This window comes from Hetaerina americana, unplaced genomic scaffold (genome assembly GCF_022747635.1).
Source record: "Hetaerina americana unplaced genomic scaffold, ioHetAmer1.1.p SCAF_51, whole genome shotgun sequence".
In the NCBI taxonomy this organism is placed as follows: domain Eukaryota; kingdom Metazoa; phylum Arthropoda; class Insecta; order Odonata; family Calopterygidae; genus Hetaerina; species Hetaerina americana.
The window spans coordinates 91,107-235,285 of NW_027287107.1; the positions used below are offsets into that span (position 1 = coordinate 91,107).

The 144,179-nt window shown below is 37.2% G+C and overlaps 4 protein-coding genes across 4 annotated transcripts; all 4 read left to right on the forward strand.

Annotated features, from left to right (window-relative positions):
• Nucleotides 1-6,583: 6,583 nt before the first annotated feature.
• On the forward strand, nucleotides 6,584-17,082 carry bou (glycosylphosphatidylinositol anchored membrane protein boudin). Its single transcript, XM_071593119.1, has 3 exons — nucleotides 6,584-6,813; nucleotides 7,024-7,179; nucleotides 16,186-17,082. The coding sequence occupies exons 1-3, from the start codon at nucleotides 6,759-6,761 to the stop codon at nucleotides 16,386-16,388; spliced, it is 414 nt and encodes a 137-aa protein (XP_071449220.1). The 5' UTR covers nucleotides 6,584-6,758; the 3' UTR covers nucleotides 16,389-17,082.
• A 3,825-nt stretch (nucleotides 17,083-20,907) lies between these two features.
• Nucleotides 20,908-70,015, forward strand: EDTP (Egg-derived tyrosine phosphatase). The gene is made up of 11 exons (XM_071593138.1): nucleotides 20,908-20,994; nucleotides 21,975-22,031; nucleotides 27,548-27,804; nucleotides 38,128-38,370; nucleotides 43,504-43,726; nucleotides 47,819-48,147; nucleotides 56,633-56,836; nucleotides 58,367-58,579; nucleotides 65,187-65,300; nucleotides 65,380-65,472; nucleotides 69,672-70,015. The coding sequence occupies exons 1-11, from the start codon at nucleotides 20,908-20,910 to the stop codon at nucleotides 69,829-69,831; spliced, it is 1,980 nt and encodes a 659-aa protein (XP_071449239.1). The 3' UTR covers nucleotides 69,832-70,015.
• Nucleotides 70,016-109,109: 39,094 nt separating this feature from the next.
• Nucleotides 109,110-109,802, forward strand: LOC139694657 (RNA-binding protein 47-like). Its single transcript, XM_071593148.1, has one exon. The coding sequence runs from the start codon at nucleotides 109,110-109,112 to the stop codon at nucleotides 109,800-109,802; it is 693 nt and encodes a 230-aa protein (XP_071449249.1).
• A 7,801-nt stretch (nucleotides 109,803-117,603) lies between these two features.
• LOC139694654 (probable RNA-binding protein 46) lies at nucleotides 117,604-128,623 on the forward strand. The gene is made up of 5 exons (XM_071593145.1): nucleotides 117,604-117,726; nucleotides 119,144-119,318; nucleotides 122,888-122,996; nucleotides 125,399-125,471; nucleotides 127,645-128,623. Exons 1-5 carry the CDS (start codon nucleotides 117,636-117,638, stop codon nucleotides 127,701-127,703), a joined length of 507 nt encoding a protein of 168 aa, XP_071449246.1. The 5' UTR covers nucleotides 117,604-117,635; the 3' UTR covers nucleotides 127,704-128,623.
• Nucleotides 128,624-144,179: the final 15,556 nt, after the last annotated feature.

Here is a 144,179-nt window from a genome sequence, read left to right on the forward strand (position 1 = left end):
TAAATTGAATTTATTGATTGGATCTTACATGGAACCCAATAGGGGATTTGAGACACTTACAGAATTAAAAAATGATGCTAGTCTTATAAGTTTGTCAAATATTGCTAGTGAGACATAGAGTGTTTCTAACTGTAATGCTTTGTTCTCAATTGAGAAACCAATACCTAATATTTGTTTCAATGGAGAAACTGTCAGATCCACTTGCAATAGTTAATTGCTTCAATCAATTCTGTAATAGACTAAAAATGGTGTTGGAGACTTCCATGAAAAGAATTGCCCCATTTTTTGTGGTCCACATAGTCCTTCTAGTCTTCAGAGCCAATCATTATTGAAATAATTCTTCCATCGAACTGAACTGCATTCTTTTGAATGTCATCATAGCTTACCTTGTTATTGCTTGATCACTTAGTGATGCTAGCAAGCAATATTTCAGCTCTGGGTGATTTGCTCGGCCTTAAAGCTGACCAAGGTTATTCCAAAAAAGCACTCATTTTTTGACTTGGTAATTTTTAGACCTATTTCTGTATTATCAAGTTATTCTACGATTTTTGAAAAGCTAGTTTTATACAAATATACTAGCAGCCCTCTGCCCTTCAATGTGTTAAATGATTGCCAACTTGGCTTTTTAGAAGGTAGGTCAAGGACTACTGTAATGTTCCAGTATCTTAATTGCATACTTCAAGGTTTATACCACAAACACAATGCCATGGGTGTTTCCTTTGATCTTAAAAATGCTTTTAATAGAATTGATATTATTCTTAAAGACACGCTTGATTTCCTGCAAAAATTTTGTTATTCCACTTAATGATTCATATATTTTCTGAGATAAAGATCACAGAATGTTAGTTATATCCACCACATATCTGGAGAATCCAAACTGTTTAGCTCTAGACCATGAAAATCAATGTTGATGTTCCATCATGCTCCATCATTAGCCCTCTACTATCTGTCTTTTCCATCTGCCTGAATATTTCACTTGGAGTTCACCAGTATAATATGCTGATGTCACCTCCATCCTAATATCGGCTAGTAAAAGTTCTGATTTAAATGATCATGTGACCACTACATACTATGAAATGATGAACGGTGTGACTCAATACCATTATTATAAACCATGTACACACTAATCAACCCTAAGGTCAGTTTGGTAGGTGATGATAGAGTTCACCCAGTACTAAGCCCAACAGCTTCTGAAATTCACACATCAGGGGAGGGGGGCCAGTTCCTTTCCCTGAGCTGGTTATGGTTCCCCAGGAAGATCTGGTACATGAAAAATCATACAGTTTGGGTGGAGCTGAGGGTGCCCAGAGAGGTGTGCCTGGAAATGGAACCCAGACACTCCATTCAGTAGTCCAATGCTCTACCCTTGGACTACTGTGACCCATACCCTTATGATATACAATGATAAAACTACCTGTGTACTCTTGCATACCAAAGGAGCTTATCCTTTGGGTTATTTAACAATTAATATGCCTTTCTCGACATAAAGTTCAGTAAAATTCTTGGATCCCACAGAAATAAAATGCTGGGCTGGTCTATTCATGTGTAAGAATTGGCTACAAAACTGGCTATCAATATTTTCATGATCAGAAAGTTAGGCCCATTAATGTCCATAGCACACTTGTTGCATTATTATGCTTAAGTTCTTGCTACCTAGTGTACTTTTTTTTCCTTTAAAATTTTAACTCTTCCTTCTGTCTACAATCTTTCATATGCCATTTGTAAAAAGTCATCCTCACATTTTTCCTGTAAATGATAGTGTGGTACATAATCATGATCATTACACCTGTGGGAAAAATATTGTTAATAGAAATCACTATTCATACACTTCCTCAAAGGGTCACATCACATACCAACTGATATACTTAACAAGGGTCCTCTGCATATCCAGTTCACTTCATCATAATTACTATCTATTTTTAAAAGAAATCTAATCCTGGAGAGCAAAGCATAGTAGGCTAATTAAAGCTTGATCATCCACAAACCTAACTGATTTGGTGCATTCTCCACCAATTGTCATTCCTATTTCCAATTCTTCCCATGCCTCTTTTACTATTTCCTTAATGTATGCTTTGAAAAGTTTGGGTAATAATAGATACCCCTGTATTACTCCTCTTCTTAACTTTTCCCATCATGAATCCCCACCCTCCACATACACCCTACCAGATTGATATACTAGTATCCTCAGGTTACAGATGTATTATCTCTCTCTTCAATCTATTTCAGTCTTCTTAATACATTTGTTCATTGTATCGAATTCAATCTACGGAATTCCTTCTAGAAATATGCAAAGAAACAAATCCACCCTGGTTGTACACGATATTCCTTTATATTAGTGACCAAATTATGGTCATGGCTCATTTTCATTATTATAATGGCATCTCACTCTCTCCTCTTCTTAAAACTGATCACTCCCTAACGAATCATATTCTATATTCTCCATTCTTTTATTGATGGTTGTAGGTGCCACTATTTCTGCTTTTGAAATCAAATGTATTATTCTATAGCCCATGTATATGGCTGTCTTGCCTTATTTTGCGGTAGAAACTAAAACTGATCTGACGAAATCTTCTGGCCAAGTTCATGCATCATAAATATGTACCATGAACTACCCATAAAAAGCCTTTCTTCTAAATTTTCCTAAACTCTTAATTAGTTTATTGGAATGTTCTATGCTATGTTTCCCCAAGGTCTTATTTGATTTCAGTTTCCTTAATGCCCTTTCTATCTTTCTATATTTCTAGCCATCTAGTATGTCTGGATCTAAGTTATTCTCCCATATGTCATATTCTCTTTCTAATTTTAAATTTGCTGGCCTATTATCTGAACTGTATAGATCCTCTTAGTATTCTTTCCATTTCTTGTTTATTTCTTGGTTCAATTAATAATAATAATACAGTTTATTTGTCCAGCGATCAAGTAGTTACAACTGTTACACTTGATATAAGACACGGCAGGGGAAAGTGACAAAATACATTCTAGGATACAAGTCATATATCAGGTATAATCAAGAAATTCATCAATTGAATAAAAAATTTTTAATTTTAAGAACCTAAGTAGATTGACTTTAAATGCAGCCCCACTTTTATGGGCCTTAAATCTCAGCTGGGAGTTTATTATAAAGTTGGAGGCCCGTAAAACTTGGGCCAGCACCTGCATTTTTTGTACGTACATATAAAACATGCAGCTTCTCATTCTGCCTCATAGAATATTTATGGATATCACAATTTTTCGCATACTCAGATAGATTTCTTTTTGTATGTACTATTACATGAAAATATAAATACATGGCACTGGCAATACATCCAATTTTTTAAACAGGGGACAGCAAGGGGCATTGTGTTTTGCAAAACTCATTAGCCGAATGGCTCTTTTTTGGACCCTGAAAATAGCCAAGGCCTCAGATGATGAAAGCCAGCAAAGGATACTATAATAATACTAATAATAATAATATAATGCTAATGATACTAAGGATAATTTTCCTGTCAAATTTTTATCAGTGTGTGCAGATTTTTCCATGCTGCTTCCTGATAAGTTGATTCTTTCTTTACAGGTAGCACATTTTTCCCTTCCTTAGCAAATTCTCTATATCCTTGGGCTATATCTTCTACCACACTTTTTTGCCCTATTAGTTTCCCATCTCAGTTTGCAATATATCGCTTCATACTTCCTTATTCCGAATTCTGTATTTATATTCCTCCATTTCAATGATTTTTGGTTTCTTTGTCCTTTTCCTGTTTGCTTAACCAACTTATTTGCTGATTTTGATATCCTTTTTCTGATTTTTCCATTTTGCTACTACTGTATCTATCATGCTATCCTCACTCATGATCTTCTCTACAGCCAGCTGATACTCCTTCCTCATCATTCTATAAAATACTTCTATATTCCATTTCCTCAACCATCTTCTTTATTTTATCCTTTTGAATCTGATGTTACTCTTCACTAGTAGTAAATTATAATCTGAATGTGCATCCACTCCCAGGAAACTGCAAATTAGTCATACTGTTCCTAAATGTTCCACACTGTGCCTAGCAATAATAAAGTCAGAATGATATCTTTATGAATCCCCATATTTCCCACACATATTTGTCTACTGTCTTGTTAGCATTATTCGTCATGATTAAATGCCAGAGAGCTGAACTGCTTTCTCCCCATGGTCATTCCTTGTTCCTAAACTGGAATGCCCTACCTCAATCCTACTTTTCCCAACACACCATAACAGTCCCCCATCACTATCAAATGTTTCATCTCAGGGACACCCACAATTATTTACCTTAACTTATCATATACCCTGTCTATTTCTTCATCCCTATGATTATTTGTTGGCATGTAGACCTGGAGAATGACCAAGTTATTTGGTTCAACTTTTGCTTCTATGAATAATATTCTATTGCTCAACTGATCTGTTTTTACTATGCTCCATATTGTTACCACCTGGTTGGCTAGCTCTCTTCCCTCTGCTGTGTATGACTCCATAACTGTTGCTCCAGTAATCCTTGCTATGCTCCCATATCATTTCACACAGCTCAAAAATATGTGTACTTTCTCTCTCCATTGCCCACTTTATATTATCTAATTTCTCTATCCTCAACATCGACCTTCTATTCTGATGCCTTAAACTTACTGGTTTGGCTGTCTTCTCTTTACATCTCTGCTGCTGCTGCAATTTCTACTTTGCAAGGATTTCATGTGATGATGACCACAGAAACCTTGCCTCTCTCTGACTGCCGGACAGGACACATGAATCAGTGAGCTGGGTAGTTGTCAGGACTCATAATCATAAATGTTACTATCATAAGTTCATGGTATAAATAATTGAGGTGGTTTCCATTGACCTACTAATAGTGTTTTTAATGTGATTACATATATAAAATGGCAGCCCAGCTGGTGTAAGATGTCTCATGGAGGAGCAGATGCTGCATGGACTACCTTTAATCTGACTCACACTATTTTATGTAACTAGTATGGATGACCCTACCACCAACAATTATCACTGCTCCCACCAGGACAGCTCTACGGTTAATCAGATGCACAAGGCCTCAATGTCAAAGTCGTAGTTCATGCCTATTAGATGAATACCAAAATAGATTCGTGCATAAAATATGTGGAGTAGTGCAATACTCTGTTTTTGAACAAATATTCAAGAGAAATATGATGAAAGCATTGAATATGCTAAAATGTTGACTTTGAATATGTTAAAATTAAAAATTGTTAATGATTTTTCTCAGATGATACATGTCATATATTTTAGAAAATAAAATGTTATTTGCAGATAATTGCATTGGTATGAAGTTTTGTATCTCAAAATGAAAAAAAGAGTTAAAGGTGAGTTATTTTAATATTGACACAAAAAACATTCGAAAACACATCAAAATGGTTACTTTGGTCTATCAGATCTTTTGTCAATAATGGCATTTTATAATCCTGGGTGCCTAATGAAGAGTTAAGAAAATCCTCAGTGCCATTGTGATCAAGATCAACAATGACGCAAAGCATAATTGATTGGTATTGATGAGGATCAATGATGGGCTATATGTTAATAGCTTATGCCATCGAAAAGAAATAATGTATATTTGGAATTAGGTAGCTTATGGAAGAAAGTGAAAGGAAATGATATTTGAAGGAATGATTGATATTGAATAAAATGTGGAAAATGAAAAATACTAATTTTTGTTGTTCAAAAGATTCCTAGACAGCCAGGATTAATAAAAATGACTGGTCGCCATATCATTTACATCAATAAAATAGAGGGCGAAATGGTTGAATCTTATTCAGAAAAGTTTCAAACTTGATAAAAAGTTTATAAGAACCATATTATGCAGGTAAATTATATTTCTAAATTTATCCTCTAGCCAATTTGATAAAAAGGTACTTGTATGAATTAGCAACTAAAGGGTAATACTTTATCAAATTATGATTGGATATAGGTTGTGATTATTGTATAATAGGATTTTTCCTTTGATATTTACAAAATGGTATTCTTCATTTAATATTACATGAAGATATTTAATTTGAAAGTATTCTAAATATCATTTTATATCCTTTTACGGGCATTGTTTATTAATTTAAGTTGGCTACTAGGGTATATATATGGGAGGTAGCCTGTTGCTGAGCCCTACATAGAGTCTAGGTCGTAATTCCAAGGACGCACTAAAAATGAAAACATTACCAATATTAATAGAAGTTTTCTACGTGTGCCACAAAATATAAACTACGTTTTGAAAAAGAGTATTGAATGAGGACAGAAGAATTTTATGTTATAAAAAAATGTTTGAACACTGATAAGTATGAGTAGTAGGACTTCCTTAGAATTTCATTGATTTAGAATCTCAAAATTCGATTGAAATTTTATGTTTGCACTCTTTAGGATGACAAGGGACCTTGTTATTTTTGTGCTATCATATTGTATCATGAAGAAATTTTATCCCCTTGACCAATAAAATTATGTGCATAAGGTGATAAAACTATAATTTATTCAAGGTTGAAGTTTGAAACTACGCGCCTTTTTCCGGGGCTTCACGTGTTGCGCTTGGCGACGAATTTTTTCATAAGGGCGTCGTCGCGCATTATTGAGGTACGCTATAATTAGGGGTGTGTTTTGAATCTCTTGACCGTTTTTATTTTCTATCATGAGTCATGTCACGATCGTTTTTCTGGCTTTTAGTGTTATGGTTTTTTAAAGAAAATTAGCTTTGATCTGGGAGAAGTCACAGCAAGCCTGGTTTTCGGAAGGACTTGGTTTGTTAGCAGTGAACATGTTTATTAAGTGGACTGTTATTTTTTCACTCTTAGCGATTCTTTCGAAAACTGGTAAGTAATTATTAACTATTTCTTATCAGAGTATTTTTATTGTTTTTACCCAAGCAACTCTGTTTCACAGATCGTATTCCTCACTTCGAAATAATTATCTTAATGATAATAATGATTTTATTTTCGAAAAACCAATTAGTGTAAAGCATGGTTGAGCTAAATTTAGGCATTTGTGATGTGAGCTTACATATCTATGCCATTGTGTTTCAGCGGAGAGCATTATGTGCTACCAATGTAATTCCACTGACACGGATAACCCATATCAGTGTGCAGAATTCATGACCGGTTCTGAGGATATAAAACCCACGCCGTGTACTAATGTATATAATGCTCAGTACTGTATAAAGTTCACTGGACGCCACGAAGGTGAGCATAGATTAGAGAGTTAAGTATGCAGAAAGGTTGTATAGGAAATACCGTTGTGATTTGACCAATCAATTTATTTTGACCAAGCATTTGTGGTACACAGGACACGCCAAAGAAGATTATATAGTTGCAAATATTCATTGACAGAATAGAACATATGTTTTAACAGATATTCGTAAAGTTTTTTTGAATGATGACAATTTATTGAGGTTCCTCATATTGCCAGGTAACTTATTAAAAAGAATGAGGCCCGTAATTTTAGGCCCAACTGCTGCATTTTTAGTTCTTACAAATGACTGGTGCAGGTCTTAAGAGGTTATGGTGTTATAAGTATGATAATTTTCATTGCTATTGTGGAATGGGGTGTTGCACTTAACACTAATGATTGTTGCATGTATGCTTGCATATTTATGCACACTTAACTATTTTGTATTATAAATTGTATTGGCTTTTGTTGAGGAACCACAGAAAGTGACGCTGTGCATTGCTTGTGCATAGAAATAACCATATTACACCGCTGTTAGGACATCATTGCTAACGATGTGCCTGATCACTCTGATGAGAAAACGAGCTTAATTTATGACATAACTTGTTAATATGATTATCCCAATATAATTTACTATTTCAATGATCCAAGAACTGGTATAATTATTCTAAGCTTGGTTTCTCCACAATGGCATATACTAAACGTGTGATACACTGTCATTAATTGGTCATGTATTGAAAAAACGATGTACTAAATGTCATTAGTACGCTTCATACATGATTTTAGGATCCTTAAGGCTATACGAGTAGGCTCTGCTGGTCTACATCTACCCATAGAAAATGCATGTTTGTTTTATTTTCTAATATTATATTAAAATTGAAATATCATGAAAGTAACTTCTAGAATTGATATACACTCAAAAGCCTTCTAGTTGCTCACTTACAGGGCAAGATAAGACGAAATGCCTATTGTGAAGTTAGTTCAGGATCCTTCTCTTTTCCACGAGCGTCTTTTATGCTGCCTTGTTCTTGTATGCACCTTTTGTATCTGTCACGTTCATGCATTTTTTCTTATTGATCTTTTGTCCCCATGATTTGTAACATTTCTCATCTTAAAGGTTTTTATACAAATGTACTCGTGGCCTTCACAATCTACCCCATCCTCTCAGAGTATTTACTCTTACTCAAAGTATGTTTGGTTGTGATTCATTCAGTCTCTCAATATGACCAAATCGCAATATAACTCATGTTTAATTGATTCTATTTCTGTTGCATTCATTTACCATTTTAATCATCAATACATTATTTGCTGTATATATCCTTTTCTTGCCACAGAAACCTCATGGAAGGTAGTCAATATTTTTCTTAACCCTGAAATACCCAAACTTCTTTTCCATATAATGATGGGGGCATGAATGCATTTGTAAATAGTAATTTTTGGTTTGTTAGATAAACCATTTTTTTGTACCTCATGTATTGCCAAGAATCTTTCTACAGCCTTTACATGCCTTTTATTCTCATGATCAATTCTATCCCTCTTTGCAAACATTCTGCCTTAGTAAACTAAATATCCCCTTCTTTTGTCATGTACACTCACTATGTGATAGTCGTTCCCATTTTCCATCTTGACACAACATTTTGTTCAAGATTTGTACAGCTACTCTGCAGGTCACCAGGTCTGCCAGTAGACCTGGGGTACAGCATTGGACTACTGACTGGAGGGCCTTGGGTTCGATTCCCAGGCAAGCCCCTCTGGGCACCTGCAGCTCCATCCAAGCTGTGTGATTTTTCAGGTACCAGGCCTTCCTGGAAAGCCATAACTAGCACAGGGAAAGGAACTAGCCCCCCTACCCTGATGTGTGCAATTCACATGCTGTCAGGCTTAGTACTGGGTGAACTCTACCATCACCAACAAAACTGATCTTCGGGTTGATTACTGTGTTTTATAGCTACTCAAATTTAATTCTCTATTGTACCTGTATTGTATTGAAGCTATCCAGGGCTCGATAGATTTTTGGTTCTCCCAGACAGTAATGCTGTGTTGGTAGGTTATAGGAGATGGTATATTTTAATAAACAATCCTTTCACTTCCTTATCCATGTGTCCATATCTCATATATTTATTGAAAAACACATCCATGGTAACATTATGCATCCTTGTTTTACAACATGATTGCTTTTAAACCAGCCACTCAATGCCCTAATGATTCTTTGATTTTCCATACTAATATTCCAGGCACAGTATAATATTGTCTCAGTATCTTACCTGCCAGTCACAGTATGCTATTTCCATACATTGTTTTTGTAGCATTGTAGCTTGCCATGTACTCAACATTCTCTCAAAATTTCCTCAACTTTCATGCATATTTTTCTGTCATGCCTTCTCCAAATCAACTTCACACTTGTCTATTTTCATGCATCCATGCAATTCTCACATGCATGGTGAAGTACAAACAGATGATGGAAATGGAATGTTGAAACTTAGCATGGGGTGAAAAGGTAGGAATTATAAGATAAGAAGGAAAAATCCTGAATGAGAGTTAGAGGATTTCCCCATGGAAGAGTGATTTTATGAGTTCGCTCATAGCATTTATAAGGGAGTAGTTAGACCGGAAGATTTCATTAATTAAGTACAAATTTCTAGCCCAACACAGGGAAAATTAACTGAATATGAGGACTAGAGGACCCAAGTTTAAGTAGTATCAGCAAAAGCTGGAGATGTAGAATTTTTAGTACCCTGTTAGCTGGAGCTTAGAAGTATAGTAATACTTAGTCTCTGTGTCCATCAAAAACTTCCCTTAACCAGCAGACTAGTGTTAGTAATAATAATCATATCTTTTTCAACACAGTCATTCTTTTAATCTCACATTAATTGTACCGTTTTACCCATTGCAAGTTCTTATTTTTTTCTGTAATTTTTGTTAATTATTCTGAATTTTTCTGCTTCTATTGCTCATATTATTGCCTCATTTTCACAAAATTTTGGCATTCATTCCGTTTATTGATTTGAAAACCATGCTATAAATTCCAAGCTCCCTTGCCATTAGCTGTAGCCATCTTCATGTCTCTTTCTTTTCATTAGCAGAATCATTCACTTCTCAATTTCAGTGGGCATTGCCTTTCATCCCCCTAGCATGCCCTCACATGCACTTTAAGAGAATTCAACAGCCATTCTGAGAAAAATCAATGACACATGTGGGGCTTTGTGGCTAAGTGAAGCTTCAAAATGAGTGTAGGAATGTAATTGATAAATCCCCAAATGATCGCACTGTTCCCAAAACTTGGAAAATAGCCAATGTCAGTCCCATATTTAAAAAAGGTAACAGAGAAGATCTGTGTAATTACCAGCTAATCTCTCTCACATCCACATCGTGCCAAATTTAGAGCACATAATTACAAGTTCAATTATGAAATATCTCAATTCTCAGAATTTACTTGCAAAAAGTCATTATGGTTTCCGAAAGGGTAGATATTACAAAACCGAACTGGTACTTTTCGTTCATGATATTTTGGTCTTGAGAGAAAATAACGTTCAGGTCGAAAATTTTGAAAGGTCAAGAGCTAAGGGTCGTAATAGACAGGGTATCATAGGGCCCAGTAAGCATAATATTGCGAGTCCCACAAGGAAGTATTATTGGTCAGCTGTTGTTCCTTTTATACATTAATTGCATTGGGTCTCAGGTTTCCAGTAAACTTAGTCTATTTGCTGGCGATGCCGTGATATATAGGGAATATCCAGTCATGAAGATAGAGTATCAGTAGCTAACGACCTAAATGCAATTCAAATGTGGTGCGAGACATAGTAGGTAGAATTAAATATGAATAAATGTTTCAATAAATTTTTAAGGAAAAGTAATTCACCAGAAAACACTTGCACTATACAGGGAAACAACATTACACATGTGGAATCAGTAAAATACTTGGGTGTGAATTCAATGAGCTCTTATTCTAGTAATGGTACAATTATTGATGTTATTTCTTGAAAAATTTCTAAACTTGTTAGATTAAAAAATTAGGTTTAACTAGCTAACAGTACATGCATGAAAATCTATCATTTTCTACTATTAGAATAGAGAAAAACACTATTCAGTTGTTAGCTGTAACCCAAGTCTAACTCATAATCCCCTATGAAGGAGCTTTGCAAATCTCATAATAGAGCCGAAGCTCGTAACCCAGGTCTGTAACTTGTTCCGCCCAAAAAAGGGAAACATGGATTTCCTGGGGAAACTGAGTCTCCCAGCCCAAGTCCATTACTCGTGAAGCTGCTTTCTGAGCAACTTCAGGTAGATTCAGTCAGGAGATGCAATGATGTTAGTCCAGAGAGCCCATTCGGAGTTATCTCTTTAGGAGAATTTGTGTATTATGAGAATATCAATTTTTTCCTAAGTTTTCTCTGCCAAGCCGGACTGGTAAAAATTAATTTTTGCATTTTTAGGAGTATTAAGATAATAAACAATGACTCACACTTCACCTGTAGATTTTTTAGATCGATTAACTATTTACCATTAAAGTACAGAGTTTATGTTGCCAGTTACAAGGCTGAGATGTTTTCATGTCATGCCTGTCTTCAGCCAGTTAATTCACTAACTAAAAGTATTTCCATCTCTTGTGAACATTAAATATAACTGCAAGTACTGAGAAGGTGGTGGGTAATGGGTATTGCTAATTGTTGCGAGACCATTATGCTGCTAATGGTGAAAAAATAAGTACTTTCTCAATAAAAATTGTTGTTCATGAATTTAACTCGGTCTCTAATGTGGAGATCTTCATTTATCGAATGGAGCTAGTATTGAGCTTAGATGTTTTTATGGATATAAACCAAATTCCTCCCAACGTTGAGGCAAATACTAAACAAGACTTATTTAGACTTTTGAGTGTGATGAGTATCTGCATTTTTAAAAAGCCTTGGTTTATGAAGTTAACTGTTTAAGGTGAAAACAAGGTTATGAGGGTAAAAAAGTAACTTAACACTTCCACAGGAAAGATTTAATATTTCACGACCATGTTTTCAATGCTGCGTATCATCATCAGCTGTTGATGATGCAAAGCATCACAACCATGTTCGTGAAATATTGAATCTTTATTGTGGAAGTGTAAAGTTACTTTTTTACCCTCACAATGAAGGAATTCCACAAAGTTAAACCTGAAACTGTTTAGTTTCATAACAAGGTGTTTTAAGTTCAACCTACTAGTTATGGTGATGAAAGTGAGTTTGCAAGAGAATCAGCAATAAATGTTTTTATGTGTACAAAATCGTATGTATCAATGTCTGCAGTCTATTATCCATGTCTTAGGAATTTGTATATAAGGTATGAAATTCCATTTCCTCTACTTACCTTTTCTTCTGTTGAAAAGCACCTTATTGCTACAGGGTGCAGCAGCACTACTTCCTTTTTGGAAAGCTTTTTGCGTCTGAAAAAAGGAAGTTATGTTGCTGCACCCTGTATAATAGATATAAGCCTTTATGACATGACTAGGTGATGAGGCCCAATCGCCAGCAAATGTTGATGTATCATAAATTCAAACATTTATGGGCAAGTATGTAGACGCCTCTTACCATATCATTCAACATAAATCCCAAAATCCAATGCATACATGAAACATAATTATAGGCAATCATCAAGGGCTGATGTAGTAAAAGCCTTTTAAACATTTTATTTCATTCAAGAACTACTTCTCTTAAATAAGATTTTTACTGTACTTAAAGTTAAAGTGCAGGGATGCATTATGCAATCATGGGGAGCACATATCAGGACAATATGCGGATCAGCTTTAAAGAAACTTGGCTTCATAAAACGGGTGGTGGGGAAATGTAATGAAAAAGTTAAAGAGAGGTGTTATTTTGCTCTAGTTAGACCTCATTTGGAATATGCCGCAAGTATTTGGGATCCGTGGGAGAAAATTTGGCAAAAAGAATTAGATAAAGTCCAGAGAAAATCCGCTAGATTCGTTAAAAAATATTATGATAAGAACACAAGTGTGACAGGTCTCTTTGGAGAACTAGGCTGGGAACCACTTGAAGTGCGGAGAGAACAAGCGAGGCTTAGACATTTAGAAAGGTTCAGAACAAACGAGTTTAACTATGACACTGAAGGAATTATAATGGCGCCACACTACTTAGGTAGACCTGCGGTACATCAGACCACTGTGGTACATCAGACCACAATGATAAACTAAGGGAGATAGATTCCAGGACAGATAGGTACAAATACTCATTCTTTCCCCGAACAATCAGAAATCATAATAGTAAGAAAGCGAAGTCACTTTAGAAATATTGAAAACATTTAATTTACAAGTCGGAGCAAAGTTAAACACTGCAAAGCTGTTAGGTATACCTTCAGGTACATGTGTGTGTAAGATGTAGTTTGAGTGTTAGCATGTGTGTGGGGTGTAAGTGTTCATGCATGAATGTATGCCATGTTTTTTTTGTGGATGTATGATTTTGTGGTTATTGCATGCGGTTTTTTTTTCTTTTTCTTTTCTAAATTACGGGTGGTGTCCTAACACCCCCCGCCACACGCCCTTGCGGCGGCTTGCGGGGTATTAAGTAGATGTAGATGTAGAGAACCATCATCACCTCCTTCATGTCTCTTTAATGCATTCTTTTGTTTTCATAATATCATTTATCCAATGGCCAAAATAAAAATGTACTCAAGTTTATTTATAATAGAATTATACTGTCTTTTCAGGACATCACATCATGATGTCCAATGTTTAAGCAATTGTTTAACTAAATAAAATATTTTAGTTGTCGTTATTAAGATAAATACATTATGAGTTTCCTAAGTGTTATGCTTTGCATCAGAGTTAACATAGTATCCCAAGATATTAAATTACCCTCTTGTAATTGTTGGTAGTCCCCACTTTGTAAAAGTAAGTTTTTTCCTAAATCCCTGCGTGTAATATCTTTTACAAATTTGTACTACTTAGCATTTATTATAGATAATTTTTAATTGATGTTCCTCGCAACATTTCACAATGGTTCCCAAGTCTTATAGCAGTGAGATTATAATTTTTGCACATTTCTTGGAAAGCTACAATTTTACTTCCAATTAAGAATTTGACAGCTATTTAAGTTTCGGTCTGGAAAAGTAAGGGTCTGATTATACTCCTATGAAAGAATTTTAGTGGTGTGGCAGCCCAGTGAGTCAAGCATGCAGCTACAGGTGAAATAGCCCCAGGTTCAAATTTAGGTAATGTATCCAGACACACCCTTTTGAATCCATGCTGTGTGATTTTCTGCACAAGGATAGGAATTGGAGCTCAATCGAAAATCTCTTTTTGCTAGTTTATTTGTGTTTTAATCAAGTCAGTGCATGTATACAAACCTTATTTTGAAGTTTCTTTCCTCCATTTGGATTTCCATCTTCTCTGTCAGCCCATTTCAATAATCATTGAATGACCTAAGTAGCTTTGTGTCGTCAGAAGAAAAGAGATATCTGGATTGGTTCAGAGACTGCATATTTCTCAGGATGTCTGATTTGGGGATGCTTTCTTTGTCTTTCACATTATAGCAATGATGAGAGAATGGTGAAAAGGTCAATCGTTACGTCACCAGAGAAATGTCATAGGTTAAAGCTATTCCTGCGTGTATCGCGGGCTTTTGTTTTGAAGATTGGTTTGATTTTTTTTGAGCAATGTCCAAAATCTTAGCAAGCATTGTTGGGCTTCCTTCTGTTGAGAAATTGTATCTTTTCATCCTCTGTAAGGAAATATTTTCACAATATGCCATGCTCATATGTTACAGGTAAGCTGTATGATAGAAACAAGTTTACTGAAGTGAATTTTGTTAAAGGCATCTTTGCCTTTCAATAACTGTTTACATATTGGTTTCTTGATTTGTTTAAATTTTGTCCATGAACAGTAACTGCTTGTCTGATCAGGCTTTATTGAATTACATACTATTCATAAAAAAATTGTCATCTTACAATATCCCAGGAAGTAATTACTGTTAGTTTGTTAAAAGCTTTCCTGATGTACTAAAATCAAATAGAATGATATTTGGTGTTTTTCACTACATGTTTTCAGATTATATCATTTCTCAGTGATATCTTGAATATAATTTTAATATAAATTTTTATGTTCATCCTTTATAGTTGTTATGCTCTATTTAGTTTAATCTCATCCTGGTGGTTTAGTAGGGTTAGCTCAATAAGTCATCAATGAATTATTTTACATTTATACAAGTATATAAAACCATAAACACAGTAATCAACCCGAAGATCGGTTTAGTAGGTGATGGTAGAATTCACCCAGTACTAAGCCCTATACGGCGTGTGAAATTCACACATCAGGGTAGGGGGGCCAGTTCCTTTCCCTGTGCCGGTTATGGTTTCCCAGGAAGACCTGGTACCCGAAAAATCACTTTAGCTTGGGTGGAGCTGCAGGTGCCCAGAGTGCCTTGCCCGGGAATCAAACCCGGCACCCTCCGGCCAGCAGTCCAACGCTCTACCCACTGGACTACCGCGGCCCATATATAAGTATATATATGAAGAATATTAACTTTGCCTTGTTACTTCAATTTATATTTCATATAAAATCTTTCAATGAGCCCACCCTTAAGTCGCATCTCTAATTTATCATGGTATCATATTGATTAATGGTTACTTTGTAGCAAATACTTCGGAAGTATTAAAGTAACTGAGGTACTTGTACTGGTGCATTCATTATATTGATAAATAAGATGCTTCTTCAGTAAATGAAAAAGAAACACTTTTACAGGTACCTGAGGATGACGCCGTAGCGTCGAAACTAGTCGTACCTGAAATAAAGTGGTGGATTGGAACAAAGTGTTTCTTTTTCATTTATTAAAATGAACTTCCACAAAGTTGAGGCTGAAACTATTGAAATGCTTCTTCAGTATTCAGATCATACATATGCTATGTATTTGGTTTCACATAATGTGGTAATCAAGGTTACAAAACTTAAATAATAAACTTGGATGACTATGGATAAGATAATTTCCTTGCAACAATATGAGCGGTGCCGTAACCTTCCAGTATTGACACATTCTATTTTACAGGGGGATTGGAAACAATCAGATCATGCTCATCCTTAGATCATGGGAATTATTGCATCTATGGCAGCCAACGTGGTGATCAACTTGATTACCGCTCCTGCATGTACACATGTTCAACTGATGGATGCAACTTGGCGACTAGTGTCAACACCTCATTTTTAATAAAGCTTATTCCCATGGGTTTATTAGCAAAGATATTTTTATAGGACTAAAATGAATCTCTTGATTCGTGAGTGCAACACATTGCCGTCCAAGTCAAACCGTCTCAGCTACAGAACATTTTTATTAAATGTTTCCAGCTTTTCCATAATTTTTATTTTTTTAATGGTTTTTAAAAGTAATTAAATGAACTTACCCTTCAAAACTAACTTATTAGTTAATATATTTAGTAAGATTTTAAATTTTAATGTATTCAATGTACATGTTGACATTTCATTTTTAATTGTAATTGTGTCGGTCAGCTTGAGGGGCGTTGCCTATAATTTCTAAATTAAAATCCTGAGTACCATGTGTCTTAAGGTTTTCTTGTATTGATAAATTTCCGTTTCATCTTGGTGAGTATAGAAGTTTACATGTGGTGTATTAATTTGAAGTACTGTAATTATAGGATTACTTGTTGAGACTTTCCAGTCCGTCCAGATTATTTTCATAGACTTTTATTCATCAGATTTTGGCTAAGCCTTCGGATAAATCGTGTAAATGTTTAACGATTTATAGTTGCTTTCTTGTTAAAATATATATTTTATATATGTATTCAACGTTTTCAAATATGTATGAGCCAATTGTTTCAAGGATTTGTTACTTACATTGTTGATCTTCGTATGAAATGTTCTTATAGCAATAAATTTACTTATTGGTAATTTGTATTGAAAAGATTTTGAACTAAAATAAACACCTTACATTCCCTGGGACTAGTTTCTTTTAAGCCACTGCATCCATCCAGACAAACTTAAAATCATTCACCACGAATTTCCAACCGCAGTCCTGAAATGTGGTGAAAGAGTACCAATTAATAAATGACTAGGTCATGTGTTAGTTAATTGAGAGAAGTGCAGCGTAATTGGTGAGTTGTGGGATTATGGAGAGCTAGTAAAGACACGTTAACCACTACCATGTATAATGGTTATTTATAATTGCGTAAATACGATAGTTTTTGCGATTGCATTTTGTTCTTCATTTATTTTAAGCCCATGTGCCTAAACCCGGGTCGAAAAGTTCGGGCAAAATTTGACGTTATTTGTCGCCATCTTTATTTCTACTTCTAGAACTACTTTCGCTTAAGGCGGTTGATCTGATTGACGATATTCAAAAGTATCAATGTCCTTCACTCATCGAATGAATCCCTCCAATTGTTTTTGCTGTCAAAATTATTTCATAACTAAGTACGCATAGGAATATGCGTATTATTATTAGTTGTTTATTTAAGGACTGTAGTTAAAGTCATCCTCTTTCTCAGTGGAAATAAGTTAACGAACTAGTTGCTATCGTTCAGCATGCGACTATTATCCACTCTAGAGATTTGTGGTTGTGTCTATTTTGTTCATTCATCCGGCTGCATCAGTAAATAATACGAGGGTCATCCGGAAAGTAGTACCCGTTCGTGCCGCATGAAGTGCTGACGACGCGAGTAGCCGCTGGACGAGGTCAGATAGCTTCAGTGGCTTGTCTGCCTTCTCTGAGCCAAGTTGCGTGACGCTAGCATTGCCTGTGTTGTTTCTGTGATTGTTTACAATGTTTAAAAAAATTGAGAACGCCGCCAGTTGTGAAGTGAGGGCAGTGATTAAATTCCTCAATGCAAGAAACGTTCGCCCATGTGATATTCATCGCCAATTAAAGGAGGTGTATGGAGACAATGTAATGGACGAGTCGTCTGTTCGGCGGTGGTGTCGCAACTTCAACATGGGGAGGGGGAACACACACGACAATTGTTCATGAAATTGTTAAACACCATCTGCATTATGCAAAAATTTGTGCAAGATGGGTCCCTCGCGTATCTCAATGAGCTGGCGGCGAAGGACTATGCAGCAGGAATACAGAAACTTGTCACACGTTATGACAAATGCCTTAATTTGCTTGGAGATTATGTTGAGAAGTAGTTTAAAGTATCCTCTTTCAAATAAAATTTTTTATGTTTGTTAATATTTACTTTTGTGTCTTTATTTCACGAACGGGTACTACTTTCCGGATGACCCTCGTACATCACCTAAAAGAAAAGATCGTGCATATATCTTAATTAAAGTTATTGGATATTTTTCCTCGTCATTATGCTTTACTATTTATGATATATATCCTTGTACATTCTATGATAGATCCACAGATAGGATATTTGTATTCTAGTCTTGCAATGTTGTTTAGCTTAATACTTTTAAGGAACATCTCACTAATATTGTAGAGAGCTAGAACTTTAAATTCAAACAATTGTGATTCTATGACTACAAGGGATTTGAGTACTTCAGTAACTGTTTTTATTTTTTATTACTACACATAACATTGGGCCGCCGTGAGTCTCCACCTTAGAAGGAGGGAGATACTTTGAAAATGAGAAAGTGAATAGTTTGACGAACTAATGTTTACCATAGGTATCCTTGGGATACATTACTTTTTTGCCTTTTGGAGATGCTATTGCAATAGGACAGCGATGCCAAATTATTGATGTATCTGTGTATTTTTCTGGTGTAATGAATCAGTTCGTTTGGAGGTTTCTCCTGCGTGTATTTGATGAACTCTGCATGTTTTTCATACTTTATTAATGTTTGTTGAATTGGACCGACAGCAGTTTTACCAGAATTCCAGTTGGCGTCTTCAGGCCAAAGGTAATTTGTGGCAATTTTTGAGAAAAGTATGCAGGTGACGAGGTCCTTCTCAACAGAGTTGGGCTCCAGCACAGAAGCCCAAGAAGAGGAACTCCAGCTGAAACATTTGAGGAGTTGATTGCTAAGCAGAGTCCTAATTACTTCTTCTCCAAGCTTCTCCCTACTGGTCGTCCTTTATTCTGCGGTGGCCCTCCCAAAAGTTGTGACCCAAGATGGCAGCCGGGGAATTCTATAAGAATGGGGCTAGTGAGAATGTCCTTGATGGAGATGTAGCTCCAAGATGCAGATAAACCTCTACTCTCTTTTAAATTGTCAACATAACGCTTCTGAACAATAGGATATTTATGCAGAGGATTTAAAACACTTTCTATGATCTTGGGAAGAAGTGTAGCACTCTATTCTCTGCTGAAATTCAAGAGGGTACCCAAGGTCACAGGAATATTATTTTCGATTTAGTTCCGTTGTATTTGGTGGCTACATACACCATTAGGTTGATTTGTACATTATTCAGTATGTATTAGGAGATACCATTTTTTAAATTGATTTCAGGCTTATATTTCTTGGTATTCCTACTTTCAGTAAACCAAAGATTTAAAAAAAATATGAATGAGTGCCAATTAAAAGCCAAAAATTATTCTTTAAATGTTTCCATCAGTGCACTCCCTTTTTATGTTTTTGTACATTGCTGTGCATTAAATCATTGTTGCTGAAATATTGAATTGCTTCCATGAGCGATCTGTGCTTTTCATGTATAAACCACTGCTCTAGCCATGGACATTCCTATAGTGTATTTTTTTGGATATATAGCATATTTTAATGATTTGCTTTAGACCTCTTCTTAAACTGTGAATCATTTAATCCACTTCCTATGATTTTAGCCCCTGCAAAAGTTGATGTCAATGCTTGGCTTCAATTGAATGCATTGTATCCTTTCGAGGGAGCTGTTAGTTAACCAGTGTTAAAGGACCAATAAATATGTATGTAACCAACAGAGGTGGTTGATGTCATTGCTCAGCTAACATTTAATACAGTGTGAGTCATTTGAGTTACCTACATTAGAACGTCAAATAGTGAGATACCCCTGTTTGAAAATGCTTTGTTCTTCTGATTTTCCAGATTTTTAAGCGAATTTTACTCAGATCAATGGTGATGGGCAGTTTGGATTTCCATCATTCAGATACACTACATTAGCTTAAACAGCTGATGTAGTGTGTCTGAATTAAGAATGTTGAGTGTCCTTAAATATTTAATGATGGCACAGTCAAAACTCCATTTTTCCTAGCACCATTTTCTAAATTTTTCAACTATAAATAACTTGTAAGGTTATATATATTATGCAATTCATAGATTTATTTGTCAAATAATATTAAAATTACACAATTTTTTGTGTTTTTCTTAGTGCTTGTGCTGCCACACATTTATTTTTATGTCCATTTTGCTCCTTGAGAAAACGAAGAGAACTCACGAGTAAATATTTTGATGAGGATTTTGCTGAGACAACCCCTAGTTAGGTACAAAACAGAGTTGCTTGACCACCAATTAATCCTCTAAAACCGTATTTCGGGAGTTTTTTTCTAGGGTCGCTCTGTATGGCAGTGAAATTTTCATTAGATTAAGTATAAATGCAGATATAATTTATAGACCCAGGTATTCGTTCCGTACTGCTATCTAGCGGTGTTTTTGAGAACTTGTATGTGACAAGGAAGAAACCAGATGTCGCATGTAGTATCGACGCCATTTTTAAATTACAATTTGAAATGAATTCAAACGGATTTAGCGCCGAGTCGGCCGGGCATGATATGCCTCGTCCAATGATACTGATGTAGGTGGTTTGGTGGCGTGTCTGTCGGTAATACAGACTCATGAATTCGAACTACGTAAATTGTTACTTCTTCTTAAATTTTTCATTATTATGGAAGAAATCTGCCAGGAGGACATCCATAAAATATTGGAATACTTCTCCAAGAACACATATAAGGCTAAAGACACGGATACGCAGGTAGGGTGTGGGTAATTTTTTCATAGTCGAGTTCAGTTGTGAATAGTATTTCTATCGTTTTTAATGAAACAAAGCTATTAGTGTGAATATTCTTACAGGGATTAGTAATGTGATATTATCAAGTAGCTTATTCTTGTTATATTAGCTGGATATTTTGGAGTTATTCAAAATATTTGTAATCAACATGCCTTCATTTTAGAGGATTTGGTCTAACATTTGAGCCGGTTTCTCAATTTGTTTTGCTTTGTGTAATGATTTGTGTTAGTAAAACCACTTTCGTCCTTAAGTTTGTCACATCTTTGTTGTAAATTAACGTCTTTTCTCATATGCCTTACAAACATTGTTTTGAACAATTGAGGCATTTTGCATTTTAAATGAAGGGTTGATGATGTTACTTGCATAAACACTGTTGCGTTCGGCTAAAAGATGTTCGATTTCGCGATTGGCATTGGAGTGTAACCTAACCTGGTTATGCTTTTGTTATTTTCCTATATCTATTGGGGGCTTTGCCAAAATAATGTCAGACATTTAAAAGTATTCTTACCAACGTTTTGGAACTAATGCCTGAATCTAAACAAAAACAAGGTTCATTAATTAGTATCCTTTTCGTGGAATGTTTTTTTGCTATAGTGTGTTCTAGTCAACTTAATTTAGTGGTTGTTAAAAGGCGATTGGTTCATTTGTTAAGAATAGCTTAGTTGTTTGAATTCTATGCATAATAAATTTTGCTTGATAATGATTTAAAATGGGTTTACGGAGCGGGTGTATTGAGATCTTCTAATAATAAAGCTTCAATTGTTTTTATACGTTAATGCGACAAAATTGTATTGTTTTAGTTCATTATTTGTTGGGGTTCTCAGTCAAGTTAATTACTTGCAAAAGGAATCGTGCGATTCCCTGAGTTGTGCTTGTAAGAATATGTTTTAAGGCTTAAATGTTTCTTAACAGGAAGTACAGCATTTATTTATTTCTGTTTATAGGGTGAAGATGTGATGCAGAAGTGTTTAGACTTGGTCTCACGAGACTATAATCATATTGTAAGTAATGACCTACTGTTACATTATTTTTAAAAGCGCGAAAACGGGTGTGGCGTGACTGCACTAATCATGAAGTTGAATTGCTCTTTATAGTGTAGAAATGCCAATCAGGTGATTCACAATATTATGTTGACCATGTGGCATAGTACTACCAACTCGGTTTTTGAAACCATTGGGCTGATTAGTCAGGGTGGTTGGTTTGCCCAATTCTGTTTCGCCTGGTCTTTGGTATTTTTTAATGTAAATATGTCAGAGATTAGTATAATCTGGGCAAATCTTATTTTTGGTCATGAAATTCTTTAAAAAGGAATTTACCAATCCTTTACCATTATGTTCTTGCCGGGAAGAAGTTACATGCCCCTCTGTTCATATAAGTTAGGTGAAGCTTTCAAGTTTGATTTTTTTCATATTTCCTGACATGATTCTTTTGTCATACTTTTGGCAAATTATTTATTGTGACTTGCCATTGAAAAGTGCTAGACATCCTAATAGACGTCCTACCTAATCTTATGCGACAAAATGACAGATTAGATGAATCACTGGTTATAATGCACAGAAAATTAATGCAACATCAATAAGGATAACTGCTGTCTTACTTGCCTGTAAAAAGATAAATTGTCAACTTGGGCTTTTCCTGAAAAAGAGCCCACTCAGGCTCTCTGCTCATATGTACTAAAATGTCTAAGAAAACAAAAAAAATAGCAAAGAATTGACTCCTACAATTTCCCTTAAACACTTATACAGCAATACTAGTATAGCAATGTTCAGAATATGACAAATTGATTGGAAAATAAAAAAACTGGTTTCAGTCTGTTGGATCTAATGTAACCTCTATTGGAGCTTCATATTGATTTTGCATGATTAGACAACAGTAAAAAATAATATTGTTTTAGAAATGACACTGAAATAGAGCAAATTTTAGGTAGGACCAAAAATTGTCTTAGTAATATTAATGGGTAAAATAGACCAATTCAGAGTTCAGCGTAGAAGTATAAAACTGTGGTGAATCCTACAGTGTTAAACTTGAAAGCATTTCTAGTGAAAAGTAGACACATTTGGCTTTCAATGCAATGCCTTGGAAAGAGTTAAATTTTAACATGAAAAATAGTCTAGGGACGAGCGATGTAATTCTAGCCTTTTATGTCACTTCTAGAGACCATTTTCTACTAGTGATGTAAATTAAATTTTGCTGCTATTTATGAAATTTCCTTTTTCTCAAAAATAACTACAGAAGTGTTTTACCTCATTTTCAAAGCTCTAAAATTTCCTCTGGCCACTCTTTGTGAATGTCGTAGTGAGTCTCACCATGTTATGTGAATCTAGGGATATATGATCCATTTCTAGGGCTATCACAGTAGCTAGCCCAAATTGAACATGTATGGTCAAGTCAAAGTACCTTTCCTTAGTCCACACCACATTTTTGCCAAAAAACATCTACCAGCCATGCCATATAGCAAACAACCATAGACATTGACCTTCCTTTTACAGACCTACTCACCTTTGAAATTTTTTAAATACTGGAGCTACTTCTCAAGTTTTATTACTGGATAAGACACCCATTTCCATTAGCCTCCACTGGGTCTAATCTTAATGCTCCAAAGAGTAAGCTTCTACAATGGAGATTGTTCACCGGCAACAGCTAAATTCTATGTATCAACAGAAATTAAATGGCAAAAATCAATATATTCATAGTTTTCATACCTTAATGGCTTATTCTTCCTGGCAGGAAATCTACCTCCCATCAGTATTGATTGTATGGGTTCTACATTGTAACCTCTTTATCTTCTCCTACATTCCATTTCACCTGACTGCTCTTGGAACTGTCCCCAGATATCAATAATCTCTATAGTAATATCAGCAGTAATACCTATTGGGACTACACTCTTGTCTTTCAACCAATATTTTGACATAGGACTCTGTCCAACATGGGGCATGGTAATTAAGTGGGTAGAGTGCTGGGGTCTTAGTCCTAATTCCATTCTGGTGACACAAGTGGGCACCTTCACCCAAAATTTGATTTTTTGGCTGGCAGATCTTTCTGTGACACCATAAATAGCAGAGATGAACTGATCCCCATACCATGATGTATGAATTTGTTATCTTTCTAAGTCCTGAAAACTAGTCCATCCGGGAAATTTAAATTTTATTTGCCTATATCTTGAGAATTAATTTTTCCTTTTTCATCGGTATTAATGTGCCACCAGCAATTATTAGAAAATCAGTCTTCTGGCCTTTGAACTATGCCAAGATTTTCTGTCTGATTGACAAAATGGGCAAATTGTATGCTTTAAAAATTGTTAGATTTTTTTGTGCACGAAAGTTGTCTCTACTTTTGTTAGTATTCCCAGAATTATTTATATTTCCCAGAACTCTATTTTGACTTTTGATGGTTTACATAGCCTATTGGACGGAATGTATCTGGCCTTCCTCATTACATTTATAACATAAACCTTGGCATAGCAGAAATATATGGTGCTTTCCTGGAGTATACTCATGCTAAACTCTTCTTGATAGCTGAAATGAGTTGAATTGTACATGAATGCTGACATTATTTATAGCAACTGTGTCCATGGGTGAAATCATCTAGTCTATTTCTCTGGTCATTCTCAAGTGGAGGATTGCACAGAATATTTTCTCTGAGTGCCTTCTTTATAAAGAGCAACCTTCTTCATCGTGATAAGTGTGTCATATCTTTCATCAAATCATTCAGTAAAGCGAACGATTCATATTTGTGCTCTGCATTCTTACACATGTCTAAGGTTTTGATGAGGAAGGAGCAAATCAATGGCAAAATCTTCCAAGCAGGAGAACTGGGATTGATACGTCATTGTGGAAATTAAATAAAGGTCCACCAGTGACAAATATCAAGCATTTAATCCAGGGCTGTGGTATCAATATTAAAGTTGGGCAAAATGGAATGCCATTAGCTAATTATTTACTGTCTTCAATAATAGCAAGAAATAATGAGCTCTACGGCCTCTCAGTTAAAATAAGAGAGGGGGAGAAGAAACTCCAATGGCCGTAATAATTGGTCATAACTCTCGTCAGACCAATTGTGTTGGTTTAACAGGAACCACGTCAGGGACCAAACAGAACCTCTCGACCAGAATACCTCTGTGGTGGTTTACGGGAAATTAATCTGCGTCAGGGACCACACACAGCCACACATACATTATCCTGACTGTAACACATCAGTGAGGCTCTTTCTTTTGTGATCAGATGTGAATTGTGAACATTTCAGCCAGTACCTAGATTTCCATGCATTTTATGTGGAATTTCCAGCCTCTGGTATTTCCTTGAATGGCAGCCAATCTCTTGGATTTTTTTTCTTTTGACCATTTTAAAGCAGTGTATATCAATAATAAAATGGAATAATGCGGTAACTTATGACAGTCAACATTTTAGATGGTTTATTGATCAATGAAAAAATACTTAATTCTCACCATAAAACATAATATAACCATAAAGCTCACAGTTATATTAAGGCCATTGTTGACCTAAAAGAAATAACATTAATTTTAGCCTTTTGTACATTTTAGTTTAAAGAATTTAAGGTTTCATTTTTCTTACTGTTTGCAAGTGCCAGTTTCCATCATATATTTAGTCATGACATTCTATGTATATTAGACTTAAGTTTTGGATGACTTCTCTTAACTATTACAGTATGTTTATTGTGGGAACTTGCTTTTCTTTGTTATGTCCTTCATTTATGCATAAATTTTACCTGCTTTTATGCTGTCTAAACATGTTTCCATTTGCAATTGCTTCCGTCAATATAAACTGGAGGCAAATCAATGAAACTTGTACCACACATGCATTAAAAATTAATCTAAAATTATAACAAAATTTTACCACAATAAGGTATGTGATTACGGAAATTCGTGGTAACTTGTGGTGTTTAACAGTATTTGTAATTTAAGAGTAGTGAATGCCCTCCCTTTTATACATGTATTTTCCTAGTGGATGGTGAATTTCCCTCGTGCATAAGTGAGAAGAAAAATTGAAAAATGTGTGGTGTATTGATACCCTATGTTTGTGGTTGTAACGATATTTATGTACTTCTCTTGTTTTATATATATTCATTTATTCCACCTCCTTTTGCCTTATGTATTAGTTTGGTATGTGTGGGTATAATGAAAACCTTTATGCCCATTTGGCCCCTAGGAAATGCTGTTGTCACAATTATTGAAGGTTTTGGTGATATTTGGTGATGCTTGTTAACTATTTCGATTTAGTAGACAAATTTGAGAAAAGAAGTAACTATCAAACTTCAAAATGCAAGATCAAAGTACGAGGGTCATCCGGAAAGTAGTACCCGTTCGTGCCGCATGAAGTGCTGACGACGCGAGTAGCCGCTGGACGAGGTCAGATAGCTTCAGTGGCTTGCCTGCCTTCTCTGAGCCAAGTTGCGTGACGCTAGCATTGCCTGTGTTGTTTCTGTGATTGTTTACAATGTTTAAAAAAATTGAGAACGCCGCCAGTTGTGAAGTGAGGGCAGTGATTAAATTCCTCAATGCAAGAAACGTTCGCCCATGTGATATTCATCGCCAATTAAAGGAGGTGTATGGAGACAATGTAATGGACGAGTCGTCTGTTCGGCGGTGGTGTCGCAACTTCAACATGGGGAGGGGGAACACACACGACGATGAGCGTTCGGAGAGACCGTCTGTCATTACAGACCAACTGGTGAGCTCAGTTGACGAATTCGTGAGGAACGATCGGCGCGTCACAATTGATGACATCTGTGAGCATTTTCCCAATGTTTCTCGAACAATTGTTCATGAAATTGTTAAACACCATCTGCATTATGCAAAAATTTGTGCAAGATGGGTCCCTCGCGTATCTCAATGAGCTGGCGGCGAAGGACTATGCAGCAGGAATACAGAAACTTGTCACACGTTATGACAAATGCCTTAATTTGCTTGGAGATTATGTTGAGAAGTAGTTTAAAGTATCCTCTTTCAAATAAAATTTTTTATGTTTGTTAATATTTACTTTTGTGTCTTTATTTCACGAACGGGTACTACTTTCCGGATGACCCTCATACATGCAATCATTTGGTGATATCCTTGCTGATACACTGTAATTTACTGTGCATGTGTATCCAGTCTATCTCAGATGATCGAGGGTGATAATACTTTCATGAAGGGGAAACAATTGTCTATAAGGGGATGAAAGAATAATGGAGTCCAGTTTCCATTCTTCGACCCACGTAGGCAGGCACTGCATAAATTGCTCATTAGCCTATAAAATGCTCTCCCCTCAGTAGCTAGCATTCTAAATTTGAATTTGCCCAAACCAAAACTAGACCCCTCAGACTTCCCCACTCTCCTGTCTCTATTTCACCTTTTGTGTATTGTCATCTACTTGGTTATCACAAGCAAATAATAATGAATTAAAATTTCTCCAGTTGTTTATATTTCTGCAATGTTATCTCTGCTCTCAACATATCCTTTGTTTGTCCCTTCTCCATGTTTTGTGTATAAATTACAGGCTACAGTTTTGTTCACTTACAGGTTATAAATAATACGGCTGGTGATCTAAGTGCCCATTACCCTAGCCAGTTGATAATCTTGGAGTATGAAAGAAGCCAAGGAAATTTATCTAATGGCACTATGAGATCAAATGATTCTCAGCGTTCCACTGGAACTATTTATGAGAGCATGCATGATGTGGTGAAATTAAGGGACCTCTTTGGCAAGGCTCGATTTGCAAGATGTCGAGCTAGATTTCCATTACCTGTGATTCTGTACCGAGGAAAGCATATATGCCGGTGAGTTTTTCATAAAGCATTTAATTTTGGCATATTTTCTAATTCAAACCACTTTTGAGCATGTAATCAGTTTTATGTCTGTGTGTACTTAATCATTCTACGTTTAATTTTATTAGGAAATTTTATAAGAGATTCAAAATTTTTTTTCCTAGATACAGTGTTTTGAAACTAATACCATAAATATCACCTATTGGGATAAATTTCTAATATTGTCTTTATTTATGCCCAAATATGATGCCAAACTTTGTGTGCTGGGCTGTTTGTGCATTGTAATTACAATTTGGTAGTCTCTTTACTTTTTGAAATCAACGGTGATTTGTTAATTACAATTATTTATGATGATAAGTACAATACTTTATTCATCCAAGACACAGTGCACTGTAATAATACTGGCAAGTGTATAGGACATGTCCAGTCCAAAGTTTACAAAAGTGGAAAATATTATAAATCTGGCCTCAAGTATTCTTTGACTCTTATCAATGAGGTATCCCCGCACCTTTTTCTTAAAGACTGGTATACACTCTTCTTTTTAAATACATACTGGAACGTTTTTGTATAATTTTACCCACACAATTTGGACTGTGTTAAGCCAAAGATAAATTGGTTAACTTCACATGCAAGTTATTGCATTGTCTGGTGTTATCTATTTGAATGCTATTGCTCATTTCAAAATCAGCGCTATACTGTTTCATTAGTAATACAGATTGATAAATATATATAGACAATGCACGGATAACAATATCAATTCTTTGAAAAGAGGTCGACAGTGGGCATGATAATTTTAGTTATACTACCTTGATCAAAAAGTTCCCGGAATAACCACCGTGTGGCGCTCCCATCGTTCCGATTTGAGTTCTGTTTTTTTGTTAAATTGGTACATCTGTTGTTGATATCCCCTTTAAATCTTAGTGTCATAACTTGACATTTGCAAAAGTTACGTAGCCAAGAGTACATCTATCTCTGTGTGTGTTGGCGATTTTTTACAATTTCAGAAATGGATTTAAATTTGCAACAACGAACTTGTATTAAATTTTGCGTAAAAAATGGATTTAGTGGCGCACGGACGTTGGAAATGTTGGAAAAGTGTTTCGGCAACGATTCTCTAAAAAAAACGGTCGTTTACCAGTGGCACGAGCGGTTCAGAAGTGGTCGTGAGTCAATCGAAGATGATGAACGCAGTGGCAGACCATCGACATCGAAAGTCGGTGAAAAAATTGATAAAGTAAAAGAAATGTTGGTCAATAACCGCAAATTAACCATCAGAGAAATAGCGGAGGACTTGAACATTGCCTATGGATCCGCCCAAGACATTGTGGTTAATGATTTGGGTTTCCGTCGTGTAGCAGCAAAGTTGGTGCCAAAAGACCTCAATTTCATGCAAAAAAGAGACCGTGTTGACGTCGCAAAAGACATGATTTGCGAGGCTGAATCCGATCCCACATTCATCAAAAGGATCATTACTGGAGACGAGACGTGGGTTTATGAGTACGACACGCAATCCAGACATCAGGCAAGTGAATGGCGTTCACCAAATGAGCCGAGACCAAAAAAATCACGTCGTTTTCAGTCAAAAAAGAAGGCAATGCTGACGGTTTTCATGGATTACAACGGTGTAGTGCATCATGAATTTTTGCCAGAAGGCCAGACAGTAAACAAAGAGTATTATTTGGGCGTTATGAGACGTTTGCGTGAAGCAATTCGCCGAAAGAGACCAGAAATGTGGGCAGAAAACTCGTGGATTTTGCACCATGATAACGCACCGTCGCACAGTGCTATCATTATTCGTAATTTTTTGACGAAAAATGCAACAAATACCATCCAACAGCCACCGAATTCACCTGATTTGGCTCCCTGTGACTTCTTTCTGTTCAATCGAGTTAAAAAACCATTACGGGGAACGCGTTTTAGCAGCCGAGAGGAAGTAATGGAAAAATCGCAGGAAGCACTGATGGACATACCGAAAACCGAATATAAAAAATGTTTCGAGGATTGGATCAAGCGCTGGCATAAGTGTGTTGCAGTCGATGGGGATTACTTTGAAGGGGACAATATAGATTTAGATGAATAAACTTGTATTTTTAATTTTCTGAATAAATTCCGGGAAATTTTTGATCAAGGTAGTATATCAATCTTACCATCTTTTTCTGCATCTTCAACACACTGAGAAGATGAGAGGGTAGATCCCATATTACTATACCATAATAAATACTGAAGTACCTATGATATTTGAAAGCCTTTAATAGTGTAGTATTTTTGCATAGATGAAAAGTAGAAATTACTGTTGAGTGATCAGACACTGCACAATCAAACACTTTTGTATCAAGTTTGCATTCAGGGTAATCAGTGAAGGCATTGCCTAATAGTGTTTTACTTTTAGCCACTATCCTAGTAGGATAACAAACTTATGGTTTCATTTTATAGGAATCGAATACTTGCAAAAGTTGTCTTTGATCTCTTCCATCAACCAACTGGTGGCAATTAACGTCACTGGTTAAAATAATTGAAGATCTGGACGAGTCATTTGTTAGAATATACAATAAACACTTGTGTTTTTTGAGAAATGACATGAAACTAGCCACGGGAGACCTATATGTGGCCAATACAGCAAAAACACAATCAGCCATCAAGAGCCTTACAGCCGAACATTCATGTTAATTCTTCGTTGAGGTTCTTTATGTCATGTGAAATGGTATTAAAACTAGGCTCTACTTAACATAAATAACCACACCACCATGCTGATGATTCTGATGTATCACCAATTACATAACCTTGTATTGTTACAATTATGTCTTTTAACCAATGCTCACACATACAGATGAAGTCAGATTTTTCACCTGTTGCCACAGCTTCAAGAACCACTATCTCATGAAACAGACTGGTTCTTCGTCACGGTTAATGTTTTGTTGGTTTCACCAAAATTTTCTGAAAAAAATAAGGTCTTACAAATATATTTGTGGGCCAAAATTCTGGGTTATATAAAATTTCTCTTAGTTTAATGTCTACGACACACAGAGGGATGCATCAGTACCCTTGGTCACCTTCAAACATACTACCACAACGTTATGACCTCGAATTTTTTCACATAGTCTAGGACTGATTTTATTACACTTTTCTCTTTGAAGTTCCAAACATGTACGTGGGCTTTTCTAAAATTACCACCCAATGAACGGCGAGTTTATTATGTGGTAATTCGAGAAAAGTATGGCATTTTTTCAAAGCACTAGACATTGTAGAATTGAGGCTTGTGAAGTGCCAGAATAGGGGGATGCTTAAATCTCTTTTTTGGACCAGTAACCTTAACCCACTCATTACCCACTGACTGGGACAGTTAATGATCACTCCTATGAGGCATGTTCTCTTGCTGCACAGGTAAAATGGTGCTCAACTTTACACTAGAAGCAACATTAATCAGTGACTTGAGAGAGGATTTTGGCCTTTGGTGACTTAATTCCATTTGACTGACAACGGGTTAAATCAGCGTTGGTTTCAACAGTTGATACATTTCAACTAAGCTCATTTTGCGAGGCAGCAACTTTGTGAAACATTGAAAGAACATCCTAGAAATGGCACAGAGGTATAGCTGCACGATCCTTTCATGAATACATCAATTCATGGCAATTTTTCAAAGCACTAGACAATGTAGAATTGAGGCTAGTGAATTTTAAGTGAAATTTGGCAGAGCACTCGTAATCACAAGCAATAATTTCTTCATTAACATCCAACTTTGTGGTACACAAGCCAAATGAGACACTGGTGGCCACATTGGAATCCATATGCTTAAAGTATTTCACTAGGAGGGATCATTTGTGTCCAATTCAATTTTATTTTAACTTCAAATGCAAAAATTTGTTGTGTGATTGATAATATTTCATGTGGAAAATCAAAAGTGGAGAGGGAGAGGCATTTTGAATAATTAGTGGCAGTTAAATAATGTATTAAGTAAGAAAATGAGTCAAGGTTTCCAATTTTTTCCATAAATAGGACAAAAATATACAAAGGAACATAGGCTAGTTCCAATTTTCATATATATGTACTCTCAAGGAATTAAAAAAATTAATTTTTAAAAATTCATGCAGAGATGGCAGTACATGTTTGACTGAGGTTCATGATTTCAATTTATTCTTTTCATTGAGGAGCTATAATTAAACTGTTGAGTTCTCTCTATAGATGTATATCATTTACAAAAAAAATATTATAACCTTTCCTGACAGCTGAGCAGACGCGTTATACATTGTAAACAGCATGTATACAGGGTCACACCCAAAAGTGGTAGGACTGATTTTTTTACAAGAATTTTATTGACAATATACTTACATCGACTTAATAATCTTCAAAGTATGCTCCTTGAGCTGCTACACACTTAGTATAACGTTGCTCCCATTCCCCGTATGCTCGCTGGAAATTTTCTTTGGGGATGCCGTTGATGACCCTCGTCGAAGCCTCTTGAACGGCCTTTATCCAGTAAAACGTCGTCCCTTGAGCTGTCTTTTCATCAGGGGGAAGAAGAAGAAGTCCGGTGGTGCCAGATCTGGAGAATAGGGCGGGTGCGGCAATGTGGCAACGCCGTATTTGGCCAGGAGCTGTCTGACGACGAGCACGCCATGGCACGGTGCGTTGTCATGATGAAGCACCCAGCAGTTTGCGATGGCTGGTCGGACTCTTTTCACGCGTTCTCGGAGGCGGGTGAGCACCTGCACGTAAAAATTTGCATTCACAGTCTCCCCTGGTGGGACAAACTCCTTGTGAACCACTCCATGACGGTCGAAAAACACAATCAACATCGTTTTGATTTGCTCATGCGAGCCTTTTTTGGACGTGGGGACACGGAAGTGTGCCATTCCGCGGATTGTCTTTTCGTTTCGGGGTCATATTGAAAAACCCATGTTTCATCACCAGTTATCACACTGTCCAAACAATTTTCATCTCGGTGCAAATTGGCTAACACTTCTTCGGAAATGCGCACACGCGTTGCCTGTTGGTCGACACTCAGAATTTTCGGCACCATTCGTGGTGCACACCTTGCGCATGGCCAAATCCTGTGAAATAATGCGTTGGACGTTGGATGCAGACAGACCCAACTGGTCTGCAATTTCTTCACTGGTTAAGCGTCGGTCTGTGTTCAGCAGTGTCCTCACTCTGTCCACATTCGTGTCGGTTCTTGCTGTCGACGGCCGTCCGGAGCGATGGTCGTCTTCGACGAGCTCCCTACCCTCTTTAAACAACTTGTGCCACTCAAATACTGTGGAACGGCTTAAGGCAGTGTCCCCATAAGCCTGCTTGATCATATCGAGGGTCTCAGTTTCCGTCTTCCGGAGTTTCACACAAAACTTCACGGAATAACGTTGCTCTAAATTCAGATTCATTTTGTTTTTCGACGCAGACAAAAAACTTGCTTCACTAAAAACGGTGTCCTCACTCAACGACAGCCCGCAGGCAACTGAGGTTGGTGTCGGTCTGTTGCTAAGAGCCCCCTCCACCTTACCCTGCCAGGCAGACCCTCCTCCACCGCTCCGTTCGCGCCAGAGAAAATCAGTCCTACCACTTTTGGGTGCAACCCTGTATCATTTACATAAATATATTATGACCTTTCCTGGCAGCTGAGCAGACGTGTTATACATTGGAAATAGCTGCTACGAAATTTGATTGTCTTGTGTTATTTCTTTAAGAGGTAACTTTTAAACTGCATCAGTTCATTTTTTGAATTCAGTTTTATAATGCCTGGCAAAATCAAATTGCATGTATGTACTTCAATAATGGTCAAAGTTAATACAAAAATGTCTGTAACCATAGAAGTATTTCAGAATTACTTTGTGTATTAATAAAAGCAATTATTTTATGAAGTATTATCTGTATTTTTGAATACACAATACTACCACCTTAAACCCTTAAATAAATAAATTGTTTGAGAATAATTCTCCTAAAGCGAGACACTCAAAAATTCATGCCATCCTCTCAATCCATGCCGAAAAAAATATTATGTAACATATTGTGTACAAAGTTCTAAGATAATTGTATGCAGTGAAACACTTTATTTGCATTTTTCTGGAGACCCCAAAAAAGGGTAAAATCTAGGGGAATGTAATAGAAAGAAAAGGAGAATTTGCGCTACTGAAAATGTTCTTTTTTCATTTTGTCTTTCCATTTTGAAATAGGATAATATTTATGTTCCAGAGCAATTGAGGAAAACTTGACATAGGAGAATCTGCACTAACTTGCCATTTGACTGGTTCAAACAGTGGCCAAACTTCAACATTTTTTGAATAAAATGAAATGTTTTATGATTAAGTTTAGTTGTCACACGTAAAAGCAAGTTTCAGTACTTGTTAATAGTCAGGAGCCCATCTGTTGCGCCAAGGCAATACAAGTAATCACCATATTGAAATTTAATGAAATAATTGACTTTATAATTCCACACAATTTTGTGTGAAAGTGCGTGGAATTACAAAGTCAATTATTTCATTACATTTCAATATGTTATGCAAATTCCATAGTTACGCCTGAGACAACAAATTTTTTTTAGTAATCACCAGTTTTGTGTTTTTCATGCTTCATCATGTTTGGTCCAAATTCATTTTCATTCCTCATAATTTTAAATGATGTGCAATGTAAATAGGCTCCCTCTGTGTTCTTACATGAATAAATTCCATAGCTAACTCCTATTCATGCAATGTATTCATTTCATAGCATGAATCTTTTCCTGGTAACCTAAGATTTTGAGATAAAGTAGTTGACATTACTGTGCTCTCTCATCTTTTTAAGTGTGTTTTTATCAAATGAAGTCAAAAAAGTTTTTACAGTGGCTGATGTGCATGGGTAACTGTTTAAAAACATGAATTTTTAAATACAGCATACTGTTGCATATTGAGGGAAAACCAATAATGAGATAATGAGGGGTGCCACATGCATTGGGAAAATAGGAAAATGAATGGGACATGATATAAATTGAGAATATAAATACAGTTAAATTGTAAGTTGCGGGAAAGCATAAATTACAATAATGGTTGCATAGTATTTGGCTTCTCATTAAGGGAATTTTGATGGAAATAGTCAATCTTTTCATCCCTAATATTAAAGTTTCAAAAGCCTCCAGTATATGTCTCTCATCTTGCTTCAATGAATATGTTTCTGCTCCTTAAGAAGCCCGGCTCTATATAAAAGTTTTTCAAGGCTTTTCTTAACATCCTTTCTTAACATCCCTGTTATCAATTCCCTCCTTTTGAATACGTCTTAACCAAACATAATTCCTCTCTTATTTACCTACTACATAGACCTTTTTGGCACAAAACACTACGGAGAGGGTAAGTTGTAAACTCTTCCATCTTTTTTAGTTTATGCACCCCAATTTTATTTTTAACTTACGTGGATCATTCAATAAGTCCTTGGGAAAAAATTGAAAAATATTAATTTGGGTGTTTTTTTTATTTTTCAATTAATTCTCCTCTCACCTTGGTACACTTTCCCCAGAATTTCTACAACTTTTTAAGCCATCCTAAAAATAGAAATTCTGAAGGTCATCAAAATAGGCATCTTTTTTGGTGATGATCTCATACGACATGAATAGTTTTCTGCTGAGCCATATCTTATCAAATTTGGAAATATATAAAAGTTACTGGTAGTCAAATAAGTATACGGTGGATATTGTTACAATTCGAACTTTGATTCCATGATTCACGCCATCAAAACTGTGCAGGTGTGTACTTGTGCATTGTCTTGATGGAAGAGAATTTTTTCAGTTGCCGAAGGAGGATGATTTCCTGGATTTCTTGGTTCAACGGGTGCAATAAAGATGCATAAGACTCTTCTTTTATCATTTGCCCTTTTTGGAAGTAATCATTATAGACAATACTTGCATGCCTCCCAAAAACTATGACCATTAATCACTTTGTACTACCCATTTCAATGTCTTCGCCATCCCCTGAGCTGGATCCCCATAAGAATCCTGCAAGGTTCGACATAAGTTGGAAAAATGGGGAATTATTTGGGTTTTGATAAAAATTTAGTAAATTGGGGAAAAGCGAAAATTCCAATAATGCAAATACAAGGTTTCACTGAATGCACAATTTAGGATTGTGAATCGTCTTCATCTCTTCTTCTATTGTGTTACTTGGAATATGAATTCCATTTGTAGAAAACAAAAAGGAATGGCATTTATTAGTTTATTTGTTTCTGATTTATTCCTACCTCTTTTTAACTAGAAACCTGTGTAGGGACATTTTTTTGCCGATACTTATAAATTTTGTGAAAATGTGACATAGTATAATTATTTAAGACATTTGTAGCTAGCATAGACACTGCGTTATTAGGGTGATACTTTGTATGCATTGTAGAGTGAAACAGTTTTCTGTGAACTCCTCATCACATTTAACCTGCTCTTTGGTACTTCGTACTTCTTGAAGGCTCATGGAGTTTGTTAGTGGTAAACAAACTGGGGTTTAATTTTCTAAAGACCACTTGCATTGGCCCGAAACATTTGTATGAGATGGCCTTTCATTTTCTTGTGGCCTGGCAATGCATTCCCCTCTGCTATTGTGTGCATAGGTTTGCTTCGGCATCTTCTTCCTGGAAAGGCCCATCTTAACACAATTAAAAACATGTTGCACTGGGTAACCCTCAGAATCTATGACCTTCTTGAAATCTCTGATGAAGTTCTGTGCTGCCTTTAATTTGAAGCTTGCTGCTTCACCATGCCTCACAATGCTGTGGATGTGATTTCTTTTCTTAAACTTCTCAAACCGCTCAAAACTTACATTAAATATTCTTTTTTAGCCATTAATGACCGTGTATCTTCTCAACAAGGGCAGCAAAAATCACTTTTGCCTTCTCAAAAATGATACCATTATTATTAGCATCACCTTGCAATTCCTTTTTGTTTATTCATATGAGGGCAATCTTTCAGCATCAAAAATATGTAATCATTGCAGAGATATTTTTGTCACTCCCCTTGCAGCATCCTTAATCTTGTCCTTTTTCGTGACGATAGTCCAAATCATTGATGATTGCCTTTTGTGTGTATATGCTAGGTCAGCCATGTTCACACCTCGTTCTCGCTTTTCAGTGGTTTTAATTTTCATTTCTCTGGTTATTATTATTCTCTTATGGCTGCCTTCTTAGAAATTTTTCTTCAGTGATATTTTTTAAACTATGAACAAAATATTGTTAAACTTTGCTAAAAAAAATTACAAATAATGTGTCTAAACATGAGTTTGTAACAATGTGTGATCATTAGTGATATTAAGATGCTTGCAGAACAAGTGCCAACCATTGTAGCAGCAGGAGTGCAATTCTTCTGGGAGTACCCTGCTCCTCTCTCATTATGCAAAAAGTCTCTCTTAAGTTAGTCATGTATAGAAAATTATATTTGCTCACGTGAATTAGTTGCAATGCAAGGTGCTCATTAAACGAGGTTCCATTGTAAAATTGTTAATCCAGTAGCAGCTCTAGGGATAAATTGGGCCAGAGAAGCCAAGCATAGTTGCTAGTAGTACATCAAAAATTGTGTCAGCATTTTCACTCTAGTCTCCGTTAAGTTTTTGGGGTTATGATGCTATTTTTCCCCCTTCATCATTAGAAAACTAATTTTTGATGCAGTTATGTTATGCAATCCACTTTTTTTATTCTTGTCTTTTAAGATGCATGTCCTTAGCTGCTAAAAGATTCCAATGTTAATTTATTATGCTCATTGATGTACTACTATTCTAAAATTTGGGAAGTACATTTTGTGTCGTTTCAGATAGAGTATGGTTATTTCTGTAACAATACCATCAAGATAGCTTTTCCTTAAATTGGGGTTTCATTCAAATTTTTCTGTTTCCTGGCCAATATTATTCAAGGAATCCATAGATATTTTCAATGCGAGAGTTTACTTATAAACTTCTCTCAGTAGCTATGAAGGCTAATTTTCATTAAACGTGACTTCTTCAGGCACTGCATTTTAAATAACTTATCTTTTTTTAGTTTCTTGCTAATTAGCACTAGGTAATATTTTTGCAGGATAATCAATGCTAATTATGGACAACATGATGCGAGAATTCTTAGTTTTAAATATTTCTTGACCTTTTTCTTAGCTAACACACTATTAATTTAATGTACTGTAGATAGTTGATTGTGTATACATGTTTTCTGAATTTGAGATAAAATATTCTTTTCCCATGTGTAATAATATCCCTGAATTGAAGTTGCTTAAAATATTCCTACATAACAGAACAGTAAGTTTCATGTTGATGGAGGCTTCATACGTATGGTTTATTATAAGTACACTATGTGGGGTTATTCAATATTAATATGGAGGATAGGTTATTTAAATATAATTCATATCCTTTGCAGGTCAGCCACATTGTCTGGAGGGCCAGAAATATATGGTAGATCAGGATTTGACTACTTCTTTTCTGGAGCTGACAATGCAGCTGATAGTGATTCGGATGATGAAATTGTGGTTCCACAAACGCAAAGCGAATGGCAACTTTTTGACCGTGTTAGAAGTCAAGACATAAGGTTGCTGAAAACTTTAAATGTCGGCACCATTGTAGATTTCATGGTTGAGAAGAAAAAAGTTAAATTTGGTGTCAAGTAAGTACTTTTGTGATTGGAATTAAGATGCATGCAGCTGGTAAATAAAATCCTTGAGGTTGTGGAGGGGAATTATCATATTTTCTCATCAATAATGCGCACCTTATGTATAATGTGCACCCAGAACTTTGTAGTTATCATGAATTTGTATATATATATATTTATATATATATATTTATATATATATATTTATATATATATTTATATATATATATTTATATATATATATATTTATATATATATATTATATATATTATATATATATATGTATAATTATATATGTATATATAAACATATATATACATATATATGTATATATATATATATATATATATATATATATATATATATATATATATATATATATATATATATGTGTGTGTGTGTGTGTATATATATATATATATAATATATATTATGCAAGTGGTATATATATATATATGTATGTTTTTTCTTTTTTCATTGCATAACATGCATTGTCATTTTTTTGATTACCTGAACATTTTTGTATAGATAACACACACATTATCGATGAGAAAATACGGTAGTTAAGCAAAATAATTTTATGTCAAGGGAGAGCATATTCTCAGGAGTGAAATTGAGCCAGTGATCAGTATCATGTAGCTTGAAGTTATTATTGTGGTTGATATTGGAAGTGCAGAATTATTTTCTCTTTCCTCGTATGATAATGCATAAAAATAACTTGTTAGAAAATTGTTATCAGTGTAATGGACAAGAGCAGGTGGTATATTTACATCATGGTCTACCATGCCTCTAATTCATTATTTATTGCAAGAGTACAATTAAGCCCTCTTCAGAGAATTTTTCATCAACGTTGGGCAGTAGCTAAAATTTAATTTGAACATTGAAGAGTATGCAAGTGAAAATTTCTTTCCATGCTCGATATTTCTTGGAAAACTATTTGTTGATTCTAATTATGCTCTACAAGACATTCAAAATAGATTGAGCAAAGATTAGACATAGTTGTGACAGTTCATGATCAATTGACCAAACCAGTCTTCAGCCTGAAAGTCAATGTAATAGTCGTGGTTGAAGTTTATGTGATTCTCGACCCTTTGACGTACAAAATTCTGAATCTGATCTTAATCATTTTTAAGGTAAATTGTAAAATGTTACCTATGCTTCATTGAAAATGTAAAGTTTCAATGAAGCACTTGTAACTATTATATAATAAATTATTAATATTATATAATAAATTGCTATGTGTAGTACATCTAATCCAACCATAGCATAGAAAATCTCAGGGATCGGGATGGTGCAGTGGCTAACGCACTGGCTTCCTTCCCAGAGGTCCCAGGGTCAACTCCTGGAGGTGGCAGATATATTTTCTGTGGTATTCTGATCCCTACTTAAGGTGCTCTGCAGAGAGAACTTTTAGTGAGTACGCTGTCCATTGGATGGGACGTTAAACTGCAGACCCCTTGGTGCCTTTTGTTAAGAGTAGGCTGATGCGGGGGCCAGGTTTCTCTCCATCCTTCGTTCTTTCCCATCCATCCCTAGTGGTGCAAATGATGTCGGCTGTTGGTTGCCTCCCCTAAAACTACTATTACTATAGAAAATCATATACTATTTTTTATGGTGAAAAGGCTAATTTTTGGCTAATGGGTCCCTTGAATTTTGCGGTAAATAGACTTAACCACCTACATTTCAATTAATGAAGCATGATTCAGTGGCTAAAGTCTTCAAATATTCACAGAGAGTTAAATCTAATAGGTTTTATGATCTCTCAAAATAGTAATGCTTTCTCTTAGCAGTAATGTTTATCATTTTTATCATTATTATAATTCAATGATGTTATTGGTAAAACCTTGTTTTTGATTGTGGTCTGCTGAGTTTATATCCTCTTTAAATGGAGGTCAGAAGGGAAGCGGGGGTTAGTCAGGGTACCTTAAATCATCATTTTTTTTAAACCATATAAATTGAAAAATATTACAAAATCTGTTATTTGAGTTGGATTTTTTGTATCCATTGTTCAAATACATTTATAATATTAATTTTAAAAAAATAAAAAAGATAGAAAGCTATGTTTAAATGGTTAGCATGACCTCGAGACGTTCAACTCTTTGAGTGCCAACTGTGAGTGACACTGACTAATTTTCTCAAATGTGCCAGCTCGCTCCCAGTGAATTTTTTTTAAAGCTATAAATGTAAAAAATCAGTTGAGTTATTCAAATTTTGTTTTTTCTCTTTTGTTGTTTCAGGTTCTCTATTGCTATGCCTTTTTCTCATGTTGATCCAAATATTTGCACTTTCCCTTGTTGAAATACTGACGTGTTTATTCAATATCTTACAATTTTTAACTAATTTTAAATGATCCATTTAATTTCATTTATCTTTGCTTTAATTGTCTAAATGCTATGCAGTGTGCATTTTAAGGAAGCTTTTGCTTTTGGACATTTTCCTTGCTTCAAGGTGTAGCATTAGAATTCTTTCCCTTATCTCAGCAGAGTAGGTTTTTTGCTGTAATAACAGACTTGTGGAAAGTCCTTGAGTCATTTGACCACCTTTATGGAGATAAAGGAATTTGAATATTACTATGGTATAGAGTGAGGGACTTAAACCATCTACATTGAGTTTCTATCCGATGAGGGGATCTCAGGCTGCGTAATGGGTGCTGTCTCTCAAGCCCATTTTGGTAACAACTGAATCACAGAGCATCCTTCAAGCATTTGGTCTCTTCATTTGGAGTGATAAGTACCTGTCTATCTATCTAGCTATCTGGGTATCCTCTAGTGGGGTGTAAACAATAAAGGTTAGTCTCTTTCTGCATCAGGGCAGCTTTGGCATCTTGGCATCTCACCACTGTGCAATGGTGTTTGTGGTAAACATGCACTTTATTCAGCTTTAAATAAAAAGTATCTAATATTGGCAGTCTCTAGGTGAGACAATATTCTTATCATACTAGAGGGAACCATTCTTTTGTGATGCAAGGGCAAGACTACTTTCTAGAGTCATGGGTGAAGAAAAGGATTTAGTAGAAATTGAGACAGGAAGTTATATTATGTATGAATCTTTTGGCAAGTGTTCATTCAATTTTGTGCCAGTGGTTTTTTTTCTTGGAAATATATTTGTAGAAAAAATGAAAATACCCCAATGAAGACAGAGGAAAATTTGCATGAATATGAATTTCTAAATTGATGAATCGAGTGGTAGCAATTTTGTAATAAGTGAAGTTGAAAGCTGTATATTTGCAGTCTTTTTCTGAAAGTGTTGCTATTGAAAGCCGTGTGGTTGAGAACCGTGCAGATTAGCAAAATACGACAAAACTAGCGCATCATTTGTCAGAACTTGCAAGTTTGAAGCTTTTCTCACTGACAGAATCTAAGCCAATTGCTTGTTTTCATCTCTTCTCTATTGAAATGCTGCTGAAGCTAATAGCCACCAAAAGCACAACAGTACCTTCAGTCACACAAAAACTTATCACTGAATTCTAGATTGATTTTTTGAAAAGCAACAAGTTGCCGAAGTAAAGACATTTCGGCTTATTTATTGAAAATAGGCATAATTAGTAAACCAAACATGTGCCAGTTACTGTCGAAAAAGAAATAATCAAATCCTTTGTTCCAACACACACTCTCTTGCATTTGATTTAAATTATTCCTTAAGTTTGTTCATATTGTATACAATTCCAAAATCCCAACTCCTAATGGACCTTTGTATGACTCATGGGCTTAATTTCAGCTAGTAGTTGATCCCGCCAATCGTATATTTCAGCATTACGATACACATCAAAAATTGGGCATTTATGAGTGTTTGCTTGATATTAAAAGTCATAGCATCACTGGCCAAATAAAAACCACCAATGCTGGAGAGAAAATGTTTGGCTGTTATGTGATGCATTCTCAAATCACTCTCTTGTATGCTATGCATACCATGAAAACCATAAACACAGTAATCAACCCGAAGGTCGGTTCGGTTGGTGATGGTGGAGCTCACCCAGTACTAAGCCCGATGGCGTGTGAAATTCACACATCAGGGCAGTGAGGCCGGTTCCTTTTCCTGTGCAGGTTACAGTTTCCCAGGAAGATCTGGTACCCAAAAAATCACACAGCTTGGGTAGAGCTGCAGGTGCCCAGAGAGGCTTGCCCATTCTATGCTTACCATGGAGCAAAAAATAATACCGTTTAGGTAATGTGTAAAATCATGGTTTGGCATATACTTAAGTAACTAAGTTGCTTACCATAGGAAATTATAGAAATGAATGATAAATCTCTTGCAACAATTTTTTTTGTCTGATTCCACTGGTTAGGTACCTTTATGCAGTAGTGACATATATTACAGGAACACTTCGTAGGGATGGAAAAGTTCCCCTTACTAATTTTGACACAAGTTCAGTGTGAGAAAGGTAAGATTTTTTAGAAATGCCTCCCTGTTACTGTTTGGGTTTAGGGAAAAAATCTATGGAAAAACAGCTATTTTTTCCTTGTCTCTTTTTCTGGCCTATAAGGGTTAAACATGGCATCAAAAAGAAATCTACCTCCAATTTTCCTGCCAGATATATATAGTGAAATACAACCTGTATATAGCTACATAGCTGGTATAGGCAAATCTGATGTGATGCTTTAATTATACTTGAATGAAAGAAGATAACCAAAAGCATGGGAAGAGGGTTGTGTTCAATGAATTATCAAGAATGTATGCATTCTTTATAAGGAAATTTTTTTGAGTGAGAACAAACCAATGTTTCAATTGATCTTCATCACATCCATAACAGAAGACTTGGTACAATATGTCCTAAGGCATTGTTAACAAATCCAGCCGAGAAAAAAGTCCACCAAGTCATTCTTTATATGGATTAAAAATGCTTCCGTAAAAAAGATGTAGAATATGTAATGGGTACTCAACACCAAAAAGAAAAATCAGGTTATGACCAGTATCTGTTATGACAAAGGGATTTCAACAACCATAACTATTTGTGGATAAATTACTGTTATTGTATTGTTTTTGCATTTCATTTTTGTCTATAAATTTTTTCATTGTTGATAAATATTGATGCATTTCCCGAGTATGAATGCCATTTATATTAATTTTTTTATGATATGAGCTTTTGCTTCTTTGAAAAATGTATGCAATATTTAACATATGTCTTGCTTGTGATCCTCTTGTTTCTAGTGTTACCTCATCAGAAAAAGTTGACAAGGAAAATCGCTACAGTGATTTCAACATAATTTCCCTGCCTTATCCTGGATGTGAGTTTTTTAAAGAGTATCGTGATAATGATTATTCTGCTGAAGGCCTTGTTTTTGATTGGAGGCAAGCTCATGTAGATGCAAGTATTGGCATCCCTGATGATTCCGTCCATTCCCAGTTACGAATAGATTGGGATCAATACAAGGTACAGTTTTTAATTTTAATATCGATTTGTTTTCATGCATGTCTAAAGAAAAAAGATATCTTTTGTGCATAAAAAATATTAATGCGGTGGAATCTTGATTTACCTGTATGTGAGAAGTGGACCTGGTTAACCCTTCCAATGCTGCAGGAATATTTAAAACTTTTACCACTAAATGAATTATTTTTTGTGGTATCAGATTACTGTGGTGTGTAGATTCATAAACTGTAAATTACAAAGTACAGAACGGAATTTAAAACAAAATCAGTATTTTTAGATTCGGTGGTCGATAGTTGGCCTCAGTTGCTTATGTACACTTCCAGCTTGTCATCATGGTTTCCACCACACCCTTCTTTGTGCTCATGCAATTTAAATCTTTCTGTGACTAGTGGTTGTCTATTTCTGGAGCTAATCTGTAAAACTTAATATTTTATGTAAGTTTTATACACACAGTGTATCTTTAGTTAAAATGTTTGTTTATTATTTATATGTTTATTATCATTTGTACTTTCCAAGTAATCAATGTAGGTGGGTACTCTGAAAAATTGCTGGCTTAACAAATAAACAAGACATTTTTTTATTCATGTTTCTTTTTTCTTTGTATTCTCCTTAAAAATTGATACTCTTTGTCTAGTGATGCCCCTAACTTTTTTAATATTCACAATAGTAGTTGACATCTTTCTGAGCAAAATAGGCTTTACATATGCGATAACCACCTTGCCCAAAAAAGGATCTCTGTTCTCCAAGTGAAATTTCATGGAGAGAAAACTGGCAGAATTCACGATCTAAAGAAATATCATGAGGAAAATTAATGATGCATAATACTCTCTCATGATTGGTTGACCTTTTTAAAGGTAATTGATGCACACATTTTGGTGATGATATCAAAAATCAGTGGCCATTATTTTCCCGGCTGATGAGCAATCTTCACTTTTTTGGTGCAGGTTCACCCTTTGCAGCCCACTGTTTTGACTGTTCTTTCATCTCAGAAGCATAGTGGTGTTTCTAAGTTTCATCTGCCGTTATAAATAAATTCAAAAAATTTGACTCATTTCGCTTTAACTGCTCTAACAGGGACTCTGCAATGTTCAGTCAAATGTAATTTTAATCCTAAGTGAGAAAATGCAGTACCCAACATGCGGATAGCTTACGCAAGTTTAATTCCTGTCAATATATGACAAAACTGTTCTTTCGATATGCTCATAATGCAATAAAGCCAGCCGTAATTTAATGGTCATCCAGTACCGTTTAATGAACTTTTTCGATGTTAACGGTGGTTGTCACAGTTTTTGGCCATCCTGAAAGATCATCATCAGCCAAGCTGATATGGCAGTGTTTTTAAATTCTGCTGCTCAAATTTAATGGTCTTACATGATGTGGCAGGTTCCCCATGTACAGCGTTCAACTCATTTTTGGCTAGCACATGTATATTGATTGGCTTTCGAAATCAAATATTCAATGACAGCTGGATACTCAATAGGTTCCATTTTCAGAAAAACTCTCAGAACTTACTCTTAATACTTACTCAGATGGCTGTAAAACAAAAATTGTGTCCACAACAGCTATAATTTAGGTACCTTTATGTATAGATACCTTTCTATACATGCAAAAATACATTCCCAAAATATTTTTGAGGAGTGCTGCTATCTTCATGTTGAGGTCGGCAAATTTTCAGATAGCCCATATGTGCATCCCAAATAACCATGGCCATTGCCTTTTTGGCCGTTTCCACATCTTCTCCTTTGGAGTCAATCACCTGAAGAAACCCTCTGTTTTATCTTCCTTTGCTCTGGAGTACACTAGTGTATCCATGTTTTGTCCATAGATATGTATCGATGTGGAAACTCTTCATAATTGCGATGGAAAAGGGCCAAACCAGGATGCAATGCGTGGTGGAAGGTTATTGCACTGTGGATTGAAAAAAGGCCAAAAATAAATACATTTTGCAGATTTGTTTAGAGAAATGTGTTAAAATAAGAGTACTGGATTGGAATAAATAAAATTCTAAAATACTATAGAAAAAGTGACTTTATAGGGAAAAAAATTGCTCCAGGGCTGAAACAAGTGGCACCTAGACCATGAAAACACATCACATCCGCTAAGGCTAACATATGGCTGAAAAGCATAATGAATGAAATAAGAGCTGGTCTCTCTAAAAGATGGTCTAGGGATAAGAAATTGAGACTGGATGACAATCGTCATACACAATCACCTGATTCTTGTTTTGTTCAGTAATCCATTTGTTTTTCATCTTGAAGTTTTCTCTCCTTAAATAAAATGTGTCAACTTCTTTTTCACTTGTACAATATTTCCATGCATATCATCACACATGTGGACCATCATAGAAATATTTCATGCTCTGGTTTTTTCTGACCTGACCTTAGTGAATAAAGTACTTAATATTCAAGGCCTATAAAATTTGCCAGGCATTTTCACTATTAAGATTTGCTCCTAAAATCTTAGAGAGTTAAATTTGAAGTGTACAGTATGAATTACTGTTAAGTGAAATCCTATCCTGGTTAGTCTCACCATTGCTGTTGATTTTGAAAACACTCTGTCATCGTCATTAGGGCTTTTAAATGTAATTTTGCCAATTCTTTCTAAAGTTCTCTACTCTTGCAAGCTCTGAAAAAGATATTTGTGAGCAGTTTGCCATCATTGTATTACTTGATTTACCTGAGAGTTTGTGGCTAATAATTGCCATTGCAAAGGTATTTTTGCCAAAGAAATTCTTGATAGAATTCCTGAAAGTGATATTGAAGAATTGCCTTGGGTACTACATAGTAATGGGAATTGATTCCATGTGTCAAGACCTTTTTATGTGCTTTCCTCATCAATTATGATATGCTTTGTAAATAGAAAGTTGGCTGATGGGAATGTGTGAGATTTGGTAACTATCCCCTCACACCAGGTGTAGCCTATGTATTTAGTAATGAAATTCTTTGCCACTAAGTGTTCATCATTTATTATATTACAATTTGAAAATATTATCTGGGTTTTCAATGATTTTTAGAGTGAATATATGAATATTTTGAAGACAAAGAATGGCTAGCACTTAATAGGGAATTTATGGTCTCTGTAATGATGTCAAATTTTATTTTATTCTAAAGCTGGCTGATGCTACTGTTAAGAGCTCTTCAAAAGTATCCACCCTTTGGCGTGTGATTGATTAGATGCTCTAATTCAATGAGGTTAGATAAATGGGACTGACATAAGTGCCCTTTAGTCAGTATGATTTCAGAGTCATCTGATATGCTTTCCCTTGTTCAAGAGATGACTATTCATTCACAGTATTTCTGCTAACTTCGCAGATTTCAGTTATTTGTTTCATCTGTGTTTTAACCAACAAAACATACTCAAATCAAGTGATCTAGAAATCAAGTGAGGACATACATTTACACCAACAATAGAAAGCCAGGTTAAATTGTTGCATCAAAGTATTACCTAGGTAACCAGTTGTAGGGATGTTTTATCAAGGAAAATTGAGAGGAATTAACAGTGGTGGAAATATTTTTTAACAATGCCATTAACACTCAGACCAGTGCTCCTTTTCTATGTACCACTGCTGTTATTTCACTTGCACGAAGTCAATTTTTTTTGGGTAAAGAGGCCTCTTTCGTAATTCATGTCTAGTAAATCTTAATTTCTGTCACTGCTGTAAATATTTATTAATTGTAATATGTATTATTATTAAGATGTGTATGTGATATAGTATTCTAGCAAGTCGTATACTTGCCCAAATTGGGCTGTGCTTAACTATTTATCACTCTGAAGAGCAGTATGGATTTTGAGGATTGTGAGACTGCTTTATGAATTATTAATGCCTATCGTGATTTCTTTAAAATCTTCATTGGTCTGTTTAGGGATACTGTTGCTGTTAGCTCCTTTGGCTCATTTGTTACTTTTATTAAAATAATTATACCATCAGTAGCTGTATAAGCAATCATCATAATGTTTTATAATTTTATTACTTAGTTCTTAAGCTAAATGAAATCTTCAAGGAATGAGTTCTTTGTAATTAATGAATATAGTATTCTTGAATGGCCTCGCTTTAAATGAAATTTGTCTGCTAAATGGCCTCTACTTTCTTTACAGGGTTGGGACTTGGTTAAACTTACTCAAAACTACCTTAAGCTCCTTCTGCGTTATCTTCAGGATAACAGCACTGGACTGTTAATCCACTGTATCAGTGGGTGGGATCGAACTCCACTATTTGTGTCATTGCTAAGACTCTCTCTTTGGGCTGATGGTGTCATTCATCAGTCACTAAATGCAACGCAAATATTGTACTTCACCATTGCATATGACTGGATGCTGTTCGGTCATAATTTAGAGGATAGATTAAGTAAAGGGGAGGAGATTTTCTTCTTCTGCTTCTATTTCTTGAAACATATAGTGGAGGAGGAATTCAGTGTCATACCAAGGTAAGATTTTGATTATTTTCTTTGAATTATCAAAATTAATTTATTCAATGGTATGAGTTGGTATTTTCTTTCAATATCATTTATCATGATATGTATATATTTTCACTGTGTACCTAAGTTGTAGTCATTCATTATTATAATGCCGGACTGAGTAAAATTCAGGAGGCAAGTTCTGGGCCATATAGTTCGCATATTAGGTATATTTTTAAACATAGGACCTCTCATCTATACCCCTAAAGTTCCAAATGTCATCATTTCCAAAAGTCCTCGCAAATGTGTAACAATGAATTCAACAATGATAAAGTAAGACTTCATGATTATTTCCTTGGAACTCTTCAGTTGCTTGGAAACCATCAGAAGGCTCTATACATAGTGGTCTCAAGCTAAGTCTTTGATAAGAGAGGTTGGAGCTCAAAATTAGCTGTGGAAGGAATTTTTATTTATATTCATTGCAGTTGCTTGCTTAGAGAAATAGATTGTGTTTATATTCTTCATTTTATTATAATCATGTGAAGCAATTTAAGAAAAGAAAACATTTAAGTAGACTTTTATATTACTCTCCTATCCCCAATGTAAATAGTTTTTCACTGGTCCTCCCAAAAAACATATTTTAAGGTTACTATGCAGTACAAACAATTTTTGTTGCAAATCAAACTTGTGATTATGATTTTTTAAATATCCTATTTTTCATTTGGTAATAATAAATCATATGCTAGGGGCTGATTTTAACTACAAAAGTTTTACATTTAATATTATGAATGAAAGATTATGCACAAGAAGTCTTAAATACCAAGATGAACTAATCAAGGCACCCTTAGCATAGCATATATTCATTATTATAAAATATCTGAAGGGTGTCTCAGGGTATTTAAGCAGTGTAAAATTTATTTTGGTACTCCTCATAGCAAGTATACTAATGATTAAATTAATTATCTGGAAGAAATCATGTGCTGAAAATTTCAGAAAACTCAGGGTAGTTCAAAATAAAAGTTGATGCAACAATTTCATGGTGTAAAAATCATTCGCCTTTACCGGGATAATGCTCTTTTGTACTCTAGTGCATAATCTTTCATCCTGGTCGTCAAGGCAAATGATTTTTACACTCTGAAATTGCTGCATTGAAATGCATATTAGCAGATGACTCCATTAAAAGTTACTGTTGTGGCGTCTGCCACAGTTTCTTGGAATAAAAGTTTGTTATTTAGGTGAGTTTGAAGTCCTTAATTTGTTTTTATTATTCAGGGTTGGTTTCTAACAAATCAATCATTATTTTCAAATCTCAGATAAAACTATTTTTGGTGCCAATGGTATCATTTTATTTAGTATCACGCTGAATTCCTGAAATACAGTCATAAATAATAATGTAGTTTTGCCTGTTTGGTTTTTGTGTCTGATGGATATTCATAGCATGGTTGTACCAAAGTATTTGCGTGAAATTGGTATTGCTTCTTCAAACATGTGATATCCAAAAATCTTTTTTGTACTTTTTAGCCTTGGAATGCACTATAAATAGGTTTGCATACTCAACCTGATCAGATCTCAAGGTAGAATTAAAGAAGACCAACCGAATGATCTAAATAGAAAATTTGTGGTGGCTGGTCGTTCTGTACATACACCTCTTTTCAGTGCTGACATCATTAGAATACCATCTTCTTTTTGGGTGTAAAGAAGCATGGGGAAAATTGTCAGCCACTAGTCCAGCTTTTCGTGAGCCCTTTCAGCATTAAATGATACTTTTTGGGCTTGTGTCATTAAAAAAAATTTTTGCATTTTTGTAACTGTGAGTTAAAAATAATTTTCCAAAGACCTATCATCTAGATGAGTCTTTTAGTCGGTCAAATTAAGAGCTTATAATGATTTCATGATAATGAGAAGATTTCATAGAAGTTCACAACTCTTTCAAGCTTACCCTTTCGATAGCCAAATTAAAACTGTAATAATTTGAAAAGTGTCTCCTGAATTGTTAGAGTTGAATCTATTACTATTAATCAAATAAAAATGTAATAATTGATAATTAATCTCACATTACTTATATTTTTTGTATACTAGGTGTACTAGCATGAAATGTGGATTTAAGAAAATAGATGGTGCCCTTATGCAGTTTGTCGTGTAAAGATTTGAAACTTGCCTTATTGTTGTGCCAGCAACAAGTGTCAGATGTACACTAGTGATAAGTTGAAAAAGTGTTTGCATAGCGTTGTGTTGCTGTGCTCAATATGTCGAAATTAATACCAAACAAAGAGTGTTCGATGGCAGCATTAATTTTTGTTTTCATTTGAAGAAAACTACTGCTGAATCATATTGAATACTTCGAGAAGTAATGTTTGAATATGCTCCATTGCAAGATATGTGTGAATGATGGTTTCGGCATTTCAAAAGTAGTGACTTTGATGTTGCAGCGAGGAAACACAGAAAACTGCCAAAAAGGTATGCAGATGTGGCATTGCAAGCATTGTTGGACCAAGATGATTCACAAACACGAAAACAACTCACAGAGCGATTTGAGCATTAGTCAACAAACTGTTTCCAATAACCTAAGAGAGATGAGAAAGATTCAGACGACTGGCAGATGGGTAACACATGAGGAGAACGACAGGCAGATGGAGAGGTGCCAAAGCCCATGTGAACTTAAGCTCGCAAGATAAAAAAAGGAAGTCGTTTTTGCAACATATCATCACTGGGGATGAAAAGTGGATTTATTTTGAGAATCCCAAGGGCAAAAAATCATGGGTAGACCAAGGCACACCATCCACATCAACCGCAAGACCAAATCGCTTTTGCAGAAGTACGATGCTTGGTGTTAGCTGGGACCAGAAGGGTGTAGACTATTATGTGGTGTTAAAACCTGGTGAAACAGTTAATACTGAATGCCCCCAACAACAATTTTTTGGTTTGACCTATTCGCTGCTTAAACAAAGGCAAGAATTCCAAAAGAGACAACACATGGCCATTTTTCATCATAGCAATGCTCCATCACATACGGCAAAACTGGTTTGTGGCATGTTGCATGCACTCAGCTGGGAAGTTCTTCCCCATGTGGCTTACTAACCAGACTTTATTCCTTTTGATTACCACTTGTTTGCATCGATGGGCCATGCACTTCTGGAGCAGCACTTTGGATCATATGAAGATGTGAAAAAAATGGCATGATGAATGGTTCTCGGCAAAAGGGAAAAATTGCTACTGGCGTGGTATCCACAAATGCCCGAAAGATGGGAAAAATATCTAACTAGCAATGGAGCATACTTTGAATGAAGCTCATTATATCATTCTTCCAAAAATATTCATTTTTTGGAAAAAAAATCCTCATTTCATTCTTGTATAACTGGTAAATTTTGTTTTAGTCATAGCTTTGGTGGAAGAATGATTATGAAGCTAATGTTAAATGATTATTGGAGACTTATAGTGAATATGCTAAATCCGAATGAGGCACAATTTGAATAATTATTGATACTAAATGAGCTCTTTATTCAATTTTTTTGTAGTCTTCAAAGTTCTTGGGAGTGTGTGTATTATATTTTTTCTGTTCAAAAAATAGATAAATTCAAAATTACCGGACATATTCCCTCCTTAATGCTGTTGGAAACTCTCTTTTTTACTTTGGTTTAACTCCTGCTTAACATTAGGAGCATGTGAACCCAACTCTTTGTTAAGGAATCAGACCTAAAATCAATTAATAACTAATGAATAATTAATGTAACAAATTGCCTATTTTTCCATTAATGCATATGTTGATTTAGCTAATTTAAACTGTTTCTGCTTTGCAACTGGGCATGAGGGAAGATTTTGCACAAATACAACCAGTTCCCTGATTTTATTCATTATCCTTCAAGTGTGATTCACTATACTACCTTGATCAAAAATTTCCCGGAATTTATTCAGAAAATTAAAAATACAAGTTTATTCATCTAAATCTATATTGTCCCCTTCAAAGTAATCCCCATCGACTGCAACACACTTATGCCAGCGCTTGATCCAATCCTCGAAACATTTTTTATATTCGGTTTTCGGTATGTCCATCAGTGCTTCCTGCGATTTTTCCATTACTTCCTCTCGGCTGCTAAAACGCGTTCCCCGTAATGGTTTTTTAACTCGATTGAACAGAAAGAAGTCACAGGGAGCCAAATCAGGTGAATTCGGTGGCTGTTGGATGGTATTTGTTGCATTTTTCGTCAAAAAATTACGAATAATGATAGCACTGTGCGACGGTGCGTTATCATGGTGCAAAATCCACGAGTTTTCTGCCCACATTTCTGGTCTCTTTCGGCGAATTGCTTCACGCAAACGTCTCATAACGCCCAAATAATACTCTTTGTTTACTGTCTGGCCTTCTGGCAAAAATTCATGATGCACTACACCGTTGTAATCCATGAAAACCGTCAGCATTGCCTTCTTTTTTGACTGAAAACGACGTGGTTTTTTTGGTCTCGGCTCATTTGGTGAACGCCATTCACTTTCCTGATGTCTGGATTGCGTGTCGTACTCATAAACCCACGTCTCGTCTCCAGTAATGATCCTTTTGATGAATGTGGGATCGGATTCAGCCTCGCAAATCATGTCTTTTGCGACATCAACACGGTCTCTTTTTTGCATGAAATTGAGGTGTTTTGGCACCAACTTTGCTGCTACACGACGGAAACCCAAATCATTAACCACAATGTCTTGGGCGGATCCATAGGCAATGTTCAAGTCCTCCGCTATTTCTCTGATGGTTAATTTGCGGTTATTGACCAACATTTCTTTTACTTTATCAATTTTTTCAGCGACTTTCGATGTCGATGGTCTGCCACTGCGTTCATCATCTTCGATTGACTCACGACCACTTCTGAACCGCTCGTGCCACTGGTAAACGACCGTTTTTTTTAGAGAATCGTTGCCGAAACACTTTTCCAACATTTCCAACGTCCGTGCGCCACTAAATCCGTTTTTTACGCAAAATTTAATACAAGTTCGTTGTTGCAAATTTAAATCCATTTCTGCAATTGTAAAAAATCGCCAACACACACAGAGATAGATGTACTCTTGGCTACGTAACTTTTTCAAATGTCAAGTTATGACACTAAGATTTAAAGGGAATATCAACAACAGATGTACCAATTTAACAAAAAAAACAGAACTCAAATCGGAACGATGGGAGCGCCACACGGTGGTTATTCCGGGAACTTTTTGATCAAGGTAGTAATTTGGATTGTTTCTATTCAAAATTTAAACTAATGAAGCTTTGCACCAAACTGCTGAATATTAGCTTTGTTTGTTGTTGAATGACATTTCAAATGTTTGAGCAACTGAGGGAGGAGGAGAATAGTAAGTTTCCAAACACGTGACTTTATAGTAGCCAATACTAATCTTGGTGGTGTGGCTTCGACCGGCAGAAAAATAGCTGCATTCTGGCTTCCATGTTGTGAACTTGACTCATGCATTGAAAATTTCTGGGAGTAATACTACCTTGATCAAAAAGTTCCCGGAATAACCACCGTGTGGCGCTCCCATCGTTCCGATTTGAGTTCTGTTTTTTTTGTTAAATTGGTACATCTGTTGTTGATATTCCCTTTAAATCTTAGTGTCATAACTTGACATTTGCAAAAGTTACGTAGCCAAGAGTACATCTATCTCTGTGTGTGTTGGCGATTTTTTACAATTTCAGAAATGGATTTAAATTTGCAACAACGAACTTGTATTAAATTTTGCGTAAAAAACGGATTTAGTGGCGCACGGACGTTGGAAATGTTGGAAAAGTGTTTCGGCAACGATTCTCTAAAAAAAAACGGTCGTTTACCAGTGGCACGAGCGGTTCAGAAGTGGTCGTGAGTCAATCGAAGATGATGAACGCAGTGGCAGACCATCGACATCGAAAGTCGGTGAAAAAATTGATAAAGTAAAAGAAATGTTGGTCAATAACCGCAAATTAACCATCAGAGAAATAGCGGAGGACTTGAACATTGCCTATGGATCCGCCCAAGACATTGTGGTTAATGATTTGGGTTTCCGTCGTGTAGCAGCAAAGTTGGTGCCAAAACACCTCAATTTCATGCAAAAAAGAGACCGTGTTGATGTCGCAAAAGACATGATTTGCGAGGCTGAATCCGATCCCACATTCATCAAAAGGATCATTACTGGAGACGAGACGTGGGTTTATGAGTACGACACGCAATCCAGACATCAGGAAAGTGAATGGCGTTCACCAAATGAGCCGAGACCAAAAAAACCACGTCGTTTTCAGTCAAAAAAGAAGGCAATGCTGACGGTTTTCATGGATTACAACGGTGTAGTGCATCATGAATTTTTGCCAGAAGGCCAGACAGTAAACAAAGAGTATTATTTGGGCGTTATGAGACGTTTGCGTGAAGCAATTCGCCGAAAGAGACCAGAAATGTGGGCAGAAAACTCGTGGATTTTGCACCATGATAACGCACCGTCGCACAGTGCTATCATTATTCGTAATTTTTTGACGAAAAATGCAACAAATACCATCCAACAGCCACCGAATTCACCTGATTTGGCTCCCTGTGACTTCTTTCTGTTCAATCGAGTTAAAAAACCATTACGGGGAACGCGTTTTAGCAGCCGAGAGGAAGTAATGGAAAAATCGCAGGAAGCACCGATGGACATACCGAAAACCGAATATAAAAAATGTTTCGAGGATTGGATCAAGCGCTGGCATAAGTGTGTTGCAGTCGATGGGGATTACTTTGAAGGGGACAATATAGATTTAGATGAATAAACTTGTATTTTTAATTTTCTGAATAAATTCCGGGAAATTTTTGATCAAGGTAGTATGTATCTCACCACTTGGAATCCATTTAAATTCCAGCTGAGCCAAAGCCTCTTTGAAGTAGTTATGCTCAAGTATCTCTCAGGGTCAGTCACAAAGATATTTGGAAATGATAAAAGTATCCTTTAATTGTACTTACAAAAGATGCTTGCATAGTATTAATATGCATTCGTGAAGTTTAGAATAAGTTACTGCAAGAAGAATGAAAATAAATGTGATTTCAATTGCACTGCAAATTTCATGAGGGTACCACGAACAAGTTGGTAGTCACCACTAAGTGACACATTTCTGTTTCTCTGGAATGATTATTTGCTTTTCTTGAAATTGTTATGGTGATTTTGTTTTGATTAGTTGGAATAATGCTATAGTAGAGATTAGTCAGTATAACCTTGTGTATGCAAGAAAGACAAAATTCCTGGTCACTTCATGGTAGCTTTCAGGGTTGATTGTTTAAAAAAGAAAGCTTTGATTCTTAAGTTGTCTACTTGGACCACAAGCAAAAGAGTTCCATGTGTTTAAATAGTGGAACATACATTTGAAATATTGACCTGAATTTAAATATTCAACATTTTACAGTTTAAGCGTACAATGGAAAATGTTTGAGGGATATAAGCCTTTCACATTCATACATTTTTGACCACTCAGGCATTTTACATTTTGCAATATTATGGGGCCACATGGTCCATCATAGGCAACTCTAATTTTTCAAAAAGAAGTGAAAAATTGAAATTTGACTTGGAAAACATAGAAAAGTTCAATTAATTGCCTAATTGTATTCATCCAAGTCTCAATGTTACACTGTAGGTTGATTTTCCATGTGTATCTTTCCTTGTGATATGACGACTGACCATTTGGGTGTCCATTGGAAGTCTTATGGAAAAAGATGTTAAATCACAGAGTAAAATTTCTGGCAGTTAAGTTTTAAGTATCCTATGAAAACTGATGACCCACATTTCTGAAGTCTTTAGAACTTTCTATGTAGGTAAACAGGTTTTAGGGACTCATTTCATATTGCTAGCAAAGATTACAGGAGTTAAAATCAATGCAAAGCAAATTTTAACAATTGGGAAACGAGACTAGTGCTAAAAGAATAAAGATATGAAATTTGTTGCCAAATTTATTGAGATGGGAATTGTCAAAACTTCAGGTGTGTCTATGGTTCACAATGAAGCCACAATGCAATGGCAATAAGATGTATTTAGGGATATCTTATTAAAATTCTTTCAAATGCTTTTATAGATAACCCACATGGCCTGAAACTGACTTATTTTCCAACAAAAATTAGGTGCATTCAGTCCTTTAGGGTAGTGGTATTATTAAAAAATATTATTCTCCACTGCTGGATGCTGCTGGTGGTCCTTAGGCTGCCAGTAAGTCTTGTTTTTCATTCATCATCAGGTTTCTGAGAGTCAATATCCCCAGAGTTATTTCAGTAAGTGCGATTACTCTGGTGGGGTGTGCCCTAATGAACTTGTTTTAGCTGTTAGCTGAATGGTGTATTGGCTACTTGAGCAGCTCAGATTACTGATAAAAATTATATTGAAAATCACAGTGCCATAATTTTCCACATTAAAAGTTACTGTAATTTAATTTTTCTAAGTTATAAGTTGTACGCTACTATGTTCTACTTTCTAGAAATTGATTTACCCCCTGAGGTTTTGTCAGGTGAATGACTTAGCGGAATAAATTTGTATCAATTGTTATTCTTTTTAGGTCAAAGTCAAAGCATGCAGTGTTAAGGAATGATTCAGACACTCATCTAGATGGGGTTCTTTTTGACTCAGAATATCACATAAGCTCACGAGGATCGAATATTAGTCTGAATAGCTCATGCAGTTCTATCAGTAGTAAGAGCCAAGATAATCCTCCTGTCTATTTCCATATAGTTCCTGATATTCCTGATGAGCATTCAAATGGGTAAGAACAAAACACCAAATTGGTGAATTTGTATTCAATGTATTAATTAAAAATAAGCAAAAGCAGAATGTGGCTACATTATGATCATAAGGAAATCAGCACAAATGACAACTTAACAGCCAGTTGCCTTCCTAATTAGGCTATATGTATTTATATTCACTCCCGATGCAGTACAAGATTGTACTTTTGTAATCACTTGATATATTATGTGATGAAAATGGTCAGTATTTAAATGCTTTCTTAATTGGCATGGTGGTTAAATGGTATAAGTGTAATCACCTCTGTACATTTGCATTGTTGGTGAAGCATTTTAAGAAATCTACTTTCTATCCACATCCTTTTTGCTTCATGGTTTCTGTTGTCATGTGTTGTTAAATTTAAGACAAAGTTCATTCTTATTTTATTAATCTTAGTGGTAGATTTTAATAGCAGCAGCTGTTAATAGGATAAGAATTGATTATTCTTAATTTATTTTGACTATATAGTTAAGAGTGGAGGTTTTTACAGGGCAGTGACTGGAGGGAAGCTCCAAAAGGGCTTGTGAATGGGTTGGTGCATCTTAAGATGGAAGTTTTGTGGGCTGTTAGAAGGATATAGAGGGGTACTGGGAATATGGGAAGGTGGGTAGAATTTGATGAGTACATCAATGATTGCCAAGGAATTTGAGGAATAAGGATGAGCTTCCCAAAATGTGTGGCAGTGCAAGATGCTGCGAGCATTTAAGGTGCCTTGCGTAATGTCTAGTGATCAGGGCATCTGCCCTGAAAACTAAAGGTCTTCTGGTTAAATTTACTGTTCAGGAACTTTGTTTCTGCTTGGAATTCTCTCCCTTCCACCTTTTTCCATTGAACTTGTCTTTTTGTGTGTGTGCCCTTGTAAATTTATTAGCAAAAAGGCCATTTCATTGGAAGGAGAGAAGAATTAAATTTTAGAGATATTTAAACTAATATAACTGGCACCATATGCACAGCTCGACGATCAGCCAAGCACAGACAGCTCATTGGGTCTCAGGCAACTAGTGCTGCTAGTGGGTGGGGCTATAGTTTGGGTCATGGCTGCCAGATTGCGCGTTCGCGTATTTATTGACCAGACCTCATATGATAGGCATTAATTGTAATTAAATTCGACTTAAATGATATCTGTTGTATACATCTGTAACTCTATCTGTCCTTAATGTATTAAACGCCCTGCTTATAGTTAACTGAATAATGCGTACTCATACTTGTGTACTTATTTCTTGAATAGTAATTACTCGAAAAATTGAATGATAAACAGAAAATTATGGTATTAGGATTTGCATCACTTTTGCTTCATGGATAAAAATATTAATTTGAGTAACAGTAAGTAATTTATGTGGGAGAAGTCTGCTATGAAGAAATTGTGCCTATATTCCCCTCACTGGCCATAAACATGTGGTCTCATTCATAATGTTAATGAAATAAAATATTATAATCATGAAAAATCTTAAAGTAACCTGTTTGATGGGTAATTTATCATTCAGCTCTATTGTATTGTTTTTTGATTTTCCAGGAACATAGCTTGTAATCCTCAGTTAGCATGGTCACCTCAAGTGAGTTTAGAACCAGGTTCTTCTCCTTTATCTGGATTAGGGAACTTTTCGATATCAAGTGCTCTACCAGGTCCAAGGTCTCCTCATCCAAGCAGAACAAGTCCGGTAGCTGTACCAGTTCCTGGTCGCCTAAGGCATCGCAATGAGTCAAGTAGTTCAGTGAGTGCAGGAAGGTAAATCTGTAGTTTTTTTAACATTTTCATTGTGAATGACGATCATCAAAAAGATCTAATGATAGGACTTCGCTCTTATTTTTCCTATGACCTCTTCTATTAGTGATGGAACTTCATTCAAAATCACAATGTATCATTTGCATTTTATATTAGCAATTAGTATAGTTTGGTGGATCTAGATTGCAGATTAATGTCAATTGATATTCCTAAAATATTCCAGGGTGGAAATTGTGATTTGTTGAAGAAATATTGCTTAATGCAATTTACTTTTTTTCATATGATTTAGTATGAAAATATTGGTGATAGTACAATGGTAAAACAGGGTACAAGCAATTTGAAACCTTGGAAATTGATAGCCACCACATGGGTGTGAATTTACACCTTATCAGTCGATCAAAAAGTGAATGAGTTAAAACCTTGCTATTGCACTGCTAATTTTATTTTTTACTGGATTAAAACTTAATTGCAACACATATCAAAGTAGATCTTGGGATTTTCTGTAATTGCTTATGTTTTTAGTAGTCATTGTACAGTTGATAATATGTGGTTTTTGTTGTATTCTGTTACACCTTGACATTAAAATATAAACATTTTGGGAATGTCATGGTGGAAGTTTTGTTTTTTGTATGAATGGGAATAGCAAACCTAGGGGAAAGAATTTTTAAGTGGAAGAGTAGCTGGTTGGACAGTTTGATGCAAGGAAAAAATGTCAAACACCCAGCACTTGTTGAATTGAATGAAATAGTATTACTACATTTAGGCCAAATGAAAAATTTTGGAAAAGCTATAGGCATAGAATAAGTGGTAAGTGTTGCTATTGGAGTAAAACACTTTGAAGACAAATTTATACCAATGAAGAGGTGGATTTTTCATCAAGCAGCATCCTCAATTGGTAATGCATGCTAGTGTTTCTGAGTATCTGGAGAAGGATGCTGACAAAACAACATGGTCTCAGTTTGAGCTGTATGCATGATGTTGTTCTTTAGAATTTAACACCCAGTAACTGCTAGAAACTTTGCAAACATTTTAAGAACCTTGGGGGATAGTTGAGATAGATAATTTTAGTGCAAGGGAATAAAGGGTGAGAAAATCTAAATCAAGGGAATGTTTAATTTTCACTTACTAGAAGAAAATAGTTTAATAATGTGTCATTAAAGACTATCCTTGCACTGTCTGTGCATATTATCTGTAATTGGAGTTTAGAGAGGTAGTAAATTAAAACAAATGCAATTCTCAGCTGCATTCCCCATTTTCAATCAAATTTTTCTCTTCTTTATGCTTTCATTGATTTCTTTGCACCTTTCAAACCACTCTTGGCTTCTTTGATTCTCATATCGCTTAGTTCCATAAGCCAAGGAAAAAGTCCAAAGACTTGCTTATCACAATTTTAGGTTTTTGTGTTTTCTCAGCGTTCTGCAATGAAATATATAATTTTTGTCATTCCATGGTTTCTTAAGTTCTCTCTAATTCATGAGTTGTTTTTTTGTTTCTCCCTTATTCAGATAATTTATTTTCATATATTGCTGGTACCTTTTCTTCCTTCCAGCTTTAAGCCTCCGGTGAATCTTTCTTTGGAATATTTCACATTTAAGGGTATTGTGTTTTATCCTGATTTGTGTTTTACCATAATCAATGTAATAACTTATTTACCGTGAAAATTGTATACTACCGTGTAATTGTATACAGGGATACTGGAAAATTAGGAATTTCATTTGCCTTGGGTAGACCTGAATTTTCTGAAATTTTGCAAAATATGATTTCCTCTAAGGATATTAAAATGAAAGATTGTCAAGGCTGAGACTTAGTTGAAATCCATTTATGATGACAGTAAAGCAACACAACATGCAGACAACATTCTACATCAAATATTTATATTCTTTGGCTTGCTTCACCTCACTGTCTTTAGGATATACCATTATTCCTGAAAATACCACATTGTAATGGAACGAGTAAAGGAATAAAAATATTTTCTGTGAGACAAAATTTCTGCATATTTAGTTAATTTCCTATCATCAATAGATAATCATTCATGTATTATGAAGTAGCATGTGAAGTATATGCATAAGGGCTAGTATTATCAGTCTCCATCAGGATCTTAGACAATGTAGCAATCCAAAACGTTTACTCTCAGGATGTAGCCTCTAATTAGGAATAATGGAAAGGTGAGCAATATGGCTGTGTTCTACTTTCAGATCTTTAATACAGTATAATAAAATTCATTGAATCAAATTAATTGATGAAATTGTATCTTGATGAATTCAGTATTTCATTCTTGCCAATAAATAATTATTAAGAATATACAAGGTCTATCCCAAAAGTAGTTGGACTGAGTATATTGAAAAGAATTTACTGCCAGAAATGATACATTCAATCAAAAGTCTTTGAAGTAGCACACACTGCTGCAAGCAGGTTTGTCTCCCCTCATGTGCCTTCTGGAAGGCTGTGCCTGGAATGCTGCTAAGCTCCATCGTCATGGCCTGTTGTAATGCTTCCACCGGGCAATGGTGACATGCTTTCAGCATGCATTTGAGGCAGGGGAAGAGAAAGAAGTGTGGTGGGGCATAGTCTAAAAAAATTTGGATCCTTTGGATTTGGATTTACATGGGCGAGGAGCTCCTGGCAGATCCATGTGCGAGCTTGCTTTTGTTCTTCCGAGAGTACTCGTGGCACCAACTTCATACACATCTTTCTCATGCCTCTGTTTTTGATCACAAGTCATTGCCTATCACTTTTAGGGATGCCACGTTCATTAGAAACAATGCGAACACAATGTGATCCCTGTATAGCAAAACCTTCACACTTGCAAGATTTTCTTCACTTGTTTGAGTTTGAAGAGCATCCTGAACATTGGAGTCTTCAACATCTTCCTGACCCTCACCAAACAACTTGTGCCACTCAAAAACACTCAATCTACCCATTGCGTTATCACCAACTGCCTTGAGCATATCATGAGTCTCTTTCCCGGTTTTGCCCCGTTTCACACAAAATTGGATAGTGTAGTGCTTTCCGAATAACCAGTTCACGAACAAGCATAATGAGGACCCGTTATAGAGGGTTCACAAATGAATGATCCACACTCCGCAAAGGCTGGGAGCCAACTGCCACCAGCCTCCAAGCCTTTCCTGAGATGCCCCTCCCTCGAACCCAGCCCGAGAAACCACCGCCCGTCCATCTATCCAGGAAAAAATGTCGTACTGGCTTCCCACCCTGAGGGCGCGGGTTCAAATCCCGGCGGTGTTGAATATTTTTCAGAGGTATCTCGATCCCTACTTGAGGTGCTTTGTGGAGGGCACTTTGAGTGAGTACGCCGTCCGTCGGATGGGATGTTAAACTGCGGACCCCTTGGCGCCTTTCGTAAAGAGCAGGCTAATGCCGACGCCGGGTTTCTCTCCACCCTTCATCCTTTCCTGTCCATCCCCTATGGCGCAAATGACCTTAGCTGTCGGTCGCCTCCCCTTAAAACTACTACTACTACTAAAAATGTCGTACTATTTTTGGGACTGACCTTGTATTTCATTTTATAAGTCTAAAACAGATTTGCTGGTGTAAATACCTACCATTATGTATTTTTCCCTAATCAGGCATAGAAAATGATGTTTTCTATTACAAATTTGGATAATAACAGTTTTGAGCCCGTTGTGAGCAATAGAGCTTTAATATTTCCTTGATAGTTCTTCCTAAAAAATCTCCAAATGTTATATGTGTAAAATATAGTACGTTTAGTTTCATCTCACATGTGATGCTGATGCCTATCTTAAATGCTTTAGTCTGACGAGGATGTTGCCCCTCAGCTCAAACACTCTCTCTCACAGTAAACTTGGAGTACACTGGCACTCAATCATAAGTACTTGTTCAATGCTTTATAAGTTCCTTTCTATTTTGTTTGCATATCTGCTTTTCTAAACTGGAAAATTGATTGTTAAATAAAAAGTTAAAATTAGAAGAACCTCATGGTATCTAAAGAGAGAATGTTGTCGTACAGCATTGCATTTACACTTGAAGTTCTAAATAATGATTCCGAACACAGAAACAGGACATCTGAAATGCCTTTTGATCTACCTACAACTGAGAATAAGATATGGGAATCGAGGAAGCAGAAGATTGATTTATAGATTGCAGATTGGAGTGAAAAAAGTACATCCGTGTGCTCCTGAATGGCTAAAGCTTAAGGAACATGTTAAGAACTGGATAGTAAATCACAGGAAGAACAGGATTATTGTTTTAGCAAAAATGATTTTAATTGAAGCAAGAAATGGGTCAGGCTGATAAGTCTGATGTATATGAGTAACTGTTTTATGGAGAACAAATTTTTTTAATCCAGTGCATAGTGATGCAAATAGTGGGAAAGCTGAAGATTAAATCTTGTATTTATGGTGTACCATAATATATATTTGAAAAATAGGAATTTGTGTATTGGATGTAATAAAAATGATGTAAATTGTGAGAAAATGCAAAAATGGGTTTTCACTATATATGGCTACTCTTTCAGGGAATTTTGATGGAAACAGTAAATTGTTTCCTTAGCGAAATTCATATTTGAAAAGCCTCCAATCTATGCCTATCATCATGCTTAAATGATCATGTTTCTCCTGAAGAAAAAACCAGGCTCTGTATTAAAGGTTTAATGTGCTGTTTCTTAACATCCTTACTCAGCATCCCTGTTATCAATTCCCTCATTTTTAATGCTTCTTTGCCAAACATAATTCTTCTCTTATGCCCCTAGATCTTGAACCATTTTTGCCCATAACATTCAATTAAGTGAGTCATTCGATAAGTCCTTGGGAAAAAATATAATAATATTATTTGGCGTAGATTTTTTTTTAACTTCTCATCATATTCTCCTTTTAGCTGGATATACTTTTCTCAGGATTTTTCCAACTTTTTTAAGCCATCCAAAAAGTGAAATTTCGTTGGGTCCTCAAAATATGCATCTGTGTTAATGATGACCTGTACAACGTGAATCACTTTCTGCGGAGCCATTTTTCGATTTTGCCAAGTCACTGGTGGCCAAATCTGGTGAATATGGTGGATGTTGTTACAATTCGAACCCTAATTCCATGATTCACACCATCAAAACTGTGAAATTATGCACTTTTGCATTTTCATGATGAAAGAGAATTTTTTTCTTTGTCCAATGAGGATGATTTTTATTGATTTCTTGATTCCACCAGTGCAATATCGACATACTCTCCATTTACAATTTGTTATTTTTGGAAGTATCAATGCACATGATACTGTGTGCATTCAAAAAAACCATTGCCATCACCTTGTTATGTTGGTTTCACTCTCTTTGCCTTCTCTGGAGGCAAAGAGAGTGAAACCAACATAACAAGGTTATTGATACTGAAACTGTTTTAAGGATTGTGTTGGAAGCCATACCATCCTCCAAATCAACCACACAATTACATTTATTCTCCACTGAAAGCTAATGCGACAATCATCTTATCAAGATTTTTCCACACCCAATTTTTCGCACAAAATTGAAGACACTTTACCTTGCAATATGCCTGTGACCTCAACATTTCGCAAACTTTGATTTGTTGATCTCTCAAAACTGTATTGTGGATTTTGTCAGTCATTTTGGAGGAAGGTACTTGCTCAATTGCTGATCATAAAAAAGTTGGGAGCATTGCTGGAAAAAGTGTATCGACTTGAAAGGAGCCTAAGTTTAAAAAACTTTGAAGGAAAAGCCTCATTTATTGTAATCTCAGAAACTTTTCAGACTACCCACATAAAGCTTAGTTAACCACAAACCTGATTTTATGCATTCCCCACTGGCTTTCCTTCTTGCCTCCAGTTCTTACTATTCTTCTTCTACCATTTTCACACATGTTTAAAAGCGGAGGTGATAATAGGCAACCTTGTTGTAACCTCTTTCTAAAAATGCCCATTATTACTTCCCTGCCAGCACTTACACCTGAGCAATTGTGACATGGTTAGGTTGTGTATTATCATCTATAATTTTGCAATTGTTATCCTTCATTTCCTCAGCAAAAGAATGTTCTGCCAATGATCATTACTTCTCTGATCTTTTGTCTACCTGGTGGTAAGGGTGATAAATCTCTACCCTTACTGCGTGGGTGCTTGACCCAGGCTCATTATACTTAAAATTTTGAACCAGTGAAATGATTATTTTTTTGTGGGAAATATTGGTTCGAATACTTTTCCTGAGATTTTTCTCAGATTTATAGAGACTCATTTCAATGGTCGAAGATAAGGTAGATAATGAATGCATAGGTGAAGAGTTACTTGAATGCTGTGGACAGTATATGCTTAATGCATTTCCACATGATCCATTTAAAATCTGCGGCATAGTTTCATGATTTTATGAGTGGATTTAGTCTTAAATTTTTGTTATTTTAGGTGATAAATAGAAAAGTGATGTTCTAAAACAATATTGTGTGTGGAGTGCTTGAGGTTTGAAATTTGCATTTCCCATGGACTGATTTTGAAAAAAAAGTTAAAATTTTATCCTGCTATGTCAGAGGTACAGAATTCTTGGCCAGCACATGGGGGACTTAGAATCAGATGATACCTCCCATTTTTAGTGCTTAATTTTCATTTATTTTAACATTTGGTGACTGATTAATGTGCTTCATATTTTCAGTTGGCAGTTAATATCTGGAACTGGGAGCTTACGTGGCTCTGCCTCAGCCTCGGCATCAACTTGTGATTCCAATTCATCTGGGACGCAGGCCAGCCATAATTCTAAATCAACATTGTAAGAAAGTCTGATTTTTGCTAGTTTTAATTATGTTTGTTTCAATTTTGCTCCTTCTAAATTGTTATAATGCTTGCAGGCCTGAGGGTCCACTATCTACCGAGTCCAGCACCACAGTGGTGGAAGATGATTGCTTTGTTTATGGCAGTAATCATCAGGATATTGCAATAATGTATGTATTAGCTACTCTTACAATTCGCTACAGCTGCTTCTTAGCTTTCGTTGGCATAATAATTTTTCATTTTTGATGCCTATTTTATGCAGGCTTGGTTAGCATGCTATCATAGGGAACCTGAAAACTTAGACTTATTATTTTTAACAAGTGATTTGTTAAATATAGATGTTTTCCTCAAAAAGTAATTTACATGTGACAAATGAAGCTTACCACTATTCAGTATTGATATATTAATCGTTAAATTAGTTATACGGATGTTGCTGCTCACAATTGATGCTATGTTTACAGGTACATTCATAATTCTAATTTTCATTGTTTGTCCTAAACTATGATTTTTTTTATTTGTGCCGTGTCTATCTCAGTGCTCCAATCTTAGAAAGAAATGGCATGGTTGTAAGAGTAAGAGAATACAGTGCCTTTTGGCTAATTACCCAATATGAGCATGCTTCATCTCTTTACTGCTAAAGAAAATTGCTGCCATATTTTTGCTATTTCACATTCTAAAACATAGAATAAACACATGCATTTCTATTGACCTGTCAAGTAAGTTTCATGTTATTTTGCAGCCTAAATTAGCTAGCATAATTTTGTATCCATATATGTTGAAGTTAAATGCAAAGTTCATATGTTGCCGACCATCTGCTCTCTTATTCCACTACCATGTACCACTCGTCTCTGTTTTAGGTGATGTTACAAAAATGGTGATTGAATCTGATTGATAGTTATGCAGCTCAACTGAAAGATCTCTAAGCATGTATAACTTGACCTTGTAATTTCCATAATTTTTTACACTTCTACTGTTTACAGGTTGAGAGAGAGAGAGAGGTATTTTTTCGACTGGTTGCTAAATATGCTAACCTGTAAAGCATGCTAGAATTAATTACCAGTTGAAATTCTCAATTTTCTTCACTTTTCTCTGGAATGTGCATAGTATTTGAGACTGATGTAAGGTTCTGCTCTTTCCTAAAATATGACTATATTCAAATGGAAGTTATTTTCTCTCTCTCTCATTCATTTGCCATTTATGATGAAGTTTTATCTCTGTGTATGTATACATTCGGTCAAACAAAAAGTAGATTTTTGGAAAATCATGGTTTAATGGCCAAATTGTAGTAAGCCTAGTGGTAAGATTCATCATGGAGTTTGAGTTTGAAATTTAAAGTTTTCTCATGATCATGAAAACAAATAAATTTTGGTTAATAGTAAAATAGCATCTATGGTTATGTTTATGGTATTGAAAACAAATAGATTTGATGCTGTCATTTCATGGAATACACTTAAAAATAGCATATTCCATGATATCTATTCTAAAACCTCGTCTATGGTAAATTACTCCTACCCTTTTAGCTTTATAAATAATGGTTTAGAGTTTTGAACGTTTTGAATTTATAGAGGGATTTAAATGCTTCTCTTGAAGTTTCTGATTTCCAGAAAACTAAGTTTGTGCTTCATTCCATTTCCCTGGCTACATCATCAAATAGTTCTTCATAAATTTTTGCGCTCCAGATTTATTTAACCTTGTTCTAGTGTGGGTTGTTTCTCTATAAACTCTTAAAGTATGACAAATAATTACATTTCACTTATGACAGAAATAATAGACTCACATGAATTGCTGTTTGGAATCCATTTTGATACTTTGTGTGAATCATCTCTTGTCACAAGTCAGTGGAATGTATCTACCATGCTATAGTCGTTCATAGTTATCAAAGTAATTGTTGAGCTTGACAACTCATTCTTCCATGTCTCCCAACAGGTTGTCAATTTTTGAGGCTAACATTACCAAAGTAACCTGATTCCTTTCCATATTTTTGGTTTTCTGGTCTTCATGCTTATTTTTCAATTATTCATGTCCTTAGCTACCTAGTACTAACTAAAATTAATATTCAAGCAAAATGTTTTAATGTTCTTATTTTAATGTTTGCTTTTCTGGGTTTATTGTAAAATTGGATAGCATAAAATATTATGAAAATAGCCATTCAATGCAGAAATAAATATTAAACAACTGTTATGGTAATTTTCTGCTTTGACTTGGAATGTTAACACATGCACGCACCTATATTAAAAGTAAACAAAATCTTTAATCATACATTATTGTAATGCATCTATTAGTTTTTACTGAGAGTAGTGTGTATGTAATTGTACACCTGCACATCTTCAAGAAATTCAGGATTTGCCCTTGGTTGATAAGAAACAACTAATATCTGCTCTATCCTATTATTTCCCATTGTATTTGCAGTGCAAATCTAAATTACCATTCTGTAAGGATTTATGCATTTACTTAACTCCACCTTCGTGGTTTGGTATGGGGCCAAGGGAAATACTGCAGCGAATGGCCTGTTTGTCTGAGTTATTTTCTCGGTTATAGAAAGCTGGTAGAAATAAGGAAATAAAAAATAATGATTAATTGAAAAACACCTGGCTTTTGTAAAGTGATTATTTCAACAGTGGCTCAAATAGCTCTCTAAAAATTGACTAGATTGTCAAATTGTGTAATACTCATTTTGCCTTAGTAATGTAGAAGGGGTAGAATGCACTTCTGGTCTTTTATTATCTAGTATAAAAGAGTTAAATCTTGGTGTGAAAGTGGGAATTCTAACATTTTTAAAAATGTTATCAATGTGAAGTGCAGGTGTAATTAACGCCACAACAATAGCAATACCGTGTAGCCTTGTAGTGTAATTTACTAGCCAGGTATTATGATTTGACACATCCATGAGATGCGATCGATCGCAGTCACAAAATTCTAATATTGAACAAGTCTTTCACAAGAGTCACTCGGATTGATGCATTTATTTGATTTGTTTGGTCAAATTTTTATTTTATGAATAGGAAAATTGACAAGACGGGTATGACACACATTTACAATCTGTATCCCATATTATAGTACCTAATAAATTTTAATAGATAATCATTAAATATTTTCTTTGGTAGAAAATGCTTGTTCAGTTATCATATTTATTCTGCTGTGAATGTGTATCACTTGGGGGATGGCTGTAAAATATGTCCTTTATAGGGCGTATGTGTTAGTTCAAATTAGTATATTCACCAATTGAAAGGAGTTCACTGTGGGAGTGGCTGATGAAACTTCTATTTGGCATCCTTCATGCGAAATTCCATTTCAAGACTGTCATCAAGCATGGACTTTGGTTGCCATTATTTCATGTACAACCTATAAAGCCACAATAGCCATTATGTTCAGGGAAACTTGGTTGTTTCAATTTTTTGAAGTGGCTAAAATTTAAGTTTTTCATAATCATGAAAACAAGTAAGTGGTGGATAATACAAAATCGCATCCTATACTATGTTTATGGTTTTGAAAACAAATAGATTTGAAGCCAGCTTGCTCATCAAATATGCTTAAAAATAGTATGTTTATATCGGTAATTATGTAAATATCAAACTTCTGACTTCTATACATATGAAACATTTTCTCAAAAGAGTTATTTGCGGTATGGGTTTACTTGCAGTATGTTGGCAATACAGGCTTAATGATCAATTATGCATATCAATCTCGGGATTCATCCTTCTGGTAGCTTTGGTAGAAAAATATGAAAAATATTCCATGTTTGGAAGATTGAGGAAATTACCAGGAATTGGAATCTGGAAAATAAGTTTACATACTAGCCAATTTTAATTTGTATTTGAGTTGAATGTTTTCATTCAGTTCAGTGGTATGTGGACAGGCCAATCAAATCTTCTTGAGCAAGGTGAAGATGCTACACATCAAATTGCTGCAAAACCATATGATCAATGATATCTATTCCTAAATTTTGATCATTGAAACACCTGTGTTGTTAAGCTTACAGCTTGAGAGATTGAAATCGGAGGAATAGTTTCCATATGAATTCTTGAGAGGAAGCATGCCATTCTCTTTTCAATCACATTCTAGCATTGCCAACTAAATACCACCTCCTTTTGTCAAGTACTGCAATAATTCATGTGTCCCAATCAAAACTATCGTGCTAGTATTCTGTAATATTTTTGTAACAAAAACACTAGATTACATGCAAGTGTGCCACCACCATAAATGCAGTGTTTTGTGGTTGAAAATTAGGAAACAATTTTGTGATTATGTCTGTTTTAAAGATTAGTTATAGAATAGTTATTTTCATGTATTTTTGAGTTATGCACAAGTTGACTGTTTCTAGAAATAATTCTGATCATGTTGAATTTCACTTATTTTTTTCATGCTTTAGGAGGCGAGAACGATTGCAATCTGTCAGAACTCTCTTCTATAATTCATATTGCTCAACAATCAAGTTTAAAAATGGACAGCAGGATTCAGGACTGGGGAGTTTACTTGGTAACTTTGCTGAAAAAGTCGGTATTCGCAGTGCTCAGAGGACTTCTGTTTGATAAGAGACTTGAAGCTATCAGGAATCGAGAGATTTCTTAACCCTTCTCCTACACCAAAATATCCATTAGGTGAAGGTGACTTGAGTCTTAATTAGGTAATTTCATTGAAATAATTAATAGCCAAAGGAGAAGATTAATGTGAAGTACATTTTGTGCTTGAATTGTATAAAGGGATTGTTTTCCTTTGTCGTGTTAATATTCCTTTGAGTCTTATCATATTAAGACTCTGAGGATAATGGTGTTCCTCTTTTAATACCCTCAGGACGTTGAATGCCTGCATCCTTGTTCATCCTGCACTTAATGTGCTACTTTCAGTGTGTTCATTTTTGAAGCACACTCGTCGGTGGTTATAACATTTCATGTTTTGTTGTGCTTTTAATTTAGTATAAAATGGGTGAAAATTAATTTAGGAAATTAATAGTTTTTATGGAAGCATGGAGATTTATAACAGTTGGATTCCAAATTCATTGCATATCTATAGCTTATCAGCTTTATTTTGATAAAATGAGTGTTTAATGAGACAAGATGGAAAGTTATGAAAGATGGTTATATCTGTGCAAAACTCTTTCTTTTTTGATAACATCTTAGAATACATTTTACTGATTTTTCACTGTTAATACACCACTAGTGATAGTCTGAAAAAACATTTATTTAATGAATCCAATCTCTTTTTGGGCAAATTTATTGGGTGTTCCAAATAAATCACACATTTGATAGGACTTGCTCCACATTTGTAATATTGTTGGATCTTGAAAGGATTATATACCTTTCTTTTACATGGTTAGGGAATGACATCAGTTCATTGGAAATGAATCATTAGGTTACCTTGATTCGTTGAATATTAGCCAAATGAAACTAAGGGTCACGTATGACTTTTTTTACCTCAAAAAGTACTCTGGATGTTTCGATTTAAAAATAAGATAATGCAATAATTTGCCAAAAAAGAGCTCCCTCAAGGCAATTTTTGTCCTCGATGACAATTGCGGGAACATGTTGAGTGTATGTAGGAAATGAATACAAGGCATGGTATTGCATTTTATGCTTCACAATTGCCGAGCATGAATACCTGTGGATAATTGGCTTTCATTTAGTTTAATTGCGTCGAAACATAGCTTCCTTGTGGAATGCCTATATTGTTTTATATTCAAGTCTTTTGTTCTTTAGATAACTTTATAAAAATCTTATTGGTTTTTTTATGTAGTAACAAGAGTTGACGACAAAATAATAGCAATTTTCTACTTGATAAAATTTTTCAATCATATGCCAACCCTTTCCTACTCTTCTTCCCTTCATCCCACTTCTTGCACTTTCCCCATAACATACCCTTCTTCTTTCCCTACTTCCTTTCCTCCATGGCAAAACATTTATATGAGACTGTTAGTTAGATAAGTACTCTCTCTGTAGCTGAATTGCATGTAGTACATCAAAACCTGGTTGGTAATATATTTTTATGTCATGGCAAAGTGCTATTAATTTGTCATTAATTTCCAGTTCGCTAATAATGGTAAAAAGTACACACGAGGTCTGTTCAAAAAGTATCACCACTTTTGTGTTTTTTCTAAAAATTTTTATTTATTCATGGATATCTATTTTGTCCCCTTCAAAGTAATCCCCATTAGATATTATTAATTTGTGCCAACGTTTTTTCCAATCCTCGAAGCATTTCAAAAAATCGTTTTTTGTGATTTTGTTCAGCTTCTCCTTCGATGCAGTTTTTATCTCATCTATTATAGTTGTAGTGTTGTCCTTTCATGGGCCTCTTCAGTTTCGGGAACAAGAAAAAGTCACTGGGGGCCAGAGCTGGGGAATACGGTGGCTGCGGTGTCATTGGTGTGTTGTTTTTGGCCAAAAATTTGCGCACAAGCAACGATGTGTGAGCAGGGGCATTGTCATGGTGCATTTAATCCAATATTTGTTCTTCCACCAATCTGGTTGTTTGTGGCGGATTGCTTCGAGCAAATTGCGCATGACTTGCAGGTAATATTCCTTATTTACAGTTCTACCCTGTGGCAAGAACTCATGATGCACGACGCCCCTGCAATCGAAGAAAACTGTAAACAAAACTTTCACATTTGACCGAACTCGGTGCACTTTTTTTGGTCTTGGCTCGTGCTGCAGCTTCCATTGGGATGATTGAGCTTTAGTTTCCACGTCATAACCATAAACCCATGCATGATTCGTCACCAGTTATGACCCTCTGGAGCAAATATGGGTCGTCGCGGACTGAGTCCAACACCTCATTAGTAATGTTAATGCGTTGCTGTTTTTTGTGGAAATAGAGCACGAATTGAAGTATGAATACCGCAGCAACACGTGTCATGCCCAAATCATTGGTGAAAATCGAATGGCACGAGCCAATCGATATGTTTAGATCCTCAGCAACTTCTCTAATGGTGATTCGATGATTGGCCAATACTATTTTCTTCACTTCATCAATGTTTTCGTCTGCTGTTGATGTGCTCTGGTGTCGGGCACAGTCTTCGTCGTTCACATCTTCTCGGCCCTCTGAGAACATTTTGTACCACTGGTAAACATTAATTCTGTCCAAGGTAGCTTCTCCATATGCCACAGTCAACATTCGGAATGCGTCCGTGCACTTAATTTTGTTTTTTACACAAAATTTGATAAAGATTCTGTGATCGTTTTTTTGGAACAAGCAAAAATCAAAGACAAGCCAAAACACATCCCAGCAAAACAGCTGTCAAAAATTAAAGAAGCATTCAAAATGGCCAAACTTTTCGGCATAAGGGGGGCAGACATAAGTACCATACATAATGCCACAAAAAATCAAATATACATAATCTGCAGAAATTAAAAATTCATGATACTTTTTGGACAGACATCTTAATTCATTAAATGACTTCTTGCTCACTTCAACAGTGTTTGTACAGATACCCATGTGCTACCTTTAAAGTTGGGTGGTGGAATAGTATTGTGATTTATTCATGCCATTGTAGCTTGTGTATAAAACAAGTACAGTATTCCTCATCTGAGGTGGCTTTGCATTGAATGGATTCATTTCAATCAAACTGCTTCAGTACTTAGTTACCTGTGAAAGTTAACAAAAAAATTTAAGGAATTATGCTATGTAGGCTTGCGTCAATATTCCTTACATTAAATTACGTTCTTAAATTAGGTTTGCAATAAATAAGCGTCTTCAAAAGATGGGTCCCATTTGCAGCCAAAAGCAGTGCTATTTTTATGTTATAGTATTTGAAATGAACGAAGTAAATTAAGACTATGCTCTCTCCCTCCCTTCCCAAGAGGTATGTCACAACTAATCACTATTAGAGTATACCATTGGCTGGGAAAAATTGAAACAAAGTAATAGTTCTTTTTGAGTTTGGAATTGATATATTTCAGAGTTTTTCATTTTCTTGTTATTTTCATAAGGAATAAGCAGAGCAAATTGCATAATTATTGATATAATATTTTACCTGCACAATCCAAATTAATAAGCAAAATATATATTGTTTTGAGACCAACTAATTACGAACGGAATATAATCTTAAATAACGGTATACTGCATTGCAACAGTTTCAAAGAGTAAAATTCATTTGCCTTGACCGGGACTATAAAATGGATCCCTAGATATCTAGCTGAGTGCGTTAGCCAAATTTAATGCAGAGGCACCCTAACTCAATTAGCCCGTGGATGGATATCGAAGGATCATGGTTTGAGTCTTGATCAAGGTGAATGATTTTTGCTCTTTGAAGTTGTTGCATTGTAATGCACATTAGCAGATGACTCCATTAAAGACCATCCTATCTTCTGCAATATCTTTGAATTGGCGGTATACAGATGGAAACCTTTTCTAGTGCACCCTTGCTAATCTGGGCTGAGTCCAGCCATGTAGTGCAGCATGGAAGGATTTATTTGCTGGGAAGTTCTTATCAGTGTAGTTGAAAATAATTATGATATTTCAAAGCAAAAATTTGAAATCAGGGTTAGGCATAATGTTTTCGAATATCAGCGTTCCGGGGCATGCCAGGAATGCTGATAGTGACATTTTAGAATCATATAGAGAAATTGCAAGCTTGATGACTAAGTATGACTCCAATGATTTCATATCCGTAAGTCAGGTGAATGGGTCTGAAGAGTTTGATCGAAAATAGCTTGAGGAGTTATATTTTTATTTCTTTCACATTCATCCGAAAATACATCTCGCGACCTCTGGGTTGGCAGGTGAGGACGTTACCCTGCCACCACTGCGGCTGGCATATTCTAGGTTTCTTGTGGAAAAATATGTAAAGAAAGGGAATCTATGCTTATATGTGTTATTGTTGATCGCAGCCATAATTAGGAGTGTGCTGTCTTGGGGAAATACAATATAGATGTCGGATGATGGTAATGAACCTCCCTGTATTTTATAAAAATTCAGCAAATGCATGGTTTACCTGAATTGAACCAAGGGACTGGTACCAAAATCATTTCATTCCCTTAGTTATGACAAACTAAATCGATGTTATGAAAAACCAAATCTATGTTCTGAGAATACTTAAGGAAGGAATAAAAGTGCTCCTTTTTACTGCAATAAAAGTGCTTCATTGCTAGAGGCTAGTGAAAATTTCAAATTACTCTTTCCCATTGAAAGGATCCATCATAAAAAATTTAACAAAATCTCTCATGGTGGTACTCATTAATTAATTTGTGATACATTTCGTTGACTACTGTTTTTTCATATAACCCTATTGGCTTCACTAAAATCTAAGGTGGTTCAACTGTCCCTAACCAAATCATGTGGCTGCATTAAACATTGGCTGTAATTACAATGCAACACTTCAAAGTGTAAAAATCATTTGCCTTGATCAGGATTTGAGCCTGGATCCCTCAATGTCTGGCCGAGTGCTTTATCCAGTTAAGCTATCTAAGCATCCTTGTGCTCTCCTTTATTTTAGGGGCTTTAAAGGAATAGGATGTTCTGATGAAATAATTTACATTCATTATAGTGCGCAATGGTGGATGAAAGTTTTGTTCTAAGCTCCTAATGAATTTTAAAGACTTAATTTTTGTTTGAAATGGTAATGTATTTTACTTTTGAATGCGATATTTTCACAGTAAGGAATTAATGTCTCATGGTGTCATTAGAAGTTGACGGTGATTGTGGGCACACAAGAATAGCAAGGGTAGATGTTCAGTGAGGTTATGGTAGTCACTCTGGATAGTCTGGATTTCACCTGATCCAGACTGCCTAAGTCCTACAATCTGGATTAACAAGGGTTTACTGTACTTATAGAAATAATTTTAAACTATCACCTATATGACCTCTCATGAATAATAATTAATTCTTGAAATGTTGACTGACATGCAATACATACAATCTTACCAATCCTGGAGGATAATGTTTCAATGTCAGGATGACACGTCTCCATATTCTATAGCACTTTGTTTTTTACCTTCAAAAATCTTAGAACATTGTTTTCTTATTATAAAACCTCAGGAATGAAATGATTATGGAGCCTATCCATAAGGGGAACTGGTAAAATATTCATTTGATACAGAGATATCATGTATTATTCTCCTCTTTTCTTCTAGACTTCCATGTTATCAAAATCTATGTACAGCAACACTATATATGGCTACCATCTGCATTATCAGCTGATATTTAGCAGTATTTGTCCAGGAGCCTTGAGTTTGCTTAAAAAAAGTTTGGATATTTTCTAGTAAAGCCCTCCAGTGCCTATACATCTCATGTACAACCCTAACTTCTTGTGCTTTGCCTAGGATGAAAAAAAGATTTTGATGTGATTGCAAACACATTAAAAATTAATTGATTAATTAAATAAAAACAATTATCAAAACATTAATTTATTTAAAACAAAAGTACAGCTTAAACAAAGCTAGAATAAAGCTAGCAATCCGAAATAAAGTATGGAAACCAATAGTGTATCATAAATAAATGCCAAATTCAACGAAGTATAGCTGAAGAGTAGAAGTCAAGAACATGTAGCAACAATGAGAGAGAATCTTGGTTGGGGAGGGTGCATGAGGGTGGGAAAGAGAGGAAACCTCCTCTCTTAAGTAGGGTGCTCAAATTAATTCTCTGACAAGCTTGATCATCCACAAACCTAACTGATTTCATGTATTCCCCATGAATCTCATTCCTATCTCTAGATCTTCTCTTGACTCTTTAACCATTTTCTTCACGTATTCGTTGAACTGCACAGATAATGATAATGGACATCCCTGATGTACCCTCTTCGTAACCCTGCCCATTTGAACTCTCCATCCGCCACTTGCAACTGAGCGGTCTTTGAGGCATGGACAGGTTGCGGATAAGTCTCCTATCTCTTGAATCTGCTCCTATTTTTTTTGCTATACATTTATTAATTCTACCCAATTCACTCTATTAAATGCCTTATCAAAATCTCTGAAACAGACAAATATATCCTGATTGCATTCTATATTCCTCTCTGGCCCTGTTGGTGGTGGGGTAATATCATCATCTACCAACTCAGAGGGCATGGGTTTGATTCCTCCCTTGGTGGGTTTTCATCCATCTAGGATTTGGATGTTTGTAATTGTCCTTGAAGAAATGTTTAGGGGTTAGGAGAGAGAAGGGACAGTAAAGTCTCAATCTTGCCCCAATGAATTGTTGCTTAAATTATTAGTGATCTCTGTATATATGTATTCACAACTTTAAATTAATACAGGAGGGAAAACTTGGGAACACAAAGAAACAAGAACATACCAGGCATGTACCATAGCTGAGATCTTATCTATTTGTTCCATAGTTTTTCCACCAATGACTGCTCAGTAATGCAATGAGCTACTTAGCAACACTGGTGGGAATTTCTTCATCACTAACTAGTTTGCAAGTTTTGAGCTTAAATTTCCTGAACTTAAGAGAGAATTTTGTACACATACAAAACTGTGTCTGTCAATAGAGAATCTGTGCAGGAGAAAACTATAACTCTAGCTAGCAAGTTCATTATATGGGTGTAATATTTTTCATGCTTTCCCCAAAATTTTACAATGGAATTGTGGGGCTGATAAAACACTGAACTTGTTATGATATTTGAATTGCTTCATTCATGTGCCAAGACATAGTTCTAATTTATAACTCTTTCATAAACAGTACAACTGAAATATAACACTATACTATCAGACACTTAACCACAAGACTAATGCCCACTTGTATTTGGGCATCCATTTTAGTTTCAGGTGACAAATGTACCATATGAGTTCCTTTGTGGAATGACTTTCATTACTGGAAAAACAAGGAGAGAATATTTGAAGACTCCCTTATCCCCTAGTCGGCAGTTGACATTATTTTTATTTGAGTAAATTAATTGATTAATGGTGGATTCTTTCCAAAGCTGGGTTTTTTACCATATGAACTTGAGAGAAGTGTGCACATATTTCATGATGTACATAGTAGTTTTCGTGAGATCCTATTTCATCCAATACGAATTTAGAGGCGGTCATCAATATTTGTGAAAAAGAAAATTTTATTTCACTGGGATTCAAACACAAATATTCCAATTAGGGAACAGTCAGGTGTTCTCTTTACAGTATGTGCCTTTTTATCCTTAACCGAAACCCATTGCTTATTGTTTTCCCTGATGATGGATGATTTCACTTCATTAATGTATGAAACTGATAATACTTGTTAGGTGCAGCGATGATTTACTTGGAGTCTTACAGTTCTAATATCAACAGGATGTTTGCTCATTTGGGAAATTGGGATAAAATTAGGAATTACTTACTCCAAACTTGACTCTGTGAGCAATTGTTTTTTTTTAATTTGGTCAAAAAATTTGTTCCTTTATATTGCAAACCAGTCACTAAATTCGCTTCAGAAAAGGATTTGAAAATGCCAATTTGGCAGATTTGAATTTTTAATGAAGCAGATTTGTAGTTTTGAGATTTTACTAGTTTTCATTCAAATAGACATCAAAGTGTTAAATGATATACCTAAAAGTATTTTATCTTCACCAATTTTTTTACTGGCAAGAGTAAACCTTTTATTGTGTTACATCCTGCTGATTTATTTTGTCTGCAAGAAGCATTCAATTGAAATAAACTGTAACCAAAAATTTATTTTTGTGAAGGTTATAATTCCTTTCAGAATACATAATAGAATAGGGAATGCAACCCTCTTTTATTTTTGAAAGATTCTGGAATAATAAATTCTGTTATTTGTAAAACTATGGATTGGATTGAAATTAAGGAACTAAATTTTTATTCCAATCAAAATTCCAGATAAAACAAGTGTTATGTGAATTTGTTACAACCCAGATTACTTTAGGAAATTATTTTGCAGTAATCATTTTCAGAGTTATGGGTAGTCTGCTTAAATATAGGATTGGCTTCTATTCAACCAGATATGGCAAGCGGATATATCCCTAAGGGAAATAGGTTTACATCAAATCTCAAAGCCCCAATATTTTGAATCAGGATTCATTTTTTTGTAATTTAATCCTTCATTTTAATCCAAACTCAATTAATGGTATTTTGTTGACAGGAATCTGCCGGCTATTTTATGTTTATGTTCCAATCTAACATTTTGGTATAAAGATAACAATGACTAATGCTTTCAAGTTAACTATTCTTAAATTTTTAACACTGTTAATGCTCATTGCTACTGTTGATAATCACTGTTTTTTCTTGCCATTGGATTATTTATGTAGTCCTTTCATATTATCTGTCATTTTCCTACAATGCTTGCGATTAATATTTGGTTGAATAGGATTGATTTGCTGAAAATTTAACTTATAACTCCCTCTGGAATGGGGATCTGTTTTGAAAATTTTATAAAGGGGTATTCTTGGTATTATTTCATGTATGAGATATGATTTATTTCAACTAAAGATATCTGGAAAATCACCAGAAAGAATACTATCCAAGCATGCAAAGTATACTGTTTATTGTTTATAGATTAGTTGAGTGCAGGTAAATTAAGGAAACTAAAAATTAAAATACTTTTATAAGTAGTAAGTGATTTGAATATCTGGAATCTGGATATACCTAATAATTTTAAAAAGGACACCTTAAATGGACAGATTTAGAATATATTATAATGTACAATCTTTCCTCAAATTTTGAAAGAAATTCATCTTTTATTGTGAGAAAGTATAAGCTAGACAGATGGCTTTTCAAATGCAATAGATTATTTTAAGATAATTCTTCATAGTCTTACTTAACATTTGCAAATACATTTTCAATTTAAAACAAGAAATTTCATGGAACCTCGTCATCAATAGTGACTGAATTGATAAAACCTTATAGTAATGCTTTGTCTTCAACTTCACCGTTAGACTGCGAATTTAATTTGGTTATTTCTGAGTAAATTATTATGTATGACACATCATATGAAGTTCACTATTTGGCTGAGTTGAAAAACAATGTGAATTCCAGGAAATTGTGCAAAAATTTTGATAAATTGCAATTTTTTTTAATAGCATTGAATTACATTGCCTGACCAATACCTTGTTCTTATGTAAATATGCCATTATGGAAAACCAGTTAGCAAGGGTAGTCTTAAGCTGAATGTTGGTATCTACCTGCTTTGGGTTAGACGAAAATACATTGACCGCATCGTAAACCCAGTCTTTAAAATCCTGGTGAACTGCCGCCAATAAATTTTGTTTTGAACAGCGTAAAGACTGATAGATTTCAAAAGTTCAACAGATCTCCAGCACAACTTCCATTATTAATCATCCAAAGAAGTTCAATATCCAGTAAGAAAATCACATTGTTTTACAAAGACCATTCCAGTTGTCCATGGTTGGAAGGGTATGCAGTAGTAATATATAGCCTTTCTTCAAAAAACTTTTTATTTGGGTTTAAAAAAAATCGTACCCAAGCTGCTGATGCCAAATCAAAAGTTGAAAAGAGTTGAATGTGTTACTGACTGGAAAAATTCCCTTGAAAACGATGCCGGATTCCCAATAAGGTAATCACTGGAAATGAATCGTGGTTTTACGAGTATGGCATTGAACTAAAATCGTAAAGTAAGGAATGGAAAGCACAAGATGAACCCTGATCCAGAAAATCAAGAAAAAGCAGATCAAAAATCAAAGTCATGCTCCTAGTTTTCTCTGATATTGAAGGTGTTGTTCATCATGAATTTCTTCCTGAAGGACCAACAGTTAAGGCTGAGCTCTACCGTACAGTTCTCAAGCATTTGAGAGATCACGTACATCGCATGCGACCAAATTTAACTCAAGGCGATCAATGGATCCTTCACTATGACAATACACCTGCACATTCAGCATTGATTGTTTGCCAGGTTCTGGCAAAAAATTCAATCGCTATCCCTGATCATCCTCCTTATTGGCCTGATCTCTCCCCCTGTGACTTTTTTCTTTTCCCAATATGCAAAAATGTGATGAGGGGACATCACTGGGAAGATGTGGACACAATAAAGTAAGAAATGACGAGAAAACTAAAAAACCTAACTGCCGAGGGCTTCCAAGGGTGCTTTAAACCGTGGAAAAGAAGATCGAATAAGTGCATAGAAACGAATGGAGAGGACTTTGAAGGGGGCAAAATCGATGTAGACTAAATTTGGCAAAATAGTTTTTTATGGTCTCAGTTTGCGTATTTATTGCACAGTTCTCGTACATTGAAATAGCAGTAAATAGAAAAAGCCAAGGGATGAAAAAATTTAAATATGACTTCGTCATTGCATGAAATGTTTTTATGTAATGTAAGGTGTCCTATTTTTGTGTATACAGCTTCCAGAATTTCCAGCATCTGCTTGATTATGCTTGTATTTATTTTCAGCCTTTTTAAAGCAATGCAAACAATGATAAAATGAAATAATGTGTAACTATGCTCAGTGAAAGCTGTTATGTTTTTTAAGCAATTTTGAAAACTACTTCTGCCTGAAAAACAAGAACAATAATTTTGTACAGTCCAAGTCACCACACTGGCTGGTAACTAGTCAGGTGATCAATTTAAAAATTGATACCCCAATATATAACCATTTACCTAGAAAAAACTAATTTTAATAGGCCAATTTTCTTCATTTAAAAATTAAAAAAGTAAATTTTGGTTGAAATATCCAAAAAATGACAAAAATTTGCTTGTCATGTTCATGGGATGGTAGGATTTTACAATGATACCAGGATTCTGGATCATACATTTTAGGTTCAGTTTACATTGAATGATATGGAAACCTGTCTTGGCCATTAATAATTCTGTAAATTTGATGAAAATTTTAATTTGGGGTGTATACATTCAAGATATCACTTTATGTAGAAATGCAGATGTATAAATTATTAAAGGGTTAAGTTAATGCTGTGGTGTGTGGAAGGAGTATGCCACATTGAAATGAAATTTTGCTAACTTAAGCCTCATTTATTGATGATAAAATGCTTTTTTCCTGTATCATGATAATTTAAGATTGGTACTTTTTGAATTAATCTGCCTTTTCTAAGCAATGAATAGAAATATTGGCAGGAAGTATGCTGAGCTAATAATAATATAATAATAATAATAATTTTATTTCCCCAATTGACAAGTACATAGTATGGTACAAAATATCATACAATTATGTTTCAATTTGAATTCAACCTATGTAATTGATATTATGTTATCATAATATAACTAACATAAAAATGTATTCCAATCCATGTTAATTATGACGAAAAAATTCCAATGCAGTATGTAATTATTATGGCATGGAAAAAATGTTAACTTCTGTTACATTGGCTAATTTACAAGTTGTAGTGAAATTCTTGTCTTTAATAGAATCTACCTCATATTTTGGGTGTCAACCTGCATACCATCATGCCATGCAAAGTTTTTTCCATAACTCTGCTCTTGTTATGGAATCTGCATTTCCTATTGCATACAATTAATTGTGGTGAAGTGCATAAAGAAATTTTCCATTAATTGGGTGGAAACAATTATTTTTGCTAATGAATTTGGAATCCAACAATTCTGTGCATTGAGGGGACCTCTCAGTCACCCCTTCTAGTTTTAGTTGAAATGGAATGCCAAAGAAATAAGGCTGTGATGTTTGAAGGGAGTATCTTGACTTTATGAGCTGTTGACTGGCAATTATATGCATTGAATCTTGACTTGATATTGGCAATTGAAAATATGCCACCTGAGCTTGTCTAGGAAAATTAGTGTAGGAAATATTTTAGGCAATAGTGTTTTTTAAATTTTATATTCTACTATGATTGAAATTCAGAATAGTGAAGGCTTGTGGAGGAAGTGATTTGTGCGTCAAACTTTCCACTTGTCCATAGTTAAATTTTTACTTAATAATACTTTTTATTTAATAAAATTAGAGTTTTGCCCGATCAAAATTTCTTAAATAATGCATTTGTTCTAAACATTGAGTTGTGAAATGCTAGCTAATGTTCCAGTTCTATGGGGTGTTTCGTTTCTGGAAGCATTTCCATCAATAACGCCGTCACTCCTCCTGATAGATACTCACCTTAGTTATTTATTTATTCCACTGCCAAAATTTATCTTAAGGTTCAAGAAGTTAGTTATTCATATAGATGTATATTAATCAATTATTTTTGTAACATTTGAAGGACATTTTTATATATATTTGCTCTAAAAACATCCAAAGTGGTGCATTGAACTCTTTAACCCACTAGACATTTAAGGATCTTTAGAGTTAGTGCTAAAAGCACAACTTGTGAAATGTATTTTACATTATGAAGGTATACCTTTAATACTGGAAATGTTCATTGATTATTATTATGATTGTGGACAAATTAGAAGTCATGATTTTGTTTGTTTCAAGTGTAACTGGGTAGACCTCAAAGTTTATCAAGGTAATTGTGTTCAAGACTTGGTGTTTGTACCTCTTTTACTTTAATTTTATTTTTGAATACCTAGATAATGTGGGATTATTGTTTTGCAGTGCTAGCATTTATTTTATTTTTCATTTCTGGTATAAAACATGGTGTGAATCTTTCTCACTCTGTTGGTTTGTTTCATATAATTGTAGTGCAAAATATGTCATGATTGGCTTTATACTCTATTTTTGGACAATATATGCACACTGATGTTTTATCTTCTGTTGCTGTTTACTAGCCAGAGTTTGTGCCATTGAAACAACACTATTTGTGAGGGAGGAAATCTTGTATTGTCAACACAGTCTTTTTGCAGATCTCTTCTATACTGTAGCAAAGAGATTTGAAGTTGTTTTATTACTCCTGATAATGCCATTTGATGCATTGGAAGAGTTTTCTATGAGGATAGTGTTGTTTTAAGTAACTCTTTTTGTCACATTGCCTTCAAATTATATAAAAGTTGTATTTTTTTAATTCCTGAGACTTCTTATGCTGGAAGAATGGTGTAATTAATTAATTTGTCATGCCTCATTTGGTCATATATTTCTGGTATTGACTTGTAATTTGTTGAGGGCTGGCTGAACTGTTTTGCTATAATGGTCTTTGGAAGTTAATAAAATGTTTTATATGTTCATTAAAAAGCCTGCCATTGGTTTAACTTTTTTTGTTACTGTTTATCATTTTCGCATGATTTTAGATTGTCTCTCTTCTCAAAGACCATGAACTGTTTTACTATACACACTGCCATATGCCATCCAAGACAATACTCACCCTTTTGTAGGATTTTCATTGAATTAATTCTGTAGGACAATTTTCCTGAAAAAGTTGCGTGTGATATAATTTGTGTCTAATAATTGAGTGTTGCCGTTCTTGATATATTTTTTCTAGCTCTTACAACTAACTTTTGTTATGCAAATGATCATATTGCATGAATCCATGAATTTAATAATTCCTTTGTGTCATTGTAGGCATTTTTTTAGGATGGGAAAATGTCTGGTTTTAGCTTCTTGGCTTGAGTAAGAGACCTTTAATTTTGCAGTTAAAATTCCATGAATTTGAGGTTAACCTTGGCAAAGTATTTAAGATTAGTGAAATTTTTTAAGTCCTGCAATAATTAAACACCCAAGAATTAAAAAGATGCTGTAAATATCAAATGTATCACAACATGATTGTAAAGTAGATCTGAAAAAGCAGATACATAATTGCCTCACTCACTGCTCCATACAGGATTTACTTTAATATATGAAAAAAAATTATTTGTTATCTTTTCAAATTAGTCATTAACTGGAATTAAAGCCTAAATGTAAGGTTTATTGAAATGGACTCATAGCAAACTTTGAACCTGATAAACATGTGAATTTATGATTTCAACATTCTTTGTATACCGTATCCAATGAGGGTCAGGGTAGTTCTGCAAATTATTGTAATTGTATAGGCTGGAAAAAATGGGTTATGTTTTTAGATAAATTGAATATCATGGAGATATTATTTTTGCAAAGTGTTATCCTTGCGTGATGTTCTTCATATTAGCCATGTTTTTGGTATAAATGAAGCATGAGGAAACCATCTTGTGGCACTTCTCCGGATTAATTTTCTCAGTATCTGATTTCAATAGGCACCAAGTGGCATAGGGGTTTCATGCAAACTTTGGATTTCATGGGGAAATTATTTTTCACTGATCATGAATCACTGATTTCAGTAGATATAAAAAACAAAGCATTGCTTATGAGTGAATATTAAGCATTCACTTTGTTTACTTTTAAAATTTATTAAGTGATGTTACAATGAATTGTGCTATTTAGTTTGTTGTAAGTTAAGGCAGAATCTGCATTGGTGTATACTGAAGGAAGCTATAAAATTATTCTGTAGGAGCCCATGACTTCCACCATGACAGTCCATAATTCAAAGATTCATTTTTGATTAAATTGATATACCTTGGAATAGATAATAATTATCACCATGCTTTAAGTAGTTACTTTGTGAATTCAATAGGAAAAGTTGGTCTATTTATGCTCTTCAGATCCAAATCAGTTCTGTGAGAATTTGGCATAATCCATTTTTCATAATTAATTGATTGCCATCAAAAACTGTGTATTGTAAAAATTAGTATGTGCAATATCATTCACTTTGTCTTCAAGCAGTGTATAGTTGCATATGTGAGTACTCATGCCCTGGAAACATTTACCAGATACACTGCGGAGTGAGCATTGGCTAAAGGTGACATCACATACTTGTGGATGCATAAATCCTGTCTAAGGAGTACTTGGTTCTTGTCATTAAATACCCTTTTTGAAAGGAAGTAAGTTCGTTGCGTTAGCAATTTATTAACCAAATAACTTCTTCAAAGTCCTGTCTAGCCTTTAATTGAATTCTTGTCTACCTGAATTGAGTGGCTTCTAATTGAGTTCTTACAATGTAAGAGGTCCTCTATTTTTGGTATTTGTCTGCATCAATGATCCTCATGCCTAAGCAAGAATGTGGTTCAACATTGCATTAAAATTTTTGTGTATAAAGTTTGCTTTGTAAATTAGGTCAAAGGAAGTCTTAAAGGATCTGTTGCAGTAAATTTGCTCAATATAATGTAGAACCAATGCTAGGAAATTATGTATTAAACATAATGCCAACATTCTATTTTCCTTTAGATAAAGCAAAATATTCTGTCAATCTAATAATCATTTGTGTGACCGATTGCCAAAATTTCTTCAATCATTATTCAATATTGTCCATATTGGCTGAGAAAAAGTGTAAAGTAAGCTTCAGATACTTATTCACAATGAATTTTTGGTTGTAGAGATAATTATTTAAAACATTTTCATAGTCATAAAGCACTTAAAATGCAGATTCTAAAACAACTTCCATATTTTTCTCCTTGTACCTCTTCTGAAATTTTTTTCACACATTGATTCATTTGTATGTGGTGACTGATTACATACATAATGATATATTTACTATCAAGGTGATTTTACATTGTTTAGTACAGTAATGATAAGGTCATTAAAATTAACATGTACAATGATTATTTTCAGCATAAAAATTTTAATGACTGTTGAAAGTGTGGTTTTATTTTTCAATCTTTGCAATTTGTAGATGAATCTTATTGAAAATTTAAAGTTATCAAAGTAATCCGAGGAAAGCATTTTAACTTAATCTCAAATGCACATTTAATTACTGGCATTGATGTTTTCCATAGATTCATTTATACTTCCTTATATTTGAAATATGCCATTAAGTATGTGCTATTGTGAACTCTATTGGAGTTATTTTAATAGTAAAGTTTTGATGGTGGGATGCTGGTTATTAACCTGCAAACACCCTATTAATTAGAGGAAATACTACCTTGATCAAAAAGTTCCCGGAATAACCACCGTGTGGCGCTCCCATCGTTCCGAATTGAGGTCTGTTTTTTTTGTTAAATTGGTACATCTGTTGTTGATATTCCCTTTAAATCTTAGTGTCATAACTTGACATTTGCAAAAGTTACGTAGCCAAGAGTACATCTATCTCTGTGTGTGTTGGCGATTTTTTACAATTTCAGAAATGGATTTAAATTTGCAACAACGAACTTGTATTAAATTTTGCGTAAAAAACGGATTTAGTGGCGCACGGACGTTGGAAATGTTGGAAAAGTGTTTCGGCAACGATTCTCTAAAAAAAACGGTCGTTTACCAGTGGCACGAGCGGTTCAGAAGTGGTCGTGAGTCAATCGAAGATGATGAACGCAGTGGCAGACCATCGACATCGAAAGTCGCTGAAAAAATTGATAAAGTAAAAGAAATGTTGGTCAATAACCGCAAATTAACCATCAAAGAAATAGCGGAGGACTTGAACATTGCCTATGGATCCGCCCAAGACATTGTGGTTAATGATTTGGGTTTCCGTCGTGTAGCAGCAAAGTTGGTGCCAAGAGACCTCAATTTCATGCAAAAAAGAGACCGTGTTGACGTCGCAAAAGACATGATTTGCGAGGCTGAATCCGATCCCACATTCATCAAAAGGATCATTACTGGAGACGAGACGTGGGTTTATGAGTACGACACGCAATCCAGACATCAGGCAAGTGAATGGCGTTCACCAAATGAGCCGAGACCAAAAAAACCACGTCGGTTTCAGTCAAAAAAGAAGGCAATGCTGACGGTTTTCATGGATTACAACGGTGTAGTGCATCATGAATTTTTGCCAGAAGGCCAGACAGTAAACAAAGAGTATTATTTGGGCGTTATGAGACGTTTGCGTGAAGCAATTCGCCAAAAGAGACCAGAAATGTGGGCAGAAAACTCGTGGATTTTGCACCATGATAACGCACCGTCGCACAGTGCTATCATTATTCGTAATTTTTTGACGAAAAATGCAACAAATACCATCCAACAGCCACCGAATTCACCTGATTTGGCTCCCTGTGACTTCTTTCTGTTCAATCGAGTTAAAAAACCATTACGGGGAACGCGTTTTAGCAGCCGAGAGGAAGTAATGGAAAAATCGCAGGAAGCACTGATGGACATACCGAAAACCGAACATAAAAAATGTTTCGAGGATTGGATCAAGCGCTGGCATAAGTGTGTTGCAGTCGATGGGGATTACTTTGAAGGGGACAATATAGATTTAGATGAATAAACTTGTATTTTTAATTTTTTGAATAAATTCCGGGAAATTTTTGATCAAGGTAGTATACATTGTGACAAACATTTTTGCATTGTATACATATGTATTATTAAGTTACTGAAATTGAAATGAAGAAATTCATCTGCATCAATGCCCTGCGAGCTACCAAAAAGGTGTGTGGCAGGGGTTGCAGCACCAGGAGGAAAGGGTTAGGGGAAGAGAGGGTTAGAATTTTTCAAATGGATGGGGGAAGGTGGGGAGAACCTGCAAAATATATATATAACCATGCGCAGTCCCTAACTTGTAGGTTAATACTTATTGCGTCGAACTGACTCCTGGTGGATTTTGACTGCAAGAATTCTGGTCTCTGGAAGTTCTGTTCGCTGTTCTTGGAAAAAATGACATTTTAAACCTATCAATCTTGTAAGTCTATCTCTCTAATCTTATATTTGTGATCCCTCCACCCATAATATGTTGGGGCTCGTATTATGTTCTTGATGTCATCGGAAAAGGACCCATCTTTAAATGGTTTTGATAAGTTTAATCTATAATGTAAACGCCACTGTGTAAGGGAATCCCAGCCTAAATTTTCTAGCAAAGTAGTTACGCTACTGCATTGGTCATTACAATGTTTGACAAATCTAGCCCCCTCCGCTGAACTCAATGTAATTCCGAAATCAAATTTGGGATGGGGAGGAAATATTTGTATAAATTATTAGGGTGTGTGGTTTGAAAATATCCTGTAGAAAATCGAAAGAATATGTAAATGCCTGCAGCCTTCTTGCTTTAGCAAGGATATTCTTGTAAATGAGTTAAGCTTATGATCGTATTTTCTATGATCACATATGAACCGCACACAGGAATTATAGGTCCTCTGGAGTTTCGCCTGAAAGGTCTTGGTATACAACATCACAGTATGGCAGGGGGGGGGGGGGTGTTGAGACACCACCCATAACTGAGAAAAAACCTCACGCAAAAGCCACAAATTTATACAGTCCACAAACAAAACATGGTATACATTCATGCAAAAATCCATATACCCCACACACGTGCAAACACACTAACTACCAACTGACATGCATATGCACCTACAAATATACCTGATATCTTTATAATTTTAAATTTTGTTCCGACTTGTACAATAAATGTTTTTAATATTTCTAAAGTGACTTCGGTTTCTTCCTATTATGGTTTCTGATTGTTCAAGGAAAGAATGAGTATTTGTAAAATAACGTTCCACGAATCACTCCCTATTTATTTTATGCATGAAAAAAACATGTAAGTCAAAGCTAATGTAACTATGGGAAAAGCCACGAAACACGCCATTTTGGATTTTCTATATGACGACACTGTGGTTGTTCCTGATCATGCAGCATCCTGGACCATCACCTCCACCATTTTGTGAAATTCAATCATAAAAATATTTAAATACTCTTGTGTTGCTTTGAGGCGATGAATAGGTCATATTTGGTGATGCTGTTGTTGATGATGATGGCTCACCCTCCTGGACCATCAGCTCCTTAATCAAAATAATCAATGTCAGGCGGTGGGGCCACTCCCGGACCCATTATTATCTATAAAAAATTTGAAATTATGAAATCTGAATCTAAAAACCTATCTCTCGTGAAATGTGTTTCACGGAGTCTAAAAACCCACCCCCCTAACCATTACATCACCATTAACCCCTCATGCATAAAATATTACGATAAAGGATTTGATTTTTTCATCGACTCTCTTGCTTTTCAACGCAGTGGCCGCGCATATTTGAAAAATTAATCGATCCCGGTTTTGAAGTACGTGTATCAATCGTACTTTTTCAGACCCTGCATATCGATTATATCGCTTTGCCGCGTTTTATCAATGTACGAGACTCCGTAATTATCTCTTAAAATTCATTTCTGTCGCTTCATGAAGAGTATCAGGTTCTTGAAAAGTTGTAATAAAGAATGACGGCACCTGCATGAGTGCGTGGTTAATCATACTCCTAATTCTGTACTTTTCCGTTGACATTTTCTAGGAAGCTATTGCGGCTTTGCACTTTCCGAAAAGACTACTTTTGCAACGGTTGGGCGCTTCCCTTGACGCCTGATATAAAATTTGTCAGGTTTATATGATTATGCTGCGTATGGTTGACGACATTCACGTCATTGTGTCCCAAGATGTTTTGGTTTAAAGAATTTGAAAGCTCTAACTCTCCTGTTAATTGGCGGGTAATGGTGGAGAATGAGTACGGTGCCAAGTCATCACACATACGAAACTATGTCTTTCTTCCCGCAATAACTCCTTGTTCCTAAATAGTACTTCCCCACATCGCTCCAATCACTCACATCGACCAGTTCCATGTTCCAATCCCTAATCGCGTGGTAGAAGTAGTAGTATTTAGAGGAGGCGACCGACAGCCAAGGTCATTTGCGCCATAGGGGATGGACAGGAAAAGATGATGGGTGGAGAGATACCCGGCGTCGGCATTAGCCTACTCTTAACGAAAGACGCCAAGGGGTCCGCAGCTAAACGTCCCATCCGACGGACGGCGTACTCACTCAAATTGCCCTCCTCAAAGCACCTCAAGTAGGGATCAAGATACCACTGAAAAATATTCCACACCGCCGGGATTTAAACCCGGGCCTCCTGGGGGGAAGCCAGTACATTAGCCACCGTACCATCTCGATCCCCTCCCTAATCGCTCTCAAGTAGTCCCCACAAGGGTCATTAGCTTTCCTCTTTGAAATTTAATTGATCGTGTTCCTCCTTGTGATTATTTGTCCGCATCCAAACATGAGCCGAAGTCACCGATGCTGATTTTATCTCTATTGATAAACTCTACTATCACTCATTGATCATTTATTTCACTCACCTCTACTATGTTAACAACCCTATGCAATAACCTCCGCGTGCTCTCTTTCCTCCCATTTTGTACCTACATGTATGTAACTCTCGCTCTTATTATTCTACATCTACATAATACCCCGCAAGCCGTCGCAAGGGCGTGTGGCGGGGGGTGTTAGGTCGCCAACCGTAAAAAGGAACATTACCACATGCAAAGCAACAGCATGGAAAATTACACCCAGAGTAGCGCGCACACTCATGCAAAAATCCCTTCATTCAACACTCATGCAAACGCATATACCGCAAACCAACAAAAAACTGCACCCCAGGATGCAGCACGAAAGCCATCCTACAACACGCAAGCCAGGACACAACAAGCAAGAATGTGAAACATCACTACCACATGAAGATGCACCACAAAACACTCTACCCCCCGAAGAGACTGTAAAAGGCAGGGAATGCGATTGCAGGTAGCAGGAATTTCCCCCCGCGGAGAGGGACGAGGGATTGAAAGGGAGACTTAAAAACAGATGAACAGAACACGAATGAGGTCATTCGGAGAGAATGGGTTATTACAACAAAACACATAAGGTTAGTGGAAGAGCATGCATTTAAGTATAACTAATTATTTTTTAGACGCTGAGGGTGGCAAGTGGAATTTTTGCTATCTATAACCCTGCAGTTGCTATCCAGTATTGTCCGTAAGAAGGAGTCCTTTAGTCTGCTAGTTCTGGCATCTATTTCCCGAATTTTATATGCATGATCCAAGCGACCAATGTATGTAGGAGTACGAATAATTTGCGAGACATCGGTGCTGAAACATGCGGATCTGAATTTATTTAATAATTTCAATCTTGCATTGAATCGTCTCTCTTCCAATGATTCCCACCCCAAATCCATGAGCATTTCGGTGACGCTTTGCGTTTTATCGTAAGAATGTTTTACAAAACGGGCTGCCCGGCGTTGAACCTTCTCAATTTCCCGAATGAGGCCTTTTTCACTCGGGTCCCACACGCTATATGCGTATTCTAAATGAGGCCTTACAAGAGCGTGGTAACAACGTTCCTTGACCTTCGAGTCACTTTTTCCGACAATGCGTCACCATTTCGTAATGCAATCTAAATCCTGCGCTAGAATAAAACGATCCTCATTATTCTGACTATCTTTCATTCCCATAGATAACACCGGGATATATTTAAATATATCTTATCTCAGTATCTCCTACTTCGTATTTATTATAACTTTCATGCCATGAGCATGGCATATTCAAATGCCAATAGCTACAATCCGATATTGCCATATCTCATTCCTGAGATTATTTAAATTTAGATTAAATACAAGTACTGATGTCTGGTTTGAATACTATAGAGTATCCGGCAGTCATCTGAGGTCCTTATATCTGCAATTAATCTTAGGTTACTACTAATGTGGTGTCTAAAGACCTAACATACACAACTAAGAGTAAGGGCCGTTTAACATGTCCATGCACATCAATTGAGATTGTCTCTGTCTCAAATGAACAAAGCCCATCGATGACTTTCTTTCGTTATGGTACGTAAATCATAATCTAATTGTGACTTTTTCGTTTGCACGCCATCTTTCTTAACGACCCCCGCGGGTAGGGGGAAAGAGAATACTCCCGCAATATCCCTGCTTGTCGTAAGAGGCGACTAAAAGTGTGGGGAGAAAACCCCGAAAACAAACCCCAAGCCAGCAAGGGATGCGTCCGGACAGTGCTGTTGATCCACTGTCTGTGAGCGGCCATACCATCTGGCCTGCGATCCTCCCAGGTGTTTGCCGTGCCTGGAGACCCGTAAGGGAGAGAAGGGGATCCTGGAGGGTGAGCTTTCTGGTTCCCAGCAGGGTGTCGGATGCCCTGTATGGACCGGAGAGCGATATCCCTCTTCGGCCCCGGATTTCGCGTAAACGGGGGGCCGGGAGCTAGCCACTCCCGGTCAATCGGCTTCCGTCGCGTTTTCGCTCCGGTGGCGAGTGCCATGGTTGTGGGGGTCTGCGTAGGGAGGTCGGAGATGTAAGGGTTTTGGTGGGCCCTTGCATCGAAGATCCACCCCGAAACAGACAACCACTCCTGAAGCGCTATATCCCTCGAGTTAGCCCTGGCGACCGCTCCGGTTCTGCGGAGCGGCGGAGATAAGTGTGTTGGCGCATGTAAGCGTTACTTGATTATGTCATGTGTAAAGGAAGGTGAGACCTTGAAAAAGGTTTCTCCTTTCTTAATTCGCAGAGTGTTGTCACAGATTGTGCCTGGGGACCCAAAGAGCGTGAAGAAGCTCAGAGATGGTACACTTCTTATTGAGACCCTGAACGATACACAGAGCGAAAAGCTACTATCAGTGGGAATGCTCCATGAAATTCCGATAAAGGTGGAGGTGCACCACACTCTTAACACCTTTCGGGGCGTCGTTAGTCATTATGATCTCCTTTATGTGGATGTTGACGAAATCAAGAGAGAAATGTTCTCTCAGGGAGTGACTGATTGTCGTCGACTCACCACGAGGCGCAACGGCAAAAAAGTAAACATCACCTCCGTGATCTTGACGTGCGCGCGTGATAGACTACCCGACAAGGTTTTGTTGGCTATGAATCGGTCCCAGTGAGGCCATTCATTCCAAATCCCGTGCGTTGTTTCAAGTGTCAACGGTTCGGCCATGTAGCGTCGCGCTGCGAGGGCAAGGCAACCTGCCCGCGCTGTGGCAAAGACGCGCACGAGGATAAAGAGTGCTCTTCGGAACTTCTTTGCGTCAATTGCGAGGGTACACACCCAGTGTACTCTCGTGATTGCCCGAAGATGAGAGAAGAAAGGAAGGTCATGGAGATCAAAACGTTAGAAAAAATCCCGGAAAATATGCGGAAGCGAGGAGAAAATACAGGGCGCTAATCGCCCCAACTTTCTCCCGGTCCTTTGCTGCCGTTGTGACCACGCCATCTCTAAAGTGTACCATCGCCACGCAGACTGAGGTCCCAAAAGACTCCCCTATTGACACGCAAGCGCTTAAACCAAAAAGGTTGAAAGATGTGAAGAGTAAGGTGGACAGCGAGCCACCTACTCCGGTGGGCCCTTTAAAGAAGAGCCCACCAAAAACCATCAAGGGGAACACGCCGAAAGGGCGTGAGAATACACCTTCCTCACCACCTCCAGCCAAGCCAAAAAAAACCGGAGGTCATTGAAGAGGACCAAAGTATCTCGGATACTGAGGTGCACTTACACTTTTAATGTGTTTTGTATTGCAGTGGAACTGCAATGGTTTTTATCGGCACAAGGAGGAGCTGGCTGTTTTAATCCAAGATTTTAAACCCTCTCGCATTTGTCAGCAAGAGACACATTTTAAGGCCGAAGACAAGGGTATTCTAAAGGGGTTCACTCTTTTTAAAATGGATGATACAAGTGGCCAACGAGCTCAAGGTGGAGTAGAAGTTGCGACTCGTGAGGTCCTTTACACCTCCCGAGTCCAACTGAACTCTCCATTCCAAGCCGTCGCTGTCACGGTGCACACCCCTGAGAGGATAACGTTATGTAACGTCTTTCTGCCAGAGGGTGCACCGGTGACTCGCTTGAATCTGGAAGCCCCTGTACGCCAGCTACCTCAGCCATTCATATTGATGGGAGACTTTAATCCCATGATCCTCGCTGGGGAGGGCCAACAACCACAAGTAATAGGAGAGGACGAATTTTATTGAGGATTTTAACCTGTTTTTATTAAATAGCGGCGAAAAAACTCGCTTTAACAGTTTCAATGGAGAATTCTCAGCAATAGATCTCTCTTTATGCTCGAGAAGTCTAGCCCCAAAGCTGAACATGTCCGCCCGCAACGATCTCTGTGGGAGTGACCATTTTCCTCTTCTACTCGTAAAAGAAGACATTTCGCTTAATTTATCAAAACCTCCGGAAAAGTGGCCTATTAACCGTGCGGACTGGCCTCTTTTCAAGCGCATGTTTGTTTATAAACATGAAGCAAGTTTCGACGCATTGCACAACGTCGAGACACTAGGTTCAACGCTCTTGGCGTCAGCTAACGAAAGTGTCCTTCGTACGTCCGGGAAACTTAATCGAGCTCCTGTCCCTTGGTGGAACGGGGAATGCGACAGGGCGATCCGGGCGAGGAAAAAGGCGTTGAATACTTTTAAAAGATACCCCACGGCAACTAATCTGGCATCGTACCGCCGCCTGAGAGTTCGAGCTCGAAGGGCCGTTATGGAGGCAAAGAGGGCTTCCTGGATAGAATTCGTCTCTACCATCAACCATCGCACGCCACTTGCTCAGGTATGGGACAAAGTGAAGAAAATCTCCGGGTCCAAGGGCTCATTTGTCATCTCGCCATTGCTTGTTGCAAAATCTTAGTCTTAGTCTTTGCAAAATAATAAACTTATGACCATAAAATCGGTCGTTTCACCATGGCCATCTTCCATCCGGAACATTCGGAGGGAAGAGGTCACGATTACGCGCCTGAGGATAGGGCACTCTGCCCTCACTCACTCGTACGTCTTCATGGAGGTAAAAGAACAGCCCCGCTGCAATGAGTGCGACCAACTGCTGACAGTAAAACATATCCTGACGGAATGCAGAAAATGCCAAAGGGCCAGAGACATGTTTAATATAAGGGGAGATTTAAGTGATATTTTAGGGGATGACTCCGGCCGTATAAATAGAGGTTTAACTTTTTTAAGGGAAACTGGTTTAATGAGGCAGCTTTAGTCTGGGTCTCATAATTTTAATGCCTTTTGGTTTTAACAATTATTTATTTATTTGTATATTTGTTCCTATTTATTTATTTATTTATTCCTAAATAAAATGGAACTGAGGTTTTAGTCATCTTGACAGTGGTTCAAAATGACCTTAGCTGTCGATGCACCCTATAAACCCTCAATACTACTACTACTATCTTTCTTAACGTCATAAAGTCTTAATTTGTGAATCCAGTTATCTTGACCTTATTGTTTTCTCGAAATGTAAATTAGTTAATTTATCCCTTCCTGATTTTGGAATGTCACATATAAAGTTAAAATTGTATTTGACTGGAAAATTATACCCTCCAGCAGTTTTTATTAATTTGTCCTAGGTGCACTGATAATTTTTCATAGAACTGTAAAGTTACGACATACGCGACGGTTTCAAAATCCTTTTCGTCATAGTAGGTATCATATAATAACTTCCCCCTATGATTTGAACGGACGTGTAATTGTGCCTCATAATTGAGCTAAAATTTTCAATGTGTATGTTTCATCTTTGTTAATTTTAAAGTAAATACACAATTCCCCATTTTAACTTTGTAGAGCATGCGTTCCCATGCTAATCATTTATTACCAGAACCTGATGTTAGATAACCCCCCATGAGAAATGTTTCATAGCTCATGATTCTTAACTACATCGGCCGCTGCATCTGGTTATTGTCTCGTTTGATTAAACTTTTTAGATGCCCATAACAGGTTAATAATTACAAAGAAAATTCTTCTTTTATTGTATTTACAGTCATTCTAAAACTTCCACAACTGTCATTTTTCAATTACCCGAGCTTTCCAACACAAAAAAACTATTGGGCCGATGCTGATATGTTTTGAAGTTTTACTGCCTGCCTCAGCTGTACAACGTGTGCCTTTTTCTGTAAGCTGAGCATTACAGATTCTTGTAATTTGTTCATGGCGAGTCTTCTGATGATGATAAATGCTGCATCAAATATAATGCGCTTGCATTACACAATGTACACATTTGAAATTTCATTGCACAGAGTAATATTAATTTTTATTTAAACTAAACCAAGTTAGAGCCTTTATAAAAATAATGGTGGGTTTGACTTAAAGGCATAATTGGACTGGACAGATATACATCTAATTTACGTGGTTTGAGAATTCATACCCAGATGAGTCGTACAGTTTGCAATGGCCGAAAAATCTGAAGGGCAACAGATAAAAATTATTGCGCCACAGTTATTAGGATTGTATTACTAAGGGTTGCCATTCATCTTTCTATCCTGTTTTATCATTGGGTGCAAACATGGACCAAGCATGGACCAACAATGGTCTACACAGCAAGGTACAGGAAATCGCTGAGAACCTACCTTTTATAGATAAATACCCAGAATTGATCCCCTTAATCATTTATTAACTTCTTTTATGGCAAAACTTTTATCCTTATTTGACCCTGAACCTAGAATGAAAAGGTTTGTAAACAACAGTCTTGTGTACATTAATTGATGCAACGGCAATAAGAAATGCGAGCACACAATTATTAGACGGACTACCCTTTCGGGGAAATGCGTTGGGTAGCCTGGGAGGAGGGGTTAGGGAGAGTAGGGTGCAGCAGCATAGTTTACTTATTTGAATTCAAATCCTCTTCAAATTAGAAAATGATGCTGCCACACCCATTGTGAATACCTTATTGCAAGCATAGACGGAACGCGAATGGATCGGAACGTACTCAGTTCTTTATAGAAGCAGGTAATGACAGGTTTGTTTGGTATCTTAAGGATATCCAAGTACGCGTTTAAAGTCATATGAATTAGTGCGAACGCGACCTATCTTTTTGCGCGTGCCACGCGGCCATTCAACTCACCGAATCTTTCACCAGTCGATACAGACCATTCGGGAAAAAAGTAGTTTTTGTCGTCCCTTTAATATAATCGCTAATGATCGCGAGAAAATTGGCTAAATTATAATATAGTCTTCCTACGGAGATACGTAGTAGGGGAGTTCATTTAAGTCTGTTAATATTTGATTTTTTTATGTAGTGCACCCTAGTAATACCTTTTGATAATTCATCCAACCAGATCGTCCACGGTTCTTGACACATTGCTTCTTTACCGTCGAGGATCCATCAAGCATTGTTTCCTGTATTTCGTATATACACTTAAAATAATCACTAACCTGAGGGAAATTTGAAGGAATTTGCAAATTTTCTGACAATGTATTCATTCTCGTAGAATGTTTTTAATTCATCAATATTATTTTCTCTCTCTATTTTTTAAGGCTTGCTCAAACGCCTTATATTATGTCCTTTTCTTTTTTGTTAGATCGTTGCAAAAGGAAATTTGCCTTTTTGCCTAAAGTTATTCTAACTAATTTGCCTTCAATATTCTATAGGGAATTGAAACTAGGTAAATATCGATGCAAATGACATTAGCATCCGTCCAGGCGTTTTCCTTCTGCGAAGGTCTTTCCATATGTATAGAGTCAAATGCTCTCATTTTAAAGATATTCAATAAATATTTATTATTTTTTAGATGTGTTACTTGACAACCATAGAATGAGCTCTGGTCAGCTGTTCGATTATTTTTGTCAACATTACCAAAAAAACTTCAGTTCACCATGTCATGTCCACTTGAAGATTGCACCGTATAAGAGCATCGCTCTGCATATAGATTTATAGTCACAGAAGGTGTGAAACCAAGTGAAATACTTTCTATAGTGTAACTAGTGAGTTTATTATTGAGTGAAATTTTATGTATCAGATTAGTTTCGATATTTTTCCTGTTGATTGGATAATTGATGTTGATAAGGTGGCGATTTTCTTTTTTTGTGTTACAGATTGGTGTTTGAAAGTTTCCTTTAAGTGTTTTATTCTGACTGATTTTATTTTGTGATATTGATTGGATTTGACATGTCATGTTACTTTTCCTTGGCAGGTTTGATTGTAATACTTAGGACTTGTGTACCTCCTGACATTGTCCATCTGCTCATGTGAGTTTTAATAATAATAAAATAATAACCACCACTTGAAGATTACACCTTAGAAGAGCAGCGCTCTGCATATAGATTAATAGTAACAGAAGGTGTGAAATCAAGTGAAATACTTTCCATATTGTTAAGAAATGCGGGAAAAGTCTTATGAACCAAGAAAATTTTAGATAGTGAGTTAATCGCCTTGAAAGTGGCTGAACAAGTGTGGGTGATGATCCCCGAGGTGGGGTTCAGCCGAAGGATCTGGTCACTCGTTGGAATCGAGGATCAAAGGATTTATTCGCGATAACTGAATAATTACTGTTGGAATGATAGCTAAGGAAGTTGAAGTCGGCGTTAGAATTGCTATCATTATAATTCATTACTGAAAGTACAAAAAAACGCGTGCGAGATGGATTCCCAGGCAGTTTACGGATTCTCATAAACAATCTCCACTTACCATTGGTCATGACATAGAAACGAAGTTTGATTGAAGGAGACGCTATTTTTGAAAGAATAGTGGCTTGCGACGAGGACTGGGTTCATCACTACGATCCTGGGACCAAAAGATCGCATGGAGAGGAAGCACACCTTATCTCCGGTTCGCAAAAAAATCAGGGTTCAACCCTCCGCGGCTCAAGTGACGCTAGCCATATTTTGGGGCTCAAAGTTTCCAGTCTACTTCGATTTCCTTGAAGACCAGGAGACTATCATATCCAGTTTTACTCTGAGATGCTGGAACATTGACTTAAACTAGCTATCAGGAGCCACCGCCGAGGACTCTTGTTAACAGGAGTCATTTTTCAGCTCGACAACGCCCGTCCTCATACGGCCCAAAAGTATGAAGTTTCAAGAATTGGGTTGGGAGGACTAACCTCATCCAGCGTAAAAGGTTTGCCAAAAATAAGGAAGTCAAGGAAGCGGTACGAAATTGACTTTCCGGCCAACCGAAAAATTTCTTCCAAAGGCTTTAGGAAGCTACAAGAAAGATGAGACAAGTGCATTGATGTTGGAGGTGATTGCGTTGAAAGATAACCCAAATTTTGCAATAATCCAAAGAACTTGTTTTTAATTATAGCCTATTATCTCCGTAATAATGAAATGACCCTAAAGAGAAAATTCAAAAATGAATGCACATAATAAAAAATCCGATATTTAACATTAGTTCATTTAAGGTTTAGGAGTGAGTTTAGTACCTTAATACTAGAGTTCTAGAGTACACTATGTATTTGGTAACGTGAAGTATTTGCCACCTAGAGAGAGTCGACAATGGTGACTTAAGTTTTAGCTTTTCCTGATTTTACTGTGGGCCAGAGCGAATGTATTTCATTGGCGATCCCTTAAACACTTTGCTGGACACGTGTAATATAATAACTGGATTTTGAATGGCCTTATTCTGCTCTCTCGACGTGTTGATGGGATTGCTTTTTCATGCAAGATTTATTTTAATTATTAGTGCACATTCAAAAATAAATGCATTCCTTTAACCATGGGGTCGGTAAGTAACAATGCGGCCAGGACAGGTTTTACTACAATTTCATGAGATGATGATGTGAAATAGACTTAAAAAATCCCAAGACTCTTTATGTTCTATTTAGTATTCATGTGCCATTAATCTAACGGAGAGACACTCTTGAAATGAATGCGCAAGGCACCCGGATAGCAATATAACCTTATAACGGGTGACATATTTTTAGGAATGGTGTTGGAATCTGACCAATGCCGGGAAAAGGTAAAATTGAAATACTGACCTCACCTTTGCTTCCATGATTTTCGTCTATTCGAGGGAAAAGAAGCTTCCTTTTATGAATTGGAACACTGGTCGGAAATATAGAAGCGAAAGTAGCTATTAATTGAGGTAACAGCAAATTTAATTATAAATTAATATATATTGAAAAGAAATATTCACTCATTAACAATTAATTTTGAATAAAAAATAATTGTCCAGCCAGGTATTTATGCAAAATTTCATGCTCTAATTTTAGCAAAAAATTCATGTTTTATATAATTATTGTATTTACAAAGGCAGGAATTAAGAATAAGGAACGGAAGAGATAACACTTAATAGAAGGTCTTTAATTAATATTTGTTTTGATTTCTCGACAGCTGCCCAGAATTCCATCGTCATAGAAATCTTACCTTGGAAAATGAAAATGGGTCACTTTGCTGAAAGTGACCCGTTCGCTTACTTATGTGCGCGTCGTGGCCCTTCGAATTCGCGGTTACGGCAGGACGGAGGCTCTGGTGGCGGCGGGATAACGTCCCCACCTGTCAGCCTTGAGGTCGCGTGTTCTATTCCCGCCTAGATGAATTTTTCCCAACTAGGGCTTGCGTGTAGGTAATAATCAACTTGTTATATCTGGCCGAGTGTAAAAACATTATTAACTTACTTAGTACAAGCGTAGGAAAGAATATATAGTATTTACCAAGTGTAGATGTCTATAAAATAAAATTTTATAATGAAAATCGCTTAGAGACAATACTAGGAGTATTTAGGGGTGGCGACCGACAGCTGAGGTCATTTGCGCCATTAGGGATGGACAGGAAAGGATGAAGGCGCCAAGGGGTCCGCAGCTTAACGTCCCATCCGACGGACGGCGTACTCACTCAAAGTGCCCTCCACAAAGCACCTCGAATAGGGATCGAGATGCCTCTGAAAAATACTCAACAGCGCCGGAATTTGAACCCGGGCCCTCTGGGTGAGAAGCCCGTACGATAACCACCGCAACATCTCGATCCCTGAGAGACAATATTGTCATAATGTAAAAAGGTATGTAATTAGTATGTAATTTTCAAACTGTTATACCATCGTTTAAAGCCCGAGGTAAAGGTCGAGGTGATGTTTTCGGACTAAGGTAAATTTGTATTAATAAATTTGTCTTCCTGGTCAACGCTTCGAGAGCATTTTCTTTTGCACGATTATAATGCAACATCTTGTATGATAATCTGTCTACTGATGAGTATCCATTCATGAGGATATAAATTTTAGCCAAAGTGCCGGGGCGGATGGAATTGAAGTTTTCAGGAGTGTCAAGAAGTGAGACCTAGATTCATTCCATCGCGCAAAGAATAAATCGATATCTAAACACCTAATTCGCCTGTCTTTTTTATCTCTTGTGTTTCACTTTTAAAAGGAAATTTAATAGTTTTCTGAATTAGGTTCACTCACGTTTCGAATGATGTTGATTACATTAAAGAAAGCGTAAGGCAAAATGATTAAAGATTTAAAATTCACATTAATAACATGTTGAGTAGAATCATAAAAAAATATAAAGTTAACAGTATGCAAAGTGTAGTCGTTTAAAAAATAAAATGCTATTATTATCTTATCTTAGAGACAATAATGTCATTTAAACAAATATTTGGGATTAATTAGAGTGGAAAGAAAGTATTTGGGAAATGTTAAAATCATTAGTTATCATAAAAAGGAAGAAATATAATACATAATAATGAATACTATTCAAATATGGCCAAAAGCTATAACATGGCAAAGCATTTAGAAATAAATTAACAAATACCTAGTAGAGAATGATGAAGAGGAATTTATGCTATAGCGATTAATGATAATAGTTTAGTACGAGCATAGGAAAGAATATATAGTATTTACGAAGTGTAGAAGTCTAAAAAATAAAATGTTATAATGAAAATCGCTTCGAGGCAACACTGTTCCATTGGAATAAGGAATGAATATAAATAATTGTTTGGTACTAATTAAAGTTGAAAACAGTACATAGGTAATGTTCAAATGATTAGTTAAGAAACAAAAATAAAATTATTAATAGTATTCAAAGATGGCCAAAAGTAAAAACATGTCATGGGATTTAGTAATCAAATAAATAAACACCTAATAGAGAATTATGAAGATGACGAGAATTTTACGTTATAACGATTAATGAGAATAATTTTGTTTTTGGAGTTCCAAGTCAAACGAAAATGAAATTACGTCATTCCCTCTCTTTATTGTCAATGGTCTAAGAAGTATTATATTTCAATTTTCATTCGGGAGGTAACCCCGGTGAATATGAAATACAAAACTACTTCAGAAAAATTGCTAGAATACAGTAACTAATTGGTACAATTCATAAATTTATCCTTAACAACAGGTAAAATGACCAACAATAGAAGCTATTACCTCTTTCCCAATTGCAAAAAATGATTATCATAATTACCCTAAGGAATCCCGAAAATGTTGTCACCATATTTGAAGAAATATATCAGGTCTTCGGATATCAGGTTTAGGAAATATATCAAAAGATAAAATTCAATACAACTAATTCTTACTTTATGGGGAAGGGAGAAAAACGATAGGCGATTTCACACGTGGCTGGTTTGAAATTCTCGGCCTCGCCCACATAATCACCGCTCGAATGATTTTTTTCTCTTATGTTTTCATAAGTATGAGGTGACGCTGTTTGAAATTGCGAGGCATTCAATCTAAATTTTCCAGGTAGGCAGTCATTTGAACGAATTGTGATTCGTATGTTGATATAAATGGAAAAAATGGAGGATCGTACGTCAACAAAATTCTTCGTAAAAGAAGATTAAATATCGACCTAATTCATTCGAAGGTTGTACATGTTTATTTTTAGAGGAATAATGCGAGACTATCGACGAAAGAGTAATTCAAGTAGTAGTAGTAGTTTTGAGAGTTTTAGGGTGCGTCGACAGCTAAGGTCATTTTGCACCACTCATTAAAATTAAAACTAAAATTCCTTTTTAATTAGGAATAAATAAATACGATTAAATATATAAATAAATAAATACTTGTTAAAATCAAGAGGCATTAAAATTATGAGATCCAAAACTATAGCTGCCTCATTAAACCAGTTGCCCTTAAAAAATTTAAGACTCGATATATGAACCCAGAGTCATCCCCTAAAATATAACTTAAGTCTCCCCTTATATTAAACATGTCTCTGGTCCTTTGGTATGTTCTACATTCTGTCAGGATATGTTTTATCGTCAGGGGTTGGAGGCACTCATTGCAGCGGGGCTGTTCTTTTACCTCCGCAAAGAGGTACGAATGAGTGAGGGCAGAGTGCCCTATTCTCAGGCGCGTAATCATGACCTCTTCCCTCCGAATGTTCCGGATGGAAGAGGACCATGGTGAAACGACCGGTTTTATTGCCCTGAGTTTATTATTTTGCAGAGACTGCCAAGCCTCCTTCCACTGATGCAGGACCGAGTTCCGCAAGGCAGCCTTTACGTCCTCCATTGGAACCAAGGTGGAGTCGGTCTCGGGTTTTCGAAGGGCATCCTTCGCTGCCTGGTCAGCTTTTTCGTTACCTCTTATGCCGACGTGGCCAGGAGTCCATATAAAGGAGACCCTGTTCCCCTTTCTCTGAAGGGACAACAGGGTATAATGGATCTCCTGGACTATCGGATGCACAGGTGCAAAGACCGATATAGATTTTAGGGCGCTCAACGAGTCTGTGCAGATGAGGAAAGAGCCATTGCTTTCTTTTATTTCTCCTAGGGCCGTCCTTATGGCTGACAGCTCGGCTGTGAAAATGCTGCAAGAAGTGTGCAGTTTTTTCCTCACGACTCCATGGTAGTGGGACACGACCGCATAGGCACATGCAGATTCTGACTTTGACCCGTCGGTGTAGACGGGGACAAAGTCAGAAAGTGAACCGAGGACGGCACTGAAGAGCTGCTGGTATTCGGAATCGGTCGTCTTGGCTTTGCGGCGTGCATTGGCAATGAGTTTAATATCCGGCATTGGCGTTAACCAAGGCGGATACTTAGCATAGGAGACGGGGCATACTTGAGGAAATGTAAAATTTACCTCGTTAATAAAATCATTAACACGAACGGCAAGGGGCCTAGTTGCCCTTCTCCGCCTGTTAAATAAGTCTAAAAACCGTTGGTTAAAAACTATGTTAAAACAAGGGTGGTTTGTCTCTGATAAAATTTTACAGGCATAGTTGCCCATTAAAATCATCCTGCGGGTTTCCAACGGAGGCTCCCCTGCGTCTACAAGTAAGCTTAGGACTGGGCTTGTTCTAAATGCCCCGGTGGCCAACCGTATCCCAGCATTGTGGACACTTGTAACTGGTTTCAAGTAAGACTCTCGTCTTGAGGAATACACTATGGAACCATAGTCCAGTTTGGATCGCACCAAGCCTCTGTACAATAAAAGTATGGTGGCGCGGTCTGCTCCCCATGTGGAGTGAGTTAAAAACTTTAAAACGTTGAGGGTTTGGCGACACCTCTCACGTAACACGCGGATATGCTCCCGCCAGTTCAGCTTTTGGTCCAGGATCATGCCGAGAAAGCGGACGGACTCCACAAATGAGAGAATCCTACCGAACAGGGTTAGGGTCGGCGTAACGTGGTAACCGCGAAGACGGTGAAAGTGCACGCATTTCGTTTTCTCCATGGAGAAACGAAATCCGTTCTTTCGCGACCACTCTCCCAGTTTGTTTAGAGTCACCTGGGCTTGCCTGGAAGCGTTTGGCAGTCGTGTCGACCGGCAAAATATGGCTAGGTCGTCCACATAGAGCGATGTCATCACCGGGACATTAATGCATTCCACCACGTCGTTGATGGCTATGGCAAATAACGTCACGCTCAGTACTAAACCCTGGGGTACCCCGTTCTCCTGTGTAAAAGATCAGGATAAGTGCTTCCCAATCCTTACTTTAAATAGGCGGTTGGTTAAAAAATTTCTGATAAATAGGGCCATGTTGCCTCTAAATCCCCACTTGTGCAACGTGTTGAGGATTCTCCATCGCCACACACTATCATAGGCCTTCTCCAGGTCGAAGAAGACTGCTATGACGTGTTGACGATGGAGAAAGGCTTCCTGGATGAAGTTCTCAGTGCGCACCAGATGGTCTGTCGTGGACCTCCCACGCCGAAAGCCGCACTGAGCGTCGGAGAGCAGGTGTCGACTCTCCAAGCACCACATGAGACGTCGGTTTACCATCCGTTCCATCACCTTGCACAGGCAGCTGGTGAGAAATATGGGACGGTAGTTATTCGGGTCATTTTTGTCCTTGCCCTGTTTTGGGATTGGTATCACGATGGACTCTCGCCAGGCATTTGGAAAACTGCCCTCGTTCCAAAGTTGGTTGAGGGTATTTAGGACCTCCCCAATCGCAGTTTCCGGAATGTTCCGGAGAAATGCGTTGTGGACTTCGTCCGCCCCTGGCGAGGTGTTATGGGAGTCTTCGATGGCGGATTTAAGCTCCCAAGGCGTGAAAGGCTCATTGTAATATTCAGATGTAGGACCTGAACCAAAATTGAGAGGGACTCTCTCGCATCGCCTCTTCATGTTCGCAAAGTCCGCGGCATAGCCCTCGTCACTGCTATTGGCCGCGAACTGACTGGCAAATATGTTGCTTATATCGGCAGGTGAATTAACCACCCGGCCAGCAACAAGCAATGGCGAGATGACAAATGAGCCCTTGGACCCGGAGATTTTCTTCACTTTGTCCCATACCTGAGCAAGTGGCGTGCGATGGTTGATGGTAGAGACGAATTCTATCCAGGAAGCCCTCTTTGCCTCCATAACGGCCCTTCGAGCTCGAACTCTCAGGCGGCGGTACGATGCCAGATTAGTAGCCGTGGGATATTTTTTTAAAATAGTCAACGCTTTTTTCCTCGCCCGGATCGCCCTGTCGCATTCCCCGTTCCACCAAGGGGCAGGAGCTCGATTAAGATTCCCAGACGTACGAGGGATACTTTTGGTAGCTGCCGCCAAGAGCGTTGAACTTAGTTTATCGACGTTGTGCAACGCGTCGAAACTTGCGTCGTGTTTATATGTAAACGTACGCTTGAAAAGTGGCCAGTCCGCACGGTTAATACGCCACTTTTCCGGAGGTTTTGAAATGGTGGGCGAAGAGTCTTCTTTAACGAGTAGAAGAGGAAAATGGTCACTCCCACAGAGATCGTTGTGGGTGGACATTTTCAGCTTTGGGGCTAGACTTCTCGAGCATAAACAAAGATCTATTGCTGAGAATTCCCCATTGAAGCTGTTAAAGCGGGTTTTTTCGCCGCTATTTAATAAAAACAGGTTAAAATCCTCAATAAAGTTGGATAAGATTCGACCTCTCCTATTACTTTGGGTTTCTGGCCCTCCCCAGAGAGGATCATGGGCATTAAAATCTCCCATCAAAATGAACGGCTGAGGAAGCTGGCAGACAAGGGCTTCAAGGTTCAGGCGGGTCACCGGTGCACCCTCTGGCAGATACACGTTACATAACGTCATCCTCTCAGGGGTGTGCACCGTGACAGCGACGGCTTGGAATGGAGAGTTCAGTTGGACTCGGGAGGTGTAAAGGGCCTCACGGGCCGCTACTGCTACTCCCCCTTGGGCTCGTCTGCCACTGAGGTCATCCGTTCTAAAAACAGTGAACCCCTTCAGAATACCCTTATCTTCAGCCTTAAAATGGGTCTCTTGGAGACAAATGCAAGAGGGTTTAAAATCTTGGATTAAAATGGCCAGCTCCTCCTTGTGCCGATAAAAACCATTGCAGTTCCACTGCAATATGGAACACATTTAAAGTTCTAAATTAAAATGAATAAATAAATAAGTTGACTAAAAAGGGAGATGACCAACTCTATTGAGGTTATCGCTTGAAGCGATGTTTCCTCTTCCACTTGCTTGCGAAGACCTCTGTATCAGAGATACTCTGGTCCTCTTCAATTACCTCCGGCTTCTTTGGCTTGACTGGAGGCGGCGGGGAAGGTGTATTCTCACGCCCTTTTGGCGTGTTCCCCTTGGTGGTTTTTTGGGGGCTCTTCTTTGAAGGGCCCACAGGAGTAGGTGGCTCCTTGTCCACCTTACTCTTCGTGTCCTTTACCCTTTTGGGTTTAGGCACTTGCGTGTCCATTGGGGATTCTTTCGGGATCTCTGTCTGCGTGGCGATGGTACACTTTACACATGGCGTGGTTGCAACGGAAGCAATGGACCGGGAGAAAGTTGGGGCGATTAGCGCCCTGTATTTTCTCCTCGCTTCCGCATATGGGATTTTTTCCAGTGTTTTAATCTCCATGACTTTCCTCTCTTCTTTCATCTTCGGGCAATCACGAGAGTACACTGGGTGTGTACCCTCGCAATTGACACAAAGAGGTCCCGAAGAGCACTCTTTATCCTCGTGCGCGTCTTTGCCACAGCGCGGGCAGGTGGCCTTGCCCTCGCAGCGCGACGCGACATGGCCGAACCGTTGGCATTTGAAACAACGCACGGGATTTGGGATGAATGGCCTCACTGGTACCGATTCATTGCCCACAAACACCTTGTCGGGTAGTCTATCACGCGCAAACGTCAAGATCACGGAGGTGCTGTTCACGTTTTCTCCGTTGCGCCTCGTGGTGAGGCGACGACAATCAGTCACTCCCTGAGAGAACATTTCTCTCTTGATTTCTTCCATGTCCACGTATAGGAGGTCGTAGTGACTGATGACTCCCCGACAGGTGTTAAGAGTGCGGTGCACCTCCACCTTTATCGGAATGTCATGGAGCATTCCCATAGCTAGCAGTTTTTCGCTCTGTGTATCGTTCAGGGTCTCTATAAGAAGTGTACCATCCCTGAGCTTCTTCACGCTCTTTGGGTCCCCAGGCACATTCTGTGACAACACTCTGCGAATTAAGAAAGGAGAAACCTTTTTCAAGGTCTCACCTTCCTTTACACACGACATAATCAAATAGCGCTTACATGCGCCAATACACTTCTCTCCCCCGCCGGTGTCCGGACGGGATCTTTTTAATGGTGGAAAGGGTTTTTCCTCCATAATAATAAATGATTCGTCCCTCGGCCTCCCCACCCGCCACGGAGCCACACATTTGGGACGCCACTCCGCCAAACCGGAGCGGTCGCCAGGGCTAACTCGAGGGATATAGCGCTTCAGGAGTGGTTGTCTGTTTCGGGGTGAATCTTCGGTGCAAGGGCCCACCAAAACCCTTACATCTCCGACCTCCCTACGCAGACCCCCACAACCATGGCACTCGCCACCGGAGCGAAAACGCGACGGAAGCCGATTGACCGGGAGTGGCTAGCTCCCGGCCTCCCGTTTACACGAAATCCGGGGCCAAAGAGGGGTATCACTCCCCGGTCCATACAGGGCATCCGACACCCTGCTGGGAACCAGAAAGCTCACCCTCCAGGATCCCCTTCTCTCCCTTACGGGTCTCCAGGCACGGCAAACACCTGGGAGGATCGCAGGCCAGATGGTATGGCCGCTCACAGACAGTGGATCAACAGCACTGTCCGGAAGCATCCCTTGCTGGCTTGGGGTTTGTTTTCGGGGTTTTCTCCCCACCCTTTTAGTCGCCTCTTACGACAAGCAGGGATACTGCGGGAGTATTCTCTACCCCCCTATCCGCGGGGGGGAAGAGTCATTCAAGGGGCAGGAAATCCTTACTCTAGAATGGCCTAGTATTGTATGATTAAATCATTCATAAAAAACAAGTCATTTAGGCACCATTCAATGTAAAAAAAAGTTTTGTGCATATGCTAATACAAACTTTCATCTAGAATGAGATTATAGGAAGTAAACGGAGAAAAGGTATTCCTATACATCAGGTCTGAAGGTAAAAGTGAAGAGACTCCTTGTTCTAGGATGTCTAATTATCCTCAATTATGTGTTTTGGTTCCTTTTTTTATTTCATATTTTAGAGATGAGTGCACAAAATTTTTAACACTTGAATTATTACATGTAATAGTACCATTCGATTTTATTGTATTTGAAAAATTAGTTTAAAAGAAATACAACGAATGAACATTTTGGTTAGCGGTTAGCGCTGTTATCAAGAAATATCAAATGACATTAGCAAAATATTCATATCCTTTTAAGGCGGATTTCCGTATACGCGAAATTAATGTATAAATCCCTCTTATTACTTTTGCATCCATACAAATACTATTATTGCAAAAGGGTAAGCGGCGATCAGATCTCATACAGACGGTAGCCGAGTAATCATCACCATTTCCATTCGTGACATACAATTATTTTATTAAATGGGTAATTAATGCACTATATAATCTTTAAAATTGAGATTTTAGGAGCAATTGACGAGCAGAACGAAAATGGAAAAAGACTTCGAGGAGAGGAAGACAAAATTTATCAAGGAAATCTGCACGGATTATCGATATTAATCTTGTGCACACTTAATAAAACTTAGTTTTGTGTATATTTTCTGCTTCACACCTCTCCACCTGAAAGATTTAATCAACATAGAAAATTTTCAAAATTCAAACGCCGCCACCTTTCGCCTAATATCACGTGGTCTTATGGTTTGAGTCTTCCCACGCTTATACCGGCCGGAACCATGTGCCATCTACCATTAGTACTAACCTAGTATCCAGTAAAAACGCGCAATTCGTTCATGCGTCCTAAGTTTCGAGGACATTCGGACAGTAGCCCTTAGCACTTGACTAATTTAATTCACTTCATTAGGAGAATAAGTATGAATCGTGTACACTATCCAGATGCAATTCCTTCGGAAGAAAAAAGATTGCTGAATCTAACTGAACGGACAGGTTTTAATATCACTGTAAGAAAGGGCCAGCGGATTTATGGTCCACCTCCTTACTGGATTGGTGATCCTCCAACGGCAGAAAGTGAAGTGTTTGTTTCAGGATTGCCAAAAACTCTCTTCGAGTACGAGTTGGTACCTTTCATTGAAAGGGCGGGTAGGTTATATGAGTTACGACTGATGATGAATTGTTATGGACGAAATAGAGGCTACGCCTTTGTGAAATATACGACACCGGAAGAGGCCATGCATGCCATTCGAGAATTGAACGGGAAAGAAATTCGCCAAGGATGTCAAGTGGGGGTTGTTAAGTCGAACAAAGGCAATCGCCTGTACATCGGTGGTGTCCCACAAAGTAAAAGACGAGAAGAGATTCATGAAGACATTTCTCAGGTCGTGGAAGGTGTGGAAAAAGTGATTGTCCCTAATAGTTTTTCAGCCCAGAGTGAAAATAGAGGCTATGTCTTCGTTGATTTTGAAAGCCATCAGGCTGCAGCTTCGGCTAGACGAAACTTCCTTAATGGGGTAATAAAATTGTGGAAGAAAGTCGCAGTTGACTGGGCAAAGCCTGAGATCGCGGTCGACGAGAAGGCTATGTCGAAGGTAATGTATAATCCTTGGTGATAGCCGTGTGATTAGATAATATATTTTGCCTCGCCACTTCATTTATTTGGTATTTTGTATTTTACCACACCGTTAATGTATTATGTCTTTTTTACATTATGTGAAGGCGAAACTATCCCCGTTCTACTTTTTCCCTTGTCTTTATGGCAACGCATATCGTAAAGTTTGACTATTCAGTATGATAAGGTACGATTTGCTGGAACTGCAAGAGTTACTATATTTTTAGCGTTTTGTTAATTTTCAACGCGAATGGAAATTTTAAAGTTGCGTTGTGCGATTTTACGAAGTTGATATTTTAAAATTATTACTGGTGCGCTACATGTTGAAAAGCATGTAGCGTACCTGTAATGGAAAATCTCGCCGCCATTGGGAATAGTTTCTCCCCGGTTTAGGTATTATGGAGAAGGGTAAGTTGTTTGTTGTGCACTTCTTATACATCTGAACACGATCTCATAAGCAATGACGTTTAGCGGTGGGGGTTGTGGCATAGTTCCAGCCTAAAATGAAGAAATATACTCTTACACAAATATGTATTTGCTCACTCATGAACGTATATGCATGTACACGCTTGCTGTTTACATAATGCAATAATGATTGCGTCCATATGAAGCAGTAAATTGGATTTATCATAAGGGTAGGGGGTTTACTCCGTAATAAAAGTCATTCAATAGCCTTCTTCGAACGGCATTCGAAATGACATCGGTAAATATACCGTAAAAACTCCCAGCTTCGGCCAACTGCTTTAATTACGACTGATACAAATTCTGGTTCCGTGAGAGTGAAGTTTATATCTTTTGCATAAAGAGTCAGGTTGATAAAAGAAAACGTTTTCATTCAACCGGTGCCATCGCTTTAAATATGTTCCACGCAATCATAAAACGGCAGGCGCATATTATTTATTTTCATCGAATAACCACGGGCAGCTCTCTGTTAGTATAATTTCAATGTTTTCAGTCTTGTACCTCTTCAGCTAGGTTCAGTCGAATATTTAATACTATTTTTCTTTAATTTGTCTATTAATAAAGTTGCGTGATGAAAATGTTACAGATTGTCATGTGCTGTGGAGTATGTTGTATATGTGTAATCAAGTTGCTGTTGTTTTGTACAAGGTTGGTAACATTGTCTCTTTTGGGCTGGCTTGAGCGATGTTTGTATGTGTTTGCTTTTGTTTTTGTAGAATAAAAGAAGGAAGTCGTTTTTTTTTAAACGTCACTTCCGGCCCCACGTTAAGTTGAACATGTCGTCTCAATAATTGCTAAAGACACTAAATCCTGTTTCGTCACCACGCTGCAAGAAGATCACAACAGGTTATGGGCCCAGAATGTGGAAATAGGAGTGTGAGATCAGTTTGCATGAGATAATTAGGTTCAATTAAACTGATTCCGGCCTTGTAGTCAACCGAGCTGTACTCGTAAATTGTTGCCTCGTGTTTGGATGACAAGTACAATGGAATCAAATGTCATCAACAACATCACGTACGGAGGTTCATTGCCTCAAATTGATAAATTGCGAGGATCGGTGAATTACGAGCAGTGGAAAATGGACGTGGAAATGTACTTGCTTCACGAAGACCTTTGGGACTACGTGGAGAGTGAAGTAGCAATGGACGCGTCAGCTCATGAACGAAAGCAGTCACAGCGAGCAAGGGCGAAAATATATTTGCTACTAGAACAAGGACCGAAAATGGAAGTCATGGAGTGCAAGACGGCCAAAGGTATGTGGGACAAGCTGCAGCACACCTATGAAGATAAGGGTGTGAACAGGCATGTCGCCCTTATAGACCAGCTGTTCGACATCAATTTGGGAACGTGCACAAATATGGAGGACTATGTTCAACGTTTCACAACAGTCGATGCGAAACTAAAAAGCATTGGCAAGAAGATTGACGACGAGCTGCTCGCGGTTTTGATGCTGCGGGGCCTGACGGTTGAGTACAGACCGTTTCGAATGGCTCTAGAGAATACAGTCACAGGGGTCATCAAGTCTGACCTAGTGAAGCAGAGGCTACTGCAGGAAGGGTACAAACGGGCCACAGATTCCAAGGAGCAGCAGGTTGTATTCTATGCCAAGCGGAACCAGAGGCATCAGGGAGAGTGCTCATCGTCCTCGGAGCAGAGTTCGAGTACGTCCGGGGCCAGAGGTAAGCAGAACAAGAAGTCCACCTTCGATCCGAGAAAGGCCAGGTGCTTTAAGTGCGGAGTGATCGGGCACATCAAGAGCGATTGTCCCGAGGAAGGGGCAAAGGTGTCGTGCGGGAACAGCAAATCAAGTGGGGGTGCCAAGAAAGGGAATCCAGTTGCCTGGTTGACAGCCCTTCGTTGTGAAGTGGGGAGTCATAAATGGTACATTGATTCTGGGGCGAATTCCCATATGGCAAGAACTACGGAGTACTTTTCAGATTTTCGACCAGATGCAAGTGACGAAGTAACAGTTGCTAACCATGACAAAATCAAAGTGTCAGGTATTGGTAGTGCATCAATGGATTTGATTCAGGGAAGTACTGCCACCATATCAAATGTTAATTATGTGCCAGATCTTTCAACTAATTTGTTGTCTGTAAATAGGTTAGTGCAAAAGGGTACTGCTGTTTTATTTGATTCATCTGGGTGCAAACTATTTGATGCTGAAACTTTACATGTAAAGGGAGTCATTCAAGCCTCGGGAACAGAGGAGAATGGGTTGTACAGTCTAGATTTAAAACAGTGTACCTCAGGTGACAATGTTGTCAGGGAGGGTGCTGTGGGATTAGCTGCAACTACTGAAGGGAATCATTCTCAGCTATTATGGCACAGAAGGTTAGCGCACTTGGGGCATAAAAATATGCAGACATTAAGGGGGCGTGCCAGTGGTCTGGATTATCCATGTAATAAGCCTCTTCAACCGTGTGTGGCATGTGTAGAAGGAAAGCTTGTTAAAAAACCTTTCACTGTGGGACCGAGAACGGAAAGGGTGAGTGAAAAGCTGAGTTTGGTGCACTCAGACCTGTGTGGTCCAATGGACCCTCCTGGCAATAGGGGAGAACTGTACATGCTCACATTTATTGATGATTGCACTAGAAAAATTTTTGCCTTCTTCATTAAAGGCAAGGAAACACATGTTATCCTAGAATGTTTCGTAACCTTTAAGGCTAGGGTAGAAAATGAAACGGGGAACAGGATTAAGTGTTTGCGGACGGATAATGGTAGTGAGTACATGGGGCGGGCTCTGCAAGAAGAGCTTAGAGCAAAGGGAATAAAACATGAGACAACGATACCATATAATCCTGAGCAGAATGGGCTAGCTGAAAGGGCAAATCGCGTCATTATAGAGAGGGCTAGATGCATGTTATCCGAGTGCAAGTTACCTAAGAGCTATTGGGTTGAAGCATGTAAAACAGCTGTGTATTTAAAGAATCGAGTACCAGCTAAGGGAATTGGGAATGAATTACCTGAGGAGAGATGGACAGGTCATAAGGTTGACCTTAGTCATTTGAGGGTGTTTGGTTGTATTGCCTATGCTCATGTGGCCAAGGCCATGAGAAAAAAGCTAGATGCCACATCCAAACGGTATTACTTTGTCGGATATTGTGAGGAATCCAAAGGTTATCTCCTGGCGAATCCTGAAAACATTGGACGAGTAACAGAAGCGAGGGATGTAGTGTTTTTTGAGGACAGTTTCAGGGAAGAGCATTTAACTGGGAAAACATTGAGGAATACAATTATTCTGCCTGAACTTTTAGGGGGGGGCGTGTGTTTCACCTCCCAGCCCCAGACAGAGGTCAGCATAAATGATCAGGCTGAAACTAATGAAAACACTAGCACAAGTAGTGAGGGTAATAATGATACCTCAAACATTGAGACTGAAGGAAGTGGTCGTGTCTATTGTGGGCAAAATTCAAGCTCAGGTGATGATAGCCAGAGGGAGGAGAGTATTGATCCGGGAGAAAGTAGGTATCCTGTTAGGAATAGAATACCAAAGGAATTTCCAGATCATGTTTTATTTTTGGCATCAATTAATTCAGCCTGTAATCAACCAATGTCTTTGTACTGTGATCCTCAGACTGTTCAAGAAGCTTTGTCTTCAAATGGGGATGAATGGAGGAAGGCCATGCAGGAAGAATGGGAAGCTTTAGCAAGGAAGGGCGTCCTTTCTTTAGCTGATTTGCCTGAAAACAAAAAAGTTGTAAAATGTAAATGGGTTTTCAAGCGAAAGGTGAATGCAGCTGGGGAAATAGAGCGTTTCAAGGCAAGGCTGGTAGCAAAGGGTTATTCCCAGGAGTATGGTACTGATTACCATGAAACATTCTCTCCTGTAGTAAGTTATTCTGCCTTGAGATTGTTGATTGCATTGTCTGTGGAGCTAGATTTAAATATCACTCATCTAGATGTGACTGCAGCCTTCTTGAATGGTGATCTTAAAGAGTCAATTTACATTGAGCAGCCTGAAGGTTTTGTAATTGAAGGGGCGGAGAGTAAGGTGTATTTGCTGCATAAGGCAATATATGGTTTAAAACAAGCATCCAAGGCATGGTATGACAAATGTCGGAGTATTTTTAAAGGTCTTGGTTTCAAGAATTTGACAACAGAATCATGTATTTATGTTAAGGGTATTGGACTTGATATTTGTGTAATAGCTGTATATGTGGATGATTTTTTGGTGTTTTGTAAGAATGGTGACACTGTGAACAAGTTAGTTTCATCATTAAAAAAACATTTTGAGCTGAAAAATCTTGGAGAGGCCAAAAGTATTCTAGGGATGAGGTTAACTAGAACCAGTGAGGGAATTGAACTGGATCAGGAAGAGTACATCAAAAGCATGCTGGTTAAGTTTAACATGTCTGATGCTTGTGCAGCCTCTACACCCATGGAAGTTGGGTTGGATGTAGCTCCTGGAGATCCAGATAAATGTCCTGATGTACCTTATCAAGGATTAATTGGTTGTTTAATGTACACAATGACCTGTACTAGGCCTGACATTGCTTTTGCTGTTTCAAAATTAAGTAAGTTTAATAATAGCTTTAATATGGAACATTGGAAGTTGGCAAAAAGGGTTTTGAGATATTTAAAGGGCACATCAACGTATCGCCTTGCCTACTCAAAATCTGGTGGGTTCCTTGAGGGCTATGCTGATGCAGATTTTGCCAGTGATAAGATTGATAGACTATCTCGTACGGGGTATGTTTTTAAATTTGCTAAAGGGGCTGTAGCATGGGAAAGTAAAAAACAATCCTGTGTGGCTTTATCCACAACGGAAGCAGAGTATGTCAGCCTAACTGCTTGTACCAAGAAAGCTATTATATTGTGTCGAATCCTGAGGGAAATTTTGAAACAGGATTGCAGAAAAATATTTGGCACAGAATCTGTGTGCATGTATAATGACAATCAGTCAGCAGTTAAGAATGCCAATTGTGTTGATGTAAAGGAAAGATCTAAGCATATAGATGTAAGGTTCCATTTTGTAAAAACAGCTGTGACAGATGGTAAAGTGTTTGTGAAATTTAAGTCAACACATGAGATGCCTGCAGATATGCTAACTAAAAGTTTATCTAAGAAAAAACATTTTAACTGCATGAAGGATGTGAATGTCTGGGGCAACTAGATTAAGTGAGGGTGTTGTATATGTGTAATCAAGTTGCTGTTGTTTTGTACAAGGTTGGTAACATTGTCTCTTTTGGGCTGGCTTGAGCGATGTTTGTATGTGTTTGCTTTTGTTTTTGTAGAATAAAAGTAGGAAGTCGTTTTTTTTTAAACGTCACTTCCGGCCCCACGTTAAGTTGAACATGTCGTCTCAATAATTGCTAAAGACACTAAATCCTGTTTCGTCACCACGCTGCAAGAAGATCACAACAGAGTATCATGATAAACTTGACGCATTTATTAGTTAATAGTTGTAATTTGGTAAAATCTAAGGAATGCATCTTGTAGGGGTTTACCGACATCCCAGAATGTTGGATCATCAGAATACAAGTTGGAAATGATTAGAATGTTTAGAGGAAGGTCATTGATCATTATCTAACTTAAAAATCTCAAAACGGGGCCTAATGATACACAGTATGTTAGAAATGGCCATAAGACTTCAAGCGATGTAATTACACGTACCAGAATGGTGATGCTTAGAAAGATAATGACTTGAAATTGAAAAGACTTAATTCAGTCCCTGTAGTGCCACGGTGATGAAAGTTATTCAGCAGAGTGGGATGAAAGGCAGTCAAAAACACTAGTAAAGTCACAGAGAGCTGGGTAAACGCAAATTAGCTTTTCTAATGAGTTCATAATGGCATTGATGGCAAATTGCAGAGCATGACTCATAGTTTTACATTTATGGAAGCCATACTTGAACATCTCAATATTTGATTTATTGTTAAAGACAATTTTTTTTGCAATGGAAAATATACTTTTGTCTTTCAGGAAGTTGTAAAGCAGAATTTGATAATGTATTCAAAAATTTTGAAATAAACTGAAATAACAGAAATACGGTGGCTTAACCTTAGCTCCTCTCTAATGTATGGGAATAACTCACTTGTATAAGACCTAAAGGGGAAGTAGTCAACTATTGAAAACAATAGAAAGTGATTCCACAATAAATTCATTTAAGCTATTAATAAGGTTGTTTGAGATATCCAATGTTATTATCACAAGGCAATCTACTGGTTAAGGTAGGTTTTTTGATGGACACACCTACCAAAGAAATATTTTGTGACTACTAAGAAAACACAATCCAGCAACCTACTCTACATCAAATCCCTCTTCATCTCTCGAGTACTTCCTTCATCCCATCCAACATCCCTCTCCTCTTCCTGCCCTTTCCTCGTTTGCCTAACATTCTCCCCTCTATCACAGTCTTCAACATCCCACTGCCGGTCAATACCCCCTTCATCCACTTTTCCTGCCTCCATAGGATATCTCCCAACAAACCGCTGTCCTCGCCCACCATACCAAGTACTTCCTCATTTGTTTTCTTCTCTGTCCATTTCACCTTCTCCATTCTTCTCCACACCCTCATTTCAAAAGCCTCCAATCTATGTTTATCCTCCTGCTTCAATGACCACGTTTCCGCACCGTACATAGCTATGCTCCATATCAAAGTTTTTACGAGTCTTTCATTAACATCCTTACTCAACGTCCCTCCTCCTTGTGAAAGCCTCTTTGCCTAGTGCAATTCTTCTCCTTATGTCCCTACTACTTTGACCGTGTTGGTCCAAAACACTACCGAGTTACGTAAACTGTTCTACCTGCTCTAGTTTTTGGCCACCTATTTTAATGTTTATTAATATTGATTCTCATCCCATACCTGTCGCACTGAATTTCCAATTCACTCAGCAATGCTTGCAATCCCTTGGCTGACTGACAAACTAAAGCCTGGTCATCAGCAAACCTAACTGATTTTACCAATTCCCCGCCCACTTTCATTCCTACCTCCAGTTCTTCCCATGCCTCTTTAATCATTTCCTCTGCATACAGGTTGTACAGCAATGGTGAAAGTGGGCAACCCTGCCTTATACCTCTTCCTAACACTGCCCATCTGGACTCTCCATGTCCCACTCGTACCTCAACAGTCTGAGACATGTACAGGTAGCGGATTTGCCTCCTGTTCCTCCAGTCTATTCCTATATCCTGTAATATACTGATTAGTTTTCCCAATTCACTCTGTCAAATGCTTTTTCGAAATCTACCAAACAGGCAAATACGTCCGGATTGTATTCTAAATGGAATAATTATTTTGCAACCTTTGCAAATTTGATAGTGAAAATTTCTTTTGTTTCCTCCTCAGGTGAAAGTTCTATTTATTAGAAACCTGAATGTGTTGACTACTGGGTCCAGGGTACAGAAGGTATTTGAAGAGAGGACTCGGGTAATGATTGAAAAAGTGAAAATCATCCATAATTTTGGATATATTCACTTCTACTCGAGAGAAGATGCAAGTAGAGCTATCAAATTAATGAATGGTAAGTAATTTAAAGGCCTAGTTCATTTTGAAAAATCATGAAGCTAATGTTTCTCAAGCCATGCATCTTTTAGTTAAGGTAACAAAACGTCGTTAGCCTATGGAAAATATCATTGACGATTTCTTACTTATTTTATCCTTGTTTTTGAATCACTGTTTTTAATATTTAGGTTAAGCAATTCCCTTTGTTGCTATTATGCTCGGTAATCTATGCCTTCCTAGAAGCTCAAGTCTTGTTTGGCCCACTCAGAGCTAGAGACTGTCAATATTGATATAATTTTCCAGAAGCACCATTTCATATTTCACTTTAAAAGGTGAAATAATTTTGTTATTTACTTTGGACTTAAGGTCAGAATATGGGCAAAAAATTAGATGATCTACTTTTCTTTCAAGATTTTTTGTGTCTTTCATGAAACGTATGAAACATTTTAATTTAGAGGTTTTTTGCTTCCTTGGCTTTTGTGAGAAAACTATATTATTAAGAATAATTAAAAAGAGATGAGTTTATCACAATTTCTTCATTTTACCTTCCAGAGGCTTAGAGATATATTTATGATAGACCTGAATGACAAATTATAAAAATTGAGAATTAGTAATTTTTTCCTCGTCTTAAAAAATCATTTGGTAATTAAATATTTTGTGTTATCAACCCACATTTACAAAAAAATGTACACCAAATCTTGAGAGAAATTTAGTTGTAATCTTTAATTGAAAACAGCTAAATGGAGCAGTCTGAAAGTCATGATTTTCCATCTTTTATAAGTGGTAATATTTAGATAAAAAGTCTCATGAGAGTTTTGTTTGTTAACGGCTCTTGTATTGCAATGCTTAAAAAAAGGTTTAGGGTAAAGAAAGAGAGGAAAATTAAAAAAAACCAAGTTGGCAAATTAAGAGTGAAATATAATTGTGGGAGGCCTAGAGAAGCAATTTTTTGCACTATTCAAAAGGTTAATTTGAAGGAATGACTTCTGCATGATGGTATTTAAACATTCCTCAGCAACAATAAAACCATGTTGAAAATGGAAAGCCATTGTACCATCCTTATCCTCATCATTTAAGCTGTTGACTAGCAAATGCAAGGTGTACAATAAAAAGGGGATGATATGTTTATGTCTTAATTTCAATGTAGATTACTAAAATGAAATTTAAAGTTCTCCAAATTTGTTCCATAGTAATGTGGATCTCAATTTCTAACCCACAGTATCTCATATGCTGTAAGAAATGCCCATCACAAATTTTTAACTTGCAGGATTTTTAAGAATGTTACGCCTGAAGTTTACATGGGACTTGTGCTTCATTTTTGATGAAACATTTGGACTGTTGGACAGTTTCAATTTGGAAGTTTCCATTCCACTCTGACATTTGTTTAAATGTGTATTGGAACTTAATGAAGGGTCTTTATTGGGTCATTTCATCAGGCTTCCTACTAGATGGATCAATTCTTGAGGTAACCTGGGCTAAGCCATTTGGCAAAGGAGTTTGTACCGGAAGGAAGTTAAACAGAAATGGATGGAGAATGGGTAAAGGTAATCACCAAGTCAAATTTCTACCAGAGACACCAAAGGGAGCACCTGCTATGACAAATAACAACTGGTAAATATAGGTATCTTTAAATAAATTCATTTTTGTATTACTCCTCCGTTTAAGATAATTTAAAAGGGAATTTATAAAGAAATACCATGAGGCTCTGTCTACCTGGACACTGGGAATATTCCCGGGCTTTGATCTGAATTCCAATTTATGATCATGACTACAAAGCATAATAATAACACATTTATTTGTCCAGAGATTGGTTTCATATTCATGCACACAAATAGAGGACATATCAGAAATAAACTTCACAATTTTGGAAAAAATACGATGTATGTATGTATACATACCAATGTACTACTATATTTACATATTATTTGGTATAGTTGGAATTGATGTGTAGTGGGAATTCCAGAAATTCATTTACAGAATAGAGCATATTAATTTTTAATAGTTTGAACAACTTAGTTTTGAAAACAGGTACATAAGTTTCATATTTGATTTCATAGTGAAGTTTATTGAATAATCATAAGCTCATAAGCCCATGAACAGTATTGTCTGTTCTGACCAATAGCTGGTCATTGCAGGTCCCTGTATAGTGACTATGGTAATTGTGGTGGGATCTGGGCTGAGAAATATTACCCTTTGCATGCAAGATATCAAATATATACATATATGCAAGCTTCTGGTAATAAACAGTCTTTTAAAGAGAGGTTTACATGCTGCATCACAAGGAGAATTGCTCCTAATGTGTATAATCCTCTTTTGGATTTTGAAGGTTATGCTCACCTGGGAAGAGGAACCCCTGAAGAGGATACTAAAAGTAACATAAGAATAAAATTCACCGTAGTGAATGCATTGAAGGACCTCTAAATTTACAGAATATCTAATATTTCTTATGAGGAAGCATAGGGAACTTTATTTCCTACATAATTTGAAAACATGTTCTTCTTAAGACATGTTTCCATGCAGGATAACTCCCAGGAATTTGTAACTGGAATTTTGGGGAATGCTTACACCTGCTGAGATAGGAGTGGAAATTTTATTTTTATTAGTGAAATAAATCAGGCTGGACTTGTTTTAATTGGGTTTTTGGAAGCAAAGATGACCGCACTCAATAAAAATTTGGGTTACTTCAGCTGCTCTTTCTGTCAAACTGTACACTGAGGAGGCTGTCACTATGATATTTTTATCGCCAGCATACAGAAATGGGTCTATTCCCGTAATGGGCTTAGGCTTATCTAGTAGATCATTAATATAATTTAAAAATAAAATAGGGCCAAGTACAGAACCCTGAGGAATACTCGGTGTTACTTCTATATTGGGAGAAACAAATTTGGAGCCATTTCTTGAGAGCTCCACATGTTGCTGTTGTTCACTTTGATATGACTTTATTGATTTGTTGGATATGCCTTTTATGCCATAATATTTCAAGTTATAGTAGAGTAGCTGAATATTGACGAAGTCAAAAGCTATAGTGAAATCAAAAAATAATGCTAAAATTTCAGTTCTATTATCCAATCCTGAAAGTATTTGATTCACCATGTGATATCTAGCTATTGTAGTGGACCTCGCATTTCTAATTCCCTGTTGAGATGAGGAGAATAAGTTATGTTTCAATATATGATACTGGAAAATGATAGAAAACTATTTCAAATATTTTCCCCTCCTGGTTAAACAGGGATATTGGTCTCTTAAGACTCTTCATGGCCATTTTGCTGCCATTGCCTTCGTAATTGGCACTATTTTGGCTGATTAAAGAAGGCTTGGGAAAATTCAAATTTTAAGGATTCATTAATTAAGATTAACAGCTGATCTTTAATTGTAGTAAATGACCATGACTATCCCTGGGATGCCATCGAATTGAGGACTAAATTTGTTAGGGATTTTTTTAATTATGTTGGTCAGGTCGATAGCTGAACAGGGGAATAGATAAAATGAATTGCATGTATTAGGAATATGGGAATAATTAGCTGAAATGGCTTAAACTGTTGGATTTTAATGAGATATGTAGAAAACATTCAAAATGGAGGCCATTTTAGAGTAATCTGGAGTAGAATTTCCAGTAGAGTCATGCAGTTGAAGATCTTGTTGTATATATTGTGTGCCCTTGGATTTGCTTATAATTTTCCAGATCTCTTTAGATTAATTGTCTGCATTGGTATGTCTATGGTTTTTGAAAGATTTTTTAGTGCACTGTAAGGTTTGGTGATAACGTTCCTTGAATATTGAATATTCCTGATGGTCAGCTGGTTTTGATTTGCTATTCTAATACACAGCTGCTTCTTTCATTTTCTTCGAAAGCTAACAAAGTTCATCAGAGACCCACCGACTTTTTTATTTAACAGATGAGTTTTTTGTATGCTTCAGCACAAGGGGAAAACAGATTTCAAAGTAATATGAATAGGTGGAATAGAAATATTCAAACCTTTTGTTAAGGGACTTCAAGGAAAACAAATTGGACCCCTCATGGGCCTTAATAAGTTACAAAAGGCAATCATGTTCTGATCAGAGAAATATCTTTTGCTGTATTTTTTACTTTCATTGGATGTGGACATAGGAATTGTAGAAAGAAGCGGGTAGTGATCTGATGGGTCAGCATCCATGGTATTTTTTTGCCCAAGTTGAAGGTCGATATTTTAGTCAATACATTATCTTTTTAAGTTTAGAACTGCATTATCATTTAATTTGTAGGCAGTTGGCTATGACACAAAAGTAGTCCTTGATGTGACATGTAGACTCCCTTTCATGCAGTGGACTCTCTGTTTTCTAGTCACTGTAGGCCTAATCTCTTGCCCAGATAATAAATGGTGAGTCACTTAAACACACATTTGAAGTGCCATTTCATGAATATAAAGTGAAGAAAGATGTAATGGATTTGACCCGGGTAAATCATCAGTGTCAGCAGTTGTAGGTGTGAACGTGTGCGGTACACCTGTGGCAACAATTGAGCCATTCTATGAAGCTGCATTGAAATTTTACTTTCCCTGGTACAAACTAACAGTCAAGACCTTTGTAATTCAGCTGGAACTTCCCGGAAAGTCTTCTTCTTTATAGTACAGCTATAAAGTTATATTTAATGCTTTAAGAAGGCAGACAATCAGTTTTCAAGGGAGGTGGACAAGGTGATACAGTCACTGCTATTAAAAAAAGTAAACATTTACACTGCTGCTGCCATTGTGAGATAAGATCATTGAATAGCATTAAGTACACTATCAGAATTTCATTAGGTGCCATTCACATTCTGCCAATCAATTTTGCCCATTACACGTTTGCTCATGGTGGGTTCCATGAGACCCAATGCAAAAATGCTATTAGCTATCAAAAAATTGTGTGGATTCTTTTCCTCATTCACTCCATAGCCCCTTGTGACCCCTTCCTGTTCTACAATAGGAAGAAACTTCTTTTTGGAAAAAGCAGGCTTAGCAATCTCAATATGTCTAATTTGCAATGGCTGTCGCTGATGCACAACTGTAGTTACATCAATAGAAATTTTATCACATTAAGCTCATAAAGAAACATGTTTTTGCAAAAAAATAATGGAAATGAAACATGTATAATCCCTCTTCACTGGATCATAATCAAATCTCTGTATGTATAAATAAACCTTTAAATTCTTGGTTGTTTTGCAGTATCCAAGGAACAGCATGCCGCAGAAGTGGCGTTGTGGAAGCTGTTAATAACTGCCAATGTGAGAGTTTGCCAATATATAGACTTGGCAGCATGCTTGCAAATATTTCTGTAAGTCTGAATTTATAGTCTGGTTAATGAAATTTTAAGTTTTGTTTTCATAAGAAAATCCTTTGAATATTGCTGACAAGTCATACACTTTTGCTTTATAGAGAATTGAATATATTGAGTAAGTAAATGGTTCATTTCTATTTCATATTTATTATGGTCTACGATATGTCAAGCCTTCTCATAGTCAGAGATGAAACATTCATTTGGAGCGTGTCATATGTATAATAACTAGTTGGCAAAACAGCTCAAGCAAAAAAAAAAGAGTTAAATGAGCAAAAGAATCTTTTGGCAGCCTTTAAATCATAAAAATATGAACCTAGTTCAAAATAAGAAGAGGAATACTAATAACTGATCTGATTTTATTTATCAATTGGAATACATCTTAATTAATGCACACTTGTTGCTTTTGATAATGAAGTTTACTCTGTGGCATTCCTCAAAAATATTGCCGATGTTTGGGATTGTCAAAATTTGTCTTTATGATTGTAAAAATTAACTATGAAGGCTTACGTTTGATATTAATGTAGAAAGTTATTCTGCTCAAATCAGCCCTAACTCAGTAAGAAAACTATACTAGTGACTGTTTTCTAATTCTCTAAATTTGATGTATGAAACATGAATACCTCAAATATCTTGCCAATGTTTGGGATTATCAAAATCTGTGCATAGCAGTAGTTATGAAATTTGTAGTGAGATACCTATTAGGGAACAGTAGTCTATATGATTTTTTTCAAGAAAAATGGAAGAAGTCATTATGTAGCTGCAGTCAGATATCCTTCCAAAGAATAATATTCAAGGAAATATTGAATGGATATTCTGAAAATCTCTTTCATAGGTGTAAGTTTACCTAAAGCCTTTCTTTCATTCTTTGCCACCCAGTCATCACAATGAACTCATTGTAAAATAAAAAAGCTCCTAATATAGGTAAAGTACCAAATCAAAAATTAATACCAGCACGACAGTAATACCACATTTCCACCTTTTTTCCTTCAACTGTTTCTAATAAAGCAGCCATATAAAGTATTGCAAAGAATGTGTACACAAATTCAGGTAATTTACACTCTCTCTCTCTTTGGTTTTGTTCATTTTGATAAAAAAGGAATTTTGGAGCATATGGGTATATGACATAGTTAATCGTGTAGGTTTTTAGTGTTTTTTGAAATATTTACAACAAATTCACTGTAAATATATTTCCAAAATTCAGCACTCTCTTGAGTGTAGATAAACCTTGGAAAAATTAACTATGAAGGCTTATGTTATATATTAATACAGATAGTTATTCTGCTCCAATCCGTCTTCAGTAAGAAAACTATCCATGCGACTGTTTTCTGAATTCTCTAAATTTGATGTATGAAACATGAATACCCACCAGCATGATAGTCAGACTTTCATTTAAGGTTACATTACACATTTACAGAGGGAAGAGAGAGTTTGTTGCCTGGAAATCTGGTGAACCTATAATCCATGTATGACAGATATAAATAGAGAAATTAAAACAAGTTGGCATAGTGTAGTGTTGGACCTACTATTCTTTGCCACTCCATGAGTAAGAGGGGCACAGCTGACCTCCGAGGGTTTCTCTTTGTCCTACCCTTCATCACTGCTTCCTGAATCACAGGTCACACCGCCAACCGCCTTGGGTACTCCTTTTACCCTTCCCTTTTCTCCCTGAGTGGCAGGTCTCACAGCCAATGCCTTTGGTGTTCCCTTTGCCACTGCTCCCTGAATCATAAGTTGCATAGTTAACCTCCTAGGGTGTCCCTTTGTCCTACCAATGGCCACTAACCTGTGAGTCTCAGGTTGCACTGCTGACATTGTCAGGTTGGGATTTGAGCAATAGATCCAGCCTGTGAATATTCATGTAAGCTGTGCCCTTCCAGTCATACTCCTGGGTTCCAAGCAGTACCCAAATAATTTTTATTGGTATAAACAGTCCATGGAACACCACTTTGTTTTATTGTCTATGCACCTACCAATGATATTGTCATAGCACCCAGAACACGACTCCTTCACTGCTTGACCTCTACAATTTTCTTTACTTGACCTCTACTTTATTTATTGCTTTGTCTGATCTAAAATTGATTCTTCATTTTTTTCACTGAAAACATGTTCTAACCCAGAAATATACGATTTATCTACTTTGATGTTAAAAAAAACCTTTTGAATCAGCTTGGTGATACCATAACTTCACAAAAAAACATATTGTGTATAAATAGTCATTGATTTGTTTATTATGTGTTCCTATTAGAACTTTTAGAGAAACACAATGCATGATTGTATTATTTCATTTTTCAATAATATCTTATTAACTTATTGGCTGTTTGTCATATGATGTGATATCACTTGGGTTTTCAGAGTATGCATACTTTTAATATAACGTGCAATATAATCTAATTTTTTAGGTTGGAGTTACCCATCCCACGGAAAATAAAATGACTCAAGGACATTCTACTGTGTCACCACCAAATGCATATGGTAACATGATTTAATTATCACTTATTTTAAATTTATGCCTTGTGCTTAATAATAACTTTCATTTTCTGTAAATACTGTTCCTAACATTTTTGCTCTAAGATTTGATGTGATAGTTGAAGTATTTAAAAGTTTTTTGCTAAATTAACATGGTTGTAAATGTTCACTTTTTTAGCAAATAGATTCAATTAGGGGATACTGTATCAAAATTCTACCTATATGCAAGATTTTCAGAGGAGAATCTCCTGTGGTGATTTTCATTTTGTTGCTAAGCTAAGTAGATTTTTCTTATGGAGATCACTTAAGCTAATAATTTGTCTTAAACTGAAAATGGAATGTGAAATATAGGACTCTTAGTGAAGGTTATAGGTGACCAAACAGAATCATGCAGAAAATGTAGCTGTAATTTTAAATTCTTATTTACTGCACATTACCCTAAAAACCAGAGAACAGGTGTAATTTCATAATCAACTTCGATTTATGTACTTATAAATCTTCAGTGGTCAATGAATATAATTAAGGATAATGTTGGAATTAATAATATTAAAAAATATGTTGGGAGGGAAAATTGATCCCATTCTATACAAACTGTGAAAGTCTTGGGTGTTATGCACCCATTGTACTGCCTCTCTGGGCATGACTTAAATAACTGATTTAAGATTGTTTAGCAAAAACATATCTCAGTTAAAATTACCTCAAGTCTGAAAATTGGTTGATATTTCTGCTCACACTGGAACATTTAGGACACATTTCAGTTATGCTAAAGGATATTTGATCAGGATGTCCTCCCATCTGAGAAAAACTCAAGAATTCTTACATAATGAAGAATTAATGAAGATGTGTTTCACAATTCTCTAATATTTCCTGCTGTCCAGTGCGAGACATCATATTTTGAGCAGGAAGCTCTATGAATCAATTTTTATAAATGCTTCTAATCATGGTTTCAAACCAGTTTTCCACCCATATCACATAGCATAATGCTCTATGGGGTGTGAAATTAGCTCATTCATGAGGGAGGGAAAGTATTTCCTTTCCCTGTGCTGCCTGTGATTTCTCATAAAGTTCTAGATTGCAGAAAATCTTGCTTAGCACTCAAGTTGGCTGTGAAGTTGGTGAAATTCATAGATTAAGGGAAAGGGAGGGAGGGAATTCCCTGCTCGCATTTCCTGTGATTTCCATAGAAGTTTCAATAACCGGAATATTGTGCATACTTTGGGGATTGCTGGGAATGTCCAAAGGCATCACTCAGGTTGCCATCTGGTCCTCCTTCGTTGCCCACTGGGTTACCACAGCATGTATGGTTTTTTCAGCAAGTTTCAGTCAAGCATGAATGAAATACTTGATCTGTCCCAAAAATAAGAAGAATAAATGGGAGAAGAAATTTTATTCCAGATAAAAATATAAATTACTAAAATTCTTTAACATGACTCCCTTGTACATTGGCACACCAATGCCAGCTCCTCTGCCAGTCCCAACAGACTTCCTGGAAGGTATGGACAGGAGCATCATTGAGGCATGTCATCACGGAGTCTGGCATACAGCATTCTAAAATGGTTACATATCAAGCTTCTATTTATTCTCGGGGAGGGGGGGGGGTTAGAAGAAGTATGGCAGTGTTACATGGAGGCTCTAGAGTGGCTGAGACAGTGTTATCACCTTGTGCGTGGCCAGGTACTTGGTCACTTGGAAGGTTTTGTGGAATTGCACATTGTCATGGTTAAGCCTACTGTTGGCAGATATCTCCTTCATGAAGCATTGCACTCATTTCCACAGACACTTCAAGAACTACACCATAACATTTACTATACATTGTTATTCCTGAGACACAAACTATTGGTGAGTTATGACTCCTGAAACTTTTTTGTATTCACCTCTGGTGGTAAGGTCTCATATTTCGAGCAATATGACTCCTCACTGGATACTCCCTGCTGGGGTTGGGCTAGTCTTAATCACTTTCCACAATGAGCCTCATTTCAGACGGCACAACTTTGCAAGCAAGGGTTTGTAATAGCCCCAAAGAATCACAAAGGGTTGTTCCAAATATAGAACACAATTTAGCGGCAATCATTGTAATTTTTTATTGCACAATTCTATTCATACTACTTTAATTTATATTTTTATTAAAGAAACATTATTTGCATTGTACATTTATTCATGTTATGAATGTCATTTCCAGATTTTCCCTCATTTGCCTGGAGATATACTCCACACTGGCCTTATATTCAAAGAATGTGAGCCCGTGATTGTTTGCACGCCCATCAAAGAACCAGTCTCTTTATTTTTTTTTGTTTTTTTTTATTTTTATGAACTCTCTGTAATGAGTTTTGCCTCAGACTTGAACCTTTGCTGTCTTTAATATCCTAATGTTCATTATATTTTCTTTGGTTTGAATTGAAGTACTGCTGCTTCTGATTTATTTTGTTATTTTCATGCCTGGGGTCACTGAATTTTTTTGTTACTGTTTGCTGGCAAAAATTTTGTATTTTCTGCATCCTCATGTGGTACATTATTTTTTTATTGTAAAATTTTATGTTCCTCCATTTCATCTGAGCTGGAAGTTCATTGAAATTATCAATTTGCAATTGATAATTAATACGAGTTAAGAGTAGCAGTTTGAAAATTTTGTATTCATATTTCAAAAAAGTATGTGTATGTCCACAGAAAAAAGGTTATTCACGTGTTATTCTTGAAAATTCTATAGCCATGGTTACAGTTATTTTAATGTTCCATATATATCAGCTTTTGAATTATGCTCTTTGTATATCAAAAGTTTACATCCACAGAGCAATTGATATTCATGTGTTTTTTTAAAGCTCTAAACAGTTTTATAATGCTTGTTTTATTTTGCCTAATATTTTACCACAAGTCCATCATTCTATGCTCAAGTACATTTTATTTCTAGAGTGTTCATTGTGTGGAGTTCTTGAGTCAAAGGATTGATTTTAATTCTTTTGTTTCTGCAGTTTTATTAAGTTGGGTTAATGCAGTTGTTTCTTGGCCATACTCTGTTATCTTACATTCATATCATGATTGTGGACTTTTTAGTTTGTATATAAGCAGATTTTTATTCAAGAAGCTAGTAATGTATGTCCATTCCACAGAAATATCATGGAAGTTGAATAATTCCCTTAAGACTTTACTAAGATTTTGGTGATTAGTGCTGGAGAATTGATATGTATCTCAATTGATTCATCCAAATACTTAATTATGTAGAAATAAAAACTTGTAAAAAATTGTGTAGAATTTTCTTTCCCCATGAAGAGGTTTTCTGGGCAGGGAGCAAATTGTGGAATTATTACTACCCAAATCCATATATTGATGTCCAAAATTTATGGTGTAGATGAACACACTGACTGTCGCTAAATTTCTAAGCCTCACCTAAGAAGGAAACCGAGCAGATCAAACTGCAATATACCTCTTAATTTTTTTCAAGATGCCCAAAAAATTTTAATTCAAATCCCGCCATGCTAGTTCAGGTGCTAATGATGAAATTTAATGTCAATTGGTTCTCCTGAAGCTTTTTTTAAATGAACTAGTGTGAAATCTATGACATTCAGCTAATTGAATAGGAATCAAGAACTCATAGTTATGCAAAAATGGTAAAATTATAGAAGGAAAATAATTCTAGTGTTGAGGATCAGTTAAATAACAATTGAATGAACCTAATATTATAAAATCTCGGGAAGATCCTCCTTCAGGGTAAAAATAATGTCATCTTGAATTCTTAAAATGTCCGTCAGATTTGGCAATTTTAAGATCCGTGGTTCAAGGACCAGTTAAGGAAACTTATTATGCTTGGAAACCACTCGGTTCCAAATTCTGTGTTTGTCTTTTTTTGTGTGTTCCTATCCCTTTTCCTTTTATACATACAGATATACATGGAAATAGATATAAGGAAAAGTGATCTGCTCGATTCCACCTTTTCCACTATTCCCGTGTTCGTCCTTCATATGTGTTCCTATACCTTTACCTTATATCTATTTTCATGTGACTGGATATATGTTCGCCATATGGCGGGTATTCGTGTTTGCATGTGAATATATGTATATATAATTATGCTCATTCACATGGATATAGATATGAAGAAAAGGGATAGGAAAACATAAACACGCAGGAGGAGTTCCTACTCTTAGGACTAAGGAAAGGCATGATTTCCCGTGCTTTGGTATTTTACCTAGCCGGTAACGCGGCATTCGATTTTTTATTTCCCGACTTTGGTAAGATAAAAGCTGTTGGTGTCGGGTATTTTAACGGCACGTTCTCTTTCGTTTTTCCGGCTTCAGTAGTTCTATTTTTTAGTTTGAGTGGACACTGTAGCTTTCTTTACTTGCTGAGTTGCGACTACGGCGAATGCCCGAGAAAAAGTTGTGGCATTTTTTCCCTAAACCTTATTTCGCGCTTCGAAGTATTGCAGATTGTCAAAAGTTTGATTTCCACTATCTTCTTTTCCTCACGCATTTTAGGTCGGTCATTGGAGTACACAGGATGTGCTCCTTCGCCATTGGCGCAGAATGCTCGGCATCGCCATTCCTCCCGTAAAGTTTGTCTTTGCCGCAACGGGGACAGGTTGGCTTGCCCTCGCATGGAAGTGATATGTCACCGAAGCCTTGGTTGGTGAAACAGCCCACATAGGATTTAGGATGAACGGTCGCACCGCGACGCGTTCGCACGCTGTAAATTGCGGCTCAGGGGGCTGGTCTAAGGAGAATGTGAAGGAAAATTGAGATTGTGTCAATTGCCTCACCGTTCGTCTCGTTGTCAATCGACGTGCCTCGATGACTCCTTGAAAGGCCATCTTTTTCTTAATCGCTTCGATGTCGACATGTAACAGGTTAAAGTGTGATATGGCACCCCGACTTATTTTGGGGGTCGTATGAACATCGAAATGCACGGGAAGAGTGTGTAGCTTACTTGTTCCCAATGGAAGGCCTCTTTGTTTCCAATTTTGTGTTTCAGTTTGGAGTTTGCCATACCGCAACTTTTTGACGGATTTCAGTCAGTTCTCCAGGTGTCGAACTAGATAGGGCTTTATGTATTATGAAAGGGGAAAAGGTTGCAAGTGCTTCCCTATTTTCGAACACCGTATTACTATATATTCATTACTAGGATATAATACACTTCCTCGTATTTTCCTCCATACCAATATAAAGATTAATTCCCCAACCCAAATCCCCCCCCCCTCCACGGAGTAGCACACTCGGGACGCCTCACCACAAAATCGGAACGGTCGCCGGCAGTAGCTTGAGGGATATACGGAGGGCTTCTTCAGTGGTTGTCGGTTTTGGAAGAGAATCTTCAATGCAAAATCACACCAAAACCCCTTCCGGGTTTCCAGGCACGGCAAACACACGCGTAGACCGCAGGCCATATATTATGGCCGCACACAGACAGCTGACGCATTCTGGACGCATCCCTTGCTCCCTTGAGGTTTGTTTTCCAGGATGCCTCCTCGCCCTTCAAGTTGCCTCTTGCGACCAGCAAGGATATTGCGGGATCGTCCTCAATCCCCCTGCCCACAGGGGTGTTGTGATTATCATTCATAACAAAAAATTCATTTGTCATCACAGAAAATCGGATTTGTAATACAAGGTAATTTTAATTAATTTCATAAATGTGCTCTATATATTTTGTTCAATGATTAAACTACTGGAATGTTCTGCAATTGACCATTATGTAGATTACTGTCTTCAAGACTGTCAGTTTTTCAAAGATTAAAATCAATTTTACACCCACTTTCTTTTGCTCATACGTATCCCCTATCAACGAAAATCTCTTCCTATCATTTAATTGCGCCAGGAATACGAGGAAATTATGCCATTTAGTTCAAGGGTAGCAAATAATACTCCACGACCTCCGTGGCAATTTTCTGGTTGATATCTATGAACATAAATTATATATGTGGCAAAATTTAATGAGAACTGAATTATACCACCTCCGCCGAAAATCATTCACTTGCTATATTTAATTGCATGAACATGGCTCAGCTGTAAACCTCAGTCCTCATCCTTTTGTTGAATGTCTTAGCCTATTGGGCAATGTTCTTGTCTACCTATCGAAGATCAGTGGTTCAAGTCCCACTCCAGGCAAACGTTTTTGCAATATAAAGCTGTTAAATGTTTGAGAGTGCGTCTTGTGTCAATTTCGATATTCTTCCTGACAGAATAATATTTTGGTTTTAAGCAATTGTCTCTTTCCTAAATGCTGGCATCACTTGAAATTCACATTACTTTCATGCATATCTCGGAAATCATGTAGGAAATATTTGGAATATTTTGTAGCTGATTTCAATACGGCCCATCCCATCCATTATACTCAAACTTAAATTTTTAATCAAATAACAATTTTCATTATTACTTGGAACAAAAAAATTTCTCTATATAAACTGCTGTGAGTCACATAATGCCTAGCAGTGCCACTGCGAGCCACGATATTTTTCATGTCTGTTCTACCGTAGTACAGGTGCCTGCAAATTTGTGTTAGTATTCCCAAATCTGCGTTACATCCCAAACGTTAGGCAACACACCAGGCATCTCCCAAATCATCCATGTATTATCATGTTGCTTACTTCATTTTATGTCCATCTCCGTGATCACCATCCCAAGATTTATTTGTGCTAATGTTTTCAGATATCCGAGTGGACTTTGCAGTTTGATTAGTTTCAACCCTACGACGACGCATGAAAAACCAGACTCAATCACGCCCTCTTAACACCTGCGTCACATCGTTAGGTATTTATTGGAAAAAGCACATCTTGACTAGCATCGTGGCTTTGATCGCAGCAGTACTCTGCCGAGAAATTTCGTCGTTGGTTCAAGGTTTTGTATCAGTCAGGGTTCGAAACTCACCGCGTTACTGTGTAGCATTGCTTTAGAGGTCTGGGTGCACTTAAAAATGTTAACTGTGCGTAAATACGATACGTGTACTTTCTTGGTATTTGAGCGCTTCCGCATACCTTTTTCGCAAGGTAATACGAGCTCGTATATGCCGAACTTTGGCGGGTTTCATGGTATTGATAGCGGAACCAATCATAACTATTCTATTTTAATATATACGAGGCATGTCCAGCAAATATCCATCCATGCAATCTTTTGTGAAAAATTGCCTACCTAGAAGAGTGAGGCCTTAGTCTCCTTCGAAGTAATCTTGAGACCTTAAGCATTTGACCCAGCGTCTTCCACTTTTCAAAACCAACGGCGAAGTCATTTTTTGGATGAGTGATCATCTGCCTCATCGCATTTTTCTTCATCTTTTCAACCTATTTTGGGAAGACTGGACTTTAGTTTTAGCAATTTAGAAGAGGAATTTGATCACCAGGTAGACTGGAACCACTAGACAAAGGATTTTATGCCGTATGATCCCACCGCTTGCGCTATATGGCAGCCGAACAGTTTGCTCGGGGTTTTCCTTCATTTAAATTTTATTACTTTATTTTACGCACCGAGTAAAAATTTGCGTACGCATAAAAGTAGACTCGCCATTTGAGAAATAGATACTCGGAGATTGAGACGATTATGATTCAAGTTCATCAGTCCTTCATGACTGTCACCCGGGTTCATGTTGAACTGACTTTAACGGAGTTTTGTTCTCTCTGGAATAACCAAAGGAGCTAGATTGAATAATATAATTGTTTTGCTGTCATTCTCAGAAATGTTTAAATATGGAGACCTCAAGAGTCGTGAAACATTAATCAGCAAAGATGAGTGAACCAGGTGTGAAATATGACATTTGATCATGTCGGCATCACCTTTAGTTTATTATAGCAGACCAATTTGGCTTTAAAGTCTTTCTTTAGAAGAATTCTGAACTGCTCCAAAATGTGCGTGTTCTGGCAACGTCTGAGTTTTGTAGCGTAAAAGAACCGCTATTACGCATCGCCTTTGTTTTCATAACGGTTTCTTGGTGCTTCCTATGCATTTTCCAAAATATATTTTCGTTTCCAAAGAAACTGCGGGAGATGACGCAACAGTAACTTCTTCCGCTAATGTGCATTTCAATGCAACAATTTCAGAGTGTAAAAATCATTCGCTTTGACCGGGATTCGAACCCGGATCCCTCAATGCCCGGTCAAGTGCTTTGTGCAGTTAAGCTATCGAGTGAAATTTTTGGGGCATCGAAGGAACAAGATGTTACACTCTGAAATTGCTGCATTGAAATGCACTATAGCGGATGACTCCGTTAAAAGTTGTAATTATAACAGCATCACCTTAATTGGTGGTGACTTTAACCTCCCTGTTATCGATTGGGATAGCAATAGCGTTAAATCTCGGACCAGCGATCGTGAATCTAAAAATTCCTTGATAAAATTGGTTCCAAGGAACTCGCTCCATCAAGCAGCACGCATGCCCACCTGTGGAAAGGACATATTGGACCCATTTCTTATGAACACACCGGAACGTATGATTTGTGTATCAACTGATGAGGGCTTCAGTGATCATAAATCAGTTAATATCAACTTGGCTGTAGAAATAAAAAATATTGTCAAACCAAAAAGAAAAAATGATGACTACCACATAGCAGGCATTGAAACTTTTGCCAGTCAATTAAACTCTTCACTGCCCGATTTCAAAAACGTCTTAAGACATGCCACGCGTGGAAGAAACTTGGACACAAATTGAAAATATTTTGCAAAAAGACCTCACGAATGTCATCGCTATCACGTTGAAGCAAATCGCGACCCCAGGTATGACGGCGTTAGAAAAGCCCTTCGAAAGTAGAGAATGTTACACTCTAGGGTAAAGAAAGCAGGCGTGAACACATCATCCTCGGAGAATAATCATTTATGGGACGAGTATAGATCCTCTCAAATTGAAACTAAAGCACAAATACGTAGCGCCTTACAAGACTTTAAACGTAAAGTACTCTGCTAGTATTTGCACACTGACCCCTAAAGGTTCTCTGGTCATTTGTTAGGGAAGTAAAAGGGAGTAAGCTAACCGTCTAAGGAATTGTAGCAATATAATTCATACTTCCCTCCCCGGACTACAACCTTGGCGTGGTGGAAGGGCTTGGGCGTTCCGATGACCCCTAGAGCTGTGCTGGCGGGAGTAATAAAAATTGCTCCTGGTAGGGTCACCCATGCCAGATAGGTCGAAGGTTAGGAGCCAGACGAAAGGTAGTCCACGCAGCGTCTGTTCCTCAGTGAGGCGGCTGCAATGGCGTCTGACCCCAGTGGGGCGGCCAGTAAGTGATGGTGTCACGTTAAAAACACTATTGAGGAAGGCAACGGGAAACCACCTCAATTATCATTCCCAAGAACAATGTGATGGACAATAGAGATATTTTGAGTCCTGGCAACCACGGGGCTCGGCCCGATCGGCCGTGTGTCGTGCCCGGCAGCGGGGGAGGCAAGGCTTCCGCGGTCGTCATCCCACGAAACCCTTGCAAGGGAAAACCAGCAGCAGCAGGACAAAAGACGCAGGAGAAGAAGACCAAATTAGTTAGAATAGGAACGTGGAATGTTAGGACAATGATGAGGACAGGGAAATTGGAGAATGTTAGGCGAGAGATGGAAAGGGGAAATATAGATATTTTAGGTCTATGCGAGGTGAGATGGAAAGATAGCGGGGATTACTGGAGTGATAAGTATAGAATAATATACAGCGGTGGGGACGAGAGCCAACGAGGAGTTGCCATAGTATTAAATGAAGAGGTAGGAAGAAGCGTAGTCAACACAGAGCAGGTAACGGATAGAATACTACTAGTGGAGATAAAAGCAGAACCGACGAACTTAGTTATTATTCAGGTATACATGCCACCGAGCAACCATAAGGAAGAAGAGGTCGATAGGATATACGATCAGTTGGAGGACATAATCGCGTGTGTTCCTGCAGGGAAACATTTGATAGTGATGGGGGATTGGAATGCGGCCGTAGGCAAAGGAAGAGATGGTTATGAGGTGGGGGACTACGGTTTAGGCACGAGGAATGACCGCGGGGAGAAAGCAGTTGAGTTCTGCAGGAGACAGGGGTTAGTCATCACCAACACTTGGTTTAGACACCACAAAAGACGCAGGTATACATGGAAAATGCCAGGCGACTCAGGAAGATATCAGCTAGATTATATCCTGGTTAGACACAGGTTTAGGAACAGTGTGATAAATTCCCACAGTTTCCCGGGAGCGGATGCGGACTCAGACCACAATTTAGTTGTTATGAAATGTAGCGTACGTTTCAAAAAGATAAGGCAGGGGCGGCGAGTTAGAAAATGGAATGTAGAAGCATTAAATGGGTTGAAAAGGAAGGAATACAAACAGGCGGTAGAGAAAATCATGGAAGATGGTAAAGGGCTTAGTACTATCGAAGAAAAATGGGAAATGATCAAGAAAGGGTTGTCTAAAGCCGCAAGAGACACTAATGGAACCGTTAACACAAAAAGGACTAGGAAACCATGGATCACGGATGAGATGATTACAAAGATGGATGAGCGGCGAAAATGGAAGAATATAAATACAGAATTAGGCAAAATGAAGTACAAAGAATTAAACAATAAATTGAGGCGGGCAACAAATAAAGCAAAAGAAGCATGGTGGAAGACGCAGTGCGAGGATATGGAAAGTCTGCAGAGGAAGGGTGAAATCGGTGCGCTGTACAGCAAAGTTAAATCGTTATCGGGAAGTAAGAAAGGAAGAGCTATGCTAACAGTTAGAGATAAGGCGGGTAAGGTAATAGTTGAAGCAGGAAAGATCCAAGAGAGATGGAAGGAGTATATAGAAGAACTGTATAGTAAAGAACTCAGACCAACAAAGTTAGACATTGAAAAAGAAAATGACGTAGAGGAAGACAGCTTAGGTCCAGGCATACTAGACAATGAGATAGAAAGGGCATTAAGGGAGATGAAACTAAATAAGGCCGTGGGGGTAGATAACATTCCCGTGGAACTTTTAAAATGCTTAGGAAAATGTGGGAGGAAGAGGCTATATGGGCTGATCCGTAGTATTTATGAGGAGGGAATCTGGCCGGAAGACTTTGTGAGATCAGTTTTAGTTCCTATTCCGAAAAAGGTAAAGGCCACGTCATGTGAGGACTATAGGACAATTAGTTTGATATCCCACGCAGCTAAGGTTGTTCTCAGGATCATGAACAAAAGGATAGAGAGTAGGGCAAATGATTACTTAGGGGATGATCAGTTTGGGTTTAGGAAGGGGAGAGGTTCGCGTGAGGCCGTTGCAGTAATGAGATTATTAATCGAGAGGAATATAGAACACAACCAGGAGGTATTTGCCTGTTTCGTAGATTTCGAAAAAGCGTTTGATAGAGTGAATCGGGAAAAACTAATGAGTATATTGCAGAAAATAGGAATAGATTGGAGGGAAAGGGGGCTAATCCGCAACCTGTACATGTCTCAGACTGCTCAGGTGCGGGTGGGAAACGGGGAGTCAGGATGGGCAGTTTTAGGAAGAGGTGTAAGGCAGGGTTGCCCATTATCACCGTTGCTGTTCAACCTGTATGCAGAGGAAATGATTAAAGAGGCATGGGAAGAACTGGAGGTAGGAATGAAAGTGGGCGGGGAATTGGTAAAATCAGTTAGGTTTGCTGATGACCAGGCTTTAGTTTGTCAGTCAGCCAAGGGATTGCAAGCATTGCTGAGTGAATTGGAAATTCAGTGCGACAGGTATGGGATGAGAATCAATATTAATAAAACAAAGGTTATGCGATTTTCTAGAAAGAAAAAGGCCAAGCTTAACATAAAAATAGGAGGGCAAAAACTAGAGCAGGTAGAACAGTTTACGTATCTCGGTAGTGTTTTGGACCAACACGGTCAAAGTAGTAGGGACGTAAGGAGAAGAATTGCGCTAGGCAAACAGGCTTTCACAAGGAGGAGGGAGTTGATGACGGGGACTTTGAGTAAGGATGTTAAGAAAAGACTCGTAAAAACTTTGATATGGAGCGTAGCTATGTACGGTGCGGAAACGTGGTCGTTGAAGCAAGAGGATAGACGTAGATTGGAGGCTTTTGAAATGTGGGTGTGGAGAAGAATCGAGAAGGTGAAATGGACAGAGAAGAAAACAAATGAGGAAGTACTTGGTATGGTGGGCGAAGAGAGGGGTTTGTTGGGAGCAATCCTATGGAGGCAGGAAAAGTGGATGAAGGGGGTGTTGACCGGCAGTGGGATGTTGAAGACTGTGATAGAGGGTAGAATGTTGGGCAAAAGAGGAAAGGGAAGGAACAGGATAGGGATGCTGGACGGGATGAAGGGAGGAAGAAAGTACTCAGAGATGAAGAGGGACCTGATATAGAGTAGGATGATGGATTTTGTGTTTTGTTAGGAGTAATAAAATATTTGTTTGGTAGTTGTGTCCATCCAAAAATCTACCTTAACCGGTAGATTACCTTTAAAAAAAATTCATACTTACAGTGAGGGTAAGGCTAACATTCTAAATAAATTCTTCCAAAGCGTTTTCTCGAACGAGTTACCACCTCGTATCTCCAAGAAACAATACAAGCTGAACCCGCGTCAAAAGTAACAGCGAACGAACAAGGAATTTTCAAATTTCTCAATTAGATTAAACCGAACAAATCCCCGGGTTCCGAAAATATGCCAGCTAGGGTGATAAACATATTGCTCCTAGCATCGCCCCGTACCTCGATGTTATATTTTACAACTCCCTCACAGATTGCCTAGTCCCCAAGAATTTGAAAACCGCGCAAATGACGCTTATTTTGTAAAGTGGCGACAGGGAGGACCCCAGTAATTACAGACCCATTTCTCTAACTTCTAAATGTTGCAAAATTTTAGAGCATATAATTGTCAGTTCCATAATGAGATACCTTTATAACATTAACTTATGAGGTGAAAATCAACACGGATTCAGGAAAGCCCGTTAATGCGAGACCCAATTAGGATTACTCAAACATGGCTTACTTTAATGGGGTGGAAGCGGTAGGCAAGTGGATGCGATATTTTTATATTTTCAAAAGGCATTTGATAAGGTTCCACATGGTAAACTCATTCGTATATTAAAGGCCGCCGGTTAAAACAGGGGCACAATAAATTGGGTTGAACACTTTCTTTCAGTGCGGGAGCAGAGGGTAGTCCTTGACGGCGGTAGTTCCGACAGCGTACGAGTGACCTCGGGGTTACCTCAGGGAAGTGTAATCGGGTTCTTTTGCATTTGTTGATTTTTATTAAAAATTTGAACCTCGAAGTGAAAAGTAACATGAGGATGTTCGCGGATGACACGGTGATTTATCGGGAGATATCTGGGGATGAGGATCGTTTGATTCTAGCACAGGATCTAGATTGCATTACTAAATGTTGTTCAAAATGGGGATTGTCGTTAAATCTTAATAAATGTTCGGGGGTTAATTTCTTTAAAATATCAACCGGTTTTGTTTGTATATTAGCTGGTGCTGACCTAGAAGTAGTTGATACGATAAAATACCTAGGTGTTACATTCATTGAAGACTTAACTTAGGGGACCCACATACGCAAAGTCTGCGGGCAAGTATAGAAAAAAATTTGGATTTATTAGACCCATTTTCGGCAGAGGTGACTGCAAGGTCAAGGAACGTTGCTTCCACGCTCTTGTAAGGCCTCATTTAGAATACAGGTTTCGTCCGGAAAATAAGTGTAATGACTCCTGGGCTGGGCGCGCCGCTCCAGGCGCGCCCAGCACCGCTCTGACGGGCTGCGATTGGAGGGGGGTATGTTGGCAAGCGACGCTGAAAAAGGCAGTCGGCTCTGAGCTGTGGTGTAGTGAGGAGCTCTGTTAACGCGAACCTCCACGCTTCGACCCACGTCACGGAACGCGATGCCGAAGTTTTTGGAGCAGCGTTATTCCATCAAATTTGCGGTAAAGCTTGGGAAATCGTCTACCGAAACTGTCGGTATGATTAACCAGGCTTACGGGGAGTCAGCCATGTCCAGAAACATGATCTTTCGGTGGCACAAGATGTCCGTGGAGGGCAGAGAAGAGGTCGACGACGAGTCTTCGAGAGGTTCCCGATGATGCCTTCGCGGGAGCGTTCCAGGAATGGGAACGCCGCTGGAACAAGTGTATCGACTCACAAGGGTCCTATTTTGAGGAATATTAGCTTAAGATATGTAAAAGTGTGATAAATTTTTTTTCCTGAGCTCAGTACACTTATTTTCCGGACGAACCCTGTATGCATGTAGCGTATGGGATCCGAGCGAAAAAGGTCTCATTCGGGAAATTGAGATGGTTCAACGCCGGGCAGCCCGTTGCGTTAAAAACGGTTACGATGAAACGAAAAGCGTCAGTGAAATGCTCATGGAGTTGGGGTGGGAATCATTAGGAGAAAGACCGATTTAATTCCAGGTTTAAGTTACTAAATAAATTCAGATCCGCATGTATCAGCACCGAGGTCTCGCAAATTATTCGCACTCCAACATACATTGGTCGCTTGGATCATGTATACAAAATTCGGGAAATAGATGCCAGAACAAGCAGACTCAATGGCTCCTTCTTCCCACGGACAATACGGGATATTAACTGCAGGGTTATATATAGCAAAAATTCCACTTGTTACCCTCAGCTTCTAGGGAATAATTAGATCTACTCAATTGCATACACTCTTTTTAACCTCGTGTGTTTTGATATCAAAACCTTTTCTTTCCGCATGACCTCATTAGATTGCCTTTAAATAATGTAGTGCTCTTTACAGTATTGTTTTCTCTGCTTTGTCCGTTTTTAAGTTTATCCTTCCGTCCCTCGTCTCTCTCCGTGAGGGGACCCTCTCGCTATCTGCAGCGTTGGGTCACATTCCCCACCTGTGTCCTTTTGGAGGAGACTGTTGCATGTCCATGTGGTAGTGGAATTTCGCCTTCCTACTTTTCAAATTCTAGCTTGCACATTATTGGATAAATTTCTTACTGCGTCCTAAGGTGCAATTATTTGTTAGATGATAGTATATGTAATTGCATGCGTGTAGAATGAAAGAATTTTTGTATGAATGTATACGCCACGGTGGGTATAGTTTTGCATGTATGTGCTGATTTTGCATGTGGTTTTGTTATTTTTTACGAGCGGTGACCTAACACCCCCCGCCACACGCCCTTGCGGCGGCTTGCGGGGTATTACGTAGATGTAGACAGTATGAAATCTAGCAGAAGACATTAAGAATGAAATAGAAGGTTCCCACGATACTTAGAAGTAAATAGCCATTTAGAACCGCCCAAAACCTACCTTGAAAATAATCGGAGTGCCCAGATTCATTGATATTTAGCGATACAATAATCAATCTATTCATTTTTTCTTCTGTTCGCATTTCCATTAAACACAGCATATAATTCAAAGTGCAGCTTTAGGATTTCATCAAGGATTTCATTAGAGTAAAATTTCCAAAATTGTGTTACAACGATTAGGTGATATTATTCTAATTGCTATGATATAAGCCTTATCCCTCACTAAGAAAGCTCCACGAGTTTCAGCTCTATCCATCTGTATGTGGATGTAGGTGATACGAGCGTACAAATATTAACAGATGTAGAAAGACCTGAACGTGTTTCGGCAGTGGAAAATATATCTTCATAATTTGATGAGGATTCTGATGGAAAATCAGTACAACTGTGGACCAAAAATGGACCCAGGTACATTTCAGAGACAAAGGAACAGTTGAAACTGGGTATCTAAAGGAGATCCTGCTCCGATAAAGGCGAAGACGGTGTAATTGGCGAACAGAGTAATAGCCTCGGGTTGTTGTAATTGACGCTGAATAATTCATCTATTACTTGCAAAAAGGGCAAACGATAAATGTAGAGTATTATGTGTCGTTACTGGACCGGTTGAGCGAAGAAATCCTCTTTTGTCCAAGAAAATAATTCTCATCCATTTAAACAATGCACGGGAGCACACCTGCGCAGTTTCGAGGGCGAAAAGTATTAATTAAAGCTCGAATTATTGCAACATCCACCCTAGTTCCTATATTTGGCCATTGTGACCACCTTATTTCAAAACTGAATAGAGTGGCTCAGCGAAAACGATTCACTTAGAACGAGGAGGTAATCACCAGCACAAATGCCTACAAGGTCAGCCCCAAAATTACTTGGACTTATTTTTTCCTGGATAGTCGGGGCGAACGGGCGGAGGTTCCTTTGGCTGAGTTCGAGGGAGGGGAGTCTCAGGAAAGGCTGGAGGCCGGTGGCAGCTGGCTCGCATCCTTTGCGAAGTGCGGATCGCTCCTTTTCGAAACCTCTATAACGTGACGTTATGTCCCGTTGTGAACCGGTTATTGGAACAAAGCTACTCCATCGAACTTTGAGTGAAACCGGGCAAAATGAAAGCCTCTTTGCCTAGCGCAATTCTTCTCCTTACGTCCCTATTACTTTGACTGTGTTGGTCCAAAACATTACCGAGATACGTAAACTGCTCTACCTGCTCTAGTTTTTGCCCTCCTATTTTAATGTTTAGCTTAGCCTTTTTCTTTCTCGAAAATCGCATAACCTTTGTTTTATTAATATTGATTCTCATCCCATACCTGTCGCACTGAATTTCCAATGCACCCAGCAATTTTTGCAACCCCTTGGCTGACTGACAAACTAAGGCTTGGTCATCAGCGAACCTAACTGATTTTACAATTACCCACAGACTCTCAATCCTACCTCCAGGTCTTCCCATGCCTCTTTAATGATTTCCTCCACATATAGGTTGAACAGCAATGGTGATAATGAGCAACCCTGCCTTACACCTCTTCCTAACACTGCCCAACCAGACTCCCCGTTCCCCACTCGCACCTCAGCAGTCTGAGATATGTAAGGTTGCCGATTGGCCTCCTTTCCCTCCAATGTGTTCCTATTTTCTTCAATATACACGGGGATCGAGATGGTGCGGGCATTAACGTACTGGCTTCCCACCCAGAGGGCCCGGGTTCAAATCCCGGCGGTGTTGAATATTTTTCAGAGGTATCTCGATCCCTACTTGAGGTGCTTTGTGGAGGGCACTTTGAGTGAGTACGCCGTCCGTCAGATGGGACGTTAAGCTTCGGACCCCTTAACGCCTTTCGGAAAGAGTACGCTAATGCCGACACCGGGTTTCTCTCCACCCTTCTTCCTTTCCTGCCCATCACCTATGGCGCAAACGACCCTAGCTGCCGGTCGCCTTCCTTAAATACTACTACTACTTCAATATACACATTAGTCTTTCCCAATTCACTCTATCAAACGCTTTTTTCGAAATCTACAAAACAGGCAAATACCTCCTGGTTGAACTCTATATTCCTCTTGATTAATAACCTCATTACTGCAATGGCATCACGCGTATTTCCCCCTTCCAGAAAAGTAAATCCAAATCGGAAAATAGTGTAAGTTACTTTGGGTATATGTATTAATTCTATTGATGCAAAAGACACCGTATCGTCTTTGCGTGATATGTCATGAAACAAAGGAATTAATTTTATTTATTCTTAATTAAATAACAATATTATTGTTTGAAGTGCGTTTTGAATATTTTTATTTACATGAATAGAGCTGATTTCTCCGCTTGGAAATTTTGCATTTTAAAACATTATAAATGACTCCGTTAAAAGTTGTCGTCATGTAATGTAACGTATCTAGTCAAGAGAATTTGGCTTTTACTTGTAACACCCTGAAAAAATTACTGAAAAGCTTGGGCAAATTGTCCCAAAGAATAAGTTGGTTTGTCCAAGTGAATTAAAAAAATCGTGATATGAAACCATGCCCAAAAGTGAATTCTTTTCAACCGAAAAAGTAATTCAGGTGCCCGAAAATCCTTAATCGTCAATGTTATAAAAGTAAAAAATGAAATAATTCTTTAAGGACAAGTGATTTAGGTAACATCAAATGTAAAAAAGTTGGAAGCAATTGTAAAGACAAATTATCCACCAGAATGAGAGTGTCTGCGTAGAAGAAGATTAAGTATTTCAGAAGGCAATATTGAAGAGACCCCTAGTTATGTGATCTCTAATTATCCTCAAATATGTTTTTTGTGCCTTTTGTTATTTCATGTTTTAAAGACGAGTGTACTAAATTATTTTACATTTGAATTATTATGTGTTGTTGTAGCCATTGTTTTATTGCATTTGAAAAATTAGTTCAAAAGAAATACAACAAATAAACATTTTGGTTAAGGGTTAGCGCTGTCATAAAGACATTCTAAAAGACATTTTCAAAAGATTCATACCCTTTTTAAATAGGTTTCCTTAAATTATGCGAAAATAATTCATAAATCACTCTTATTTCTTAGGCATTGATCCAAATACTATTGCAAAAGGGTAAGCGGCGACGAGATCTCATACAGACTGCATCCGAGGAATTATCACAATTGCCATTCGTGACATACATTTATAATATTAAATGGCCAATTTATGTACTGAATTATCTTTCAAATTGATTTTTTGTGCAATTGACGTGCAGAACGAAAAATGAAAAAAGTTACAACGATGAGGGAAAGACAAAATGTATCAAGAAAATCTGCACGGATCGTCAATATAAATCTTGTCTATACTTAATAAAACTTTGCTTTCTGCTCTGTGTATATTTCCTGCTTCGTGTCTTTCCACTTAGAAGATTTAATCGATACAGATATTTTAAAAAATTCAAACGCCGCCACCGTTTGCCCAATATCACGTGATCCTATGGTTCGATTTGCTTGCCACAATTATCCCAGCCGGTACCAAATGCCATCTATCAATATTACTAAACTAGGTCCAGTGAAAACGCGGAATTCGTCTAGGCGTCCTAAGTTTCGAGAAGATTCGGCAGAGACCAAACCACGTGACAAATTTAACACTTCCT

Excerpts from the sequence above, each read along its gene's own strand:
- bou (XM_071593119.1), top strand. The coding sequence starts at position 6,759 with ATGTTTATTAAGTGGACTGTTATTTTTTCACTCTTAGCGATTCTTTCG. Across the intron at positions 6,814-7,023 it reads AGCGATTCTTTCGAAAACTG|CGGAGAGCATTATGTGCTAC; the intron begins GTAAGTAATTAT and ends ATTGTGTTTCAG. Across the intron at positions 7,180-16,185 it reads GTTCACTGGACGCCACGAAG|GGGGATTGGAAACAATCAGA; the intron begins GTGAGCATAGAT and ends TCTATTTTACAG.
- EDTP (XM_071593138.1), top strand. The coding sequence starts at position 20,908 with ATGGAAGAAATCTGCCAGGAGGACATCCATAAAATATTGGAATACTTC. Across the intron at positions 43,727-47,818 it reads TAGATTGGGATCAATACAAG|GGTTGGGACTTGGTTAAACT; the intron begins GTACAGTTTTTA and ends CTTTCTTTACAG. Across the intron at positions 58,580-65,186 it reads AGTTCAGTGAGTGCAGGAAG|TTGGCAGTTAATATCTGGAA; the intron begins GTAAATCTGTAG and ends TCATATTTTCAG.
- LOC139694657 (XM_071593148.1), top strand. The coding sequence starts at position 109,110 with ATGAATCGTGTACACTATCCAGATGCAATTCCTTCGGAAGAAAAAAGA.
- LOC139694654 (XM_071593145.1), top strand. The coding sequence starts at position 117,636 with ATGATTGAAAAAGTGAAAATCATCCATAATTTTGGATATATTCACTTC. Across the intron at positions 119,319-122,887 it reads GCTATGACAAATAACAACTG|TATCCAAGGAACAGCATGCC; the intron begins GTAAATATAGGT and ends GTTGTTTTGCAG. Across the intron at positions 125,472-127,644 it reads GTCACCACCAAATGCATATG|ATTTTCCCTCATTTGCCTGG; the intron begins GTAACATGATTT and ends TGTCATTTCCAG.